This window comes from Peromyscus leucopus, chromosome 13 (assembly GCF_004664715.2).
Source record: "Peromyscus leucopus breed LL Stock chromosome 13, UCI_PerLeu_2.1, whole genome shotgun sequence".
Classification (NCBI taxonomy): domain Eukaryota; kingdom Metazoa; phylum Chordata; class Mammalia; order Rodentia; family Cricetidae; genus Peromyscus; species Peromyscus leucopus.
In genome coordinates, this window is record NC_051074.1 from 12,037,176 (window position 1) to 12,181,354 (window position 144,179).

At 35.8% G+C, this 144,179-nt stretch overlaps 1 protein-coding gene across 1 annotated transcript; it reads right to left on the bottom strand.

Annotated features, from left to right (window-relative positions):
* Positions 1–15,830: 15,830 nt before the first annotated feature.
* On the bottom strand, positions 15,831–113,008 carry St8sia4 (ST8 alpha-N-acetyl-neuraminide alpha-2,8-sialyltransferase 4). The gene is made up of 5 exons (XM_028879084.2): positions 112,332–113,008; positions 105,981–106,112; positions 97,924–98,181; positions 66,914–67,207; positions 15,831–20,080 (listed from the first exon to the last, which is right to left on the bottom strand). The coding sequence occupies exons 1-5, from the start codon at positions 112,727–112,729 to the stop codon at positions 19,798–19,800; spliced, it is 1,365 nt and encodes a 454-aa protein (XP_028734917.1). The 5' UTR covers positions 112,730–113,008; the 3' UTR covers positions 15,831–19,797.
* Positions 113,009–144,179: the final 31,171 nt, after the last annotated feature.

Here is a 144,179-nt window from a genome sequence, read left to right on the forward strand (position 1 = left end):
ATTTATACTATTTCAGTCATTTTTAGTGTGACTAAAATTGTTGATTTTCTTAACTTTCTAAAGGAACTCTATTGATTTTTCAATTTTTTATTGATTTATGTATATTCTGATTCACGTTATTTCCTTCCTTCTCTTAACTCTCGGTTTAATTTCTTTTTCTTCCTAGGATTGTGAGACACACAGTTAAGGTATCATTGATAAGATCTATTTTATTATACACAGTCATTGCTATGACTTTTCCTTTAGGGAACTGAATTTTTCCACATCTTACAGGTTTTGTTTTTAATGATTTTTAAAATTCATTCTTTGAGAATTTCATACAGTGGAATTTGCTCCTATTTATTCCTCCCTTCCAACTCTTCTTAAACCTGCCTCCACTTCCAACTTTATCTTTGGCCATTCTCCTACAGAAGGATGTGTATTCAGATGTTATTCTAAAGAACATTTTGTATATATGACATCTATTTAGTCTAAAGTCAAATTTATTTCTAGAAATTATTCCCTAGTACTCTGCTAGTTTGATGTGCATATTGTTTAAAGGGAACACTGAAGAGTTCTTCTGTTACTGCATTGTTACATATTTATATTAATTAATATTTACTTTATATGTTTAGATGCTTTGATGTTGGATACATATATATTCCTAAATGATGGATTAAACTTTTATAGAGCAGAGATATTTATCCAAAGCAAAATGTTTTGGTACTGATGTGGATGTTATTTTTAATTCAACATTACATTTATAACATATTACCTTGCTGTCTATGATTCATAGACTCATGCATGCCTTTTTGTATATAATACATGAACTTTTGTTGATGAAAGTGCTAAGAGGCATTTCCTAAGTTTTCTCTTATTAGTTTCTACAGTGATTGAAAATCCACTTAAAACACACCAGTGAAGAATGCACAGATGAGCAGAAGAGTAGTCTCTTACATTAGATTTCTTTTGATGCTTGCCGAAATTTGTGTTTGCTTTAAAATTTTTTAAATGTATAGTTTTGTTATTTTTAACTATGTGTTTGCATGTGTTGTTTTGTGAGGATCTGTGCAGGTGAGTGCGGGTACCCAAGGAAGCCAGAGGCATTAGATCTCTGAAACTGGCAACCAAACTCAGGTCCTCTGAAAGAGTACTGTGAACTCTTAATCACTGAGTCATATCTTCAGGTTGAGAGTATTTTATCATAAAATAATGATCACATTTGTCTCTCGTGGAAAATTTCCATCTGATACTTATTGTACTTGATGTAAGAATAACATCCTTGCTCTCATCTGCAATTTTCACAGAAAAAATGTCATCCACCCCTTTACTTTCAGCCTACAGGTGTCCTTGAGATTGTGTCCGACACATTGTGGATATTCTAAAGTTGGATTTTGTATTTTTTTTTTCGTATTTCTACCTAACCACTGTGTATCTTTTCATATGAAAATATAATCAGTTTTTATTAATAGAATTATTGAACAAGATTTACTAGTTTTTTGCTTTCTGACTGTTGTTACTTACTACTTATACGTCTTCCTCTTTTTATATCTGTGCAATTACTTTATTTCCTGTAGTGATATTTTGATTCATTGCTCTTTATAATCCGAGTATCATTTACTTTATAGCAAACATGAACTTCACTTGAAAATATATTCCAAAATAAAGGACTTTTAAATGATAACAACCCAACTTGGTTTTAAAAAATCTCTAATCTTTCAGACTCCCCATCATAAATTATATTCTACGTATTATTGCATTTTATAGTAAAAATTTCTCTAATACCTTATAACTTTGATGGTTTTTACTTTTTGATATTTTGCTATCATGTTGGGAACATATATGATGTCATAAAAATGTATTTCACACGGTGTTTTAAATACAAAGTATGGTAAATGAATAATTATGGAGTCTTCTGGATTTGACTGTGTGCTTGGTAGTAAATACCATGTTTCTGAATGCTTTCATGTAAGTAATTATTGTCCTTTTGTTTCTTTTTCAGAATCCCCTTAAGCATTGCTTGTAAGGTGAATTTAGTAGTAATAAATATTGATTATCCAAGACATCATTGTCACTTAAATTCTGGTATATCATGAGATTGTATTTACAACTAGTTCTGTTTGAGATGTTTCATTTTACTCATATTGGTCAAATGGAGTCCTTTCATGATACGTGTTTGAAACCTAAAATGATCAAATTAAAGCTCAAAAATATTTCAACCTGCACACACACACACACACACACACACACACACACACACACACGCGTACATATGCCTGCACTGGTAATTTTGTACCCATACACCTGCAGAATCATATATTATCCTGATCAAATTGAATTTACCTCTGGTCTTCTCCTCAGAAGAAGACCTAGCAAAGGATTCCGTCTATGCTGGGGATGCTGTGAATGTGTTGCTCTGATTGATTGATAAGTAATATGCTGATTGGCCAGTAGCCAGTCAGGAAGTCTAGCATAGGCAGGATAAGGAGAGAGAAGAATTCTGGGAGGTAGTAGGCTGAAGGAGGGAGACCCTGCCAGCCACCATGAGGAGAAGCATGATGTAAGATACCAGTAAGCCACAAGCCATGTGGCAAGGTATAGATTTATAGAAATGGATTAATTTAAGATATAAGAACAGATAGCAAGAAGTCTGCCATAGCTATACAGTTTATAAGTAATATAAGTCTCTATGTGTTTACTTGGGGGATGCAAGTGGGAGAGATTTGTCCCGACTGCCAGCAGGCTGGGACACAGGAAAACTTCAGCTACACTTCTATATGTTATATGTGTAATATTAGGAAAGAAGAGAGAATAGAGACAAATAAATGGCAGAATTGTGACTGATGAGAAGAATGTCTTGGAAGCTAGGGTGTTGCAGTGGAATAAAGGACAATATGTGAGTGGCTCAGAGTGGCCTAGGTCTGGCATAGCTTTGGTTAGGACTGACACCGTGTTTAAGTGACTTGAGAAATAACCCAATCCATGAATCTGTAGATTTCATTTTATGTCACAATAGCTCATTGGAGAGATTTACTTTTCAACATGAACTCAAGCAAGGGCAAATCCTGGAACTTTGGTTTACTTATTGAACAGTGAAGAAGAGTATAAAGTTGTATTTTGTCATCAAACTATCTATATTGCTAAAACATGTGCAGCAGATTTATAAAAACACAATGGATTGAAAGCACTGTAGTTGAGTTCTAAATTATTCTAGAATATCTAGATGTGATTTCCATCATGAAACATCTCTCAAGAAGCTTACTGTGCAGAAGGATGATAAATACAATGGAAGTCAGAGTGTGGGAGCCCTATGCCATATCAACAGACCTTTATCTCAGAGACAGGTCTGGAGTTGATTACTGGAGTATTACTCTTTAGGAAAACCTACAGACCATTGGATAAAACACCCCTTGACAGTAAGAACTCAGAACAAGTAATCTAACAAGCAGTCCTTCCTGTCCGCTATGCTCTGGGAGTGTGTATCTCAGGACAATGCACCATGTCTCATTGCTGCTAAAAATAGACTTTGGCTTCAATATAAGTCCATATGTTCTGAATCTTTGTAGGCATATAAATACATGCATAAATGCACACTAAAAATTAAAGTAGTAGTTTAAAATGCACTGTGAAATGGTGTGTTCCTTTCAACATTGCCTGATTATCATGGCCAGAGCCTTATTACTTAGGACAATTCTTTATGGTATTTAGTAATTGAGTCTTTAAGTGAATAAACACATCATAGAGACTTTATTTCAATTATTTTACTATAGCGTAGTATTTCCAGCTTTGATTATATGTGAGAGAAAATAATACTTACTGATAAGGTCTCTAGGAAATTGAAAATACAGCTTACTAAAATTAGCTTGATTTCCTGTCTCAAGATGCAAGATTTCCTGGTTATATTTGCTAATAATTCATGTTATCAATCTATTTCTATAACTTTGATTAAGTTGATACTATTGGAAGCCAGACTGAATGAAATAGTCATTATTTGTTTCAGAATAAAGATGGGATAGAGACATTTTCACCAATACTAGTTCATGACTAATAATCAATACATTTTCACACTATTATTAAATATAAAATAAAATAGACGATACATAATTCCAAACTTAAAACATTCATTATCATTTACTGTCATTTAAGACCCTCTATCACTTTTAGGCAAAATCAAGAAAAATAAAAAATTCCAATTACTGTGTTATATCAATGTTAAACAGCACTCTCATTTTAGAGATGTATAATTGCTAAAATATGTGTGCTTTGGAGTTGATGAATGAAATAATTAATAATTCATTGACATAGTAGTATCAAGCATTCACCTTATTCTACATGTTTTTTAACTGACATTTTAGTAACAAAAAGTTGAACTTATGAAACATAATTTGTATCTCTAAACTATGCACAGAGACAGAAAAATAACTGATAAAAATAGAGTTTGGAAAACATGATGACAGAGGAAAAGAGGTTGCTCCTGGAACTAAGACACGATTGTCATTGTATGTTAGTTAGGTAATATGCTGGGAGTAGGTATCTGGAAGGGTATTTTAACTTAAAGAAATTAACCAGAGGCAATAAAAAATTGTGACACACTAAATTTAAAATAGTGAACTATGGCCAGTACATAATGCTCAGATGTGATGAAGTTCAGAACATGTTACTGTGAAGCACTGAGAAAATATCAGAAAGAAGGTCCCTTATTTTCCCTTGAAACAGATTATAAACCTTTAAGAAGGCCGTATATTGTTTCTCTAGAAGCAGGCCATGAGATCCTCATTCAATGGGATCTTCCCTGTTCTTAGAAGAAAGAAACATCTTATCTTTACTTGTCAAGGCTTCTCCAGAGCTGATCACTCACTGGTCACCAAACCTAAGCATGAAATTCATTTCTTTATTTCTCTGAGTCTGCACTTCTAAAGGCTACTATGTCACATGACACGTATATTAAATATACTTAAGCATTTTCCCTTCTTAACCTGACTTTTGTCGCAAGGTTCTCAGTTATGAACATACTTACTGGCAGCAAAAAGAAATCTATTCCTTTATAGCTCATAAAGTTTAAGCACCAAGAAACACAATTAAGGAGACCCACGAAGTTTCTGAAATGTGATGGGCACAGAGTAACATAAAACTACATTTAGATCTATAATAGCTATCATTTAATACAGTCTGAGTCCTTGTCACCCTGCATGCATTTTCCCCTTGAGATACCCAGTTTCCTTTGGAGCAAATAGATTTAAATGCTTGCAGTGAGAAAAATGCTTACATAGAGTTTCAACCTATAATTAACAGAACTTTTTTACTTGAGATGTGCAGGTGTGCATATGGAGCCCATTTTGACCCATGCAGAGAGGCGGGTGTTGCATCTGGAAAACTGGTAGCAAGATGTCACCAGAGAAGCATTCTTTAGTTTGAGTATTCCAACAGAAACATGTTTTGAAAATGTTCATTCATAGACTAGAATATCAAATAACAATTTAAAAATTTAAGTGTTTGCAGGAATACCACCCAGAAGTATAATTATAAGAGAAACATCCAATAGTATATTATGAGTTATAGTTCTGTTTTTTTTTCATTGTAAAAAACATGCAAAGTAAACCACATATAATTGAAAAAATACAAATATGCTGTAAATTACCAAGGAAAATGAAGTGCTCTAAGTTCTATCATGTTTTAATTACATGTTAATATTTCTATATTCTGTAGGCTTTGAGAAGCTAGCTCTTCTTTACATTTTTATATCTAGTACTCTCAGTGCACTATAAAACTTTTCTCAACAATAATATTATATTTTGTTATTAAATCTTGGCCATGTCAAATATTAGAGTCTGCGATAATATTAAAACTTTCTGCAGTTAATGGATGAAGCAGTTTGAGTAAGGGGTTTTCCCCACAGGTTCATGCATTTGAACACTTGGTCTCAATTAGTACTCTTGCCTATTTGGTCTAGAACCTATATCTCCGAGTCTTGATATTCTATCCTCTATTTGATCCATTTTACTCATGAGACTCATCTTTGAATTTTATATTTAGGTTGTTGAATTTTTAATTCCATCTTCAGTTCCCTTCAATGTTTCTATCTCTTCACCAAATCCCATACTCAAGCCCTGGATTATCTTTGTTATTTCTATCCACCTTAAGTTTGTATTGTCTTGGGGATCACTCAGACAATTATTCTTCTTCAATTCTTTCTCCTTGATTTCATTGAGTTGTTTCTTTGTGTTTTCTTAAAACTCCTTGATTTTTTTTATGGAGTTTATGGTTTTTCTTTTCAATTTCTTGTGCTGGGATTCATGCAGTGGATTTTTGTTGGCAAACATTTCTATAGGACTGGCATGTTTTGGAAAGAAGATGCTGGTATGATCATTCATACTATTTGTATTTTTTGACATGAGATGTTAACATGTGGACTTCTTTTATTAGTTCTAAGTGTGATAAGGATGGAGCATGTTGGGGCAGAAAATAGCATGTGCAGGTAATTTGAGAGCAGAATTTGTAAATGGCATGGGTGGAATGAAGTCAGGTAGATAGAAGGAACTGGGCTGATATACAGGGTGTGTTCCTTTGTCTAAGCCTAGAGAATGGGAGTAGATTTGACTGGGTGCAAAGTCTGGATGTGTCATAAGGTAGAGGACTGTCTGTTGGGTACAGACAGTGCATGTCCTAGTACAAGCTTAGATATTGCTTGCTGGGCAGACAGGTGGCCAGATTAGGTCTAGGCATTGTATATAGTACTGAAGTTACATATGGCCGATGAGGGAGGGGGAGTGGAGGAGAGCTTAGGCAGACTCACCTAGTTTGACCTAAGAGGATGTACAGGATCTGGATGGGCAGAGAGGTTGGATGTGGTATGGGAGGGGCTTGTTTGTCTCTTCAGGCATGGTGAGTTCTGGTGGAAGTGTAGAAGTTATTTGCAGAGCAGGTAGGAGTGACTACTAGGCAGAGAGCACTGGATGTAGGACCCATGCTGGATCTGGTAAGTTGAGGAAGGTGGATTAGGGATGGATGGGGAGGGTCAGGTGAACTCACCAGACTAATTCCTGCAGAGTAAGTGCAGAAATTGGCCACATGGGGAGGTTGAGTAGGGCATCACAGGAGCCTATGTATGAAACTTTTTAACAACTCAATTCCAGTTTGTGCCCAGAGATAGTTTCTCTTCCTACTAAGAGCAATGACATCAAGCCTCTTTCCTGCTAGTTAACATTTTTAAAATTTTATTTTTTATCTATCTACAGCACCAAACATAATCTAGAGTCTCTTGAAGCAGGTACTGCCATAGAACTTGATGTCAGTTTGATTAGGCAATGATGCCAATGAACTATAAGGGGAAGAAGAATGACTAGACAGAAAGGAATACCACACTCTAATGGAGTTTCTAGCTAATCTCATGAAGACATATAGGAGCTCAAAATGTGTGGAGTCTATTTTAATTATCTTATACTGACACTGATGTTGTGATTCCATGTTCGTGTCTTAGGCTGTCACTGAGTATGGGAGGGCCTGATATTTGGTAAGACATCTCTTTCCAGGCGAGGCGAGCCTTAAACCACTGACAACTGTATCTGTCCTCTACCATGTCAGTTAAGTGGTCCTATTTTCCTCCTAAGGTTCATGCTCGCATTTCCAACTGTCATCTTAATTTAATCCTCCCAAATGCTCACTGCAAAGCTGAATCATCAATCATCATCCATTCACCTCTCTCACAATTACATCAAAATTTCTATCAAAAGCAATTGACGCTAAAGTTCTGAGAATGTGCATCAGCTATCTACCCCATCTCTCCTCAGTTACCAACAGCACTAACTTCTGTGTCATTATTATGTCTTGACTGGAGTGAGTAAAATAGTTTTCAAGAGTTCTCACTGGTTTCAAATTTGCTCAATATTGCCTGACCTCCTTATTTGTAATGGCTAATCTTGACATGTGCGGAAAGAAGGCACCTCGGTTGAAGAATTGCCCCCATCATAATGGCTTGTAGGCACGAGTATGTTACATTTTCTTGATTTCTATTTTCTGTAGGAGGCCAAAGTCCATTTTGGGCAGTACTATCCCTAGGTGGATGGACCTGAGCTGTATAACAAAGTAGATGAACATGATTTTGAGAGCAAGCCAGTAAACAATGTTTCTCTATGATTTCTGCTTTCATATATTGCTTGAGTTCTTGCCTTGGTTTTTCTTGAGGATGAACTGTTACTTGAAAGTATGTGGTTAAATAAGCCTTTTCATCTCCAAGCTGCTTTTGATCATGGTGTTTTATCATAGCAGCAGGGCACAGATGATAACAACACAAGGGTCAATTTCATTAATATGCATATATTAATATTTATATTAATTAAATAATTTATTTGCTTTACAAGAAATTTAAAAAAGGAAGAAAGGAAAGAAGGAAAATAAAGAGACAAATAGGTCTCCCAGTAGAACCTAATTATTTTTATGTCTGATCAGGTAAAATCAACTTTGTCCTGTTGGTCCCACCTACTTGTACTTTTCCTGTCATTTACTCTTCTCTCTGCAGTTATCTGATTGTCAGCTACTCATATTATTGCAGTAACTACTAAGGTCAGGTTGGAACATTTTCACTGATAGTTTTGTTTTCCCAATTAACAGTCTTCCTCTTCCTTTGCTCTGTCTTCATAAAGTATGAACAAAGTTTTCTTGATGTTAATGGAATGAAGTCTTAACTGCTCAGCAGAAGGAGAGGTCATGGTCAAAACCTTATGCATGTTTATAAGGATGTGCTTTTCAGTTTAGGCATTAAACAAACAGCCTCAATATCTAATTTCAGTCCCACAAACACCTTCATAAGAGTATCATTTACTATCTTCTTATTACTTTTGGCAATTCATTTCTGGAAGTTTGTTTCTTGTCTTCATAACTCAAACTCTATTAGATTGGATGTTCTGATTTTTTCAAGGCACACAATAAATATCTCACTGAAGTTAAATCTAAGATCACAGCTTCATTAAGCTGGGTTTCTTCATGACAGCGAGTCATTAGTCAAGGAAAAAGAGTTCTCATTCTGGCAGAGGTAATCGGCACTTCTTAATGGTAACAAGAACGTAGTTTACATTGTGAAATTTATAGAAAGGAGAGTAAGTATGAAACCCAGAAGATTCATTCAGTATCTCTTGTGGATTCATTCCAGAAATAAATCTGAGGTCACAATTGTGGCATTCAATGTCTAGTAAATAAAAATCCAGTAAATGCTCAGACTCTTGAAGAAATGTGAGATCTCCAATGAGTGAGAAAAGAATAATGTGAATAGCAACAAACTTGAATTGGTTTGTAGATAATGGGGTTATAATATCCAAAGAATCATCTTTGGTATTCTGTTAATTTGACATGCTTGTAACAGATTAGAAAGTTGGTTATTAGATTAGATTTGGTAGAAAGAACAAACCTATTGAGAAACATGCCTTAGATTTATCATTCAGGAACCTGAATATTGTTTCCTTTCCCCTGACTCATTTGAGATTCAGAAACTGTCTTAACAAACAGAAAAGAGTAGATGGTACCTCTTAAAATTTACACTTGTAAAACATCAAGTGAGATATTTAAGGAATTATAAAAGATACCCAATGGAGGGTGAGGTCTAACAATTTATTATTTTATTCCTCGAATCAAGATCTTATTACGAAGTTCCTCAAATTATTCAAGTTAGATTGAATCCCAGCATATAGAGTTAGTCTATTTAAAACATGTCTTTATGGGGTCTTTATCTCATATCCTGTCAACTTTGCCTGGTTCCTCACTTCATATTCCAAGAAACATTTCCAATTAAGCTATCTTCCTATAAAAACTCTTCATGCTATGTTTTAAGTGGAACCTAGAAATATGAAATTACTTATTTGTACTTTTTTGTACATTTTATCTTGTTTGATTTTACTCTGGGTTTTCTTCACTCTCCTGAACTTTACAAACATTCAGAACTGATAAGATCAGTAAAGGTATACATATAGAAGAAAGGAAAAAAAATAAAGTGAAGTCTTACACACGCACATGTTAGAGAACATATGTAAGGAAATCTAAATAAGAGAAAGAAACAGTGGCTACCAAGTCAAAATTAATATTAGCATACGCCTATATTCTGAGAGTTTTTGATGGTAGATTTTCAAGTTATGGATCTTCATAAAATCACACTAGAATGACTAGAAAATTGTTTAAAATTTTGTTACTTAGAACCAAGCAACTTTATATTATGGTACATTGCTTGAAGTGGGTAACATAAAATATGTACTAAAATGATTATATTGAAATGTGTGTAATGGATAATTAGAAACGTTAATTTCTTTTTATAGTAACTCCTTGTTTTAGATTGAACTTTGATTTTATTTAAATGTAAAATTGAAAAATGAATCTAGGAAACTAATGTGAAAATGGAATATGTAATTTTTATAAGGAGAGACTTAAGGGGATTCCAATTCTCTAGGCTAGCAGCTATTTCTTTCCCATACTCTACCATTTATAATAATGGAAGAGCACCTACTACTTTTCTTTTGTGTTAAAAAAATATCTTTTTTTCCTAGGTCTAGGATCTTGGTTTCTGCCCTGGCTATCTGAAGCATCAGGGGATATGCAGTTCATCTCTTCCAGAAACATAGGTCCTGTTCTACTAGTCTTAGATCATTTCTGAAGGTTCATTCTTTCTTGTCCTGTTAAATCAACTGCCATACTATAGATGATCAGCACTCTATGTTTCTTGTCATTCCAACAACTAAAATGAAGTGACACATATAAAACTATTACTATGTTTTTATTGGTGTAATCAGCAGTTAACAAATGCTTGTCAGATTGACTTAATACTCACTGGTTGGGTGATACAGCTAATGCTTAACAGAGTATCTCACAGGATTATTATCTTATACATGCTGAATAAATCTAATAATTTTATAGAATGACGATTTGCCAATACATACATTGCAACCTAGTTGATAACCTCTTAGAAGAAATATAAGTAGACAGAGTCTGTAGAATAAATTCATGCCCAGAAAATATCTAGCTTTTTGATATTCTAGAAAAAAGCAAAATTTAGAATTATTAATACAGAGAAGTGTTAGACTATCACAGAAAAACACTAACTTGAATTATACCACTAACATAGAATAATAGAAATTATTTTTTCTTTCAACTAGGATTTATATTTTATTTTTGAAGATATCAGTAAATAAGAACTTAAAGTTAAAGTAAAGATTTATTAAAACAGCACATCAACAAAAGACCTTGACCTCAAGGGACAGCCTTCATACATGTATCTGCATACTTGTGCCTGACAAATATAAAGTGAATATGCCTACATCAACCCTGTTACTGTTCTAGGCCTAAGAGTCAAAAGATCTATCTGAACAGAATGGACTATGGCAAAGCATGAAGATTAACTATCATAGAAGGCAAAGCTGAACAGCTCTGATGTCAGTGATCTTTCCTGGAAAACATCTGCTCCCAGCTGAGTGTGTTTACATCTTGGCAACACTGGCAGATGTGCTTAGATTCAACCCATCTGTGTGGTTTTGGGAGCCTCGGGTTGAGGAAGCAGTGCTGGACAGAAATTGGAGAGTGAGAGTACTGTAAAATACTAACTTGTAGAAAATGCAAATTAACACCTAACAGAAACTTAATCCTTCCCGCAATACTGATGTCTTAAGCTATGTGATTTGTGTATATAAGCTAGCATGAGCAATAGTTGAGCAACACTGCTTAATAGTGAGACTCCTCATAAATGGAGTTAAGTCAGAATCAGTTGTGGTTTTTTTTTTTTTCATTTTTTTCTTTTATTGAAAATAGACTCTTTTCTCATACAATATATCCTGATTACAGTTTCCCTTGCCTCTATTCCTCTCAGTTCTTCCCTAGTTTCCCTACCCTCCAGATCCATGCCCTTTCTGTCTCTCATTAAAAAAGAGCAAACTTCTCAGAGATAACAACCAAACATTGCAAAACAAAATATAGTATGATGAAGCACAAAACTATCATATGAAAGTTGGACATGACAATCCAAGGGCAGGAAAAGAGTCCCAAGAGCAGGAACAAGAGTCAGAGACTAACTTGTTCTCTTAGTTGGGAGTCCCATAAAAACACTAAGCTAATAGCTAAAATATATATTCTAAGGACCTGGTGTAGACCCATATAGGACCCATGTTTTTTTTTTTCTGTCTCTGAGATCTCACATGCACCTTGCTTAGTTGATTCAGAAGACCTTCTTCTCCTGGTGTCCTCCATCCTCTCTAGCTCTTCCAACCTTTCTGCCTCCTTTTCCATGGGATTCCTTGAGCTCTGAGGGGAGGAATTTGATGGAGACCTCTCACTTATACTATCTTTCTGCAAATATCTGGTTGTGGGTCTCTGTATCTGTTCCCACCTTCTGCCTGAAGAAGCCATTCTGATGATGATTGGATAAAGCACTGATCTATGAGAATAGCAGGATATTCATAGGAGTCATTTTATTGTCTTTATTGTTATTTTATTGATATATATTTTACCAGTAGTTTTTGGTTTACCCTAGATCTCTTGGGCTATCTAGTCTCTGGTTCTTGATTATTCAAGCATTGTTAGTCTTGGGTCATGGATTCCCACTCGTGCAGTGGGTTCTTAAATCAAATCAGGCATAGAATGGCTAGTCCCACAAGTTTGATGCCACCCTTGCCCTAGCATATTTTTCAGGCAGGACAGATTCTATGTCAAAGGTTTTGTGTCTTGGTTGGTACCCACAATTCTCTTTCAGTCATCTGCAGAGTACAGGATTAGTTTTTGTTGTTTTGTTTTTTTTGTTTGTTTGTTTTGTTTTGCTAATGAGAATAATTGGTCTTAATAAAGTAATTTAGAAAATAAATGAAAACATTATTAAGAAAATGGTTGGTTTTGAGAAAATAAAACACTAAGTAAAAATAAATTTACTTGTTGCTAGAATGATAGTTTAGAGCATAAAGTGTTTGCTAAAGAAGTATGAGAAATCTGTAATCTGGGAGCAAATGAATAGTTGGCTGTGCTTTTACCGGTATTCAATTCTCACTAAATTTTGCTATTGGAATTTCAGATATTGAATGTTTAACTATTATCTTATTTCTAAAATGTGAAAATAGCCTTGATGTCTACCAACTGATGAATGGAAAATTCAAACTTCGTATTTGCAAAATTCAATATTATTGAAGTGATAATAAAAAATAAAATTATGAAGTCCAGAGTCAAAGGGATGGAACTGTAAAAAATGATTCTGAGTCAGGTCACCCAGACCCAGAAAGATGCATAGTTATTTCTCATTTGTTGATGTTAGCTTTGAATCTTCAGATATGTGTGTTTCATTTGGAATACCAATAGATGTCAGGGAATTAGTGAGGAATCACGGAAGCAAAGAGTTTTTAAGGAATAGAAGATAGAATATGAATAAAACAAAGGAAGAAGTGAAGAGGGATGGTTCAATTGGGTTCAGGGAAGGAAGGCCAGTTTAGAAGAGGAATACAGGGGGAGACAAATAACACTAAGGATCTTTCCAAAAATCCTGGGCTAATCTACAGCTGTAGAGTTTCCAAATATATTTATGTGAGGGCGGTGTTAGTTCCCTTCATTAAGGGTGACTATGACCCCATGAAATACTCTAAGCTAACAGATAAAAACATCAGTGCTCATAAAAGTCTCAGTCCTTGAATGGGTTACCTCTTTGGGGGTTGTTGTCCATTGATGTAGGTCCCATAGACTCCAAGCATCATAGATTATAGATATTTGGTCAAGTTATCAGAACTTAACAGTAAGACCATACTGCTAAAACAACTAATATTTGAGTCAAAGAACATGGAAAAACGAAGCTTGTACTGATGTGGGTACTTCATGTCAACCCTCTACTTGCCTATCCATAAAACTTAATGTGCTTTTATTCTCAACCATCAAGTCCAGTTTGGCTGTAAATATATTCTTGGAGGCTTTTCACTGGAGCATGCACAACTTTGTAGGAACTAGACTTAATAAAGAAAACTTACTCCCTCTCACCCAGAAGTTAACAGTCAATAGTTGCTTGTCTAGAAGTGGGACTTCAGGGTGACATTGATTCTGAATACTGACTTTGGTCTAGCTCGAACTTGAATAGGTCTTACATTTGTTGTCACAACTACTAAGAGTTAATATGAGCAACTGGCATGCTATGTCAGAAGAAACTGCTTTCTTGTAGTCATACACTGCTTCGGGATTTAAGAATCCATCTGCTTCCCCTACTGCCAGGATCCCTATGCTTTCAGATAAAGGACTGTGACACAGATGTCCCATTTATGGCTGTAGCCTCTTCCTCTCAGCACATTGATCAGTTATGGGTCTCTGTATTGATCACCATCTATCGCAGAAAGACATTTTCCAACATTTCCAAAGGATTTCACTGCTATTCATGAAGAAGCATCACTGAGGAGAAGAGAGGACCAAGAGTCAAAAAAGAGAGGGGATCAAGGATTTGGTGAGTTCAAGTCCTGATTTTCTTACTTTTGAGTCATATGTCCTAGAAAACATCTCATAATTTTTTAAATACTATGTGTCGAATTTGAATATTTGCAGTACCTATGTCTTACATTGTTTATTCAAATTCAGTCAGCTAATATGTATAAACTAGTTGGAACACTATTTGGTCCAAAGAGTGGACAATTAAAGTATTGTTAATATAAGATAGGCGAAACGTGAATTACCCTAATAAATCCTGAGGTACTATAAGAATTCATTCAGTTTAAACATAATCTTTTGTAAATTAGTTTAGTTTTTGCTTTAGCTTCCTTGTTCCTCAGAGTCTGTGTCATATTATAATGCTTTATTTTCTCCTGTGTGTATACTCGAACTGTATAAGTGCATGCTTTAGTCCCTTTCAAAGCATGTTTAATAGCATACTAAATAGAATGATGATAGGAAATCTAATCACAATTTCAGACACCCAAATCTATTTTTTTTTTCAAGACAGGGTTTCTCTGTGTAGCTTTGCGCCTTTCCTGGAACTCACTTGGTAGCCCAGGCTGGCCTCGAACTCACAGAGATCCGCCTGCCTCTGCCTCCCTAGTGCTGGGATTAAAGGCGTGTGCCACCACTGCCCGGCTCACCCAAATCTATTTTAAATTAAAGCACACATTAATATTTGACTGTAAAAGTAGTATTTTCTTCAGTATAAATGTGATATGACCATACTTCAGGAACACATAGAATGTACATTATTTAGGGATACTAGAAAAATAAATGTAAGTACACAAGCTTAAAGAACAAATAAAAATGACATCTAAGCTTATCAACCACCTATCATGATTCCTTGATTCCAGCAATGATTTAAAATTGTAGAATGTTAAAAGGGAACTTATAAAACTGCTTTTAAAGTGTTTTCCAGAAAGGAGAGGCTATATCTAAAAACACAGATTTGTAAGTTATTGAAAGGTGTGGGAAATGATTTGAGTCCAAATCACCCTCAGGAAGGCAAAAAGCAAATGTCAGCGATTTGCAGATGAAATCACAAGTCAACAGGTAGCCCAAAGAACTGTTGTGTGTAAAAAGTCAGCATCACATTAGCCATGGAGATTAAATGACTCAGCTATATTAGTTAGTGGGAGTACAAACTAGAAATAAATTGCAGTGACCTATGTAAGTGAAATGTTCCAGACTCAAAACCACAGACAAAATATTCCATCCCCAAATTGTTAAGGACTTCCTGTTTTCCATTTTGGTATTGTAATTACTCATATATCTATGAACACATTTAAAATAAATGTTTAAACCAAAATTGTCAGTCAGTGAGGCTTAAATGGAGAAGAACCAAACAGTAGTAAACACTTCATAAGAGCAGTCACCTAATATTGGCATATGGAGGGAAATAAAAGGTGTATGTATCAAAGATTAGAGAAAAATTGGAAAAAACGTAATTTAATTTATTTTACAATTGTACAAATGATAAATCAAGAATATCTAATTACTATACACAAGTGACAGTGAACAGTGTTGAACAGAATGAACCTACAGAAAAAGCTTCTTTTCCCATTCCACGGATGGTATAAGAAAGACTCAGTAGCAATTATCCTATGCAGCGGAGCTATCTGTAAACTCTTTTTTTTTCCTTCCTGCTATATACATTTAAAACACTTGTGCTTTTACATACACAAAGAAACAGTATTTTTTAAAAGGTGCTACATAAAGGAGAAACACCCGGCCTAGACCCACAGTCAGAAAATCGCGATTTAAATACATTGCCAGCTTGAACATATTTTTTCCCTTTACTTTTGTTTGAAAAGATTTGAACATACTAGTCTCTTACTATTACTCTAGGAAAGAACATATAATTCAGCTATAAAGTAGGTCTTTCTTAAAGCAGAGTAGTAAGTGAAGTCTCAAAAGAACTTCTGTTTTTAAAGTGGTCATGATCTCCAGGGAACTTCACAGTGCAGACCCTGAAGATACCAGTATAACACACATCTAGTTGTGCACATATTACAGACTCAGTGTGTACACACAGATATACATATATAACATGGTATATATGCATCACACATGTCTATTTGTACTATATAGATATATTTATAGCACATATATAAATAAAATATCTATTTCTAGATGGGTTGTATTTGGAGTTTGTTTTTCAAATACAATTACCTTTACCTGTTTTTATTAAAACCTTGGTATATTGGTAACATTTAACGGGGAAACTTTCAAGCTTGTAGAGATAACAGCTAACTATACACAACGTTTCCCATCCCCCTTCCACAACGATAGATAGTTCTTACAATAGTCACATGAAACAACTCTGTGAACCAAATATCACATAATATGTATTATGACTAACTGGCACAACTAGAAATAAATCACTTTGCTCACCCTTCTTGAGTAGTAGCTGAGTAATTTGTTGGTATGTATACTACCCTTAGCACTTCTTAAATAAAGCATTTCTGTAAGCATATATGTAAAGATTTCCATTAACAATCAATATACAGTTCATATGATACACAACACATGAAGACATTCGAATGCCCAGCACCTTCTCCCAGTGAGAAAAACTTCCACAGTAGTTTCATTATTCCTGTGGGCTGAATCATTAGATTTGCCATGAAAATCTGTTACTGATTCACATTTTCTTTCAGCAACTTACTATTAAGTATAGATCATGCTGAGTAACAGTGAGAATATTTCCATGGTCTAGTCACATCCACAGCACATTAGCAACCATGTTACCACAATGACTGGGATATATCACAGTCAGCTGCCTGGGCATTCCCAGGTACATGAGTAAATCATGAAAAAGGAAATAAAACAATAAAGCTGTGAGCATATCATATTAAGGAAAACACAGATACTTCAAGTATATACTTATAATTTGATTTTGTTATGATCCCTTATGCCATCATGTGTGTTAAATTATAACTCTTTTCCTCCCTCTAACTGCTGGCCCTCATCACTCTCTACGCCTTTTCCCTGTAAGAAGGCCATGATGGGATGAAGTGTGAGGGCAAATGTAAAGGTATATGTTAGAGAATGAAATGGTCTCACACAGTATCTCTTCTTTGAGCACTAAATACCTTGAATTCATTCTTACGTATTGAAAGTTCCCTGAGATGAACAAACATCATTTTTTTTCAAATCTGAAGCCCTTGTGATGCTGATCATTTTCCTAACTGGGCAAGCATTTAGAGAACACAAAGTGGGGAGTAAAGAGTCAATGTGAAGACGTTAAAAAGGCACTACCCAATGTGTCTAAGAGAAAAACACCAAATGCATGGAACAGAGGATGCCTGAGGTGTGCTTGCTGTGGCCTAAATGTTGTTTAGAAACTTTTTTTTCTCTTTTTGAAAATGCAGTCAAAATGATATGTTGCTGCTTTCAAATACATACTTTGAATAAGTGCCAAGATAGTATTTACTTGTTAAAATTTACTTGTGACTTCTGTATTTCTATGGAATTCATGTTAGGTACTTCGGGGAACACTTATATGCACAGAGTTCAAAATAAATTTTATACATTACCCACTTTTCATTTGTAGAGTAAATTAGACTTTAAATTTAACATTCATATCACATGTAGCTAATGCTTTCAAATTTTCAAATAGATGAGGATTTTAATGACAAAAGTATATTGAGATTATTCATGTTAATTCTGGAACTCCCATGTGCACTCTATTTTGTTTTCTGATAGATACATGATTCTCAGAAATGCACTTTTTATCCTGAGATTCTGCTAACTTTGAAAAACAATGACAACTCCTATTAAAAATACTGGTAACTGCAGTACAGTGGTTATTCTTTTTCCATAATATGAATACATATATTATATATAACATATATGTACTCCTTAACCACACTCTTCATTCATTTTCAGTTTGCCTGTCCTAAGAAAAACAAAATAGTCACAGTTTTCACGCTATTTCTGCTTTCTTCAGACTGCTTTCCCCAAGAAACGAGAAGTCATATTAAGTTGCTATGGGCCAAAGCAGAAGTGAGAATTCAGAGCTTCTGCTTTCAAAAGAAACAAAACACCAGCCCACTAGTCAGTTCAGTCACGTATCTAATCATTCTAAGTCACTCTATGAATAACTTCATGTTTCTTTCAAAAAGGAGTAGTAATGGAACTGGACTTAACTGCAGAAAAATTCTTGTTAGTTGAATTCTCTTCAAATGCACAATGTTGATATATTATTGTCAAACTGCTTTGAATTAATCATCTGTTTTAAAAACAAGTCTCAATTAATTATGTTATTTTGTAGGGAGAAGTTTTTTAAATGATATTAAGTGGTGCATGTTTATCTTTGCATCTGAATAACCAGGATAATATTATAGAACTAGGAGTTACATCTCAGCTACATCAACCCAGTATTTATTCTACAGGGCAACATGCTCCCACAAAATTATTATGAAATGTCATGGGTATAAATTTAAAACAATGTTTGAGTTTGAAATTTTTAAGATATTTAGATCCAAGTATCATAGTAACAGCATATTGATGTGTTCATGTTAATAATATATTTTTTAATGAAAGAGAAATGGTTTACTGTGTAGGAACATGATATAATCTTTGGTACCAAGAGCAATTTCACCATTTTTAAAGTATCACTCCTTTACAACAGTTTATTATTACTGAGTGGTATAGTTTGGCTGGTACCTGCTACACCATTGATAGATATTCCAGAGATTTAGAGCTGTGCAGAACAAAACAAATAAACAAGTTTGGTGTGACTGTTGTTTAAAAATTAGAATTTTGGAAAGGACTGTTTGATGTTTATTTTCCTCATTCATATGTATTTCCCATTTCTGTACCTCAAATGATATTCTAAGCACTCCCATGCCCAAACCAAAACAAGTTTCAAAAGACAAATGAAACACAAGCAAAACATAAACACGATCATTCTCAGTGTTGTGACTGAAGGCATTTTCTCAAGTTGCTTCATCTCATGGATTTCACCGTTGGAACTCTTCTCTTCTTCAGCTCTGCAGATAAGGATGTTTTAATTTCCCAAGAGCCGAGCTGTGCTCCTGGGTTCCTCTTCCAGTGTGCTTGGCATTACAGTGGCTGCCCCACAGTGATGAACATATTTGCTTTGCTAATTAACGATGAGTGCACTGTTGGATCTTGTAAACACTACTGATAATACATTCAAACTGTATTCTTCGTGGAAGTGGCACTTACTAGGACCCTTGAAGTCAGAATGTTTTATAGTTAGAGCACTTAGCAGGTGTTTCATCAGCTGGTGGTGGATTCACACGGACTTCCATTTCAGCTATTCAGTCAATTGGTGGATGCTGAAACCCAGCCTCGTTTTGGATCCTGTTTCTAAATCTCCAGAAGCATCTTTAGAAAAAGTGTGTATCCAGTTTTTATCCTTCGAAATGTGCTTTATTGCTTCATGCACTTTCCTGTGGTCAGTTTTAGAGCTCCTCGATTGTGTAGCACATTCAGTGTTTTGAATTCTAATGGCATTCTGTGAGGACTTGCGTTGGAAAAGTATCTATATTTTAAGTCATCATAGTAATGGTATTTGACAGCTTTTCCATTCAAATCCTTGGGGAATGGCCAGAATCCATACAGGTGAATTTCATCACAGAACCTGGTGGCAAGTGTATACATGAGGAGACCTGTGCTGGGTCTTTTGATAGGAACTTTGTTGGTCAGCCAGTAACTAGGAGAAACAAAAAGAAAAGTAAAACAGAAGAAAATTTATAGTTATATATAGCTCATACAATAGAAACTATACCATGTAGCAAACATAATGCACAATTACAAATAAACGTTTTAGCAAATACTGATAATAGTGTTTATGTACTTAGAAACATTTGTGCTTCCAAGTTTTCCTTGATGTTTATTGTCTTACAGATTCTTGAGTCCATAAAAACATCCAGAGGACTAAAAGCATAAGTTAATTCTGTTCTATACTATCTAATTCCAGATTAATTATGGGCAAATGTTTATGCAATATTCAGAGTGGAATCTTCCCCAAAAGGTGTAAATATCAATGAACATGCACAGCATTAATGATCCCTCTTTGATTGTCAGCAGTCACAAAAGGCCTGGAACGGTGTGCATAGACAGGCTGATCTGGAACCTCATGGTCACCTTGCCCACCCTAATTGGTAAGCCTCATGGCGCTAGAGTCGAGAGAGAGACTTGTCTCAAGAAAAGAAGGAAGGAAAGGATGGAGACAGGGATAAACACTGATAGACACACACACACACACAGAGAGAGAGAGAGAGAGAGAGAGAGAGAGAGAGAGAGAGAGAGAGAGAGAGAGAAATTCTTAAGTAGCAGCTCCCAAAACTGACCTCCAGCCTCAAGCATACACACGAACAGACTCAAACACACAAAAAGAGCCAAATGAATGCTTAACTTGAATTATGCCAAATGATTTTTTAACTCACATCTTAAAACCTTATTTTAATGACAGAAATTTCATTACCTCGGCAAACACAAGAAGCTATAACAAAACAAATAAATCTAATTTTATAATAAATTAAGAGTTCATTCTTTATACAATTTGACATTTAAAAAATTTGTATTGATAAAATAAATGTTCCCTGGCAACTTCATATCCCTCCTGTTTTCTCTTACCCCACCCTTTTACCTCCCCCCTCACCTCTGTCACCTACTAATCCTCCCAAAGGTCTTTTTCCCACATTCCTCTCTTTTTATTTTGTTTTGTAACCGCTTGGTTTTTAACCAGGACCATCTGCGAGGCCCTAAGTTCCCTTTTTAAATAGGTAAAATGAATTTCTATGTTGAAAAACATTTCCTAATATTAACTTGTAAAAACAATACAATGTTTCAGAATGTTCAGGTCCATTGTTGTCAACTGGGCTGGACCGAATAGCAGGCAAATCCATGTTCATCATCACCTTGAGAAGGCAGAGAGTTTCCAGTGCTTCTGGGCACACTCATTTCCCTAAAGAAAATGGTGTCACGTGGAAACAACTGAAAGGGATAGAGTGTGAGTTTCCTGTTACTTTAAACTGGTGTTGTTTGAAAACAGTATACATAATATATGTGTTTTTTAAATGATTATTTTCACTATCATTTCAAACTTCTAGAAACATTCTTGCTTTGCAAATATGAAGAGATAATGTTGGGTACTCTTCATGGCTTCATCAAAAGAAACTGAATGCAAAGAAATTTTACTGCAACAGCTTATAAACATAATTGTCTTCAAAGATGACCCAAAACATGCTAAATAGGGAAAGCATAGCCAACCTTCTTAGTCTCCAGACTTTCCTACATTTTTCCTATTTATTTCAAGTATGAATGATGTGACGGTGAACCATTAGTTCCAACTAACGGCGTTTGAAATCTCTGAGGACACTGCTCCAGTCCTTTCTGGTCTGGTTGTGAGAATTTCTGGAGGGGGGTTCCTTAATATGAAGGACCCACACCTCAGTTGGTTGGTACTCTGCCATGGGCTAGCGATCCATAGAGAACCAATGGGGAAAGGAAGGAATCAGCAAAGCACAAGCTTTCCCCTTTCTCTGCTATCTGGTGCCTCACGCTGTGAACTGATTTGCCAAGCCCCCGCTACCATGATGAACCTCTGACTCTGTAAACCAAATGAACATCCCCTTCTTTAACGTGTTAGGTATTTCTGTCATGATGACTGAAAAGCTGATGCACTTAATCTTACACTTGCTGCTATTTCGTTGGTAGTGATACTTAACTCGGAGCCTTACATGTGGCAGGAGTATATTCTAGCACAACACCCAGCCCATAGGCCTATATATTTTCTAATTTTCTTTGTCTGATGAATGCCAACTCTAAATATTGAGAGATGTAAAAATGTGTTGCACAGCTTATATCATTGCAATTGTGTGTTCTTGTTTTCAAAATATATGATTTATAAGTATTTTTTTAAAAGCAGACTATCTGGAGCCTCTTTTGATCAAAAGGTAGATAACCAAGTAGAACTCCTAGGCTACGTGTTGTTAAATTCACCCAGGAAACAGAGTGAATCTCCTTTTAAACTCTAACGTGACACTTTTGAGAAGTCTAACTGTCATGAGTCTCTGTGTGTTCTAGTAGAGCTGATGTTTGTAAAATGATATGATTATCACAGGAAAGTTTGTATGGTCTGAGTATAGTCACAGTGGTCAGGTGGTAAGATCAGGATTTTAAAAAGATGCATGTGTTAATCTTTTTGACAACTGTCAAAAGCTAAGCTTAGCAAAGCCAATACAAAGTCCTTCTGAGCAATGACTATTCCCATCAATGGTACTGACTGAAAATATTTGGCAGTAATAAAAGTTATACTGAATTATTTCTAAAATGAGACTCATGTTACTAGCAAGAAATAGTGTAGTACTTTTTTGAGAATTCATGTCCATATCAATAAATATGCTCTATTTTTAATTAATGAGAAGTGTCTAGAAATTCTTGTAACTATAATTAGACATAAACGTATGGCAACACAACACTTAAAATCCACATGATTATTATGTACAATGCCAACAAGAAATGCTGACAGAAAATTATTTACCTAATGGTTCTAAATGGGGTCAGAGGTGTAAGAACATCCAAGAATTTTTGGGTCAAGAGTTTCTTAATGGGAAAAACATAATTGACATTGTAACAAAGAGTTCTAAAAATGTGTTCTATTTGGAAATATAGAGTATTGGAAACTTGTAATCCAAATAAATAGATTGATGTAGTTAAAAGTATAGACTAAATAATTTAACATTAGCAATGTTTGCAGAGAAGCAACATCATTAGTGAGGTCTAGCTTATATCACTTTAGATAAAAAAAAAAAAAAACTAAGTACCCACTTGTCTAGTCATGTTTATATAAACAATGCAAAAAGAAAGCTTCTTATTTATTTTTAAAAATCACTGAGAATGTAGAAGTTAATAAATGACATTAAAATGTAAAAGAAGCTTACAAAGAATTTAAACCAAATCATGCTGTTTTGCCTTCCTTAAAAGCTTCTTACCAAAGTCTCACCTGTGTGGGTATTCTAAATGAAACACACAGATCTAAAGATTCAAAGCTGGAATCCACAAATCAGAGAAAACATATTTATCTTTCTGAGTCCAGGTTATGTTATAGAATGATTGTTTATAGATCCATCCAATCATTTGTGATCTTTATAACTTCTTTTCTTAACAAGTAAATGATATTTTATTGTCTAAATGTACCATGTTTTCATTGCCCATTCATCACTGATGAAAGTGTAGTTATGTTTTCATTTCCTATTAATTATAAATAGAACGGTAATGAACATGGATGAGCAGGTATTTATAAAGTAGGACATATAATCCTTTGGCTATATGCCCCAAAGTGGTGTAGCAGGATCATGTAGTAGTTCTATTTCTAGGTTCTTGAGCAACCTTCCTACTGGTGTCTATAGTTGCTGTAACAGTTTTCACTAGCATTGAATGACTGTTCCTCTTTCTCCATGTCCATGGCAACTTCTGTCCTCATTTGGGGTTTTCTTTCATAGCTTTTCATCTTAGTTATTGGCACAAGATGAATTTTCAAAGTGTTTTTAGTTTGTATTTTTGTGAAGACTAAGGATTTTGAACATTTTTTCTTAGCAATTAGTATTTCATCTTTTAAAATTCTCTGTTTAGTTCTATGCCCTATTCGTAAATCGATTGTTTCTTTTCTTGATGTGTAGTTCTTTGTAGTCCAAATGCTAATCTTCTGTCAGATGCATAAATGGCAATTCTGTAGGCTGCTCTTCACTCAAATGATGGTGACCAGAGAGAACTAATGGAGCAGGAAGGGTCAAAGTGTATGTGGAATGGGAGGGCAGGGTAGAGAAAGAAATGTGGGATGGATAAACTAACACCAAAGGCTTATTTTAGTGATATGAAAAAAAAAGCTTCCTATAATACACACAGAAAAACATAAGGGCAAGGGGCAGGGGGAAATCAGCCTCTAATGTTGCTAGACACAACAGGCTAAGAAGTAAAAAGCCCAAGTGCAAGGAATGGGTGACATTTTGGAATTGCTGGTTAACGTCGTCCATCAACCCACAACATTACAGGTTATTGCCATTTTTTTCTCGATGACCCTCCATAACTTTACAGTAAAACATAATTTCTGAAGACCACTGATGGAATATGAAGACATAAAGCTGTTGTTACCTTGAAACATATCTCTGCTGAATAGCTCTCATAGCACTAAAATGTACTCCACTCACTTCCAGAGGAGAACAGTAATTATCCACCTTACTAAGCTGTAAACCCTGAGAGTTACATTAACAACCATCCTGGAAAGGCATGCATGCCCAACAAGGCAATATTGACACAATTGTCGTGAGAGTATCCAATCACTTCTTTCTAATTGGATTTCATGTCTGCTTCACAAGATAAAAATCCATACATGATACCATTATTGGGGCCCCAAGCCAGTGACTAGATAAGTCAGAGGCCCTAAGGAGGAACTTACTATTATTATTCTGCTATATAGATACAGTATTAAACTAATTCATAATGACTTATTGCTATACCCATAGATAAGTACACCTCTCAAAAACTGCATGAGATTTTGTTGTTGTTGTTGTTTTATTTTTGTGTGTGTTTTTGTTCTTTTATTTTTTATTTTATTTTTTTTCGGTGGATGAAACAAAAAGACCCACAATTAGTCACTGTAGACTAATAGAGACTGTAGAAAGTGCATCCCTAAACAAATTAACTATATCCTATTACCTCATCCCAAGGTTCCGGGATCATTTGCCATAGAGGGGGCAAGCAGATTATAAGAGCCAGGTGTGTGTGGTAGATGACTACAAGTAAAGAATGTTTTCCAAACACAGGAGAACAGCTGAACACAGGAACACAGTGATTGTGACCATATGTCTAAGACCTGTGCAGTCTCAAGCCAGATAAAATTCCAGCATGGTGGGAGGGAGGTTGGCAAGAATTCATACACCCAAATGAGAAACTATTGGCAGCTGGTAGCACAAATTGGACTCAATTGTGTTTTTGTTTGTTTGTTTCTGTTTTGGTTTTTGTTTACGTTTGTTTGTTTTTAAATAAGGGCAAAATGTGGATGGGTATGAAAAGGGGGTGACTAGGCTCAGAATGCAAGGTATGACATTCTCCAAGACTTACTAAAATTTGTTTAATTTTTAAATGCAGAACACACATTTAGATGTTACTGGGATACATGCTTGTTAAGAATATGAAAATCAGAAGATTCCCACCAACCAATTACAACAATGGTTTCAGGAATCTTTCAAAACTAATGTTCTTTCTTTTCCCGTCACAAATGTTAGTATGGTGTCTGTCCCTTTAAGACAGTAGTTACTCCTGCTGTACAGATCTAGAAACAGGAAGAAATCAGCCCCTTTCCTCCCCAGCTCTCACTCTGGGCAGAGTTAAATGGCTATTTTTATGCTGTTGTTTTACATTCCCTAACTTATAGTCCTACTCAGTACCTGGCTTCCTCCATGCTTTATGTCACACAGGTGATCCTTTAGGCTAAATCACGTTGTGTGGTGTTTCCCAGTATATTCCGAATAGATTTAAAGGCCATATTTTATGTTGGTGGATTTTTTTAAAGCTCTCCTCTGGACCACTGTAGTCATTCACTCCGTGATGGCTGCCTCTCTCTCTCTTTTACAATTCCCTATCTCTCCTGACAAAGCTCTTCTCCAGGTTTTAAGGGATGCTGCTCCAGTCTTTTAAGGCATCATTCATGGCTCTGATGTAAGGGAGTGTAGCTTTCTAATGATCTACCTCAAAGCTGTGTATAGTGCAAGCTCAATCCCGAGGGGTGATCTTGTGACAGCACCAACATGTTGTTCTGCTAGTTCTTCATTCGGTATGGGAATAGTGGGATCATTTATACTTGCATATGTACTTTGCACTTTGTGTAGAAGAGTGGGATCATTTATACTTGCATATGTACTTTGCACTTTGTGTAGAAGAGTGGGATCATTTATACTTGCATATGTACTTTGCACTTTGTGTAGAAGAGTGGACAATGGGCTACTTCCTTTCTGTAATATTTATTCATGTCCTGAAAATGCAATATGCTTGTTTTTTTTTTTAAATTAAAATATTGTTGCTGAAAAGACATATATTTTAAATTGACTATTAATTGAATTTTATTGTTGTGCATTTCTATATAAATATCAACCTTATCAAGCCTATCAAGGACCCCAATACTTGTAGCAATCCTGATTACAAAACTATCAAAATAAATAATGAAGTGTAAGGTAACACAAGTCTGAAATCCAAAAAAAATTAGAATCTTAGATAAATACATCTAGTAAGTACTATAGAGTTCTAACGTAGCCAAAGTTTTCCTGTGTCCTACCTTGCCTGCGCTCAGGACAAATCTCTCTCACCCACTGGGCCTGCAGCCACTCGGACCCATGTAAACACACAGAGGCTTATATTTATTATAACTGCATGGCTATTAGTTCAGGCTTAATATTGACTAGTTCTTACACTTAAACTCAGTCCATTTCTGTTCATCTATATGTCGCCATGTTTTCCATGGCTTTACCTGTGTGCCATTTACATGCTGTTCCCTGAACAGCGGTTGGCATCTCCTAACTCAGCCTTCCTCTTCCCAGAATTCTCTTTGTCAGATTATCTTGCCTATACTTCCTACCTGGCTACTGGCCAATCAGCGTTTTACTTATCAACCAATCCGAGCAACACATATTCACAGCATACAGAATATGCCACAGCACTCTAATTGCATGCTTAAAATTGTACAGACCAATCTGAATCACTGTTTTGTTACTTCACCAGAAGTTAATTCTGTTCCAAAAAGAATAATGTGGGATAGTCTTCAGTTCTGCTTGCATAATCAACTAGATAACATCTGTCAACTTTGCAATCCACACCGCAAGGTCAGCTTTTAAAATCACTGCAAAGAGGTGATAGTGCATGCCTTTAATCCCAGCACTCCGGAGGCAGAGACAGGTAGATCTGTCTGAATTCTAGACCAGCTTGGTCTATAGAGAGAGTTACAGGACAACCAAGGCTACATAGAGAAGCCTTGTGTTGAAAAAAACAAAATGAACAAAGAAAAATAAATAAATAAAATCACCCCTGAATTTATCCACACATACACATGCTGACTTCTAAGAGTATCTTCCTTCCTTCCTCCCTTTTTCTGTTTCCTTGCTTCCACTTAAATATTACAATGTAAAGCAAATATGCCTTAGTGTTGCTCTCTTCAAAAATTTACTTAGAAAGTTAAGTATAATTTATCTATTATTTCTAAGTAGAAACAACTTACAGGTCCCATATAATCCATATAAATAGGTCCCATCACTGCTCCATACACATCACTTCTACCTCACCCAACAGCTTATTACTCTTCCTCCAATACAGTGCCCACATTCTTCAAACAACCCAAATCTGAAATGCTACAGAAGGCCATATTTATAATGGTAAAATCCAATTCCATCAATCCAGGAAGAAGCCACTTCACCTGTCTGGAACCCAGTTAATAATATTTAGCATAGCTTAATCTTATGATGATGTAAAGAGATGGTAAGCATGCATGAATACAGCATGGAGATGGACACATAATGAACAATATTTGTTGACTCTCAACTTGTCATGAAGGAAGCTATTCTTCAATTATCCTATGTACAAAACTTCTTGCTTAGAAATTATGTCTTAGAATTACATATTGACCAAACAATTGTGATGGTGTTGTCTCATTTGAATGCACAAGTTAGTTCATTTGAGGATCATAAACATTTGGTTTTGTGTCTTTGGTTTAATTCCATTGTAGATTAAAATATTTCTTTTCATGAAATTGTGACAAATACTCTAAACATGCTTCCATCTAACCATTCAGTTGTTAGTTACCTTTGTTGAGATATAAACATCACAAGTAAATGTGTATGACTGATGAATTATTTTTATTTTAAAACGAGTACTCTTAGATTTTTATGTGGTAATTATATCAAATAATAATCACCTGATAAATCAAAATATCTGATGACTTCAAAGAACTACAATTTCAAGAAAGAAAGCAAAAATACACTGTTCAATTTTACTTTTTAGTACTTGCCTTCAGGAAATTGGCAGGTTATGAGTAACAATTTGATTTTTATATTTAAATAAAGAATTTTAGCATTTTGATGTAATAGAGAAGCACGTAAATTTCAGTATCATTTTGAAACTGTTAGTGCTAAGCTCACAATACCTTTCAGGATTATGAGATGGCTTGAGTTGCCACAAAAAGTACAGTTGATAATAAATCCCTTAAAGAAAAGAAACAAATGTCCCTGCATTGTCCCTATGAGAACAAGGAAGTCTATTGTGGGTTAATCCTTTTCTTCACCTATGTGGCAGGAATTCATAGATCCCAAAGCTGCTTCTACTGTGAGGAAACAAGGGGACAGAAAGGGGGATTTCACATGATTTACAAAGCTAAGAAAATGTTAGAGGAACCAAAATACTAATCTACTGAGTGTTTATAAAAGAAGAGAAACTCAGTTACACTCTCCACACAGGAGTTTCTGAAATTCTAAACAGCTTTTATTTCACAGAAGAGGTCACTAGAGTTTAGGGAGTAGGGAAGATTAAATAGACAGTTTAAGCTCCTGTAGAATAAACGTGGTAGAAACTGAATTTTCTTTGAATTTACAATGATTTCAATTTCAAATGATAAGGACTTGGATTCCCCAAAGTCGCTAGATCATTCAACTTGGAATAGAATTAATGGAGAAAAATGAAAATACGGCATTATGGTGATTATCAGGCCAATGTCAGCAGTGCTGTTGTTTATGCATGGGGCTTTTGTAACTTACTTGAATAGTATATAGAGCCCAGCTTTACCACTGTGCACTCTAATGCTAAAAGGTGAGTTTCTGGCTTAAGTATGCTAATATTTTTAACCACACTGAAAATTTCTTGTGTCCTTTCTATTCAAGTTCTTTATTAAGAAGGAGAATTTTTTTAAATGAAATCTTTTTATATAGAAGCCCTTCACATAATATAGAAAAATAATTGATCAAACTTTAGATGATTAATTCATTACAAGTTAGGGAACTCATGGAATGAGAAAACATGATGATATGCTTGAGTCTCAAAAATCTCTATCTAATCTTCAAGTAGAGTAAAGTAGAATAATGATGTTACAAAACAATGTATCCTATGGAATAATCTCTCTACTGTATTCAATGTGGTCTAAGTACATAATTAGTCTGAATTTAAAAGCAGTATTAAGAAATTCTAGATCAGATTATATAGTGTTGTGTTTTATCTTGTGCCTCGTATTTTATTAATGAACTATTACTCTAACTATTGGAATTTCATTTCATACTCACAGATTCCAACTACTGATATTCATAATATCTCATGGTGAATTCTACTGTATGAAAGACTAACATGAGAGATTAAATTCATGGATCCAGAAGAAAATATATCCTGTCTGATTTGCTCAGTTGACAAGCTGCCTATTTGTATTCTGTTGAAGATCTAGGAGTAGTCATTTGAAAGGGAAGAAGAAGTTATTGCTCTCTTGCATGTTGTCAGAGCCTGTGGTGGAAATATTCTTTGGATTATTTACATCAAGCTAATATCCTGATATCACTGAATATTTAACTGAGAACACATGGTACAATCAGCTCTCAAAACAATACAATCCAGCTTCAATATATATTTGCAATAAAAGAGAGACAAAAAATATTTCTCCATACACACAGTACTATTAAGCTTAAAAACTACATTTCAATATTAATTAAACATTGCATAAAACTTCTAAAAATTAAACTATTTTCCTTACTTCTCAAGAAAGGAAATGGATGAAGAGTATGTTTTATGTTTCTAAAGGAGAACTAACTATTGCTACTTTCCTAAACAAGTATAATTCCTAACTTCATTCTAAATACTTATCCTTATACTCACAATTAGTGTAGCTTTCATCTCTCATATAAGAAGCTTCTTTTCACATCATACAGAGACCATTACAGAAATTCACAACTAGAAAATGCAGAGAACAACTGACTGGGGTGTGCCCAGTCCCAATGTTATACCCACAACACAACAGCTACATCTAAGGCTCAGTTAACATCACAGAAGGAGGGTAGTAAAAATATAAGAGCCAGAGGATCAAGACACTTGCTGTAAAATTATGTCTTCTATAAATGACAGGGAAGCTATACCCAGAAATCTCAACAACACAGCCTTGTAAACAAGACCTGAATGTCGGCAACAGTTTATATGACAACATGGGTGGGAGGAATTTCATGGGGCCCCAGCCATAGATGAGTATTTATAGACAATTATCAGCTGGTGTGATGGGGGGAATTAGTCTTCACCAGAAATCAGGATTGAGACCTCTTGGTTATCAATAACCAAATGGTCTGTCCTAAAAACGTATGTAGACATGCAACTCTAAACAAACTTAGCAGATTTTATACACACACACACACACACACACACACAAACATAAATATAGTATATATGTGTATATATATATATATTAACAATATATACACACATATATAACAGAGGGCATTGACTTGATAAAGAGTAGTTGGACGGGAGTGATGAGAGAGGTAATGATATAAAGGTACAGATATATGAGACTTTAAACATTAATAACCTAACTTATACAGTAATATCTTGCTGAGAAGCAAAAGAAATTAAACAAAAATATTCAAAAAAATTATCTATGCATCAAAATACTGAAATGAATAAAAATGAATTTATCCAAAGCAACATGAGTGACTCGGATCATGACATCTTGGACAGAAAGAGGTCAATGAAGGAGTTTTTTCATTTTAAAAAACAATCACCTTTAGACAGTTTCTAGTTGTACTTAGAAGCTTTTAGGGCATTTTAAAAATAATATTTGAAATTTGAAACTAGCCAGTGGAATCTATAGCAATATTTAGAAAGATGTCATACCATACCACAAGTTGTGTGATCCTTTTACTTTAACCAAATTTACATCTGGGAAAAAATTGAGTACGTAATTGAAACTGTACAATGAGGAAGTACTGACATACAAAAAGTGAAATACTGGGTACAGAAATTGGTCCACCATTTGAACCACGAGGAAAGAGAAAAATGAGGTTATTGCTAAAGTCTCACCTCAATGACATTTATGGGATCACTTTTGATATATAAAAATCACAAAAGTCTTGCATTTTCCTACCAAGGCTGAAGGAAGTAAAATGCAACAACTTATAGAGACATAAAATGCTAAAGGAAAGTAAGGGATTTGTCAGGAGTTAAGCCACCCAAAGATTTAGTACCATTAGGTTGGGTAGTGGAAAATGGGGGAAAAAATGCTTATTCATGCAAATGTTTCCTGCACATGAAAGTTTAGTCCAAGAAGCAACTCTGAGACCACACTTCCAGCCATCAGAAGTAGACTTTCCCAACAAGAGTCAATTTTACTATGAAAACAATGTGTAAACAACTATATAATGGCTTGTGGTTTCATTTTGACTGGACTGGACTGTTTATAAATGAGTGAACACTGTAAGTTAGGTGACATTAAGTCAGGTGACATTAACTCCGACAGGAGCTAGGCTGAAACCTATTTCAAAGGTAACAAGGGCCAACAAATGTGATCCTTCTTCCTTTCAGGCTTGCGAAGTTCTGAAAGGGCTAAATGTCGGTCAAATTCTCTATTTTTATACTTTCTGCAAAGGATTATAAGATGACAAAAATGCTCACTTAGACAACTGTGCTGTCCTTTGCATTAGTTCATCATTCAATAAAAGACTATCTATGAATATATAAATGGGGAAAACGGTTCTAGTGGAGAGAAAAATCCCACGAAGGAGTAATGGTGTGGCAATGGCAGGGGTGTATGTAGGCTTTGACATCCGATGTATATTTCAAAGATACATACATCTCTGGGAATGCTACCTCTGCACCTTCTACTCCACAAAATGCATGAAGGGAATCAAGCAAGAGTATTTTACAACTGAAATTTTGCTGGATTATAAAACAGCATATAAAAGTTTTTGTTATATCACATGTTAATTGAAGTACTTCTTCATGTCGCTTGCAAATCTTCAGTGCTGAGATGCCAGCCTCATGGACTCAACACTCCCTTCCACAATGCTTTTCACTCTTTTAGGTTGAGTCACTTCATATACAAGCCACATCTACAAAATGGCTTATGAATAGTCAAACCTTACCATATAGAATTTTTAAAACAATGTTCCTGTGAGGAAAAGAAACCATAAGAATTGTAGCTGAAAAGATAATTGCAGTATAGCATATGCTGCTTTTTTGTGAGGGAAAACTACAAAGTAAAAATAGTACTATAAAATCAGGCACTTCTATGATGAACTATTTACTTGACACACTCTCATTGTGAGGTTCATTGTAACAGTTGGCTGGAGCATATTGTTGAAAGACAAAAGGCGAATGCTTTTACCACTGTATAAAGAAAATTAAATGACTCATAGACTAAAGTTTAAGATTTCAAACACTGAGACATTTCATATTTATTTTTAAATGTTTTTATTATGTGTATATTTGTGTGTGTGTGTGTGTGTGTGTGTGTGTGTGTGAGAGAGAGAGAGAGAGAGAGAGAGAGAGAGAGAGAGAGAGAGAGAGAGAGAGAGAGAGCAGGTGAGTACAGGTATCAATGGAGGTCATAAAAGACACTTGATCAAGAAAAAAAGATAAATTTAAAAACCTCACAAAATGGGGGGAAAAGCTAAAGCACACATCTGGTGACAGACTTGTATCTAAAATACTAAAATATTATCAACAACTCAATAATGAAATATGACACAAATTAAAAAATGAATAAGGTCCACATAGATAATTTTCAAAGGGAGATCTACAAATGGCCAATATGTGCATGAAAACGTTTTATATCCTTACTCATCAAGGAGATGCTAGTGGAAACCTGAAGGAGATAGTGTGTCTTAGCAAGTAGTCATGATGAAGGCAACCAAGTACCGACGATGATGGAGTGGAACTGAAGCCTTTGTACATCAGTGGTGGAAAAGTAAATTGGCCAAGTTCTTTGGAAAACAGTTTAGTTTCTGAAAAGGTTAAACTGCATTGCTATACTAAGTAACAACTGCACTCCAAAGTATAAGATTACCGAAATTCATTCCTTAACTGTTGCTAGGCTCCCATGAGCCCTCTTCTGACGTAAGTTCTGTTTCAGATTCAGTGTCCATCCTCACAGATTCCAGTTCCAGTACCTATCCCAACAAACCAACATCGTGTCCCCTTAGAAATGTTTCATTCTTCAATCTGCTCTTTTGCTATGAATTACCATTTGTTCTTTGCTGTATTCAGAAGTCAGCTTAATTATGTTTGAATTTGTTTTTCATCTATTTTAAAACACACTGAAAAAAGTTCTATTTACTGTTATTTTTAATCTTCTCTTGCAAGACTACAAGAACTAAAAAAACAATGTGTCCAAAAAAAAAATGTATACTTTAATGGTCCCAAAATAGAAGCAATTCACATTTCAGGAAAAGTGTAGCATATACCGTAAGAGAAAATTTTCTGCCATTTAAAATGAAATGCTAATCCATGATGTGACACAAACCAATCTTTGAAAAGTATAGTGAGTGAAAGACGGCAGTTACAACAAAAGTACACAATGTATGATTCCATTTAAATGAAATGTACAGGGTGCTGTAGTTCCCTGAAACAAAAAGTAATTACAGATGGCCACCAACTGGAGTGGGAGGCACAGAGGATTGTGGGAAATGGCTGTGATGCTTGAAGACTTTCTTTCAGATGATGAAAACATCCTAAAATTGATTGTAATGATGGTGAGGTAATCATCAAAATGAAAACCATCTGATTATATAGTTTAAATGTGTAAGTAAAATAAATCCAGGAAAAGCTGTTATAATAAAAAGGTGCCACTGAGTGGTCATACCTGAAGTTTCTGTATCAAGCACGGTACTTTCTCATACCGTCACAAAATGATCTGCAGCACTGAAGAACTGCATGAGTGGGAAATATATTTCTAAAGATACAGAGTAGTAACATTTTTATAATGGAGGTTGTATACCTATCCATCAGTTGGTCTATGTACTTGTGTATAAATTGTAATCACAATTCTTTGAGTCATGTTTTTCAGAGTGAGAGTTAAAAACAAATACTTCAAAAAGCAAGAATGAAGTTTAGTATGGTGGCACATAACTGGCATCCCAGTACTTGGGATGTGAAGGTGAGAGAGGATCTTAAGTTCAAGGCCAGGAAGACATAGGAAGTCCTTGTAACTAGTACCTAGGGAGGGGGGAATGGTGAAGAAAAAAATACCCATTTTCTTGAATAAACAGGAAACTTTTGTTTTGTGTTGCTTTACTAGTGGGGTCTCATCATGTATCCCTGGCTAGCTTGGAACTTGAGATCCTCCTGTCTCCCTACTCCTGGTATGAGAAGTCAGATTCACATTCAACTTTGGCAGCTTGGTTGCAATGAAAATCAACCTAAGTCAGCCCTTAGAGTGAGGTCCATATTACTGGGTTTCAGATTCCTGACTCTATCAGGGGTAAATATCTTACTTCAGAAATGCAGAAGGAACTGAACCCTAAAATACAAATAATAGTCCACTGAATTATGAACTTACAGACAAGTGAAATTCAATTCACAATATTGCTACAACTGCATTGTGAAGGTTCAATGACATTATTAATTGCATGCACACGTGACACCTAACTGTGAGTCTGAGTGGAGCTTATCTCTTGTTTATGTCTAGAATATTTGATGAATTCTTGTCTATATTGTACAACTATAGCTTGAAAATTATCTGGCAAAACAAAACAAAATAAATGCACAAACAAAAAAAATCTAATGTTTGCTACTTTGAAATTTGGGAAATTTTAAAAAGCCGGAAAAACAGTCATGAGATAGCCACCCATCTTCACTGTGAACTATACAATTCAACTTAATATACCAATCATGAAATTCATGGGAATTTAAAGCACTAAGAAAATCACAATCTTCATACAATTTGATTCCTTTTAGCTATACAGAGTAAAAATTCAGCAACGAGAGTCACAAACTTCTTTTCAACAGACACTTGGAATAAGAATATAAGCTGATGGAGAAAATTAGTTCAGATTTCATAACAATAAAAACTTGAAAAGGGTGAAACAAAGCTCTCTTCACAAAGACAATGTGATTGAGATGGCTTTTTGTTGTGATTACTCAAGAGGAATATTTCCATGATAAAGCATCTCTAATCCTTTGTTTAAAATTGGTTTTACATGGGGAAAAAATCTGAAGACAGGCAATATGGAGGTGTTGCCTTACAAAGAATATGTACAGTGTTTTGGACCATCTTTCTCTGTTTCAGGGAATATTTGTTTTGTATGCTGTCTCAAATTTCTTGATTAGAATCCCATAATGCATACAATATGTGTCATGTACAGAAAACTATAGATGAATCTCAGTTGCAAAAGGACTCAGAAAATGGTATTGACTACCACTTAAATATTAAAGAAGAGAAAAGTTTAAAATATTAATAGATCACATATTGAAGCTTTAATACTGTTAGTTAACTCTTACATCTGAAATGCTTCAATGGTTATTATAAGATCCATTCACTGACATAAATGATAAATGATTCAGCACTAATGAAAATTCTTAAAAATTTGTGGGAACTCCAGGAGTTATCCAGAGTCCTTCAGTTATGAAGCTCTAACAAAGAAATGGCTCTGGTTAAACTCAGTGGGTCACAGTGTAAATAAATATGATATGAATAAAAGTATAGAGAGGAGACTGGCAGGAAAGAAAGATAGGGAAGAAGGTAAGAGAGGACGGGATAAAGAGTAATCAAAGTCATAATATACAGGTATGAAATCGCGAAAAAATCAATGTAATCATTTCAAATGGGTTTTCCATTTCTGTTACAACAACTGTGGATTAGAGCAAACTCAAGAACCCAGCTTGAATTCTATGTTTGAGCTGCATAGATAAACAGAAGCCAAGACATAAAAACCATGAGATGAATAATCCTTTCTTTGTCTGAATTAAATTGGAAAACACACAGAAAGTTTTTCTTTTTTTTTCAAGATAAGGAAGGATCTTTTTTTTTTTTAATTTACAATATAATTTAGTTCTACATATCAACAACGGATTCCCTTGTTCTCCCCTCCCTCCCGCCCCCTTCCCCTTCTCCCCAGCCCATCCCCCATTCCCACCTCCTCCAGGGCAAAGCCTCCCCCGAGGACTGAGATCAACCTGGTAGACTCAGACCAGGCAGGTCCAGTCCCCTCCTCCCAGGCTGAGCCCCAGGTTTCAAACAGCCAACTCATGCACTGAGCACAGGACCCAGTCCCACTGCCTGGATGCCTCCCAAACAGAACAAGCCAATCAACTGTCTCACCTATTCAGAGGGCCTGATCCAGCTGGGGGCCCTCAGCCATTGGTTCATGGTTCATGTGTTTCCATTCCTTTGGCTATTTCTCCCTGTGCTTTATCCAACCTTGGTCTCAACAATTCTTGCTCATATAAACCCTCCCCTTTCTCGCTAATGGGACTCCTGGAGCTCCCCCCAGGGCCAGGCCATGGATCTCTGCATCCAGTTCCCTCAGTTATTGGATGGGGTTTCTAGCACGACCATTAGGGTGTTTGGCCATCCTATCACCAGAGTAGGTCAGTTCGGGCTGTCTCTGGACCATTGTCAGCAGTCTATTGTGGGGGCATCTTTGTGGATTTCTGTGGGCCTCTCTAGCACTTTGTTTCTTCCTTTTCTCATGTGGTCTTCATTTACCATGGCCTCCTATTCCTTGTTCTCCCTCTCTGTTTATGATCCAGCTGGGATCTCCTGCTCCCCCAAGCTCTCTTTCCCTCGACTGAGCGGTGGTGGCCCACGCCTTTAATCCCAGCACTCGGGAGGCGGATCTTTGTGAGTTCGAGAGCAGCCTGGTCTACAGAGAAAGTGTTTCTTAACATGGCTGTATTCACAAGAGAGCTGGGGCTTGGGCATGTACTACTGAAGTACAAAACATGCCCCGACTGTTCAAGACCCTGGGCTCAACCCTTAGCCCCACAAACAAAAGGCACCTAAGTGATCTCATAACATACTATTATTTCTCTGTTACCATGTCATCAAAACTGCTTGTATTTTCAGAACTGTGGTGTATCTGAAGGACATTCTGGCTAGAAAGAAACAAATTTGGAATTTTGGTGGGTTTAGAAAAATCTAAAATTTGTATATATGTTTTATATAAATTGAAGAATGTGGGACCACACTGCAACACTACATGACATTCTAGAAACTTTGGCAGCAGTCTGGCAATCTCCTTTTTTTATTTTTTTTTATTTTTTTTTTTGACTCTGTTATGCATTTAAGAACTGACTATACATCTCATTGTTGGAAACATTACTGATCTACAAATAAGAGCTCTACATAAGTTTCAATCTCTAGTTGATTCATCAAGACAAAGCTGGTAAATAAAGAGGAAAAATTACAAGTTGCTTACATCTGTTCAACATAAAATATTATTCATGATCTCCCAAGGCTGACAGCTAAGTCTTCCTCTGGATATGATACACGTTCAAAGTCAGTCACTGTGCAATAAGGAAATGGTATGTGAAGTTTTAAGGTTATTTCAGAGTAGGATGGAAGTTTTCACCTATTTTTGAGATACACAATTCTATGTTGATACATACAAGCTATAAATAAGCACTTATCACTGAACAATTGTTCATGGCAAAGTTGAAAATGCTGTTAAATGAATTAACCAATCATTGACTTCAAGAGTTTCATAGATGGATGTGTAAAATGAATTTTTATAAGATGACGTAACAGGACATGCCATTCAAATTAATAAAACGAGTAAAGGTAAAATATATATTTTAAGCAGTGTCTTCCAGATGCAACAGGACTGATGCATGTGTGGACTCGTAGAGACTATGACATTGTGCACAGGGCATGCACAGGTTCAAGCCATTCAGGGTTCTAGCACTGAGAAGGGAAGTGGACACAGTTCATATCTCTAACAAAGGAGGTATTTCAAATTGATAACTGCTCACAAAGTGAAAACCAGCTTCCTCTAATGGAAACTCACTAGAGAAAACTCAGCAGCTAAAAGCACTGGTTGTTCTTCCTGAAGTTCTAAGTATGAATCCCAGCACTCACATGGTGTTTCACAGTCATACATAACCTTAGTCCCAAAGAATCCAATACCCTCTCTTGACCTCCATGGGAACTGTATCCACACATAGGATTTTTTTTAAAAGTTTAAAATAGTAAATGCAAACAGTGAAAAGCTCTTTTTCAGACATTCCACTGAAATGCCTCAGAAGTTCTGTAACTATTTTGCGTAGGTTGATGAAAAAACCACGTCAACTTCAGAACTTAAATATGCACAATATCCAAACGTTCCCCCTCCCTCTCAAATGCAGACTAAGACAAATCTGCTTCCACAAAGTGTTTGGCAATCTATGAGCAGAAAAAGCCGAGGGGTCAGCTCCACTCATCTGCATGTCTAATAAACAGCATCCTGTAGGAAAAAAAAAATGTCACAGTCCAATTATCTTCCTCCGCACAGTTGTATTCATGCCATGGTGGAAATGGTTTGAGTGTTTTTCTCTGGAGACTTATGCATCTCTGTGACAGCTGCACTGTCACAATATGCAGAAGAGGCTCAAGTTGACAGGTCACATCCTGGATCTCACATTCTGAATGGCAGCTGGGAGATGCCAGAAGGTTTTCTCACAGTGGGTCTTCTCGGCATCTAGTATACATCTATTATAGCTCTCTTGGCCTTCGAGATAAAATGTGCTGTCCACAGGACTGTAAGCAGCCCAGGTCATATCCTTATCACTCTAGTTCTGCTCTGAGCAGCAGTGACATTCTAGGAAAGCATAGCTATGGCTCTGCAGGAACAGCACCATGACTTTGAGGATCACCGTGCCCTGTGCTTTATTGTGACCGCTGTTTACTGATGCCAGATATAGTGTTAGCACTATAAACACAACAGATAGGGTGGATAAATGCTGGTTAGGAGCACAGCTTCAGACAGAAATCTCTATACACAGTTAAGAATGCGTGTTTGTATGTGTGTGTTTGTGTGAGTGCATGGTGCATGTATGTGTGTGTTTGTGTGTATGTAGGTATGTGGGTGCATGTAGGTGTGTGTGTGTGTGTGTGTGTGTGTGCTTATGTACATTTAAAATTAAGACACTTCAATTTATAGTTCTAAAATACCACAGAGGCTACACCTGAAAATCATGAGCCCATATCCACCAGTAGAAAGTAATTCCCCATCTTGGTCATGTGTCTCCTGTCTAACACCAAATGGGGACACATAAGCCAACCACCTTACAAACTGTAAATGGCCAATGGGTGATTCGTCGGTATGTGCTAACTAATACATGGGCCATTTCTCTCAGCTCTTTGGAGTTACTCCTTTGTGCCAGGCATCCAGCCTTTTAGGCTGTTCACTCAGAACACCTGCAAGAAAAAACCTCTACTGTTCCTCACTGTCAGTGTGATCTTCGCAGGGTCCATGACCCTGCTTTTCTTTAAATGGGACCTTACAAAACAGTATTTCTTTGATGATATCTCTAAAAGATGTTCCTAACAGAAACCAAATGTTTTGCTGTTAGTTGTAAAAAGATGATAAGTTTAGATTTCCAAGCAGACATTGGGAAAAAAAAAAAAAAGTTTCCTGAGGCAAGAGGCCTGGATTGGGTCCTAGATTTTATCATTTGCAGGATTCTAGAGATCTGGAGCCATTTCACATGGATAATTATGAACTAGGTCTCTTGAGAATTTAAGTACAAAGGTTACAGAATTCTCCAGGTAGACAACAGATCACAAAATGCATGGCAGATTCTTAAAGAACAGGTATAGGTTCAGATCTAAAGAAGTCTGACTGTACTGTTGATAGACAAAAGTGTCATACCAGAGGTACAGCTTCCAGTGAGAATTCATCCTCAGAAAATTGTGAAAACTTTTAATTAGCTTAATTGGAATAGGAAAAGAATCAAGTCCTGTTTTAGATCCTAAACCTGACACATTTAACCACAAAGCAGTTGGATAACTTTGAAAACAGGCTAGGCAATTGTAGGTTCAGGGATGTTTCCATGCTGACATGTGACCAACATCCTCCACATAGGATGTCCCCTAGGTGCATAACCTCATTCCAGTGTTGAGTACCAGTAGAGCCAATGAAGAACTTCATGAACCAGGAGCTGTTCCTCAGACTTCCTCCTTCTCATTCAAAACACTTCTCTTTGATCTTGCTAGTCTATCCTTTGCATTGTCCCCCATACAGATTATAAACACAAACTCAATCATTTTCCTATTATAAACACATATATCTTTTTATCACTCCTTCCCTTAGCTACTTCCAACTAAATGCTTTAAGATTTCTGTTTATCAGATATCCCTTTGTTGATTTCGATTTTAGCATAGTAGTGAAAAGGCAGAAAACCAAAGACTGTTAATAGTGAAACATCTATAATAGAAGAATGGAAAGTTGTAGGTGAATAAGAAAGTAGATATCATTCTTTAAGCCTTAAAGGACTGGACATTTCTAGTGCATCCTTCAGAATGGCCACATTTCTGCCTAGCTGTATGTCCTTCACAGAGATCTGATATGCCTAAAGCATAGTTCGAAAAAATAAAACTATAGAAATTTTTATTTATTTTTCACCTAATATTACTGAGAGTATAGTCATGGCATTTTTGATGGGTTGTTGGCCACAGATATGTATCGATGAAGTTAAAATGTTTATGTGGTCCAGCTTTGAAATTTTTCTACCATTCCTAAAATTATTATAGTGAAACCATTCTCAGAGGCAAATAAGTCAAAGGTGTTAGAATTTAGCCTGGCCTACAGTTTTGCAACAGTTATGAGTACTATCATGTTGATGGGTGGACAGTGCAGACACGTATATTGTATGAGCTTTTACAAGATTATTACATTATCATTGTAATTAGAATGATATGTATCTTATAAATTGTTATGGAGATTAAATTTACAATCTGTATAGTGTTTTTAATACTACTTGGAACAGTATGTAGCTGGGTATATTTGCTCATACTTGTAATACCAATGTCAAAGAGCCCAAGACAAGAGAAAAGGAAGTTTGAAATCAACCTGCAATACATAGTGAGATCCTTGATAAAAGAAACCAAAAATGTGGCACAGCAACTTAGTATTGCAATATTCAGACAGATGTCCTTAAAATATCTGTGTTACAGGTGTCTCTGGTATACAAGGATATGCATAAATACTCAGACATGGCAGACACATCCATAGGCAGGCATAAAATAAATAACTTGAAAAGAACTAATCAGATTATTTCTACAGAAAATTCAACACATTATCATACCTAAATTTGCTGAATTTTACATTTTCTATGGCAAATATTGTTGATTTTGTTACCGAGGTCATAACTATATGAAGTGTTTTAAAAACAGCTTGTGAAAGTTAGGTCTGATGATAGTTTACGCCTTAAAACTTAAATTTCTAATTTTCAAAATAAATCTATGTATAGATGTTTGACTTGTATTTAATATCCACTGATAATTTTCACTGTAAGCATTCATTAAAATTAAGATTGCTGAATTAGCCCTGATAAGGTACTCAGTACTTAAAGGTGCTTTCTCACGAGCCTGTCAACCTGAGTTCATGGATCAGAGTCCATGTTAAGATGGAAGGAGAGACCCCTCGTTGTCCTCTGACCTCTACATGTGTGCTATGGACATACATACAACAATAATAAATATATTTCTTTGTTTATTTTGAAAAAGATTGCTGATTTACTACAGGATGAGTAATAACAATACTATTTTATTTTATCTATATAAATTTCTTTTGGAATTATTTTTATTTTCACTTATTCATGGAGCCATCTATGAATCACTTAGAATTGAGGATCTATATTTGACAAGTACTCTTCTGCCATGTAAACAAAGAACCGGACAAAGAGAGTTTATACCCACTGCTATGTCATCAGTGAGATTTCTGTAACCTGTTGGTCATATACAGAGAAAAGACTGTGTGGAGTGCTTGTACGTGCCAATCACAACACACTCCAGGATGTAGCTAGAAAACTTTAGGATTACAGCTTAAGAAATAAAGCACTTTTCCATATTATCCACTTCCTGACTTGAGTTTTCATCTGTTTCCTCCTGATTTCTGGGCCTCAATTCTTCTCCTCTTAATAGGAGACTCTTAATCCCAATGGTTATAACAGTTATATAATATATATATATAAAACAAGTGTATGGTCTATGTGACTTGATAGGGTCAAAGCCCTATTGATGCAGTCAGATGACTTCACCATTTCTAATTGTCTTCCTCCTATGCCGTCATTCATATTTATTTCATTCTCCCCCATGTTTTCGTTCTCCAATCTTTAATGTTCCATTGCGGCTGCAGTCCAGCCTAGCTCAATTGGCCCTAGAAATTCATGTCTGAGTAAGACTCAGGGAATCCAAATAAAAGGTTGTATATAAAGAATTTGCTCCATGAAACTCTTGATCTAAATTGTCCACCCCCCCCCTTTTTTTAAAGCAATTAGGAATGTATGAACAGGTGACAGAAAATTAGGAAGTGCAGGGTTAGTAAGGGTGGGAGAAGGATAAAAGAAAAGGTGGAGGTATAAGTGTAACTAGAGTATAATACAATCATGTGTAGAATTGCCAAAAATAAATTAATGTAATTAAAATTGCAAAAATATAGACAAGTCATCATTATATCACTTTTAAAGAAAATAAGGTATGCATTTTTTCCTTAATCATATTTTACATGATTGCCAGTGACAGAGGTCTGCTTGACAAAATGTTGTATAAACTGGACATGCAGGACCCACAGGAGGGGGACCACTGAACTTTGCAAATTGAAATGGTCCTTCAGATTCCTGCTTCACAGGGGAAACTGCCAAATATTCTACAGGACACAGGAAGAAGCAACTAAAAGATTCTAGGCCTAGTGGCTGAAGATGGATGCCCTAATGTTACAGAGGAACTTTGGATGACTATCCAGGCAGACAGCTGTCTCTGTCATTCTAGGTTTTTGGAAGTTGCTTACAATGTATTTCCTGTTTACTTAGGTAATATTATATCCTCTGGGGTCTTTGATGTTGTTGAAGACTAGATAGCTATAATTTCCTTAGTCATTATAAACGATAAATTAGATATGAAACTTTAGACTCACAAACATAGGATGGATAATAGAACATTTTTAAAATTTTGCCAAATATAAATAAACTAGATATAACTATAATTCTTCCTTGATAACTGTTTCATTATATGTAATTTTACTATGTTGAAGTTAAAACCTTCCTGTTTATTAGACAGAAAAGGGAATGTTGTGGGATAATACCCTTGCACACTGGTTTAATAAAACGCTGATTGGCCAATAGCCAGGCAGAAAGTATGGGTGAGGTGAGCAGATGAGGAGAATTCTGGGAAGAGGAAGGGCTGAGTCAGGAGTTGCCAACTAGACACAGAAGAAGCAAGATGACAAGGCAGAACTGAGAAAAGGTACCAAGGTACATGGCTAAATATAGATAAGAAGTATGGATTAAATTAAGTGAAAGAGCTAGTCAGTAATAAGCCCAAGCTAATGGCCAACAGTTATAATTAATATAGGCATCTGTAAGCTTACTTGGGGGATGCGAGTGGGAGAGATTTGTTCGAACTGCCTGCCAGCTGGGACACAGGAAAACTTCTCACTACACAGGAGCTTTGAGAAAAATCAGTCCACATCTTAGGTTTCATCTATTTTCCCATTAATTCTCTATGAACCAGTCATTCTTTAGAGGGGCTGGTAGGACACCACAGTCTTGGCAATTATCACTGAAATATAAAGCAGTGTATCTAGGGCATATGCCTGAGGGAAGCCTTCCCAAAAATGTACAAAAAAAAAGATTGAAGATATTTCAGTATCACAGATGCTTCCTATTGAAGATATTTCTGTATCACAGATGTTTCATTTTCAAACATGCTTTAGACAACAGAAACTGAAATAAAAATTAGGAAGATTTCCTGTCTCCATCAATAACACGAAGGAAGGAAATTGTTCTTATTTTCAGAGTGATCTTTTACAGTTTTGTAAGTTTTGTACTAAAATGTGTTCTGAAATTCTTACTCCACATACCCTTAACAAAATTCCACTCCCAGTCTTTTCCTTGTATTTATTTTTGTTGGTCAAATCTAGATCATCAATGAATTTTACAAAGTTAAACAAATCACCCAATAAGTATTTTATAGTCTCTGGTTATCCAATAAAATGGGAATTTTTTTAAAAATACAGCTTTGATCTTGTAACTTCTAGCTCAAAATCTCTAATAATTGATTCTCCATTTTTTTTCAATTTTTACTAATTTTTATTTTATTAGTACATATTTATTGCACCAAATATTGGCTCTCATTATGAGATTTTTAGATATGTACATATGTAATTCTCCATTAAAAAGAATAATGTTCCCTGATTAGTAAGTGGAAATCTTACAGTAGACAAACTTACAGGATGTTCTCATTGTTCTTGTTCCAATCTCTAAATGTTCTGATGTTTTCATTTATCTTCCTCCACATGTCAAGGCTTATTCATACTATCATCCTGTATTAAGGAATTACAACCTGCTCTCCAGGTTCTTAAATGTCACTTTTTTAATGAAAAACTATTGATTTGCCCTAATGAAACTAATTCTTTCCTTTATACCATTTTGTGGTATTTACCTATGCACCTCATTCTTAAGCAGGTTTTAGATTTGTACTACAAATTCAGGATGACAGAGATGAAGTCTTTCCTTTCTTATCACATGCATGCATCAAATTGTCTGTTTTCTATAAGTGTTATTATTATTAGCTATGTACAATAGCATTGAGTATAAAATTGGTCAGCAAGTTGAAGGGAGAGTTGAAAGCAATATATCTTTAGATCTTTGGTCTCTAGCACAAAACCTTGTATAAAGAAGAAAATGTTGCTAAAGTCAACTAAATTCCTAACTGTGTTTTTGATTTCTGATTTTGATGAATGACATGTAAGATTTTATTTATTTGTTTTTTGATGATTAAATTATTTCATCCATTAAAAGCTGGTATCTTATAATTTTAATTATTGTATTGAAAATCTGTCATAATAAATTTATTTTGTATTTTAGTGTCTTTCTAGCATGTTCATACTGAAAATTGTGGCAGATAGTAACAAATGGCTGTAATCCAGTATTATGTTACAAAATTATCTCAGGTGTCCTATGTCTCATTTTCCCTGCCTAGACATATAAAGTTCACAGTTACTAATTATAACATGCTAATAAGTTCATATATATTAGTAGAGAGAATTTTATTAATGGTAAAAACATTATTTATCCTTAGACTATCATGTGTTGTTAGCCACTTGCTCATAGAACTATGAGGTATTATCACAGTCAAATACGATAAGATATTTATTTTGGAAAAGCAATTGTCATTTTTTTCAAACATAAATAAATCACATTATACTTATATAAATATAGTCCAATGAGCAGGAATATGCACCAGAAAAGCTATTACTATTTTAATATTCAAATAAATATGGTCATTTGAAATTTAAAAACATTCAATTCTGTAAAAGATAAATATTGAACAACCAGGTTTTTGTAGTATAGTGTTATTAGTGGAAGTTTAGATTAGATTTTCTCTAATTCACTTTAAATTATGGCAAATCTCATCCAAAATTGTGTCTATCACTCATGAAAAATGTTTAAGTTGAATTTCAAGATGGAATTAAGCCATAATTGATACAGTGATTGACAATTAGTATTTCAGAAATAACCTATGGAGAGGCAGTCATGGCTCATCAACACATCATGTAGTCATTGCATCTGCCAAATTTAAAATGGATGCATTCCTTTGGGAAATATATTAGGCCAATTTATCTATTATTAACATTAACCAGAGGTGAAAGATAAACATCAGTTGCATGTATTCAGACCAAATTGAGAGAGATACAAAAGTAAAATGGAAAACAAACACAGACATCCACACTTCTTTCTTAAATCAAGGCAGCACAAAAGGTATGCTCACTAGGTCTTTCAATCAGAATTCTTTATATTTATTTCAAGACACTTTGCTAGAAATAAACAATGAATGTACTGAATCTATTTCAATGGCATTTTAATTTCTGCCAAGCTTTTTTTTTTTTTAGCAGTCATTATATCCTACAAATTCTTCCAAGTAACTTTATATATACCTCGGATGCTGATCTCTGCAAGCCCTTTGCTATAGGGATTCTTAATAACTATATATCAGAAATCTGAAAAATAACAAAAATAAGTAACAGGCTTTAAGTCATAGAATTGCTAAAATGTGAACTGAAAATTCCAGTCTGTGCCCTAAACAACTGTAGAGCTGGATCTTTCTGCATTAATATTAATATAACCACATTGTTTTCAGTGCATTATATTATTTCAAAATCAAATATTCAATTCTTAAAATGTAAGGTGTGATGAGTTCTAATTGCAGCATTTTGGGGTATTCTGAGATTATTTATGAAATACATTGTCCTAACTGATAAAATAAAGATAGGAGTAGATATGCTTCTAAACCTAAAGCAATAAAGTACTTTCAAAACCAAATGTAGTAAAGGTTAAGTAAATAGTTTTTCTTACTAAGTGTAGCCTGGACTTTATTAAATTTTACATTTCTGTGATAAGTGTCTAATCTGATATTTACATACTAAAATTGCAAAATCAAAGATCTTATTTTGAATCTTTAAGAGGAACAACTAATACTTAGAAATAAAAATAATTCAACCTATTGATTTAAAATATGTATAATTAGAAAAACATTTAAGAAAGTGACATCATTCCAGTGTAGATTTTTACTTAGTTTTGACAGAGTATGCATTTACTCTGAAACAAATAAAATCCATCAGAGAAAATTGCTACTGTTTCATGCTGACATTACAGGGAAAGGTTTTGAGACTCACTTTACAGTTTAGAGCTAAAAATACTCCCATGTCACTAGTTATCATTATTGACTTTACTTATAGAAGTTCTAAAGAAAGTCTTGAGAATTTTCTTATTAGTGATCACACACAAACAAACAAACACACACACACACACACACACATACACACCTTTCATTTTGCAAGTATTTTCATTGACAATGTGTAAAATAAATAGAGATTCTATGAGTCTTGTTAACAGTGACAAAATCTTACTATCGTTTGCATATCTGTCAACAAGCCTTACCTTTTATTACTTCTCCTAAATCAAATGATGTATTTTGAAATTCAACATGGCTTATTTTCTACAGACAGGGGATTAATGGAACAAATGATGGATATCATCTATCTGCAACATCTAAGATTTCAGCCACAGAAGGTAAATCTTCTAATTAAAGGGTGATATACTTTAGATGTAAGGGTGTGGTGGACCAGTATTACACAAATGTGAGGATGAGTTTAATAGATTTCAGGTGAAACAGCCAACATTATTATTAGCATAGTCCTGGAAAATCATATTTTAGACAAAACCAACTGATCACATTTTTGGTTTTAAGAGTAGTACTAACAAATTAATAAAGGGTGGGGGACACCACTGCAGGAGTCATAGGACTGAGAGAGGTGAGGAGAAATTAAGTGATACAGTGTATTAATGAACTAAATCCCCACAAAATATTAAATTGAACAGATGAGAAAGTAGGGATAATGATGAAAGAAAATAGAGTTATGGTGAGCTATGTTTGATTTTAAATATTAAAGAAAACAATATGGTCCTAGTTCATCACCTTTGTGAATAATTTTATTGTGGAATGAGGAAAAATGCTACTTAACACACAACTTAAAGGATCCCTGAGCATATGAGAGCTGAAATTAAACACCACAGTGAAGATATTAACTATTTTCTCCTAAAATTGTTTAGCATCTATATTGGACACAAATATCACTTCCTTCTGGAAATGAATCTTATAATAAAATTATCATTAGAGTTCTTGAATTAGAAATAGTATTAGAAGTGTATTAACTAACATATATACTAATTATAATACATAGACATGAAGAAATAGATGTGTGTACATGTGCAAACTATACTACATATTATGCTGTTGATATCTGGTCATATTAATATGTATTATTACTAATTGAAACATATTTCCTTGTATGGCATTTTATCACAAATTATTTTCCTTCCAATATACTTAGGTGCAAGTAAAGAAAGTGATATTTTATTTTCTCTTGTAATCTGGAGCCATATTTACTACTATATTTCATTTTATGCTAAGTCCTTAAGAATTTAAATTTTTCAAATTATGTAAATAAATTTACATATTGTGTAAGTTAATTATGTCACAACAATCATGTTTTTAGAGTAAAATAAAAAAACATATTCAAAACATCATCTCAAATATTTATAATAGAATAATTATAATCTTAACTCTGTGTTTAAGGATGACTATGTATCATAAGATTTTATACCTTATAAAAGATTTAGTTATAGACAATAGGACTAGAATAAATATCAATTTTTAGCAAACACTGTAAGTCTTGAAAGCTATTCAAAAGCATGTACCTAGGACAGGCTCAGTAGCAGAAAGAACAATTTAAGTACCTTTTCTTTAGCCAATAACACTTAAAGACTCCTCTCTAAGGATTATTATATAAAAATTCCATTATGCATACTTATATTTAATTGTCATAATAAACTAAAAGACAGGCATTAAGTAAAAGTGACTGAATTTCATTCCCAGACATTAGTTGGCCAGTGCTTTTGTGGTAGCCAATCTAAAGTATGATTACAGACATAATAAAAAGAAAATATTCTACTAAATGAAATAGATATTTCCAAAAGAGTGCCCAGGATTAGAAATATTTCATTTAGTAACAAGATACATTAGTGGCTCTCCAATTTGGCTTCTCCAACACCCTCAGACTCTCCTTGACATGGTCATCTACTCTGGTCCTGCTGCTTGCCCTCAATTGTTCACAAAGCAGCTGTCAAATTTTCTGGAAATTTGGAAACTGTTTAGTATTTTGTATTTAACGTGCAATCAGACATGCTGGGAGCATTTGAAGTATGAAGATGAGCAAATTTTATAAATCTAAATATTTCTCTTTACCCAGAGAGCTCATTGCTAAGCAATCACTGTCATACATCGCTTGAAAGAAAATGCCATTGATGAATTGATGCTGCCTAACTTTCTGTAACACATTTGACATCGTGCTTCCTGTATTTGTGTCAAAATAGATATACTATAAAAAAAGCTTCCTCGGTATTTGTATTCTTAAGAAGACACTCACTATTCTAAGGACAACTAGATAGCATTTTAAAAAAAAAAAAACCTAATCACAGTACGTGCCAAGTCTCCTTTCCTCCTAAGATTGTATGAATCAAATATTATATATATATATATATATATATATATATATATATATATATTTATAACTCATTCTACCTCTAAAACACATAAAGATCAGATGCATGGTTAAAGAACAGAGAAAAGCCAGAGACTTGAATGAATGACTCAGCGGGTATCACGATGGGCCAGGAAGTTGTGTGCACCAACACCTAAAACTCAGGGAAATTTGTCATTTGACTCTGCCCCCCTGGTATCATGAAGATATTCTGATTTTATTGGAGTAACGAAAAACTGATATTTCTATTTAAAAGTACAAGATTCGCTAATGTTGTCAATAACTTCATTTTAAAATATCTTTGCTGTTAAATATGCCTGTAGATTGGAATTAAATTGTTAATGATTAATATGTTATTCTTGTTCTATAAATAGAAAAAGGAACAGAAATGTCAATAGAAAGTTACTATGGAATCAGTCAGGGAGATTATGTCTTAAACTGCTATCAACTAGATATATGAAGAGTAGACATTGAATAATAACATATTTTTAAAGTCTTGATCAGGATAATACCTACTGGCTTGTTCCTCATGGCTTACTCAGCTTGCTTTCTATAGAACCCAGGACCACCAGCCCAGGGGTATACCCATCTACAGTGGGATAGACCCTCCCCACACTGGTCAGTAATTAAGAACATGTCTCACAGGATTATCTGCTTATGACCCTATCTTCTGGAGCATATTCTCAAATGAGGTACCCTCCTCTCCAATGACTATAGCATGTGTCAAGTTGACATAAAGCCAGCCAGCATAACTCCTACATGAAAGCTTATCGAGACCATCCAGTAAAAAGATCTGGGAAACACTATCAACTTTCCATAGACCCACCATAATGAGCAGAAGATTGAGCACATGAGAGATAAAGTTGATCACTCAGGAATCACTGTATCTATTAATGAAACGAGTTCTGTTTTTTCACCTCCTGTATCCTAACAGCATTTAAAAAGCCAAGCAAACTGAGGAGTCAGCACTTTTTTCCTCCATCTGAGAAACAAGGATGCAGGGCAAACTGCTACAAAAGGTAGCATTTTACCAGAACCAAGACCTCCTGGCAGAAGCTGCAGGAAATAAAAAGGCCTGAGGAACTAGAGCTGGTTAAGCTTTTAGGCTTTTGAGCAGCACAGTTCTTCTGAGCTTCATTCTGAATGAGGACTCAGAGGCTTCCAGTCTGAGGAAACAGGATCAGCGAGGAACTGGCAAAGTGAGGTAGCTGTGGCTTGTTCTCCTTCTCTGATCTTTCAGCATTTACCACCCCCCACAAAAAAAAGGAATAATACCTACACCATAATTCAATCATTCAAGTCCAAACACTGCTTTCTTATATAGATGTATTACTGGTGAAAACAAAGTATTCAAATTAAGCACTAAACTAAAAACCACATCACTACAAGTATTTCCTTACAAAAATGAACTTAGTTTAATACAAATTTAATATTCAAATTATAGGTATGTACAATACTTTCTCTATACCATCATGCATATTTGCTTTGGACAGATTACTATATATTTGCCAGAGAAAACAAAATTGCCACTAGGCCATTTCAACAAATCAAACAACGATGATATTTTTCTTACCCTATTGCAGTGGATTAATCCTTCTGAAGACTGTGAATATGTAGCATTATCATTGGTTAATAAAGAACTGACTGGCCTACAGCTGGGCAGGAAGAGATTGGGCAGGAGAGCCAGACTAGGAGAATCTTGGGAAGTAGGAGGGCAGAGTCTGAACTAGCAAGCAGATACAGAGAGAAGCAAGATGGGCATGCCATACTGAGAAAAGGTATCAAGTCATGTGACAAAGCTTAGGTAAGAAAAATGAGATAATTTGAAATATGAGAGTTAGCTAGTAACAAGCCTGAGTTTTTGGCTAAATACTTATAATTAATCTTAAGCCTCTGTGCGGTATTTGGGAGTGGCTGGTGGGCCAGAAACTTCCATCTACACACTATGTCATAATTATTAAACTTTCTGGAAAAATCATTCAACAAGAAAATTATCTAAATCATGTTAAGGAGTACCTCACAAACAGAAAATTTTTATATATTCTGATAAATCTTGACTGACTTTACAAAGTATAAGAATTGCTATTTAGTTATTATATAGAATTGGTTTGTTCTCTGGCCAAATACACACTGTAAACTTCCTTACTTTGTTTTAAATTTCATTTACAGGAAAATATTTCAAATGTGGATGATGGGTTGAGCTTTGCAAATATCATAAAACACCATCCATCAGTTCTCTAAAAGAGCTTGATTTTGCTCTGCAGACGTCAGCTGAAAGTCTGAGTAGATAAATGAACTTGGATTTAATGAAATGCTTCGGAATGCAGTGATCAAAATTGTGCTATTTCTTTTACAGTTGAAAAAATAACCATTCAAATTCTATTTTAAAATTATTTGAAAACTTGGGCTTGGAGTTTAGGTTATAAATCCTTTGCAAGGAAGATAGCTCATTTAGTTATTTTTTCTTGTCTGTAAAAAAAAATGACTTCTTTGTATCTTTGTCTAAGAAAAAACACAAGCCAGAAACAGATCAAGATGTAGTATAACTCATACAAATAGAGATGCATTCCCTTTTTGAATATTATTTTGCCATGATACAAAGGTTTTTGAATCAATGGTATTATATGTAAAACTTTGGCTGGGCGGTGGTGGCGCATGCCTTTGATCCCAGCACTTGGGAGGCAGAGGCAGGCTGATCTCTGTGAGTTCGAGGCCAGCATGGGCTACCAAGTGAGTTCCAGGAAAGGCACAAAGCTACATAGAGAAACCCTGTCTCGAAAAACAAAAACAAAAACAAAAACAAACAAACAAAAAAAAAACTTAAAGAGGAATGATAGCATTAACAAAGGCTATCATGCTAATATGAAGCAATATTGTTCTTTAAAGGGCTTGGTAGATGTAGACCTACTCCTTAAATCAGAAACTCTGGGCATGCCACTAAATAAGGACTTGTTGATGGTCAGTCAGGCTTCAAAATCGGATATTTGAAATAAGAGATTTAATTAGATTAGCTCAGACCTTATTTTTTAAAATTTCCATATACATTTATTAGCTATGCAAATGATATTGATGTTCTTATACAGAAAGTATATATTTTAATATTTTCAACACATCTATAATTTTACAACTACCCATTTCTATCATGAACGTTTATATTGTTATCATTTTGTATTCATTCTTAGCAATGAATAACTCATTTAATACCTAAAATAAAATATGGCCTTTGATTGTGCTCAGATATTTCACGCAGCTATAAATTTTCTCTCACCTGATTTAATATTTAAAGACATTTTATACATGTTTTGTGAAGAACAGTGCTTACTACAGGGCTCTTATAAAAACTGTGTCTGAAGTAAAGAGCATGATTTTCTGACTACCCACCCACACCCACATATGTGATCAATCCTTGAGTTTTCTTAGGGTAAATGATGGGGGAATTCGAAAGGTTACAAAACTAGTTTCAAGTGGATTGTTATAATAAATAACAAGCTATGGAAATGTTTCCTAATATCATCAACAGTCAGCTTAGGAAGTCCCATCTCAAAAGCTTGAGATCATTCAAAAGGTAGCAAAATTCCCCCCAAGCAATTCATATCATAATGATTCACATCCATCAAGCCTGGGGGATGTTGTGTCCTAATACAAACTTCTGGAGAGTATGCTGGAGGCCACCAATGTATAATCCCCATTCTGGGTCGTATCAACTTGCAGCAAATTTTTGTCTAAACAGATTCTTTTCTATCAGTTATACTGGAAACTCTCAGATCATTGTGAACTCTATATTACTTCAGGGCACAAAGACCTAATCTTCATAAGTGTTCTCATTGTATAGATCCCAGAGGATACAATAATGGAAAATAGTTTGACCAGTTTTCCTCTTTACAATGGCATTTGCATGTTCTATTCAGTATGCCCCCTTCTCTTGGCAATGACAGTGTGTCTCCTCATTATCACACTCTGTATCAGTGAGAAATGCAAGGACGTATTTCCTGTGTACACAAAATTAAATGAGAAAACCAGAATGGGAAAATACCAAACCTACCATACATCACAAATGAGAGAGAGGTGGGCTTCCTCGATCTACCTTGGCCCTACTTTTTCAGCTAGAATTGTTTCTAAAGACGGTCCTCATTTCAGTAGTTGTGCGATTGTTCTTCTTTTCTTATTACTCTTTGCAGCATAGACATTAGCTTGTAGAATCAAATAGCTCAGATCTTGGACATGTTAATAAATTGGGAATTTTAGTAATGTGTCTAGTATTCAGTACACACTTATGACACAGCATCAGGATTAGAATTACTGCAATTTTTGGTCTGTACTGCTATCGGCCCTTTAATCCCATAAACTCTGTTGTGACTCTCTGAGTAGTGACAGCTCACACAGCCCAAAAGATGTAACTCAAGTCCTTGCCAAATCTTTAGGCTAGGACTCCCAGCTGCCTTCCCCGCCTCTGCTCTGTCAGTCTGAGAATTCTGTCTTTCAAAAGCACATACATTTATTTTCCTCCTTGCAACTTCTGACTAGTTAAAGGTCCTGGCCAAAGAGGCCAGCTACATCTTCCTGGGGAAGGAATGACCATGCTGTACATATAGCTGGGGTGCATATTTTCATAATATATGAATGTTTGGGACTCAGGAAAATTTAAATATTATTCTGCTGCAGTAAATCTTCTTAAAGAAAATATATTTCATCTTTTATCATTTTGTACATTAAAGTATTTCTAGGAATATAGTCTGTGTCAGTTATTTCCTATAAAATAAAGATCTTAGCAACCTATCTGGTATAGGAGCATTTTCCAGGAAAAAAGAAAGAAAAGGTATTAGTTACTTCAGTAAATTAAAAAGTGTTAGCAGTGTTGATCCTTGCTGGTGGGACTTTTCTTAAAAACTATTCATGTTGTGCTAGTTGGCTTCAGCATACACCAGTTAACTCCCAAATTTATAAAAGAATACTTACTCTTAACAAATCAGAATTAAAGATTAAGAATTTTTTCTCAAACATTTATGATCTCTGCATAACTATTTCAGGCACTGCTGAGAAACAGATTTTTTTTTTTTTTTGGTGTAAAATCAGTGTGTTGTATGGGAATACGTTTCATGTGACCACGTGATTTCAGTGGGTTTGCAGATTTCTGGTGAAAGTAGTAAGATCATTGATGGAACGAAGGGTTGAACAGAAATTTCACGCAACAAATCATCTTACTTTAAGGAAAATAAACTTGAAAAAAGAAAAATGCATTATTCTTTAGAGTAAAATTTGAAAACATTAGTAGTGTAACATCAGGCCTCCAATTCTGGATGCTGAGCTATAACCAGTTGCCATGTAATTATTTCAGCTATTCACCAGTATTCCTATTTACAGCTTGTGCTCGTATGTTTTGAATGAGCCTAAACTCGGTGCTTGGTCTTAATGTTTGAACTATTCTGTCAAGTGTCATTGAAATTGACTGCCTAGATGTAAACTAAACAAGGAGATACCTACAAACGTGTCAAACGGAAGGGGGAAAATCCCAGGAGGCCTCAACCCTTCACAAAGAACTACTGTCAACTGAGTGAGGTTTGGAGCAGGAGAGGTGGCCCTCCCCAGGGAAGAAGCACACTAACCAACTGATGGTCCAGTGACAGATGTTTGGCCCTATGAACATACAGGTAGCCTTATATAGGCTCAGTAGGTTTATTTATGAATACATATGTATATATATACAAGTGCATATATGCATACAACACCATTAATAAAATCAGAGGCTATGGCTTTGGAAGAGTGCAGAGAAGGGGAACAGAAACATGATTAAAGTACAATCCTAAAACCAAAGACAGAAGTGTTGCTATAAGGACTGACTAAACAGACTCTGCTCCAACAAATTCTTAATTATTTTGTGACATTATCACTTTACACCTTTATGCTCTGCAGAAGAGGGAATGGATCTTTGTGCAGATGTCAGCTGTACAGTGATGATGAAGAGCAGTATATCTCTACAGGAGTGTGCTTCAAGCAGCACAGTCTGCTTTCATTATGAAAACAATCTGACCTTGACAATGAAAGCCTATACTGTATGAAACAAAAGCAGTGTACACTTCAAAGGAACTGACTAACAAGCGAGGTACAGTCAGCCTAGACCTTACATCATAGTCCATTGGAGTCACCCACATAGTCATTCTGGGACAATTTGGAGAATAGAGGCAGAAGTGTGGCAGAACTCGGGCTTTGTACTTGGCAGTTTAGGTCACTGGCATTTGACTGATACCCTCATCAAAAATAAAATTCTTAACAAGGGAATATAACTAATCAATGCTATGGCTGTGTCAAAACCTCCTGTGAAAACACAATGCAGCTAGTGTTTGCTCATTTTCTCAGAACAGACTGGTGATTTATCACCTATGTGCTCTTGGAACTGAGTCCCACTATGATACCTTTGACACAGTTCTGTGAAGGTGGACAGTGTCAGAGTTCTAGTAGGGAGTGGGAAACTGAAATGCTGGTACCTCCATGTACCGTCAACTTCTTACACCCCAATCCACACAAACACACCCACATAGCCTTTTCAATTATTTTCCTTTTACTCCAACAACTTAATTACCCTCCTCTAAGGACAATTTATAAGCTATTTACATTTCTCTATATAAAGAACCTGTTTTCCTCTATCGCTCATATATTGGAAGGTTAGGTACTAATTTTATAATTGACACTAAAAGCCTTTCAATTTATATACAAGTAAAATATTTTGGGGATTGGAAAAATCATTTCATATAAAAAATTTCTACCATGTTATACAATATTTATCTACAAATACTCACAAGGTGATATCAGAAGATAAATTTTTATTATTTTTCTTCTCTGTGTTTTAAGATGCCTGTTTGTTTTCTAATATGAAAAAGGAAAGGATGCGGGTTTGGGTGGGCAGGGAGATTGGGCGGATCTGGAGGGAGTTGGAGGAGTGGAAACCATAATCAGAATATAAGGTATGAAAAATATTTTTTAATGAAAATAATTAAACATTACCAAAAAATCCACACCAAGACAAAAATCACATAACTATAGTGGAGATCTAGCTCTGTGTCAGAGCACTCACCCACACTTAAGGGCCTGGGTTTGATCCTGTTGAGACGAGGGTGTGGGTGAGGTTGAAATAATAAAACCAAATGGAATTCTCAAAGGACCATAAGAACATTTTATTGCCAAACCCTAAAGCTTCTTTTCCTACAGCATATTTTCTTGCCTTTGTAACGTGATTCTGAGGTAAGATTTTGTAGAGTAGGGGAAAGCAAGAAAGATGAATTCTCTGGACATCGCTCACCTTGATCACTCATGCTATGCTCGCGAATGTTCTCAGAAACAAATAGAATCTATCAGAAATCCATTTCCGATATGGCTAATCTCATGGTCAAGAGCCCTCAATTTTTCTTTATTTTTACTATTATTACTGATATTATAGAACTTGCATTGCCAATAACTGTCTCTGTAATTTTCAATGTATGGCTTGACATTCTGCCCATGTGATAAACCACATTAAGGGCTCGGTGAGCTGATTGATTATGATCAGTCTCCCAGGAAAGCCTCTAAAAACTACTGTAGAAACAGGAAAAACTACAACTTTGTCTTGGTATTAAAGGATAAACCAGGGCCTTGCACATGGGAGGCAAGGACCCCGTCACTGAGACCCCTGCCAAACTGACACTTCTAAAAGACTTATCAGATGTCTGATTCAATAATCTTTTTTAATAAACTTAGGCAGTGTGAACTTATACTCTGTGTGTAAGCTCATACATTTGCTGTTTGCTTGAAGCCCATAACTGATTATTTAATGTACATTGTGAATGATCCAAATAAAATAAACACTCGTTTCTTTATATATGAATTAGACTAGCTTATGCAGATTAATTCAATTTCAATATGCACATTATTCTTCCTCTTTCGTCCTGAAAGTTCAGAGAAGCAAGGGAGTTTCTGGAGTTAGTTGCAAACTTGTTACCATCACTAGAAGAGTAGATTTTATAAGTAGAAAGATAGATTTGCTTGCTTTCTAAAGAGAGAGATAAAGAACGAGCTTGGAGTTAGATGAGGAGGATCTGGGAGGAGTAGGGGCATGGGAAATCATGATTGCTACATATTTGATTTTTTTTTTATTTAAAAAAGAAAAAAATGAGCAAAAATGCAAAAAGACAGAATAAAAGCCAAAATCATGTAATGAGTATAACTTATAAACCAAATGCATCCATTTCCTCTAGCTCTTTATATATATATAAACTCCTGTGATTACTAAATTGCAGCCATGGAATTTGGAAAATTATTAAAATCAAAAGTTTTTCGACCAAGGCTAAAATGTTTATAGCAATTCTGGAAACTATCACAATCACATAATACCATTCTAAATTGTTAAATTAAAAATTAATAGATTAAATAAATTGCTTAAAAATAAACAAATATTGGCAGAAAATATGCAAAATAAACTAAGTCACTAAATTATATTGCTCTGTTGCTTTTCTCAGACCATAAGGCAAATTTGTAATTATTAGTCTTGATATCCCAATTAATATAATACAATTACTATTTTTAAAATATATCTATTAGTTTTTGAAACTACAATATAATTACATTTTTCCACTTTCTTTACTACCTTTAAACTCTTGCTTCTATGCCTCTTGCTCTCTTGCAAATTCATGACCTCTTTTTCTATGATTGTTGCTGTGTGTGTGTGTGTGTGTGTGTGTGGTGTGTGTACACGTGCATGCATGTGGGCATTCCTCAACACATAAATGCAACGTACTCTATCTGTGATGTTCTGCTTGTATGTATGTTTTCAGGCCTGATTCTTTAGTGTTGGATAACCAATCGTGCTATTCACTGAGGAAGACTATATTTTCCTCTCTCAATCTACCTTAGACATCTTTAGTTATTTGTCTAGGGTTTAGGACTTAGGATGCGATTCACTGAGAAAGACTATATTTCCCTCTCTCAATCTACCTTAGACATCTGTAGTTATTTGTCTAGGATTTAGGACTTAGGATTGTTGTGGAGCCGACTCCCAATTGATATGTCCAGTTACTTTTTAATCACGATTTGCTCTTAAATTTTATCACTCTACTACCATAGGAAGGTAAAATTTAGTATCAGCTTTACAACTTAGTAGATACTGGAAATAAACTGATACGTATCGGCTTTATTAATTATTTATTGACAAAGGATAGGTCATAAGGCTCTGTTCTCGTTATTTGGATTTAAGCCTTTGAGGGGAAGGTTTACTATTTATAACTCTCCAAAGAGAACATAATTTCTAATTCATGAATAATTCCCTCACTTTTATTATTTTCATTGTTTCCTTAATTGCTCTACAGACAACTCCCAGCCAACTCCAAAGTGCTGCTTGTGTATATATTTGGTCTTTTTCAAGACAGCATCTTCTTCTCTGCTCACGTGTGCCAACATCCAATAAAACATGTATAGAGAACTAGTGTTTCCTATTAAATATGTAGAGGTGTGAATACATTGATCCTTGCTCTGATGAAAAGTAAGAACATATTTTAATGACTCACAATAGAGACATGTACAACTTGTGTGAAGATTGTAGAGAAACAAAACTCTTGGAAAAGGAAACAGAGACAGAAACCTGTGTGCAACAGGAACTTTTAAACTGAGATTAAGAAAGAAAACAATCCTTCAGGTAAATTTTCTGAAGACAGCGCAGACTGGTGCTGTCTTTTTTATGGAACAGACCCTGTTCCTTAACTGAAATCTTCAACAGATTTTCACTGATTCCAGGAGGACACACAAAATCTTCAAACAGACACTGCCAGTTCACAGACATATGGCCAAGGATTTCAACTTCCTTTATAAACAGTACTCACCTATTTGTAATCATAAGGACTGTCCTCTTGTTCCCAGGAACAGCACAGTGGAACTGGTAGGTCTCACCACAGTATGAAATCACAGGGAAAATGCACATCCAGGAAGTAACCCAGGATATGCTCATGACAAAAATGTACATTGAAGGTTTCTCTTTCTAAAATAAAATTTATAAATAAATTTCTTTTTCTCCAAATAAAATTTGAAAAACCTATTAGTCCTAATGGGAAATGGCCACAAATTTTAAAAATGTGTCATTAGCATTTTGATCACATTGAATGTCTCTTCAGATATAAGCCATCTACACTGTCATATTTCCTAGTATAACGTCAATAATGGAAGCTGCAAAGGAAATAATATTATTACTAAAGATTAATTCATTGGGAAAATAATGCTGCCTCAGGTATTCACATCTGAATATTCTCAGAGAAATAGAAATATTCTTTCATAAAAAATTTGCCTTTAGTTTAAAACAATTACTATGCATTGTCTTACTAATCAAAAAGATTAAACTAGAGCACATGTTTTATGGAGAAATATTACAGCTGCGTTGCACATAGGTCAAAAAAGAAGCCATATGGGAATGTTTTAGGGCAAGCTAAAATGAAAACAAATAAGCCATTTTCAGAAATTACTTGCAGTGAATATTTTCCTTTTCCAAGTCTTTTCTTTTTGCCTTTTCTTTAGGTGACTTTGAGTTGATTCAAAACTCCAGAACAATTTGCTTGAATGGCTACAACAGACTCCATTTCCTCAAGTGTCCCTAGGAGATATTTCTGCTTATGTTTGATTGGACACTCTGCTGGGATCTGGCCCGATTCGTGCTTCTGAAGACTAGTAAGGCACACACGCAATTTCCCCGAGAGAAATGCCTTACATTCACCCAGCATTTTATCTATCTTTGCACATGTTTAAGTGGGCAGATTTCCACATCGGAATGACAAACTCAATGACTGAAATTTGAAATTGGTATCATGTCATTAGTAAAATTGAAAGAAATGGCTGATTCTATAAGGCATGAAGATTTTTTTTTTATTAAGACCTATAACTGTCACAGACTCTCACACACTGAGTACTGTATAGTTTTCTTTCCTTTAATTGAAAAATTTCCCTTACAAAGTAATAGTCTGCCACACAAGGATATCTCTTCCAGAGAGGTGGGGGCAGAGTGGTCCTTGTTTAGTTTCTTCTAACTTATTGTTTCTCTCCTACCTTAGTGAGGAATTATGTTCCTGTGAACATAATTTGTAAAGTGTTAATACAGGCACTTTTAAGAGTAGATGACGAGATAATATTCCAATTACTCAGCAAATTCCTTGAAATTTTAGTTCAAAACTTGTCTTCTTCAACATAATTTTATTTGATGAGACATGTAAAACAAGAAACAATGATGCTATCTGCACAATTGTAAATGAGTTAGAATATTATGTTCCATGTGAATGAAAGAAATGATGAAAAATTTAGTCACTTGAAGAAACTAATGCAAAAGAATATGTTTTTGACACAAGATGAAATTACTAGAAATAAGTTCAAGAAAACACATCAAATAACAACATGATTACGTAGAAGGGAAATTTTGTTAGGTATCTGGCATTGACAAAATGAATTTCTGGGAACTGCAAAAGATTCCAGGTTGCATTTAAGTCAGCAATGTGTCATGACTAAGGGAATTCACTGTATATCGACACTGCAGTTTGTGTGCATGTTTGTTTAGGTAGCATCTCATTTTGTATCCAGTACAGCCTTATTGTGTAGCACAATCTTTCCTCAAACTGACGATCTTTCTACCTCAGCTTTCCCACATTTATGTTTTTGCCATTTTATCGCTTGCCTGTACATTCCTTTTGAGATCATTATATTTATTTTAAATGTTATGTGTTTTTCCAAATATAAGATTAGTTTCTGTATTTTCCACAAAAATTAAGGAAAAAATCAAAAGTAATTCTTAAATATATTACTTGGTATAATGTGTTACTAAAGCTATACTAGTATACAAGATCTCCATACAAACATACACACACACATACATATATATATATATATATATATATATATATATGAAGATAAAGGAGTGTATATTTAGTATATATGCATGTCTATTGCAATTTAATATCTATGTAAGCAACAAATAGAATATGGTTCATGATTTTTCCATAAATTTATATTTATTAAAAGAGATATGTAGTTTTAAAAAGTTTATTTTTATGGAAGTACACAGAAGAACTCAATTCAGGGGCAACATATCTATCTATCCATCTATCATCTATCTCTATATCTATCTATCTATCTATCTATCTACCTATCTATCTAGATATATCTGTATATATCTATATGTATATTTATCTATATATAGAGAGATATATTATGTATCTACCTATCTATTCATCCATCTATCTATATGTTAACCTTTATATGTGTACAAATATACAACTTTGTATACATGTATGTGTGCATAAATGCATCTCATTTACTGTGAGGAAGAAACATTTAGCTGAGTAGTAATTATTTTGAAGTGTATAGACATTATTTTTATTTAAAAATATACTTTAAAAGGGAATATTTATGAAAGTTGTGTCTGCTTTCATAGTAAACAAAAGAAAAAGCTCAGTTAGCCTTTTAAGAGGCTGCAGACAAGGAATACCTGAGAATATTAAAAAAAAAAAACTTAGCACAGAAGTGAGCATGGCATTACAGTTTTTCAGATCCTGGGTAGACAGGTTAGAGTTTAGAATCAGTAAAATTCAGAGGGCAAAGAAATGCAATTGTTATTAATGTCTTAATGTCAGTATTCATAGTTTGATGGTTATAAATCTGAGACTTAAAGTTGAAAATAGTTCTATTCCAAATCAGCAGAGCTACATTGCAAATTCCTTACTAATAAAATTTCTCAAAAATTCTAAAATAGTCCCTAAAGAAGAGGGTCAGAGGAACCAGAGGGAATAGGAACATCATGAGGACAAGGCCCACAGAATCAACTGAATAGGACTCATGGGAGCTCACAGATATCAGGGAACCTGTAGGGGCCCAATCTAGATCCTCTACATGTATGGTGTGACTAAGTATACAGCTGAGTCTCTTGGTATTCTTGTGTGATTCCAAACGGTGGAATTAGAGGCTGACTGTGACTCGTTTGCCTGCTTGAGGGATTCTTTTCCTCCTACTGGGCTCTCTTGTTCCAGCCTTTGATACGATGGCGTGTGCCTGGTATTATTGTAGCATATTATGCCGTGTACATTGATGTCCCTGGGAGGGCTTGCTCTTTTCTGAGAGGAGACACGTTGGAGGGGGGGGCGCTGCGAAGGGAGAGGGAAAGGGGAGTGGACTCAAGGGAGAGGGGAGGTGGACAGGAGAAACTGGTGGTGGGGAATTAGGGGAAATTGTGGTGCAAATGAAATATATGTGGGAAGAATAAAAAATACAAAATAAAAAAATACTGTACAATGACTTTAAACAAATGTTATCTCACTCTTCAGCATGTATATATGAACTTCTATCTATAAAACACTATGTCTCCCAGGTAGTGACAATGAGGGAAAGCAGGAAGGCTGATCAATCCAGCTACCACCAGGCCCAGAACTAGAGTTGGCCGACCCCAACATCCACTGAATGTATGAATTGTTCAAGCATGTGAAAGGGAAGAAGTTACAGATCCAAAACAGCAGGGTGTCCATGACACAGGATATCTAAGAGGAGCCACAGTGAGAGCTCATTATCAGTGGTGTAGCAGAAGCCGGCCACCTCAAGCCAGACCAATGCCTCAGGAACAAGATGAGTTGCAAGAAAAGATGAATGGACTAAAGGGTGTGTGCCTCAACAGCTTCGACAACAAGATCCTTCTTTTTGCTGTTGTTGTTTCTTTATATTTCTTTTAAATTTACTTTTGAATTTTTGGGGGTGGTGGGGGGGGAGGTTGCAAGTGCAGATTTGAGGGGACAGGGAGATAAATGGGATCAGAATGCATGATGTGCAATCCACAAAGGATCTATAAATAGTTAGGGTAAAAAGTGAGATAACCATGAAGCATATATTTTGTACTACTTCCTAGGGCTTTCAAAAATTTAAAAAAAAATGAAAGTTGATAAATGATGATTAAACCTTTAAAATGAAAATTCTGAATTCAGTGAAATGTGAGCAATTATATAGTCAATTTTTCTTATTATTGCTCAGTATTCTGATAGTTATTAGATTTTAATTCCAAAGATTCATTCATCTCTTAGATCACTTTCACTTTTTTCAGGACTGCTATAGTTTTCCTCTGATTTCAAAAATGATTGTACATTATAATACAATCTAATACTATTCTGAGTTTGGTGGATGCTAGCTTCTTTTTTAGTGCTAAAAACAGAACTAAACTGAAGAGTTTAAAGTTAGTAGTTTCATTGTTCTCAGAGGACAAAGTTAAAATAATGAAGTCTGCTTATATGATAACCTAGCATTTACTCTTATATTCAGGAACCTTGATTTCCATTACCACCTAAATATTCTATCTTTAATTGCAACACTCAGAAAAACCATCACACGTCAGTCAGCATCATAGCTCTATCTAAATGATGTTTTCTGGTCTCTTAACCTTTCATCAGTCAGTTAACTCCAGTAATCAATAGAGGACCTGAAACTATTTTCTTAAACTGTTATACCACAGTTTTTCACATGAATAAGCCAGTAGTACTTACTTCTCTGAAATAAGTAAAACTTAACAGGTCTTTTAGGTTTTAATCTTGTTAATTTCAGATGAACCTTCTTGCTTTATCATTGCTTTTTAATCTTGTTTTACCAGTGTTCACAGTTTATTATTCTATTCAGAATTCTAGCTACACAAAACATGTTGAAATGATACATTGCCAGTAATGTTATTTTTATGATTCCATAAATGAATTTGCTTTTTGATACACCATGTATGCCCATTTCCATCTCATTTGAAAGGTGATTGGGTACCCCGAAACTATTTTATGTTTATGCCATTGTTCAGGATTCCATCTCTTTACCTTACAGGAAGGTATGCAGTTACATGAGTAAGAACAAAGTGACACACCTTCTAGAAAAGTCAAGAATCACTCCGGTCAAAACTACATAAAACATGGTAACCACGATTTTACACGTCATACGTTGTGGCTACAAGATTTATCATAAAGCACTTTGGATTACAGCACTTACTAATTACTGAAATAGTTTTCAAAAATATGTGAGAAAAGTAAATAATATGAAACATAAAATATTGATCACTGAAGTAAAAATAATTAATATTTTAACATGTAACATTTGTGCAGGGTGAAATAAATATGCCTATTGACTTAGTTACTAGAAAGGCAAGGCAGGAGTTTTGCTTGGTTGACCCAGGAGTTAGTAGCCACCCTGGGAGGTAGCAGATGGTTTCAAGCGCAAAAAGAAAAACAAAGTAAGTAACACATAAAAACACCCATAATACTTCCATTAATATTTTGTTAAATACATGTGTTTCCAACTGTGACTACAGTTGAAGTTTCGATTTCACGATCTGCTTTTGGTATCAAATTGAGAAATATTAGCCAGAATCTAGTGGCCATATTTTAGTTGACATACTAAGTTTGCTTTATGTTCTCTCTAATCAGGAGTTGAGTATATGCTTTCTAGCCCTAATCATCTATCACTGGAGAATATGTCTAAAATTAGAAAGAAGTCTATTTTTTCAGAATAATATGATACTCAGCACTGATGAGAAATATACTCAGCACAGAAATGAGTTTTAACATAATACATCTTAATTGTAACCTTTGTTGAGAATATATCATTCTTTTCAGTCAAATTTTAAAATAAAATAATATGTACTCATTTAGAAATAAATGTTAGTTTAGTTATAATCTAAGTGCATATATATATTATAATATAATACAATATAATATATATATATATATATATATATATCAAACTTCTCACCATAGTAATGAGTATTGAATATCCAATTATAACAAATTTAATTGTGAACAAGATAGTTCCTTGTAAGAAACTCCAAAGGCTTAACTGGGAAATGGTAATCCTTTTCAGGGAAATATTTCAATAATAAAACAAAACAAAAAATTGAGCATAGTTCCTATTATACAAAGAAATTATTTTAATTCTGGAATTAGATTTTTTTCTTTTAGGAATTCTATCCCAGCATTTATTTGTTCTCCTCAACGTGTCTTTTTGTCCACATCCACCATGTCTAGCCTATATCTTTATTTTCCTATGAGTAAATTAATTAAAATATTCATTCAATTGCAAAATGCACCATTCCAGATTCAGAAATATCATTGTACTTCAAGCATAATAAAAGCGACTCCCTCCTAGCCAGCTCCCAAATTACTTTCCCAGTCTGTGTTTCAGTATTCACAATTGCTCTGTGTACATTCAGTTTTCATTTTACTTTCTCAGTGCTTCTCTCTCTCTCTCTCTCTCTCTCTCTCTCTCTCTCTCTCTCTCTCTCTCTCTCTTTCTCTCTCTCTCCCCTCCCTCCCTCCTATTTCTCTCCCCCTCCAAACCCACATTATTTGTCTCTCCAGTCTGTCTTTTGTCCACCTTCCCCCATCCCTCCTTTTATTAATCTTTACAATTGTTATTCTGTTTTCAATCCTAGTCAAATAGTAAGTCTACATTTGGAGCTTTGTGAACTTGAGGAAGAAATTATGCATCCCTGCCATTATGCTTTGTGACGTCACTGGAGTATCATTGAGCCTCTGCATTTGTTAAGGTCTTCTTCCTGTTTGTATTTACAGTATTTGATACTTAAGATACATTCATAAACATACAAAAGTATTTACCATTGATATATTTATTGAACATACTGTGTGCCTGATCACCCCTGACCCTTTTGTCATTACCTATATTTAAGTAATAGATTAGTTCTTCTATAATTTTAGTTATGAACTTGTTTTCTTAAATGGGAAATAGTACCTTAATTTGTAAATGGCAAGTGTGACATTGGTATGAAGCATGAAGGTGCATAATCTCAGCTAGACTCCTGTCTTATTAGTTGGCCTCATAGCTGTAGATCGACCTCAATTGCCCCTTTAACAATTCTAACATTTACGTGTCCATCAGACTGCCTACTAGACAGTCAGCACTCTGTTGCAGCCTGTCATTTAAAAGTCATCAGTTTTACTGCAAAGTCTTATTACCCTCAGTCACAGGAAGAAATTAAAAGCGGCACTTTGTTCACGAGCAGGCATCAATGTCAAATTCAACAATTTGATTTTCCAAGGTGGGTGAGTAAAAAGACTAAGCATGCAAATAAAATACATATTTGAAAATATAGAAAGCATTATAAAATCATGAATATGTGTTTATTTTTGGAGGTTTGACTGATGTTCCTTTGTGTCTCGAGAAAATCTTTAGTTACGTGTTCCATTGTGCCAAGGACAGCCCGGTAGTTTCCAGCCACTTACCCTCTGACAGCATGAATAAGTCTCAGTGATGGATAGGCAGTCCGCACTTTCAGCTTATTCTTAAGGATTAACGCGTTAACCCATTCCACGTGCTTCTCCCCTCCTTTGACCATGAAGGCAGGGATCCAAAGGACACTGTCATTCAGCATGGAAAGTCTATGCACAAATTTTTCTCTGTCACTCTCATTCCGAAAGCCTCCAAACGCTCTTTGCACAACTGATGGGTTCATGGTGATAAAATCTGACTTGGTCCCCACATCCGCAGCAAACTCCACCACAGGAGCTAGATTACACCTAAGGAAAAATTAATAGAAAAAAGGGGAAAATAAATATGAAAACTTCACTCGTAAAATGGTGTGAATGAAAAGAATGAGGAGCCAGCATGGTTTCATCAGTAAGCATAACAAAACAAAACAAAAAAATCTCCCCAAAATAGTCTACCTGGCAAAATTACACATTTGATAAATTGGCAAAATATTAGAAATATTACTTTCAATAAAGATGTTAACTCTCAGTAGGGGTCCAGTTTAGCCAATCTGTTACATGATTTTTGTCTTCACAAATCCATATAATAAGATTTCATAATAAATGAATTTATAATGGTAAATCTGCAAGGGCTTTGTGGTTACACTGCAGGAAATCTAAGCTATATGTTAAGTGAAGAAAACACAATGTACGTGGTGGTCAGATCTGTCCTGTTCATCAGGGATGGAGTCTTTTCAACACATTTATAAATATCACTAAATAAGTTTGACTTTTTAATGCTCTGAGATATGGGAGCCTATACCATTTTGTATAGTACTTTCCATAAACATATTTACAATTGCCTTCTATGGGCCTATATATTGAATAAAGTAATAAAATAAAATTATCTTGTTTGGCCTGACTTTCTGAGATTTGAGTGCATAGAAGAAATAACCTCTCTACTTCAGAGGCTATGATGTAGGCTCCTGCATTCCAGGGCCTTCTGTATCCCTGGGTTCATATGGAGGAAAGGCACAGGATATCCATTTTTGATATTTACCATGGAATCGTGATGCTTTAAAAAGAGCCTACACCTAATCTTATTTATGCAACATGATCTGATCCTTGTATTGAAAGACAACTTCGGAAAGCACCTTGAATATATGCCCAACGGATTTCTGATGCTGTATTCTTAAGTCAAGGATCCATTAGCCATGGATCCTTGACTTAAGAAACCCTTAAATATCCTCATTTTAGCTTGTTGGAATGCATGTTTCAATTAGTTTGCAAAAGAACATTTAGATTTGATAAGTGGAAAAAAAAGGGACACAAGGTTGGAAGGTCCTGAAGGAGGAGGAGTAGATCCAGGAGGAGAGGAGATGGGGGTCTGAATGATCAAACTTCTTGTTCAAAATTCTCAAAGGACTAATAAATAATAAAAATTAAATTTTTAACCGAAACTTAAAAATCAGAAGAGCTAAAAAAATATTCACCAATTAGAGCTCAATACTAAGTGAGAACATTTTCTACTTTGGAAGCAAAAAGAAGCCTAATAAAGCTTTTGTTTGTTTGTTTGTTAAAAAGTAAGATAGATTTAGAGAAAACAACAACAACAACATATTTAATGCAACTAAATAAAGTTAAATGTGGACGATGATGACTTAAAGACTATTGTGCATCCTAATGATGTCAAAGTCAAAAGCTACATCCATAAATTCTCACCAGCATGACTGCCTAAGGACAGTTGGATAAAAATACCAATAGACATGCTAAAATGGATGGAAGAGGCCTTATCCATACAGAAATAACTACAGAAATGCAGAGTGGGAGAAATAGTCTTCTCCAGAAAGCAGCACTTCAATTGGTAATCCAATTCCAAATGGTCATATGTATGAGTAAGCATTATACAGACTGAGAAGGTTATATCTAGGAATATACATATATATGCATAGATGCATATAAAAAGTTAACCAACAAAATAATTGATGATATGAAAGAAAAATAAGGAGGGCTATATGAGAAGGTTTAGATGGTGGAAAGAAAAGGAAGAAATGATGCAATTAGATTATAATCTCAAAAATAAAATAAAAAAAGAACAACTGGAGGTGGGGGAATAAATAAAATCACAAGCAGTATTTTGATAACTTGAGCATAGCTCAGTCAGGCTTCAAGAAGTATGGTAGCAAATATACCAAAAATAAGAAGACAAAAATGATACATCATAAAATGTAGCTATGCTGGCTATAAAAGGCCAATTTGACACTCCTTTGTGAGTGAGTAGCATGCTTTTTTCCACTGGAAATAAGGACTAGAACAATGTCTACATGTAACTGGCAAATTACTATGTGGATAAATTGGATATCTAGTCATAGAATTAGCTGAACTGCACATGTTCAAATAAAATATTAAGGAAGCTACCATAGTAAAGCAGTGTTGCTTCTCTGCACTGAGTCAACTAGCTAACCTCAATGATGTAATCAGTAATATTGCTGATAAAGCAAGACTATAACTGATTCTCAATGAAACATTTCAGTCTTTCTTAATATCTTCTTTGAAACTGAAGCATTCAGAATTAAACAGAGTGTGACTCAAGAATTTATGAAGCGCTGTGTTGTTACTCAGTTTATCTTAACACTATAAGACAGAGGTGGCCAATTTCAGAATGATACATTTTTTAAGACAACTACTGTGCAGGTATGAGCAGCTAATAGCCATGAGTTCCTTTGTCTTTAACCAAATCAATTTCTTGTACTTCCAAAATATTCTTGGCAAATAAAAAGGTAAGAAAAATATACACAAACTTGGATGCCTTGGCAAGCTTACTTTTAACTCATAAATTCCCTGTTGGTGCTGATTCTACATTATTGATACAGTATTTGACAGAATAAGGATGGCACCAACTTCACTCTAAGTATATGAATTTTCTTCTGTGATTCCATACTATAAATGATAGTTTTTCTGTATGCCTCATGTGAAGTGAAAATGCTTCAATTTTTCAAAGCTATATAAGTTACCTTATAATCCATGATCACATATAAGCACATATGTCTGCAAGAAAATTCGTAACAGTAAAATACCAAACTCTTAGAATGGTATTCCTAGAAAGTAAGCAACACCTAAAATATTCTTTAATAAAATTGACTTCCTGTGATGTTTGTGTTTTCTAATTCAGGGCTGTCTTTTTCTTCCTGCTTTTACTCTCATGTCTTCTGTTTGTGGAACACTGCTAGAAACCAACTCTGAGTAACTTAGATGAGGAGTTCTTTCTTGAAAGAACGGTAAAATTGCCATAGCCACCTTAAATCTATTAAGTGTCCAGTGGCATCCTCATCCATTCTCTATGGCCAGAGCACTCCTAGACATTTGGGAATCTCACTGTCTTCAAGGCTTCCTCTCATTGTTTAAGGGTAGGAATAGGAACTTCTCTTTAGTTTACTTTTGATCCCATTGCCCCTCCCTTCCTGCCAAGTATACAATTAAAGTAACTGCTTTGTTTTTGTTTTGCAGTTGAAAACAGGCCCTTTACTATGTGAGTGGATTTATCCCAGATAACAAGACTGGTAAGTCAGACTTGAAGGAGTTCCAGAGAGCAACAAATGTCCCATTCCTCACTTAGCATCAATTTGCAGCTGCTGCCACTTTCTAGAGATTCAGTACCAGGCATCCTCATTGTCAGCAGTATATGTCTTGCTGCTTGAGTGAGCTGAATGATGAGTCCTAGCCCTTCAATTAGCACAGTGAGAAAAAATCTCCACCCATGATGATCCCTTCTGACATGAGCTCCAGTCAGCGACTGAACTCTTCTTGTGATGTCTCTGAAACCTTTCTGGTAAGCAGGTACACAGGAAAACACTGTCCGTAGAGTCCTCTAAGCTCTTCTGAGTTATTTCCTGTTTCCTAACACTGCAGCTGTTACCTCTGATGCACCCACAATAGGAACATCTGAGAGACTTCTTGAACTCCTCCCCCTTTTTACTCTCTTTGCCTCTGATGATGCTCTACCTCACATTCTTCCATACCCTTCCTTTATACTCAACACTGTTCCACCTCAGCTACATGTTGCCTAGGCTTTTTCCATAACTCTAGTGAGTTTGTAATGTCTAATCTCATATTCCTCTAATCTGTTATTAACATTTGCTACTTGTGAGCATTCTCATTCACAAGTCCTCAAATAAGTGAGACTTAAGTACATATATTCCAGAATTTATCTCAGATTTCTTTATAAATGACAAACTGATTAGGTAAGATTGAGCATTCATTGACAAGAGTGGATTTTAGAAGTAAATCTCAAATCCTAGATTAAGTAAATTATCAAACTTTGACCAGGAACTGTCTTGCTTTCATTTGAGAAAATGGTTACAGCCTCCCTCTCCCTACCTCCCCCTCTCTCCCTCTTTCTTTCTGTATCATTGTTATCTCCCTGTGTACTATGTCAGTGTTAGCATTAGATTATGCATTCCTCAGGCCATAGCTAATTTGATCTTTGTGTCACTCATGCCTACCAGGTCAAAGTCCAACACATACTAGTAATGAGGTAAATGATTTGCTAAAAAGAATGGGTAGTTCAACCACTTGCCTTGGAAGTGTGAGAGTCTGAGTTTCATTCCGAAACTCACATAAAAATACAAAGTGTAATAGTACACATATATCACTGCAGGATATAAAAACAAAAATGTAGGATCTCTGGGACTTGCAAGCCACCCAGTCTAGCCAATTCAATGTGTCTAAGACCAACGAAAAAACCTGTCTTAAAAAAAAAGTGATGGGGCCGGGCAGTGTTGGCACATGCCTTTGATCCCAGCACTCAGAGGCAGAGACAGGCGGATCTCTGTGAGTTCGAGGCCAGCCTGGTCTACAGAGCGACATCCAGGACAGGCACCAAAACTACATGGAGAAACTCTATCTCAAAGATCCAAAAAAAAGTGATGATATTTTTGAGGATGACATCTGTGTTTGTGCTCTAATTTTCACACACATTTGCGCGCGCGCACACACGCACACACACACACACACACACGCACACACACACACAAATGTGCACACATTTACACATACTCATATAAGCATATTTGTCTAAATAGATGGAAATATTTTGTATTCATGGATACTAAAAAATAATTGTATGCCCACAAAAATAACACACATTCACAAAACTATAAACATTAATTTTCTCATCAACTCAATGAAGTGCTAAAGTAACATGGTCATTAATACTCTTCACTGGTGAATAACATGAGGCACATGAGGAGTTTGAGTGGCCCTCCATTATATATCTTAAAGCCAGAGCAACAGAGCTGTCTAACTACAAAATCGATGCTGAAAAATGTTTAAAATTTGAAATAAATAATTAATTAAATACAAATATTGAAAATATACATTTCAGTTTTAATATTCAGTTTTATACTCCTCATTATCATTGTAGAAATCTACCTTTATGCTAATTAACTGTCACACGTGTTCAATATGACCTTTATATTCTACCATTTGTCATAGAGCTCTAAAATCTATGACATGACTAACTTTTGTTTTTCAAAAATGTGAACACAGATATATATATATACATATATATGTATATATAATGTATATATATACCTAAAGCCAGCTTTTACTTGAATCATTGTAAATATCATGCTCTCTGAAATTTCATACAATCTTAAAACCATGTATATCTGCTAAACTCATCCTATTTAATTAAAATGATCATTGTGTTTGTTTCATGAAGAGTGTTAGAGAAAATTCTATTAGTTCACTGTCTTTGCCTTAAAAAGTCACAGTTAGTATAGTGTAGAACATTGCACATGGACTTCTCAAACTCTGGGACCCCTGCAGGTATGTAAGCTAAACAACTAAAGGTCACCTCAATTCCCCCACACTGAGATGTCTTTAAAATGGCATGAATGCATGGCTTTCTTCCATATTTCATTCAGCCCTCTCCTTACATGTTATCATATCCTATCTATACATTCATTTTACACAGATATTTACACATATGTAAAATATATATTTATTTAAAAAATAAACAGCTAGGGTATTCATGAGTGGTGGACAGCTGGAACTCTTTTCATCTGATAAAGAACAAACATAACAGTTTGGATCTTTTGAAGTTGTAGTTGCTATATTTCATACTTGGGTTGGGAACTAGCTAGGATTTCTCAGAAAATGATACTTGTATTATGGCCATTATTATCTGGAAACTGAAGTCCTCCACTGATCATGGCTGCTGGGAAGTTACTACTCTTTCATAGAAGGGAGGTCTGGTTAAGCATGGAATTTATGCCATTAGAAAATATGTTCTATACTAAACAGAGAAAAAGAGTGTTCATGAAATATTTCAGTTGCTATTCTAATCACCCATGCTAGAAAACCCATAATTTTTCCTTTTGCAATTCAGTGTTAATAAACTATGTCCTGTGAGGTCAATAGAGGGCTTTTAGAAGATGTATCTCTGAATTCTCTGCTTTTAGTAAATATAAAATAAAACCGGTCATAATTACACTACTTTGACATTTAAGTTACTTAGTTAAGAAAACTTTAAAATTGAAAACTCTTTTGATCTGTCATTTTTAAAAACATATTTTTCCCTCTGTGTGTGTGAGCATTTGTAACTGTGTGTCTTTCTGTATGTACCTGTGTGTGTGTGTGTGTGTGTGTGTGTGTGTGTGTGTGTGTGTGTGTTGTAAGTACAATAGGAAGTTGGAAAATATGTTCTGACATTTTATATATATATATATATATATATATATATATATATATATATATATATATGATTTCTTTAACACTGGGTCCTGGAAAGGCAGTATAATTCTCAGAAGATTCAGACATTCTCATACTATCTAAGCTTCCAGGACACTCTCAGGTCATTGGTGTGTAAGCACAGACATTTCAGTTTCTAATGTCACCAGCAGGATACAACCACTTCAGATCCATTACATCATTTTTATTCCAATAGCAGGTGGTGTAGGCATTGTAAACAGTCACACGTTAACATGGCTGAAAGGCCTTTATCCCTCCCTATATTGTTCTTCCTTGCCCTATCTCATTCCTTACAAACTTCTGGAAATTCCTTGCAACAAATTTCCCTGAATACATTCTGTCTTCCCTAGTCCTACTGGCATTTTCTTGGGTGAGGTACTACCACACTTCTTTGAACTATTATTGCAATTAGTTTCTAATTAATTTTGTTAAATTAACTAGATCCATTGGTGGGTCATGAATTAATTTGAGGTCACGAATGAGCAAGTTTGGAAAATTGAAGAATACAGTCAATTAGAATAGAAAATGACAGGATTCCCTTCACACACTTTGTGAAAATTTGGTGTAATCATTTTAATTACTGTACGTGTGTCCAGACACAGTAATCACGGTAGTGGGGATGACAGCTGGGGTAGATAACGATGTAAAATACATTATTTATTATTCACCGTTTTCAAAAAATATTCAAAGTCGTTTCTCTCAAGGACTTCCTGCCTTATGTATTCTGTTTTCGGCAGTGACATTCTGCTGGTAAAATGCACATTTTTATCATGTTGTTCTCATAACTCAAAATTGTCAGTGGCTGCAGACAAGACTAATGATGTCTTTCATTACAGACCTCATATTTTCCAGAGTTTTCTTTTATATGCACTTTCCATATCTGATATTCCAATAGCATTAGCCTGATCCATGTGCTATACACTTTGTAACACCCTATGTATGCCAATACCTGTGTTATCCATTTCATGTTAACATGAAAATGTCCTGTATTTTTTAAAATAAGGGTTAATATCTGTTTTATTGATTGTGATGCTTTAGAGAAACCTGATAGTATTAACTTATTGGCCTACACTAAAGTATTTATTTATACCTTTATTTCTATATGAAAATAATCAATATAGTAAATTATATACATGAAATATATTTAATGAATTAAGAAAATGATGACCATCATCCAATGTATTTTGTATATGGCTATGTTCATTGATGGCTATGTTCATTGAACAACTCACAAACACTCCTCTAGAATTTTCAGAGGCACTATCTATGTTCAAAGCCATATCTGGGCTCATGTTGAGACTCACCAAAGGAAAAGAATGTTATCATCTTGTTGGGCTTCCTAGAATTTCATTTTACAAACCCTGAAGCAGATCTTCTCACTGGACCCAAAATCGCATCACATTTTTAAGATGATTTTTATTATTTTAAATTACATGTAGGTGTATATTTCTGCATGTGGTTATAGGCAGATGAGTGCTGGGATCTACAGAGATCCGGCAGCTCAGAGTTCCTGGAACCACAGCTAAGATAGCAGTGAGCAACTTGATGTGGGTGCTGTTATATGAACTCAGATCCACCAGAAGAGAAGCAACTGCTGTTCAGTACAAAGCCATCTCTCAAGCCTGTGCTTCAGGCTTCATTTTGTTTCCAGTGTGTATTTCTGTTGTGCAGTTGGAGCCAAGGAAAGCACAAAGTGATGAACAGACCGCTTTACTCTGAGGAGTAGCTCTTAATGGTCTCAGAAGTAGTGTTAAAATAGACCAACATGCTTTTAAAAGAACCTTGCAGCTGGAAATGTTTAATGTAAAACAAGAAATACAGTCTGGCACGCCAATGTGCTTAAGTAACTGGTTGTTTCCATAGGTATGTGCAAGATCATTTAAAGCAAGTTGGGGAAACTGGACAGATACTGAGGGTAAATGAAGTCTTTCCCTCAAACCAAACTAAAAACAAAAAAAAACAAAAAAAAACAAAAAAAAAAAAAAACAAAAACAAAAAAACAAAGTAAAACAAAACAGAAACTCTACATCAAAATTCATTTGTAAGAAAAGTTGGCCTCCAGTATTACTAAACACTGTCTAGGTGTGATGATAAGTAGAAAATAAACTGTAGTGTTTAAAGTAAGTCTAATTTTCAGGATTCCCATTTAATTAAATTGTAACAGTTAAAATTTGTTCTTTTTAAATGTGAAAGTGCAAGTTCTAACTTACTCAATAAAGCCCTGTGCTGTGTCAAAGACCACAGGTAATCTTGAGATATTGTAAAAAGCCTATTTTATAGAAATTGCTCAAGACAGAAATCTTCTTGGCATATAATTAAAGAGGTGAGAAACAGCTTCAAAATAAAGGCCACCAAATTAAGCACTCCAAATAGGGACAGTTTTCCTAAGTTGCATATAAAGAATTGTAACTGAAGGGTCTAAGAAAAGAAAGAGATCAAAGCATGTATTTGCAAAGTTAAAACTGCAACGGTTTTGTGATGTTAATGATTTTAATAATCAAGACTGAAAACATTAAAAATTATACATACTTGTGCATTACTTCATCAACATGGCATGTATGAAGCACAGCAAGCAAGAGAAACTGTTACCTTGTAAAATTAATGTCATTAATTAAAAAATAAAAGCAAGGAGATTGTGAATTATAAGATTTTGTGTAAATGCCATTTATTTTTCCCTTTTCTATCAGAATCACCATCAAATACTGAACTCTCATTTTTATAATGGATTTCTCTGTCTCATTTCCAATAATCTTCTATTCCTATTTCAATTATTTCTGTCATGGTATTCTTTTGTTATTCCTCTATACATATCTGATTTCTCCTTTAAACTTTAACCTCCAAATACAATACACCTTTGTCTTTGTATCTGTAATACTTGTAAAGTGCTCTAGAACTGGATACCTAGAGGATGTTAGGTAATAGTTGATTGAATTTGCATAAAACACTAGCTGAATAAATGTGACAAATTAATGAAATAATTGCTTATATTTAAAACTCAAGTATTTTAATATGATAGCAATACTGAAAATAGTTATGAAATTCAAATTTTGAATTTTTATTGAATCATTTGTGAATCTTTGTACAAAATTTAACTTCTGTCATTTATAAAATACCCATGTTTTTTACTCAGCCCTTCATTGTTTAGTATGAATACTTGTGAAAATCACCAAACATAAGAGCATTAGCTACTACCTCATACCAGATGGCAAATGTGTGAATTACCCAGGTCTTAAAATCACAAATACAATGAAGAATTCATAGTCACGTGTTACTAATGAGAAAAGGTGTCCCATTGATTTTCAAATCTTAGAAACTGGCTTAAGATATGTACAGAATCAAAAGCATTGAAGCCAATACTTATCTCACAACTACAATTTTCAATGGTTTTCAGTACTTTAATAATATATTCTACTTCACAAAACAAAAACAATCAATGCAGTATCCACAGAAGTGCTACCACTCAAAGATGAATACATAAAATTATAGTTCATGAAATCTCAAAAGTTCAATATTTAATTAAAAAGAAGTTCTTTGGGCTGGATAGATGACTCAGCAATTAAGAACTTTGCTATTATTGGCAAGGTCCCAAGTCCAGTTCCAAGCACCCATGCTAGGTGGCTCACAAGCACCTATAACTCTAACTCCAGGAGGACCCAATGCTTCTGACCTCTGCTGGCATCCCCCTCCACACACACACATATCCCCCATTCTCACATAAAGACACATTTAAATTGAAAAATAACTCTTAGAAAAAAAAACTCAATTTCTCTGTGTAAAAGTGTAAATATAATCTCATTTCTCCTTACTCTTCATATATGTACAGTGTGCCTATGCACACTGTTCATATTTTTAATTGAACCTTTCAATTAAAACTAGTATTGTTACAATTTTTTTAAATGAAGCCATATTCACTGCATGGAGGTCTATGTATTAATTTTACATACATGTACACACACACACACACACACACACACACAAACACACAAACACGTACACATAAGGCCATGAAAACATTGAAATCATTCTACCCAAACAGAAGGAAATGTTGTTTTCAAAAACATAATTCTTGTAAGTCCTCTTAAAAATAATTACTGATAATATTTGGCATCATGCTGACTATTAATTCATACTTTTATGTTTCTAGTAACAGATGAGTTGATTGGTATTTCAATATTTCGTTCTGTAATTCCAGGAATTTTGATGGTTGCCAGTAAAGTGGCAGATACAGGAACTAGGTTCTATCCTCAGAAATGTGTCAAGGTCTTTTCCCTAGAGCCATCCTGAGTGATGATGATGTAGAACTACTTCTCTTTCTTTGAGTAATTCTAGCAGTTATTTGGTTCTTCTTTACACCTTTCCTATAATCTATGAAATCCCGAGACCCTGATCTCATCACACTTACCGTCCTCTCAGTGAGTCATTGAATGTCATGCTTGTTTTTCTTCAGCTAGACAGTGCTCACCTCTTGATTTTACATCTTAGCCAGCTGACCGGCATTCATCAGAAGGAATGCAACAATTCTGAACCAAATGAAATGAAAACCAGACCAGAGAGCACAGCAATATGTGTTAGTACCACAACTTCACTGGTGAAATTTTGTGGTGATATATTATGTATCCTAATAAACTTGCCTGAGGATCAGAGGACAGAGATAGCCACTAGATTAGACATAAAGCCAGGCAGTGGTGGCACACACCTTTCATCCCAGCACTTAAGATCTCATGCCTTTGCTTGGGAATCACACAAGCCTTACATACCTTTCTTGCCCTGCCATATTACTTCCTGGTATTGCTGTGGGATATCTCTATGCTGTGAATATGTGTTGCTCTGATTGGTTGATAAATAAAGGTGCATTGGTCCATGGAAGACTTCTTGCTAGCTAGCTCTTTCATCTTAAATTAACCCATTTTCATTAATCTATGTATTGCCACGCATTCTTTGGCTTCACCTGTGTCCCATTGCATGTTGCTCCTTGGTTGGCAGTCTGGCGTCTCCCCCCACTCTCCTTTCTCCTCTCACTATCTCTCTTGGATTTTCCTGCCTGGCTCCATCCTCCCCTGCCATAGGCCAATGCAACTTTATTTATCAACCAGTCAGAGCAACACATTCACAGTGTACAGAAAGACATCTCACAGCAGAATTTCATCTATAAACTATGGTAACTAGAAGACAAAAATTCCAAACAATGTCAGCCCACTCACTGGCCTTGTTCCAAAGACATCCAGTGAATCATAGGAAATACAGTCACAGGGTTTGAGAGTCAGAAAGGAGTGCAAGAGACCATTGAGTTCAATTTCTTCGTTAGGCAAATCAACTGGAGAAAATGGATCCCAAGGTGTATTGTTTCATTTGCTGAAAGTTACACTGCATTTAACTGCTATATCAGCAGTGGAATTCAGAGTTGCTTATTGTCAAATGACTGTCCTTTCAACTGTTATTTCCTGAGAGTGGGCATCTGAGATAGCCCAAAGGAACACTTAACTACAAATGCTGACATTTTCTGTGTGCATAAGCCATAGTTAGGATGGTCACAATACAAATGTACTACTTATCAATCCTGAATCATTGGAAGGATATTATATATCTATTATATTACTGTGCTTAATAGACACTTTGTGCTATATTTGTACTAGAAAATTTGTTTTGCTTCTAAATACAGACAAGAGTTATTAGACACTAATTATTTCTTCAAAGTATTTGAAAATGTCTGTGGTTTGGTTTGAATACATGTTAAAGAGGTAGTACACAAATACTTGATTTAAAATTTTGTATAATTTTGATTAAGATGCTAAGGCTTTTAAGTAGAAGCTCATGGGTTTCCTGGTTACCTGCCTTAAAGATATTCAAACGTATCTTTTGTTCATAGTAAGAACTTAATGGAAAGAAGTTCTTATGTTATAGACCGTAGACTATAACAGAAAAACTATTGAATCATACAAATTTCAGCTTGGTGATTTTTACTTTGGATATTATTGATTAAAAAAAACATATTTTATAGTCTTAGTCTACACTTTGAGAACTCTTGGTGCCGTTGGAAAATATCAAACATTAAAATGGGATTCTCCCTTCTGTCCTTCAGAGTGTCCCTGAAAGTTAGAATACACTTTAGAGTCCTTAGTTTCACAGTAAACATTCAGTTAATGCTTCTCAACCTGGAACAACCCTGTCTTATCTTTACCAGTGAAAGTTGTAAGTGCTTTTATTCTGCATAAGAAATATTGTTGGAATTTGAGTTGGAAAGAAAGCTGTGTCGTTGTTTTGTCCACTGGCTGAGTATCTGCAAGGAAGCCCTAAGCTTCTTGTTCTCTGAAGAAATGTACAAGATTGATGTATGTATGAAGCACCTTAGTGAGAATGAATTTGAATTCTCCAAGGTTGGGTTTAATATACCATAAAAAACATCTAACCTTTTCTTAGAGTTGTATACTCATCTTTCCATTTGTATTTTTCTCATTATGTAAATTCACAGCATTGTTGCATTACTGATTTTTTTTTGCTTGTCCTCAATTTCTCATCCCCACATCTGTCTCTCAGTTCTTCTCTCATCTTGGTAAGTTTCTTAGTGTGTTCAGCATTACAGTTTGAACATCCCTCATGTGAAAATACAAAGCCTAAGTGCTCTCATATCTGGAAGCTTTTTGACATTATCATGATGTTGCAAATGATGAGTCATTGTCAAAATGCCATGCTCTACTAATTCACTGAAAATACCTTCAGGCAACACCTAAAAAGTGTATGTGAGACATAAGTGTCTATCTCAGACAAGGATTCAACCCCCAAAACATCTCATTGTATATGCTCAAATATCCTCATATTTGAGAAAAAACTGAATGCAATTTTTTGCAATCTCAGTCTTAATCATTATTGTATAATAATTCATACTCATCCTGAATCAATTTTATTTCATTTGCATTACTCTATTGGCTGAAACATCTTAATGAGCCTCACATTTTATCCTACAACTCCTTTGTTGAATGTCTTCCCAGAACATGTGCAAAATTAATTTCAATCTTCTTAGGCCCTTTCAATTTGTGTGTCTCATCTCCCTATTCAGTCTTTCTTGCACTCATTAATCAATGCATTCTTGCATTAACACACACTAAAACCGTTCTCCATGAGCATTGAAAAAGACCACAACATTATGCTTGTTCCCCTTCTGTATTTACCTGCTGCCTCTCTACAGTTCAACTCAGACGTACCCAACTTTGATAGACTTATCCCACCTGGACAGTTACATCTCTTCTACTTCCCATCACTGTTGTGTTCTGTGAGTGCCCTTTTAAGCAGCAACCCGCACACTGTGACTTCATGAGTTTACACCCTGCCCTACACTCTGGAAACCTCAAAAGTAGAGATTTCTGCTCTGAACTACTTCAGCATAACTCTTCATACCTAGGGGACTAATGGAAGGAAAATTATTTTTAAAAAATCCAAAGCTGTTATGTACTGAAAATTTTGTGTTTGACTTTGGATCAAAAAATTTAAATATAGCATCCATGTACAAAGGCTTAAAAGGTAAATCTTTAACTTTAAATAAAAACTGAAACTATATTTTAAATCTATGGAAAAACTAATAAACTGGGCATTTTGTAGCACTTTATGTTAGAGGAGAAACTCTGTGCCATGTTGAATCATGCCGCCCCAGTACAATATTTTCTCTTCTTTTCTACGCTGATCTCAAATTCAGACTTGCTTCCTCTAGACACCCATATTGGGAGGCTGTTTTTTCCATAACCACTTTTTATAGTGTTTTCATTCCATTTATAGACACATATCTCTAGAATTCTGAATCTATTCCTTTTTGTCTATAGCAATTGCAAATCAAATAAAATTAAATAAACCAAAACTCCAAAGAACTATAAGGCTATTTCTTGAGATATTCAAAATGTCATGAAAATAATCAATATCACACGATTATTCTTAATATCTACTTCCAAATTTGGCTTTTCTTTTCCATGTATTTTCATTGTGAACCCAAAATGAAAGCAACCCCAAACTCATATGTTATCTTACAGCCCTGGAAACACTTGTGTTTTGTAATTTTGGGTTCTTCTACCTCATACTTTTGTCTCCACCTGGAGAATTTTCACTCATATAAATGTCCAGTGATTTCTTAGTTGTTTTCTGTGCACGGTAACAATGCTTTCATGGTTGAGCAATTGCTTCCACTTGGCAGAATTTCTACAACTGAAAAATGACATGTATGTGGATATAAATATTTTAAGGCTCTTACAGGACATCATGAACTTGATTTTGGGGGAAGTTCTATGCATTTACATGTCTGTGTTTCACTGAGATATGAATATCAGTGAAGATTTTCACTACATACTAATTTTTAACACCATATTTATATATAAATATATATATAATCTTTATTTTTAGGAATTAGAAAATATGCTTTAAATTAGTTTTAGTATTGTTGTTTCCATTTTCATTACTATTTCTTATTAACATGTTCTTTTGTCTTAGGACCAACATAATTACAAAAACTAATCATTGCTTAGCATGCAGCAATTCCCAATAACCTTCCTATTTAACATTGTTAATTTTTAAAATGATTAATCAAAATAAAATTAAATTATGAGTTGTACTTAAAGCATGGGTTTTATAATTAAACTCAGTAGACAAAACATGCAAAGATAATAATTTTAAAGCTGTAAAATTCTATTAAGCAAAAATTATGAAAATGTATTAAGGAAAATTGTAAAATAGAATGGCAAAAGTTATTCAAGATGTGGTCCTTTCTCTGAAACACAAATTGTTCTTTGAATTCACACAAATATGAAGCATCCTCTTCATTCTCTGGAGCTATCTTTCTGTCAAAAACTTCTCTTTTCTATTTGCCATTAAGAAACGTGTGTGCATGTGTGAAAGAATTAAAGGTATGCTTTGCAATTATAAGCAAATGTTGCTTTGTTTCTGCTAACAAATAGTCTGCTAGTTAAATTTTATTTTTATAAATGGTAGCATGCAGTGAATGTCATCTTGTGATTTAAAGTTTGTCATAAACTACACATCACTGAAGAATCTATATGGTTTTATTCTCTAAAGTATCTGATTCTTCCATTCTCCACCCCTTTCTTTGGTGAAACATCCCTCTTCTTAGAAAGATGGGCCATCTTTGCCATATTACTTCATATTCCCCAGGACATAGATACCTTCATTACAATCTATTTTTACCTATTCACATTCTATAGATACTTCTGTCTTCTGAATTGGTGTTCCTTTGCTCCCTTAGATCAGATTCTCTCACAGCTTACTCAGTCTTGCTTAGATTCTGTTATCCAGTGTCAACTTTATACATACCTGATAAATTTGGATAAAGCATGTGTCATTTATATTGGACAATAGTAATAAAAACAGCTTGGGATTGGCATAAAAACCTACTTGTACACCAATGAAATCTAATCGAAAACCCTGACATTAACCCACACACCTATGAACACCAGATTTTTGACAAAGAAGCCAAAACTTTACGATGGAAAAAAGAAAGTATCTTCAACAAATGGTGCTGGCATAACTGGATGTCAACATGTAGAAGATTGCAAATAGATCCATATCTATCGCCATGCACAAAACTCAAGTCCAAGTGGATCAAAGACCTCAATATAAAACCAGTTACACTGAACCTGATAGGAGAGAAAGTAGGAAATAGTCTTAAACACATTGGCACAGGAAACCATTTCCTAAATATCCAGGAGCACAGACACTGAGAGCAACAATTAATAAATGGGACCTCATGAAACTGAGAAACTTCTGTAAGGCAAAGGACACAGTAAATAAGTCAAAACAACTGGCTACAGAATGGGAAAAGATCTTCACCAACCCCACATCTGACAGAAGGCTGATCTCCAAAGTATATAAAGAACTCAAGAAACTAGACATCAAAATAACAAACAACCCAATTAAAAATGGGCTATAGAGATAAACAGAGAATTCTCAAAGGAAGAATTTCAAATGGATGAAAGACATTTAAGGAATTTCTCAACACCCTTACTTATCAGGGAGATGCAAATCAAAAGGACTCTGAGACACCATCTTATGCCTGTCAGAATGGCTAAGATCAAAAATACTGATGACAGCTTATGTTGGAGAGGATGTGGAGGAAGGGGAACACTCATCCACTGTTGATGGGAGTGCAAACTAGTATAGCCACTTTAGAGAAACTCAGAAAATTGGGAATCAATCTACCTCAAGACCCAAAGAATGCTCAAAGGACATATGCTCAACTATGTTCATAGTAGCATTATTCATAATAGCCAGAACCTGGAAACAACCTAGATGCCCCTCAACTAAAGAATGGATAAAGAAAATGTGGTGCATATACACAATGGAGTACTACTCAGCAGAGAAAAGCAATGACATCATGAAATTTGCAGGCAAATGTATGGAACTAGAAAAAAATCATTCTGAGTGAGGTAACCCAGACTCAGAAGGACAAACATAGTATGTACCCACTCATAAGTGGATACTAGATGTAAAGCAAAGGATAACCAGACAAAAACCCACAACTCCAGAGAAGTTAGCTAACAAGGAAGAAGAAGGATGCATGGATCGTCCTGGGGAAGGGAAAATCGATGAATAAACTGGGAATGAGGGGTAGGCAATGGAGGGTAGTGGATAGGGAGTGAGAACATAAGGATGAGATGGTTGAGCTGGATCAGGGATGGAGTGGGAAAGCAATAAAATAGATAACATGATAGAGGGAGATATCATGGGGATAGAGAGTAACCTGGTGCTAGGGAAGTTGCCAGGAATCCCCAAGGATGACCCCAACTTGGACTACTATAAATAGTGGAGAGGTTGCCTGAACTGAACTGGCTTACCCCAGTGATCAGACTGATGAATATCCTAACTGTCATCACAGAGCTTTTCTCCAATGACTGGTGGAAGCAGATGCAGTGATCCATAGCCAGTCACCAGACAGAGCTCCAGGAGTCCAGTCAAAGAAAGAGAGGAGGGATTCTATGAGTAAGTGCATCAGGATTATGATGGAGAAACATGCAGAGACAGCCAAACCAACTCATGAAAGTTGAATCAATGGCTGTGGAGCCTTCACAGGACTAGACTAGGCCCTCTGCATGGCAAGACAGTTGTGTAGTTTGATCTGCTTGGGGGGGCCCCTGGGGGTAGGATCAGAATCCATCCTTGGTATATGAGTGAGCTTTTTAGAGCCCACTACCTACGATGGATGGGACACCGTGTGCAGCCTTGAGGCAGTGGGAAGTGCTTGGACTTGCCTCTCCTGGATGTGCCTCCCCATGGGAAGCCCTTGCCTTCTTGTGGGGGAGAGTAGGGGGTAGGTTGGGAGGGGAGGCTGGGGGTGCTGGAGGAGGGAAGAGGGGGATATTTTATTGGTGTGTAAAATGAATGAAAAAATGTTCTTAATAGAAAAAAAGGAGTGCTAAACAAAAAAAAGAGTTTGTATTTCTAGTCATTGAACTTCCATGTTGGGCAAGGTACCTGCAATTTCATTTTATATAAATTTATACAAATTATATATATGCATATATATACATATATATGTATATATATACATATATATGTATATATATATATCAGGCTAGAGAGATAAGAGCATTACTCAGAGGATAAGAGCATTACTGGGTGCTCTTCCAGGGGACCTATGTTTGATCCTCAGCACTCACATAGCAGCTCACAGAAAACTGTAACCCAGTTCTAGGTTATCTGAAGCCCTGTTCTGACCTTGAGTTGCACCAAGTACAAACGATATATATATTCCCACTGCCTCAAGGCTGCACACGGTGTCCCATCCATCGTAGGTAGTGGGCTCTAAAAAGCTCACTCATATACCAAGGATGGATTCTGATCCTACCCCCAGGGACCCCCAAGCAGATCAAACTACATATATATATATATATATATATATATATATATATATATATACAGGCAAAACACACATAGATGTAAAAAATAATAACATACTAAAAATTGTGTATATATGTTACTTTCCTATTCATCTTTTTACCTGACTTTAGAACTCATGATTCTTTTTTTTATGTATGGAATTCTTTTTTTGTTTGTTTGTTTGTTTTTTTATATTTTATTTTTTTTATTTTACAATACTATTCAGTTCTACATAATAGCCACAGATTCCCTTGTTCTCTCCCTTCCTGCCCCCCCCCCCTTTCCCCCAGCCCACCCCCCATTCCCACCTCCTCCAGATCAAGGTCTCCCCTGAGGACTGGGATCGACCTGATAGACTCAGACCAGGCAGGTCCAGTCCCCTCCTCCCAGATTGAGCCAAGAGTCCCTGCATAAGTCCCAGGTTTCAAACAGCTAACTCATGCAACGAGCCCAGGACCTGGTACCACTGCCTAGATGCCTCCCAAACAGATCAAGCCAATAGACTGTCTCACCTATTCAGAGGGCCTGATCCAGTTGGGGGCCCCTCATCCTTTGTAGAACTCATGATTTTTTTTTACTAAATATTATAGATAATAATACAGAAAGGCACTCTTACTAATTTTGAAACTCAATATTGCAAAAATTGTACATAAAAAGAGTTTTTTAAAGTTAAATTTGATCAAATTTATATTTTTTTAATTACTGATCTATTTAGTCATGTAAACAATGTATAATTCAATGGACCATTCTTGTTACTGGACCCTAAACGCACAGGCCAGAGAAGTTAGATAGAATGTTTAGCTCCAGCTTTCCTCCAGCACACTGAGAGTCAATCTCCAACCCCCCTGAACAGGTAATAATACACACATTCTGACTCAGCAGGCCTGGCTCAAGTTCTGCGATTTCATATTTGTAATGAGCCTCAAGTTGGCACTGGAATCCTGAACTGCAATCTAAGATCAAATACCTTGTTGCATCTCTGAGTCTTCCTTCCTTTTCAAAGTAAACTGTTTCTGACAACGCAATTCAAAGCCTGTGGTGAGTGAGGGCAGGGATGACCAAAGGGAGAATGAGTACATACAGAGAAAACGATGAAGACAAAAGAAAGAAAAAAAAAAGGTAGGATGGATAAAAGGAATATTAGTAAGGAAGACATTAACAACGTCAAACAAAAATCCACACTAATTACACAGAAGCCATAGAAAGTGTGTTTCTGCATGAAGCTAACGATTTCTTCTGGACTCACACTGGGGACACCACATTGGTAGCATTTTTATATTACAATCCACTTTTGTGGATTTACATAAAGTGGTAAAGTACCTAACTTTAACTTTAGAAAAATTCAAATCACTTTAAAGACTTTGATTTTTTTTAATGAAAACCCCAAGATAACTTTCACCATTTAATCTGCTTGAATGTATGAAGAATGTGGTTAGAAAGCTGGGGAGGAAGAATTGAAATGGTACTATAAACATATGGCAAGAGTTCATGTCTAACCCTGTTTTATATACAGTGAAAAAATAAGTGGAATTTTCTGCTACACATTAAATTGAAAAAATTTCATAGAATTTATTTACGTACATAAGTATTCAGAGTGATGTAAACAGCACTTTTGTTAGGGTTGGGGAGGGAGAGAGAATTCTATGATTCTCTAATCCCTATGCCTAGTGGAGGTACAGCATTCTCCATAGACAGAATCTCAGGCTCTGAAGTAGGAAACTGAGGTCCATGAAGGCTGAAAACTGGTCTGAGTGTGTTACCAGCATCTATAACCCCAACACTTAGGTCCTGGAGGAAGAGGGATCAGATCAATGATTTCCTCAGCTGCAAAATATGTCTGAGGCAAGCCTAGCTATACCAGATCTTGTTTCCTGAAGACAAAAACTAGAAATGAACGATTAGGCACTTTATTCAGTATCACGAAGAATAAACTTTGATTGCACTCTAGGATTCATTATATGTACCTATAATATCTTAAAAATTAGATAACACTAATATTAAAATAGCTTTATGTTTTAACTTAATGAAGGCTTCTGTTACCATTAGTTGTGTGTGTGGTGCCAAAAGTACATTTATTTGAATTAGATTTGACTCTGAAACACTAAATCTACATCAAAATTTATAGAGGGGGATAAAAGTATGCTCCCCTGTTATACTTTGACCATAGCCGAAACTATGCTATTTGGATTTAGTTAAATAGTGTACATCACTTTGCAAAGGTGAATGTTTCCTAGTAGTGTGACTAATTCTGTTCAGTGTATTCTGGTTAGTTTGACCTAGGTCAGTTCATGGCACTCTGGTAATACTGAACATTATCAGTGATTATCAAAAGTACATGATTAGGATATCTAATGTCTGTTCATCTATCTAGCCTTCTAAACCTATCCTGTAGTACCTAGTAGACTAGGTAAAATTCTGAGGTTGAATAACTGTATTCAATAATAGAATCACACCTATTTACCTAGAACATTTTATAAGCCTTTCTCCATTCTTTGACATAATAGAGATAGACATGGAAAAATACTTCAAATTTGCCATGTATCTTCAAAGATTTTATTTCAGTGACTATTCCTGACCTATGCAGCCTCTGTCTCCTGCAAAAAGGATTCATAGATACTCAGTTCTGTAATCAGATCTGCTTTTGACTGGGCCCTGGTATCACATATCAAGTATTATTTTGTGATTATGTAATACATGATGTATTAGTATTTTGCTAAAGTAAACTAATGTTTTCCTATTTAACAGATTATTTTGAATAGCTACAAGAATAATATAAAATTGATTTGTTCTAGTCAACATAATTTTAAGTAATGGGAGGAATGGTTTAACTCAAATTTTATAAAATTATTTCTAACTGCCAAGTGCAGTGGCACACACATTTAGGAGGAGCTCACATTTATGAGTTCAAGGCTAGCCTGGCCTACAGTGAAATTTCCAGTACAGCTAGGACTGTTACACAGAGAAATCCTGTCTTGTAAAACCCAAAAAAGTTATTTCTAGCCATGTTAAATATATTGATATGGCAAATATTAACAGAAAGAAATATTTCAGTATTTTGCAATTTTAATTTTACATATTCCTTCTTTCTGTTTGCAGACAGTGCTACTATTGAATCTAACACTGTAGGTAGCCTCAGAAAAGTCAATATTTGTGATGTTTCTTTTATTAGTTAATAAAAAAGGCCTCAAATTAAACCTTGCTGTACTTAACAATATCAGAGACACAAATGCTTCTTGAACAATAGAAGCACTTATCCTCAAGAGGAAAAGAAAATATTGGATGTAAAGTCATACCTAGGGCTGAATTCTTTTGTATAGATCATGGTCTGTGCCTATAACACCAGTACAGAATCCGATAGACAGAAATCATAGCTTCCTGTAGTTTTAATACAGTACATCTGAAGTAAGGAAAATTTCTATGAATTTTTCAAGAATTATATCTGAGAAATATAGCTGAAATCATATTTCATCTTACGCTTTTACTGCTCATATCATCAAGCAGGTAGGAGGAGGATTCAGTCCATAACTGGCATATGGGTACCAGATTAAAATCATCAGTTTTTTCCTCCTGCCCAACATGACAGAGGAGCTGATGTCAAAGGGCCCTCACAATTTCATCAGCCATCTCTCTACCAGAGGAAATGGCAGGCCAAGATATTTTCTTTATTATTATTATTATTATTAAGAGATTTTCTATTCATTTAACATATCAACCACAGATTCCCCTGTCCTCCCTCCTCCTGCCCCCCTAGCCTTCCCCCACAACCCCCCCCATTCCCACCTCCTCTAAGGTAAGGTCTCCTATGGGGAGTCAGCAGAGCCTGAGACATTCAGCTGAGGTAGGTCTAAGCCCCTCCTCCCTGTACCAAGGCTGCGCAAAGTGTCTCACCATAGGCAGTAGGCTCCAAAAAGCCAGCTCATGCACTAGGGACAGGTCCCAATCTCACTGCCTGGGGGACCCCTAAAAAGTTCAAGCTAAAAAACTGTCTGGCCTATCCAGAGGGCCTAGTCCAGCTTCATGGGGGCTCCTCAGCTATTGGTCTACAGTTCATGCATTTCCACTAGTTTGGCTAATTGTCTCTGTACTTTTTCCCATCTTGGCCTCGATGTCCCTTGCTCATAGAATCCCTCCTCTCTTTCATCGATTGGACTCCTGGAGCTCGGCCTGGCACCTTCAATTTGAAGCAGAGACTCACTTTTTTTGTCTTAAGATTTCTTTGATGAAACTTAAGATATATTTACTTAGTAATCATGGGCCAGGTATCATGAGGTATGTGCATTAAGAAACATTAATCATAGTTTGCCTGACTGTATTGTTTGATTTATGGTTTTAGAAATGCTTATTAAATATTTTCTCTTTCCTTTTTATGTAAATACACATAGTATGAAACTTTTAGTATAGAAATTGATGAATATTTAGTCACTCAATGAGAATAAAACAATTATATTGGGTTAAGAATCTCTTGCTAGACATGTTGCAAGCACTAAGAGTACCACAAATATAATGCTACTAAATATAGTATTAAACTGAATCCTAATGAATTATTGTTGTACTCATAGATCCATAGATCCATACATCTCTCAACTCTCATCTGAGACATTTCTACTTGCAGTAGATAGTGATTAATACAGTTACCTACAACTGGACAAGGTGCTAAGAGTGAGAGACTAGAGTGCTCAGTCCCAAAGGGAACATATGTAACACCCCACGTCACCAAGACTCAGGGATCATTGTGGACGAGGGAGTATAAAGACTGTAAAAGCCAGAGTGGTGAATGAGTCCAGTGAAACATTGTTTTCTGTATACATCAGGGAAGCTGTACATATGAATTCACTGTGGTTGTGGAAGCATGCAAAAGACTGGTTTAACCCCAAGCTAGAAAAATTCCAGGATGGAAAAGAAAGTTGGACTCATAATTCCACCCCTACCTGTAAAGCTATTCGCAATGATTAGATGCTAGGAGAGGGAGAGGCAGTTTTCTCTAAGAATGTAGTCTCTGTTAAGTCAATGTGCTCTGATAGAAGGGCACACATCCAAGAATATTTGAGCAGAACAAATTAGTCCTACAGGAATTTTAAAAAGGCACAAAAGTTTGGTGGGTCAGAGAAGAGGTAGGGAGGGTTGAATATGGATGGTCAAAACTTAAAGGACACTCTCAATAGGTTTTCCTACTCTTATGTTTTAATTTTTGTTTTTATACCTTAAGCATCATGTATTGATATGATCCTAGTTGCCTTTGTCCAATATCTACCTGATACAATAATACAATTGATTGATTAATTGTACAAATCCATACCGAGTGTCCTTTTCAGAATAAAATATCATGTTTCAATGTGTTCTATGCTTATAAAATGAGTTGGTCATTTTCTTGTGCATATCTTAAAATTTATGGGAATATTAAGATTCATAGTCCTCATAAGTAAGCAGCAAAGACAAGACACATATACCATTTACATTTCCCCATCCCCTCTCCCAAAAGGAAGCTACTTGGAGCAAAAGATTGTCATTTGTGTGCCGTGCTATACACAATAGTGCATAGCTAAGATGTAGGTCAATTTATTTCTTAATATAACAATACAAAAATAATAAAAATGTCATTGATGCTGAATAAAGATCCATCTTTAAAAAGTTTTGTTGTCTTTAAAGTCAAAGATCAAGTTAAGCATAATACTTAGACAAATTCAATCTTGAGAGTTCACTAAACTAATTAATGCCCTATGAAAGTAGACCAGACACAATTCATCTCCCTCAACAAAGCCATTATCCACTAGGGCAGGTGGGAAACAAACTCACTGGAAACATAAGCTAGTCAAGAAACCATTCAAACACCTCTTTGTACATCTTTGCAGGTGCACAGTGAATCTCCAAGTGGGTCAGATATCTGAAACGTTCTGTATGTCCTACCCAGCTCAAAATAAATAGGGAAGTATTCCAAAGAAGAATGGAATTTTCAATAAACTCTGAACAAATATTTTTCTGGACCTTTAATGGAAAGAGTGTAACTACTGCACAAAGATACAATAACAGAAGTTCACAGGTATTTGTGAAAGGAAAAGCAGATTGTGCACCTAAAGAAGATTTTAAGGAGGGGGGCTGGAGAGAAGGCTCAGTGGTTAAGAACACTGACTACTCTTTCAGTGGTCCTGAGTTCAATTCCCAGCAACCACGTGGTGGCTTATAACCACCTGTAATGAGATCTGGTGCCCTCTTCTGGCCTGCAAGGATACATGCAGACAGAACATTGTATGTATAATAAATAAATAAATATTAAAAAAAAAAAAGATTTTAAGGAGGATAAGAACTTTGGGGCAGTATTCCAGAGATTAGTACACATTGTTATCAAGTGATTTGTTGGAATTCAAGAATCAAATTAGAATTAAATTTTCCAATGATTATTACCAGCATCAGGACATCTAAAAGTTACCAAAATATGACTTGAAAAAGAAAGTAAATATACTAAGTGAAAGATAGAAATGCAAAAGATAAATATATATATTTATAAATAAAAAGGCTGAACTCTTTCAAAAGTGTAGAGTAGTTCCTTTTATTACTAAAATTGTCATCCATCTTTGGCCTGTGTGCCATGCTGTGTATTTAAAGTACTCAGGTCCACATCTTTAACCTATCTACTACAAATTGGTATCTTTGGGGTTATTTCAAATTACTTTCATCTTCCAGGGGGCAAAATGGTTACATTTGGTCACTTTACTTCTGAAATTGTTCCTTATTTTCATTTTCCTAGGTATTTTGAAATAATCAACAAAGAACTAGTGTAGATACCGGGAGAACCCACTTCTTCATCCAGAAGACCAGACACAACAGAAATGCATGAGTTCAAATGATATTGCACACATAAGAGTTCTTCTCATTCATAATATTCAAGACTTAGCATCATATACCCGTTGGGGCAGTCTTTCTTCACAGGTGACAATGATTTTTTTCTTCTCATATATTGTTGTTACTTGCTTTTCTCTTCTTTGTGCAGTTTTCTTTTATTTTTTTTCAGGTTCAAAATTTTGGATTTTAACTGATAAGTGAACTTTGGCAAAACCAAGTGTATTTAATGGGAAAAGGCTAATGTCTTGTTTATTGTTTCATTCAGTAAATGATAATTTTCTTTCCCTGAGTATTTAAAAAAAGTTCCATATATGCCCATTCAAATATCCTGTACAGTAGTAAATGGTTACCCCACAAATTACTAATAAATTAAAAACCAAAGGAATGAACTGAGCTGGTATTAAATAAAATGCCTCCCTTCAACTACAGCAGATACTTCCTAAAATGGACATATTTAAATTGTACCTTGAAAAATAAGGTATTTTATTTTCTCCTGGGAAAACAGAAAATCCTGACAATATTTTCATGCTATACACTGAATTAAAGCACATCACTTCTAGTTTTTTAAAGTAAAGAAAATGTGCAAAAAGGGAGGAAATGGTCATTAAGATGTTTCTTTCACTTCCTTTTCAAATGTGACTTGTTTCCTACATATGACAGATAAAAGCTTTTATAGCTTATCATTATTAAATTATTATTAAGCACTAAATAACAATAGCTCAACAAAGTATAGAGAGGCTTCTAAAGTTCTAGAGCTAAGGGCCTTGACCAACTTCAAATGTCCGAAGAGCAGTCAATCACTGCTATGTTAAAAGCCTGTTTAAAACCTTTGTTCAACGTTAACCTAATATATAGCTGACTTGTATATCCCAGTAGATTTGGCCCAGTTTTATTACCATCTTTAAAAAATTTGTGACCTTGAGGGAATAATATAACAGAGATGAGAGCAACTTAAAAAAATAAATTAGCTATAAAACGACTCCAGATATTCACATACACATAGCCTCTTGCCTCTAGACTTGCTCTAGGCTGGAGAACACTGAATTTATGTAAATTCAACTTTACAAAAATTGATTCAAATGTCACATTTTATAAATTTTGAATGAGTAATTATTTTGTTATAAATTTGAAAATGTTATGAAGAGAAGGAAGAGTCAGTCAACAGAGATTTTCATGTGTTTCTTTGTGAATAAGCAAGTTGACATGACAAGAGATAAAAGTTCTATGATCTTTTACCCTAGAAAGATATAATTTATATAGACAGATGTTCTCTCTTGAATGTGGAATATAAAGCAATGAATAAAGGGGTAAATTTGCTTGATAGTGGGGTTTTTTGGGGGGTTAGTCTATGGCTCTTATAGGGAGTATTGCCATGATATAGCTTCATTTAAGTTTATATTCATATTTCTATGTATACATTCACACACACACACACACACACACACACACACACACACACATCTTGTCTTTGGATTGTCTCTCAGTGGTTGAAGGAACCTACTGCTCTTGACACCCCAGACTTAGGACATGAGACTCAGAAGATTTGGCTGGATATAACCTGAATGCCTCCTTCCTGCAGTCCCACTTTCTTAGTACTAAAAAGTGCTATGCAAGCTTCCAAGAAAGGCAAACAATGGATAGACCTACCCATATGAATCAAAATCATGATCATCATGACAAGACATCCCTAAAAGTGCGGTAGTGATATTCATATGTTGGTGATAACCAACAGCTGTCTGATCATTCCTGAAATTAGAAACTTAGCCAGTAACCTGGGGCTAGTGAATTCATGGATCTCAAAAGAAAACCTATAGCATCACCTTGTCAGACCAGCAGAATTTCTTACTGCAGTATAAAATATATCTTTATACCCATATAAAATTGTAGCTCTCATCCCTCATAAAACAAGACCATTACAGAAAAAAACAACTGATTTTTTTATATCACAGATAAAAATCTCTGATATCACAGAGATCAGTGGGTTGTGGGGAGCCCAGCTCCAATGGATACATCTACAGCATGGGGGCAGAAAGAATGTGGGAGTCAGAGGACTAAAAGGCTGTTGTTATTTTGTCTATTAAAAATGACAGGGATGCTACACCTGTGGCTAATTACGTAAGACCTGAACATTGATAATATCAATCAACATGCTAACATAAAAAAAAGAAATCCTACTGGGTCCCATCCATAGAAAAAGACTAATGGCTACTGGAGGAGAGAATTAGCCTTTTACAAGTATGAGCTTCATAACTGGTTATCCAAAAAAAACTGTTCAACCCTGAAAACATATGCACACAAGCAAAAAATAGACTCCGCTGGTGGTATTTATATATTTATGCATATATAAGTAACAATAATAGCAAGAGGCCATCAATTTCAGAGAGAGTGGGGAGGCATGGAAGGAGGTGGAAGGAGACGACATTGTAGAGCTTAGAGAGGGGAAATGGACTGTAGAAGTGATGTAATTATATTGAATTAAAAATTAAAAAGCTGAGCATGACAACACATGCCTTTAATCCCAGAACTTGGTAGGTAAAAGCAGGCAGATCTCTGAGGTTGAGGCTAGCAGGGCTTACAGAATGAGTTCCAGAAGAACCAGGGCTACACAGAGAAATCCTGTCTTGAAAAACAGACAAACAAAGACGCGAACAAAAATCAAAACAACAAAAATTAAAATTTAAAAGGAATAAGTAACATAAAATGTAAAGTTAACAAAAAAGACATAAATATATATACAAATATACATTTAAATTTGTTTTAAAGTTGAATGAAAAGATACAGAGACTGATTAGAATAGCAATATTGTTTCAGACGCTGCAATTAAGGTGGAGTCTAACAAAGAAGACAGCATGCAACTAGGGAAATCAGTTAAGGACTAAGTTCTAATCAAAAGAGAATGTTTGTGGGGAGACAATGCCAAATTTTTCAATTTGAAGAAATTATTTAGGGAAATTACTGATATGCTGACAGTTTAGTCCACAGGACAGTGAAGGAACAGGCTACTTTATGATAACTATAATTTTTCCCATGTACATTTGCCATGAAAGGGAATTTGATGCTTGCTTTGTGTGTGTGTGTGTGTGTGTGTGTGTGTGTGTGTGTGTGTGTGTGTGTGTGTAAAACATATAATTGATACTATAGTAACTTTCTGTGGTACATATTTACATATAATAATTTGTAATTAGTCTATCTAGGTTCTTTCTTTGGGAAAGAAAGCAACTGGAAACCTCCAGGAAGAGAAGCCATTAGTCGGTGAATCATTTCAACCTCATTCTCAACATTTTCAAAGTAGTTTTCTATACTAATTATTATTGTTAGCTACTGAAGTAATGAATGTTGCCTTTTAACCTTTTAGGTGAAGCCAGAACATTTATGAATTCATAAAATAGACAGAACACTGAGTCATCTGTTGTAGATACAATGTTTCAGGATTAAATATAAGTGGAGTCAAATGGATTCCAACTTAGAAAATGTAACCATATTCCTCTTACTGTTTTTCTTTCAGGTGAGAGACAACCCTGTCCTAGAACATAAAATGGATCCTCAAATACACCTGCCAATCATTAGTAAAGCAGATCAAAGATATTGGAGACACAGGCTGCAGGGTTCAAATATGAAAACATTATACTGGATGTTACCAGAATTTGCTTTCCTTAGAAATGATCACAATGGCCAGGTGGTGGTGGCACACACCTTTAATCCCAGCACTCGGGAGGCAGAGGCAGGTGGATCTCTGTGAGTTCGAGGCCAGCCTGGGCTACCAAGTGAGTCCCAGGAAAGGCGCAAAACTACACAGAGAAACCCTGTCTCGAAAAATCAAAAAAAAAAAAAAAAAAAAAAAAAAAGAAAAAAAAGGAAATGATCACAATGTATTTAATGATTACACTGGCAGGTTAGTGATCTGAAACAGAATATATGAATTGTAAGTCTAACAGTTATACACAAAATTAAGTACCCAAGTCATTAAAGGGAGAGAAAAGACAACATTGGTCAAACCCACAGTTCCTCAGCATTTAGCTGGAGGTTAGGCAGGGCAGCAACATAACCTAATTCTACTTCTCCATAGTAGGCCAGTGTGGTTCCTGCTAGACTAAGGAAAGAGAATTTTGTCTTTATATAACACAGATGTTAAAATTCAAAGACTGAGAATTGCAATCATTAATGGATCAGATGCTAGGGGTCTGCAAACGTGCAGGCTGTTGCAAGAGAATGGGACCAGAACAACGGCGGACAGTTTCCAGGAAATGAATGCAAGAAAAATGAAAATGAAAGGCTGTGGTTTGTAGCAACGGCAGTTACCAAATGATAAAAGAAGATAGGGATCTGCTTATTGAAGGAATAACACAGTGTAAGATACCAGTATTTTAATTAGGATAATAATCAAATTTTAAACATAACAGTCAGTATAAGTGGGTAACAAAGCCAGGAAAGAAAGTGACACCAACGAACTGATATCAATGTGCTCAATACTGATGGCATCCTGTGTCACATTGAAAACAATATTCTCATCAGTATCCAAAATAGGGCTGAATCTATCAGCTTAGTCAGCCTGCAATGTTTATGTCCTAAGAAAGGGGATCAAGAAGTGAGTCCTGTTTGGAGCAACTACCTTCAGGATTAATCACATTTTGAAATCTACTTCTTCATGTCGCAATCCTTTCTAACACACGTTGATACTTGCACTGCCTTATTTCACCTGTCCCGTGAATGTATGAGTGTAGTAGAGTTGAGAAACCTTACATATTCTTCACAAAAGTGCTTCACCTAGACAGCAATGTTTCAAGCCCACTCTAGACATTCTTTGCCTTCACAATGTGTATATATTTTCCACACATTGGCACATCTGTTTCATTCATTCAGCATGTTTCCTAAGGATCTAACACATAACAAAAACTGTGCAGACACTAGAATGGAACTTTAAAAGTTGCTTAATACTCTCAGTTATGATCCATTTCTTACTTCTTCAAGTTAATAAAAAGTTAACCAAAGACATGCTTTGTCAGATATGTTGGTCACTAATGAACAGCAAATGAGAATGTTCAATTATGTGAGAAAACTAAACTTATAAACATATAATTCCAATAGCACAAATACAGAATAATAAAGGCAATTTTACCCAATATAGTAGATACAAACTCACTAACTTAGATTTTTGTTTCTACAGCTCCTAGGTAATTAGTAATAAAACAGTAAAATTAATTTATGTATGAGATGGAGCTACATAATAATCTTCGTTGTACAAATTAAGTTATATGAAAAGAATGACTAAAAGACGAGGTCTAAGAAACTATTGTTTGTCCCAGTATGTACTAATATAATTAACATAGTCATTTCCCCATCTTTAAAATCTGTTGTGAAATGCAACTACAAGGAAATCAACTTTTCTTCCAATGATATAGTAATTAAATTTCTAATCCAAAATAAAAGGTTGTTTGTTACAGCCTTGCAAAGGATACCACACAAAAATGGTAGAGTTATCAATAATTCCTAAAGTTAATATTAATCTCAAACATTTCTTACAATATTCTAAGTAAACTGTTGTTGACATATTCACAGTCTCAAAAAGGCAAAAGCAAAAGGATGCTCACCTTATTACAAAATTGTGACTGTCAATCTCCTTGCCACACTCACTGTCTAGCAGAATGCCGGAATTTCCAACAACGGCACAGGTCTTAAACCTGCGGTTTTTCATTGGTGAAACCTCAGGCAGAAGGCTATGCAGATCATGCGAAATATTTAGTGTTCGGCGTCTGTCCAGCACATAGTGTATGACATCACCAGGCTTAAAACTGCTCTTGACCACAGAGACATCACGTTCCGCATCTAAGAAACGGAGAATGTTCTTCCTGTATTTGGAATGCAAAGTTTTATATTAAGAACCACATATCTAAGAACTGGTGGGGTCATTTATACATGGCATGCACAATATAAACTAGTAACTACTACTCTTAAAATTTCAGATGGTATTTAAATCAAGTAAATATTATATGAAATACTTTAAATATATGAAATATTTTAAAATCCTGTGTAAGGGGCTTAGAATAATTTTGTAAGTAGATATAGTATATACATATATATCATTTAAAGTAAGAAAATCACTCCATTGGTCAAAATATACTTAAATATAATTCCTTAGATAAGTACAGTTGATACAGATCAACTTTGTACTAGTAGATACTTAGTTAGTGTTTGTAATTTTCTAGAGTCATTGCTTTTATTTAATATTGTCCAGTGAGATGAATATTAATGATTTGAAGTTATTTTGAATTAGACCATAGGAAGAAATACTAAATTATTGAGAATTCCCCTAAAATACATTTACCCAAATGGTACATTAAATCTGTCTGTAAGTTTCTATTTACACTTAAGAGTCTAAGAAGTAAGATGGTTTAGAAAGTCCTGTACAGACAGAACATTAATTTTATATGAGAATTGTGTGCGTGCGCACGTGTACACACGCTGTTGATCTTTTCAAATTGGATGTGAATGCATCTTATGTATGATTGTAGTAGAGAAACATAATTCTAACTCAGCTCATCACTGCATTTTAAAGCCCATATTTTTATTTTTAAAACTTATCCCATTCTATAGCTATTGTACAAGTTAATCATAAGATATAAGATGATGTGCAAATACAAATATGTGCATATTCTAAATAGATGACAGAAGTTGTGAAAATAGACATAACCAGCTAGAGGGCAGGTGAGATGTGGCCTAAGTGGAAATTCACCTCTACTGTAGACTACTGGCAATGGTCGAGAGAGTGCCTGAGCTGACCTGCTCTGGTGATTAGATGGCCAAACACCCTGTCATGATAGAACCCTCATCCAATGACTGATGGAAGCAGATGCAGAGATCCAAAGCCGAACCCCAGATGGAGCTCCAGGAGTCCAAATGGCAAGAAGAAGGATTATATGAGCAAGAGATGTTGAGACCGTGATTGGAAAAAGCACAGAGACAAATAACCAAACTAGTGGAAACTCATGAACTGTGAACTAATAGCTGAAGAGCCCCCCATGGAACTGAACCAGGCCCTTTGGATAAGTGAGACAGTTGACTAGCTTGAACTGTGTAGGGGGCCCCCAGGAAGTGGAACCGGGACCTGTCCTTAGTGCATGAGCTGACTTTTTGGAGCCTGGGGCCTATGCTGAGACACTTTGCTCAGCCTTGGTGTAGGGAGGAGGGGATTGGACCTGCCTCAACTGAATCTACCAGGCTCTGCTGACTCCCCAGGGGAGACCTTGCCTTGGAGGAGGTGGGAATGGGGTGGATTGGGGGGAAGGCTGGGGGGTGGGAGGAGGGAGGACAGGGGAATCCTTGGCTGACATGTAAAATTAAATTAATTATAAAATAAAAAATTTTATAATAAATAAATAAATAAATAAAATTTTAAAAAAAGAAAGAAAATGCACCTGATCAAGTGGTTGCTCTTTCAAACTTCAGAAGCTGAATATTGTACACAATAAATTGATTTCTCATGGGAAACTGGTTTAAATGTATTCAACTGTTGTTTTTTAAAATGTAAAATAGAAGAATCAGACATGAAATAACCAGGTGGCAAGCAGTGAGGCAAAGGAATCTACGTCTAAAAAGGGTCTGTTTAATCCAAACTGTGAGGTTCTGCACTCTGTAGTTTCATATTTTTATTGCACCCTGATCGGTAAGGGATGTGAGTACAAATCATAGCTGTCCACACAAGAGTGGTAAAATTATCTTTCTGTGTAAATCTATAGATTTTAATGATCTAAAGAGGTATCTGTGATCAAGTTATGGGATGGAGGGCTAGGTTAGAATAATTTTTAAAGCATAAATATTGAATCTTTGGAATGAATCATTCATATTTGTAACTAACATCCAGGAAATATGCCAGAATCTACTAGCCTTGGAAAAAATTATATTGACAAAAACTTAGGAATGTGGCCTACAAAAGTCCAAGATAATTTAATCTCAGAGCCACCAATCACAAAGCAGCAAAAAGCAATCTGTGAAAACCACAGTAAAAGGCTGGAAAGCAGAAGTTATTTACCAATGTGCTCTTCTTAATGCAAGCTTCTATCTTCACAGGGATAAAAGTCAGTGCCTGGTAGTAATATGTATGATAACGACATGTATTTTCCTTTCGTGATGATATTGTCACTGTTGTGTGACATTGGGTAAGTTTCATTATTAAGAACAAAACATTATAAGGATCTGGCTATTCTCCACAAAAGATAAACCCCTACTATCAAAAGTGGCACCACAAATAACCTTCCATACACACTTACTAACTAGTACTTGATTACCTGGGAAGAGATAGCAAGGACTTGATATCTAGATTTTAACACAGCTTTTCATTAGCTGTGAAGATGACAAGGTTGTCTTGGAAATAAAACTGCACTGCACGGATGTGGTTAAATCACTGAAGTGGGTGATGTTGCCATTTCCCTTTGAAGAGAACTGAAATGGGCCGCTGTAGAGGCATTTAAAGATTGTGCTCAAAAGTAGCACCATGTTTGGCAGCTTCAGAGGAGAAGATCAGGTTATCTGATCTTTCAAGTAAGAAAAGTTTCTGTAGCTTAGAAATCCAAAAGGGAAACTCCCTTTCACACCATCAAAATGTTACACTTACATGCATGTGAACCGATAAGAGGGACTTTCCAAAAGTAACGCCTTTTCTCGCTAATAGAAAATTAGAAGCAAAATCATTTCAAAATGTGTTATCTGAAGCCCAAGTAAACAGAACACTTGTACTTTAACCACTTTAAGGGAAAAAGTTTAAAAGGAGTTTGAAAAGTTTAACAAAATTTACTGATACATAGCCTGGCAAACTTTTGGGAGAAAAAGTAGTCAGTGACATGAATAGATCTTAAGTACAGTAGAATACTGATTAATGTTATGTGTCCTTCTAATGCTGGGTTGTAGGCTTAGCAGTCATTTATTTTTATAAAGCAGAAGTATAAAAAAAGCAAAATACCTCTCAAAGCAATAAAAATTCCAAGTCATACAAACTAATAAACTTAAAAATAGAAAAAGCTTTTAGATAAGACTTAAAATATTTTTAAAAGTAGAATTGCTATTTTAAACTAGAAAGTTAAGAGGAAATGGCTTTGCATGGCTTTAAATGATTTTTGAATGTCTTATTTCATATATTTATCTAAACATTTCATTCCTATCTTAGGACTAAAATTTATGCATGGAAAGTTATTGGAGATAAGACTGTTGGTAGAAGTGTATAACATGCTGATAATAATTATTATGAATGAATAATGTTGTGACTTAGAAGCACAAAGCTTCTTTGGAACCAGTGAGGAATGATTAGATTCTTCTCACTTTAGAAGGCTAAAAAAATTTATTAGATTAAAGATGTAATGGCTATAAGAAATTCCATGGATTTCCTAAATATTTTTGTCACTTAGACATACATATATGAAGGAAGAAAAAAATTGCAATTAAATATAATTAGTTGAATGTCACTGAAAACAGGCAATGTGCTTCTTAGAGTAAATTGAAAAACTTTTAAGTTTCATCAGAAAGATATAATCGGTCTGAGTTAGAACATAATATGAATTTAATTTTGTTCAACTGCAGAGTAAGCAAAATTGCTTCAAAAATAAAAGGAAACCCAGCTTAATGTCTAAGCTTACACACTCACAAATCAGCAAAAACTTTTTGTACACAAGCTGTAACTTTGCAAGCTTTCTTGATATGTAGTCAAGCCACCAACAGTTATTCAAATTCAAGGACTGTGTCTGACTTCAAAGATTATCCAATCCATATCTCTAACTGTCACTTGTTCATTCTAACACAGACCCTCAAACATCTTCAGTTAAGCCAACACCTACTTACAGTGACTGTTTTAATAGTAACTGGAAAAAAAACTGAAAACATGTTTCATCTTCAGTGAGACTGAAAATCTTAGTCAGAAAAAAACTCCCCCCGCCCCCGAGACAAAGTTGACTTGAACCAAAAGGTTAGTGAACTGTTAAATTGACAGGAAGGACACTACACAGAAACTTCTCAACTGAAGGTTCAACTAGAACTTCCCTTTCAACACCGCCCATCAGTTGAAATAGCAGCTGCAGTGGTCCAGTGGGTTAATTTACTACATATTGTTTTCACTTGTGAAATGTTAAATATAGCTAACCCACTGTCACATGCCATTCTTTCTTCTCTGTTCTGGGATTAACAATACATGTGTTGTAGCAACTGAAATTCCACTGCAAGTGCTTCTGTCCCACCAGAAAGCACTGAGTAACACATCTTACATCAGGAATACGTTAAAAGTTAAAAATGAAATTAGGTTGTGTGTGTGTGTGTGTATATATATATATATATATATATATATATATATATATATATATGAAATTTATTTGAATTTATTACAGTAAATAGAAAAGTGTTTGCAAACTTGGTGTTTAAAACAAAAACCACATTGACTGACAATGACTGTTTACTAAAATGGAAAAGAAAAAACTTTGAAATTGCTGAGTGCATTATTTTGCTTATAAAATGAAAGAAAATCCCTACAGGATTTTTTATCTAAAAATTTATCTTCTGGAGCATTTTGCCTCAAAGGCCTAAAAGAACAAAGTCTTATTTTATTACATAGTATTTCAGGACTGAGGAACATGTTACAGGAAAGAGATTTTAGCATCAAAAAGAAAATACTAAACAATCACACCAAATGAAAACTGAAATTTTTCCAGCATATGTGAAGAACACTGTTTTACAGTTCAGCATATCACATTTGGCTATAAATTTGGTAAAACTGGATGACAACAAATTATAACCTTTTCACTTTGCATCAAATAAATATCATGCACTCCTTAAAGGGGCCCTCCATATTTAGTACTAGATTATCATCTTCTACAATTTGTTCCATTAAAAGACTGGCTAAACAAAACACTGAATGGGAATGTTGACTCTTTGGCAAAATAAGCTTCTTAGGCCACAATTAACATTATTATCCCTTGGTAATCACAATAAATATAATGCAGTGTAGAATTATATGTTGTGTTTTCTAGAAAATAAATCTATAAATGTAACAACCAATTCTTTTACACAACTAAACAGAAATGTGCACTTATGTTTAGTTAAGCAATCTTATATGTTTAAGAAAAATGACAGATTGAAACAGTTGACTAATTATTGGCTAGGCTGTTTGGGAAGAGTAGCTGAGTTCACACATTTCTATATCCTTATTTGACATTTGTACTTCTTAGAGTTTTCTTTTTTAATATATGAAAACTGAGAAAAGAAAAAAACAAATTATGGAAAGTAGGTCAAGAGACAGATGCTGGATAGAAACTGACAATATTCACAGACTTATTCACAAGGAAAGAAGCTGAAAAGTGCATTTCTGAAGAAAACAATATAAACAAGCTACTGTCAATACAGCACAGCCTTAGACCAAGGCAATCACTTTGATTGTGAATTTATTTGTAAGGTGCATTAACTCGTTAAACCCTGAGTCTTCAGAGCACAATGAACACAAATCTCCTTAGACAATTCTCCATCATACAAGCTTAGCAAGTCAACACCTGATATGTCTATGAAAACTGCAGGCCAATGGACTGAAGGGCTGAACACTAGAAACAAAATTCACATTGAAAAAAATAAGGAAAGGATCCTATACAACTATTACATATGTCAACATAAATTAACAAATAATTCATTAGAAATATCATCAGCTCACTATAAATATAATGGTAATTTTAAAAAACTAGAAAACCTTAAAGTACAATTCAACTATTTAAGAAAAAAAACAACAACTTATAAGTAATGGCCCAATCAAAGCATTCAAAGTATAATTTTTGAAAAACTTGAGCAGTATCCAGCCACCCCCTCATAGACATGGTTATTAACAACAGACTTGCAAAACCTAAGCCAAACAACAAGATGTTTTAATATCCTAAATCTTTTATTACAGGTGCCAAACTGATTAATACTCAGTAGTCATTGCTGCTAGAAGCAATTGTAATTTTTATGAACTGTTTGCACATTGTACAATAATGAACTTACAAATTATTCTTTTCTTGCAAATGACAACTTTGTATGTATTATTCAATATTTGTTCACTCTTGCATTGTTTACCGCTTTTTCTGTCAAGGGGAGCAATATAAACATAGCTAGTACTAACATTTTATTCATATTAACAGCTATTACCTGAAAAAGCACACCTTCAAAACCACAACTGCAGCCTTCATTAGTTTGTAAAGTCCCAACAGAAGACTCACTTGAGTCAGTTTATATTAAACACCCTTAGACTGGCTACCTTAGTAAAAAGCAAAAATGTAAATTTAAAGTCTCATGAATATATAGAGTATTCATTTTTGAAAAGATGTCAGGAATGCATGAACTGATGTATTAATTATGGAGGTGTATTATTCATTTAATACACTTTTTAGATTTTCACATACATAACACATTTTAAGCATGGCTAGGTATGCTAATTAAACTATTATGATATTGTTTTGTATAATTCTCTACTGCTTTCTTTTGCATCATCCATGCAGCCTCATCTAAACAACTCCTTTCTTGCCAGATCTTTTTTTTTTTTTTCCGAAGTCAGGATTGTAAATAACTTCTTTTCTTTCTAATCACTTTTTCCACTCTTTTCTCTTTCAGTCAACTTCTGAGATCTAATGCCCCTCTACCACCTCATTCTTAAGAATTAATTCATTGTTAACTTATTTTAGATTCAAATTTGGAACTAGTTATGGGAGATACAGAGGAAGATACTCGATAGGTATCACAAGAGGACAAAAATGTCAAGCTGACAAATAGATGAGACCCTCAACTTTTTAATCAGTCCGCTACTATTACAAAATGTCAATGCCAATATCTCATCAATAAATAACTAACATTTTGCAAAAACACACACACAAAAAAGGCGAGGTTTTATATCTATATGTATAGAATATGTTCTCTCAAACTTCTTGAGTTCTGAATTACCATCATATTCTAATTTAGGCATACAAACCAAAGCAATGGTGTAATGAAATATAAGAAATATGAGATTCTTGCTTCCTCCATGCTTAGGAATGTAGAGCCCACTTTTCTCATTAACTTTAGGACTGAAATAGAAGAGAGTGTTGTGGTGGATATAAGGAGTCATTGGATTTTACTTCAATAATTCATCCCAGCTTAAAATATCTGTCCAGCAAAGAATAAGCCAGACTTTTAGAAAGTTTATTTTCTGACTTTGTATTCACTTTTTCATATGAGCTTATACAGGCATAACCATGGACTAAATCAAACCAATCTATACTTGAAACAAAAGGAATCAATCAAGGAAACCCTGTTCTATGCACTTAAGTGACAGATCAAAATGAAGTCTCAATAAGGAAAAATTAAGGAAATGACTCCTAAGGTGACTGTTCATCCTGAAAAATGGAGTAAAAATATGCTAAAGGTAAGTACTTAGTTCAGTATTTTATTCCACTGATAATAAGATAGTATATTCAAAATTCCATCATCCTTAAATATTTGGGCAATGACTTTCTTGGTTCCACATTCTTCCAAGAGGAACACCAAATACAGCTGATTCAATTTTTCATTAAGCGTTCACACTTAAGCCATAAATCAAGTGTTTAATAGAAAGTGGCTGAACCCAACACATTTAATAACACGATGTGAAAGTGGGGAGCTTATTAAAGAAACTCACCTTATCTCCAGGACTAAAGAAGAGTTGATTTTCCAGCCTTGTACAGAGTGTTGGAAGATGGTTGAACCAGCCTTCCGGATGATTTTATCAGAGCTGTTGACAAGCGACCTGCTCAAACACAATTCACCATCTCTGTAAGAAAAGAAACAGGCCAGCTTTGTGAAAAGCAGAAGCACTTGGCATAAGTGTCATCATACACAATCATATTTACATTAGTGATTGAAAGTTGGATAGTATTTTCACAAGTTATAAGAAAAGAGAAGCATGATGGGATGCACTCTAGGAGTTAAGTGATGGATATTATCACAACAAACATCTACATACTTTTTTTAGAACATAATCTTTCCCTCATATAAGACAAACCTCAGAATATTTAAAGAAAAATAACTTTCATCAAAGCTACAATGCCAACTATGCTACCCCCCACTGCTTACAGAATAAGCAGTATGATGTTTGGTCAGTATTCTATAAGCCTATAACTTTGGCCATCAAGGTTAATTTTGTTTCAGAGAAGGCATATAAAAGTACTGAAAATAATTTTTCCTGAGGTCTACTAAGAAAGTCTTGTGTATAGCAGATCTGTAGATGTTCTCGATTTTATGGTGTGTTTGCCCACTATTCTTGGGCACTACTTCACTGTGTTCTTACCTTAGCCTTGACAAACAGCAATAACATCATTTAATATGCAATGATTGCAAAGATTATGGGTTTTCTGTATAACAAAGTAATTTTTCAAGCATTGTTGAAGTGCCAGTTTAAAAAGAATTTTTCACTAACACCATTAGAATGAGATTCCCAGGAAACAGAGAAGAAAATTTCTTCAATTCACATGTCCAGTGCTTTTATATTGTTTGAAAAGCAACTACCTCTTTCAATCAATATTCTCTAGTATATATTATACCATGTAAACTGGTAATTTTAGGGGTTTGGTGGTGTTATGATAGTGATAGACTTTTTTTTTTTCATTTAAACCATGAGGACCTGTAGAGCTAAGCAGTTCACTACTGAATAGATGTTTGTCTTTCTGATTTCTGGTAAAAGATTCAGAGAATTAGAAGGCCATTCACTTCTAATAAGGAAGAAAAAGCTTAGCTCTTCCAGTATTTGTACTGGTTATTTACATGTAAGCTTTATAATTTTTGCTTCTCAAAAGCATTGCTAAAAAGCAGCATGATTGTTCAAAATCCCAAAGTCTGAATGTGTGTGTATTACCTAGAAATTTTTTTCTACCAATAGAAACATTGCCTTTTAACAGCTGTTGGAGGATTCTAAAACTGGAGGCTGATTTTTTGGTTCTTGCTTTACACTATTTTTTTAATATGTAGTTTTAATTTGAAGCAAGTCCCTGTGCTGCTTATGAGATGATAGGAAAGCCACTCCCTGCAAAATTTGGAACTCTATAAAAATTAATGTTTTACACGGTTCTACTGATGAAAATGACACATTTGCATGCCTGTGCAAGGCTAATAATAATCATTTTCCAGAGGTCATTTAGGATGTTAGGAAACAGAGTACATTTTGCTAAGCAGTGATCCAGTCATCAATTTTCATATTATACTTTTAATGATAATAATTACATATGAGTGAAAATGTGGATGTGCACAAAAGTTAACCTTCACATTTTAGTGTGCACCTCCCAGCAGGCATAAATTATCACTATTTTCATGGGAAGAGGCAAGGATCTTTCCAATCTTCACTCCATTAACAGCTGCCAGTATCTTTTCCTTCTACCACAGACTGCAAAGATTAGAATAATAACTTTTACAACCAATATATTTTCATAGGAGCAAAATTATGCATCAGATCGAATTTTTAAAACTTTTTTAGTATTGTAGCACTTAATCATGGGTGTAGTTCTACCTGTACAATGGATTTTGTAATGATATACTTAGTTCTATTGGAGCCTTATCAGAAGCTCTAAAATTAAAATTCAAAAAGTCATTTTTAAAAAGTACAAATCCATTTTTTGTGAACACTATGCCAATACCGTACTTCACCACCATTTGAACTGCTTCTGTTAAATTGGTGATTGGCTACATGTCAGGCTTTTGTCATTGGAAAGAACTTTAAATGGAAGTGGGTGGGTACAAGTAGTCAGAGTTCTCTTTCACACTCAAAGGAGTCATCTGAGCCTAGAGAGCATACTTTTTTTTTCTGCAAAGTTAAACAGGGATATTTTTGCACATGATCTAGGTTTCACTCTGTCATAACAAAGATTCCCTTCCCATGAACTCAAAGCATGAAGGATATTTCCACCCACCGCTTGTTTCTCATTCTAGTTTGGACTTGACATCTGAACAGCTGCACTGAAAACATTTCTTTTTTTTTTTTGCATAAAGATATCTACAAAACATCAACATGCAATTTTAAAAGGGAAGAGTCTGAAGACATCAAAGAAATCACTCAACACTAAAGAATGCAATTTTCCAATATTCCTGCTTATATAGTGCTGTGAAAAATTCAACAAAGATGATAATATAAAACATTCACTGTCAGGGAATATTCTTACTTTTATCACTTAATATCTACAAATCTCTTGTTGGTGTTTTCTCTTTGACATGCGTTTCTAGTCTTTGTGAAAATTTGTTTCATCAGTTCTGATATACATAACAAAGGTGATTAAATACACTTTTGGATATCAGGTCTCAACAGCCAGGTCTACCCCACTGAAGCTCTGAACAACTACTTAGCTTTAGAATGAAGGTGACCAGATTAAGCTTCCTCATTACCTTAAACTTTTAAAAATCCTATCAACAAAAGAACTTGAAACAAACTGAGTTTGAACCCAAGCAGGGGACAATTCCATATTCTAGTCCCAAAGTGTCAAACAAATAAAGATGTGATACAGTGTAGTGTAATTATAAAGATAATCTATGAAGTGGAAACCTCGGAATGCTGTTTTCCAAAACCATCCTCCACCTTTAAACAAATTGAAACTCGCTTGTCCTAGCCATAGTCCAAGCACCAGTGTTTAGCTTTACTGTCAACTTTATGAATGCCAGAACTCATAAGTGTTGGTCATTTAGTAACATAATGTAAGCAGCTTTGAGGGGAGAAAAAAAAGACATGTATAAGTCAAGTATATTTAAGTCTCATTTTAGTCTGCCAAGCTAGTTTCAGGGAATCTAATCAAAACAGACATCTTATACATCATCTAATTTTGTCACACTTGCAACTTCTTTCCTTGTTAAATAGGCATGTTCATGTATTGTGTGCAGGAATCTTAAAACCCATTTCCAATATACTTTCACCAACACAGAAAAAGTGAAAAGGTGGGACAAATGTGAAGCACATGCAAAAAAAAACAGAAGTCAAAAATGACCCACTTAATACTACCGATCATCGGGGTAAATTTGTTAATAAAGTCATTCTAACAATCAACACAATTTATCAAAGAGAACGTGGCAGTTTCAGATGGTCACTGGTGACTGCTTGAACTGTTGGGAATGGTCCCTTAACTCGCGTTGCACACACCGCTGATGCTGTTCTGCTAGGAGAAGGTGGATGCTGGACAGGAAAAGTTCCTCAGCTACTGTTTTCCTCCCTGCATAGAACAACTGTTCCTTACTGAAGAGTGATGGGGCACTGACTTTGCATGGGGACTCTGCTAAAGGAAGAAGGGTGGGATAGAGAGACCACCGCCTATCTGGTGAGAAATGCCCACAGGAGCGGCAGGGACGTTGAATATGAACCCAGAAGAATGTAAGAGGAGAGGACTAGGTTGAAACTACCGCCCACCTGCAAGGCTCGCAGTGCCCCCCAAAGGCTATGGACTGCCTCTGTTACTTCACTTTTAAATGAAGCTTGGGTCTGGGCTCCAGAGCCTCTTTCCTCTTTTAGTCGCCTCAGAACAAGGCTTCTCCACATAAGCTCACTCGGAGAAGAGATGAGTTAGCTGAGAAGCCAACTGCTCCACCAGAGGCACTAGTGGGGAGTTGAAAGAAAACCATGTGCTCGGGTCACAAGCTTTTCTCCGAAATGTTTCATTCTGGCGGAGGAAAAGGAACGAATGTCCAGAGGCAACAGCTACCCTGCACTGCTCCTGGCAACGTTGGCTCCACCGTGAGCTGCTGAGTCTGAAGCTCAGGGCAGTCAGAATTCCTCCAGCACGTGTATGGAGACGCTCTCCGCAACCAGGTCCCGGTTTTGCCCGAAAGGACTGCAGTTGCGGCTTTTAATTAAAGAGGAGGAGCTTTGAACGCGAATTTATTGTTTGACTGTCAAAATAAAAAGGAGTCACAAAATGTTGACTCCTTTCAGAAACCCTCTATCCCATCTCCTCTTTATCCAGCTCTGGCTGCTCGTTCTCTGAGAGGAAAGGCTAGACACCGGGCATGCCTCTCTTCCTCTTTTGTTAACTCAAGCGACTGCCTCAAGCCTTCTCAAATGAACTGGGACGAACGAAACTGCCGCTCCGCCGGCAAAGGGTTCAGGCCACAGCTTAGTAGAGCTACCCAGGCACTGCGCGGCTGATTGCGGTTCCCCACCTCCGTTCCCCACCTCCCAGGGCTGTGCCCACCCTCCAAAGGCTTCCAGAAAAAAAGGCCACAGAAGAAATGTCACTGTGAAACGTGGGGTGTCCTGGATCTGTTATTTCCCCCGTGGCACCAGGGTGCATGCCTCCTCCCTGAAGGCAGTTTACCCAAGCTAGGAAAGGATTCCTTTCCAGTATTTGGAGACCCTGTTCATCGCCACGCCCACTCCTGCTCACCAGGGTCCCAAACCCTTAGAGTCCTGTAGAGGCTGGGGCTGCTTTGTCTAGGCTCGGGCTCATCTTCCGAACCCATCAGTTCAGAAGGGAACAAAGAGCCTCTACTCACCAGCCCCAGCCTCCGCCTCTCCCAGGAATTCCCACGCGCGGGTTCACCACCTTCAAGACCCCTTTGTCTGCCTGGCAAAAACAGGTCTCCTGGGGATGCCCACACCCCTCCTAATTTTTTCTTTTCCACCATTGACATGGATTTTCAACCCCCCCCCACTTCTGTGTAGACGACCTCACATGATTCTTTTATTTATTTATTTTATTTTCTCTGATACCGACCTTGAATAGGTTTGTTGAAGCATAAGGACCATTCAGCCCACTCCTTATTAGCTTTCTTTTCTCCTACAGTCCCCTTTGAATGTGGTACTGTTAGGCTAGCTTTGTATAGACTAGCAAGTCCTTCCACGAGGATACACCTGCGTCTTGCTCACTTAAATGCGACTGATTACTCAGAGAGGAGCAGGGATATTAAGAGCTGCATAAACTTTCACAGTCTGTGTTTTAGCAGCCCCGTGTCCCCGCCCCCATACAAACCTCGCACACAAAAATGGCAAGCATCCTTCTTCGTTTTAAAAATGTCAGAGACAATTTTAAAAACAGAAGGAAATCTCAGCCAGGGCAGTTTCCGACTGCAGAAACCTCCAGGCTTGGAAGAATTTCCGAAACAGGACTTTTAACAGAGTTGACAAGCAGGACCATATCCTCAGGAAAGAAAAAAAAACAAAAAACAGTTTCCAAGCCTGTCAGAGACACCAAGTTACAAGGAGCTCTGCTCTTGATAGACTTCAAAGGCAGAGAGGCCAGGGAGAGAGGAAGGAAGTGTGGTATTTACAGAACTTAACCGGGCGGAGATTTTGAACCCATCTTGACAAACTCAAGAAAGAGCAATGATATAGTCTGTGAAGGCACAGTTCCCAGGTCCCTTCTAAAACTATTACCATGAAACGCAGGAGTTTTATCCCTGGAGGAGTAAATAAGGGATTGTCCTTATTGGCACTGTAATTTCTAATTGAAAAAAAGAAAACAGATCTCACAGGCGCCTCCCACCACCACCAAAATCAAAAACAAACAAACAGGAAAGACTAAAGAAGACCCATTTCCTCCTCTGTGAACTTAAACTTCTGCCTTTCGAGAAAGACGCTTGTTAGAGTGTGTATCTAGACTGTCAGGACACAGAAGGTAGGAAAGACAAGGATGTGACGAGTAAAAACATCTCTCGAGTTCTGCTCAAGCATTAAAATGACAAGGGCACACGCTCTTTGTTGACACTTCTGCAGTGACTTTTCTTTGGTGAGCGGCACCCTGTGCCAATACATCTGCTGCTGCTGCCGCCGCCGCCGCCGCTGCCACCACCACCACCACCACCACCACCACCACCACCACCACCACCACCGCACAGGGCAAGTTAAACTCATACTAGAAACAGCATGGGAATCCCACACAGACCTCCAAAGAGCCATTGTTATCTAATTCATGGCACTAGCCACCCGCAAGCAAGCTCGAACCAACACACACAGCACTCCAAACGTCACTTATATGCACACTTCACTGTGGCTTGACTTTGTGTCATATCCTGAACATGCATTTACCCGATGAGTTGCGTCTCTTGGTGCTCCTCAGTTCTTGCTATTTCTTTTGTCTTATAAAAGATCAGAAGTAGACTTATAGTGCAGATGGTCCACCGCTTTCTAATGGAGCGCATCTTGGGTGCCCGGGAAAGTCCTGGTTGCCCCAGTTCCGGCACCTTCTCTTGGTATAAAGACTCCGTTTTGGGAAAATAGTGGAGGGGGAGAAATCTGAAAATTGCGATGGGAGCGTGGAGCCGAGATCCCAGAATCAGGTCGCTAGGATGTTCTGCGGTGGAGCTCTCTGGGTTCTCCAGCGCTGCCCGGCGCCCTGCCGCGCAGTTTGCACTAGCCAGGCCAGGGTCGCTCAGTGCCGTCTCCCCGGGGCTCAGGTTTCTTTTCAAATGTGACACCTTGTGCATTGGAGGTGGCGGTCGCTTCTGCAGCTGAGCTCGGGGGCGTCACTGGCCCTTTCCTCGCCGTAACAGGGAAATGATAAGCAAGGCCAGCCAATCACCGGGCTGAGGGGGCGGAGGCTGCTGTTGCCTTGCGTTGCTGGCGGCTGCTAGGAGAGTAACGTCGTGGGCACGGTCTGCACTATGCCTGGGGAGGAAGCTCACTGTCGCACGCGCGCGCGTTCTCGCGCACATACTCAAAAAACCAGAGGCACACACAGATACACCCCGACCGTCTCCTAGGACGCCCAAACGTCAAAGCCGCGGATCCGCCAGCGTCCAGACCATCTGACTACATCAATGCAAAGAGTGGATCTGATCTGAGAAAGATGAGAGACTCATCCCACCGTAGGCATGCAGTTGATAGGGTTAGGGGTGGGATGAGAAAGGAACCTGTTATTGAAAGCGTGGTTGCTAAACACGCATGATCGCACTAGCGAATAAACCCGTCCGTTGTAGAGTGACATTCTGCCGGGAAGTGGAAGGAGGACGTTCATTATTCAATGCACAACTCTGTCTGGAAAATACAAATGTTCACAGGAGCCAATGAGCTGGTCTCGGTCAAAATGGGTGGGTAATGAGAATCCCAGCTAGAAGCTTTGCAAGTGAAGTCAGAGGTGGCATTGTGAGGGTTATGGATATTTATGTGACCCTCTCGTTGTCATTTGGAAACTCCTCACGAAGAAGTGAAGTCCACTGCCTTTTAAACTTAACTGCAGAGAACCAGGATTCAGAGAAAAAGAAGCTACCACGGGACTGGACTCGGGCACACCCACAAATACACAGTCTAAGGAAAGAAGAAAGCAAGGGTTGAAAACAGGACAGGCAGGCCCTTCTGGAAAATCTCACTCAAGTGTATTGGCCTCTGATTTTCACCCCTCCTCCAACCTAGCATTCTCCTTACTCCTATTGTGTTGTGCAGCTGGCGCGCTTTCTGAGTTCTGTGTGTGAGCACCTCTCCGTTCTGAGCTTCCGGCATCTCCAAGAGAGCTGACTGCAGGGGCTTATCACACCTAACATCTGGACGCTTCCAGCATGAGACAGAGCCTGGAAGCCAGACTCCTTCCTATCTGCGTGCCTTAGCCCCAAGATCCCTGAGACTCTGACGTCTGCATTCCTGCTCCTTCTGGCTGAGCATTGCCGCTGGACGTCCATCACTAACCATTTAAGTTCACACTTTCCACATCAGGAAATGATGAGGCCCACCACCAGGACTTGGCCATCCTTGGACTAGAGGAGGAATTCTGAGTAACTCCTGGAACAGCATGAAATGAAAAGACATCACTTTTGCTTAAAACCTGGGGTTCCAGAAGTTCAGGGATAGAGTTTGCCCAGCTGCTGAAATCTCTAAAAATAACACAACAAAGCATACTGTCCCTTCCTGATGCATGCCAGCCTCTACTCGAGGTTTCCTAAGTTAAAAATCTCCCAAGTTTTGAGAGCCTAATCTCTGCAGCACAGCCAAGCAAAGGGCTGAGTCTAAAATGCACCAAGGAGCAAGTCATTATGAGCCTTTATTGACCCTGCAAGTGGCCTGCCGGGAGCCTTTCCAGTTTATTGATGTCTAGGCAAATCCTGCTTGCCTTAATGCATTTTTGTTACACAGACTTCTCAACTAGCAGCAGGGAGAGAATAAAACAGTATCTTATTTGAGTTTAAGGGAAGTGGCATTTGTGGGGGTGTGCCTATGTATCAATACAAAAGAAATACAGTAACTATAAAACAAAAAAAATGCTGTTTATTGCAAGGCAAATCATTTTTACATGTAGAATATGTAATTTAATTTTTTCCTACATTAATTCATTTTTCTTCACGTAAGGACATATTTAAAATCTATTTTTTGTTTTTTACATGTTGCCCTTTTGCTGTTTCCATACATAACCAAATATAATGTGCCCAATCAAGAAAGACCTTGACTTTAGTTAGAATGCACAGTCATAAATTTAGTGTAATTTCTCACAAATCGGCAAAAACCTATCATTATTCTCAAATCTTCATAATTGTTTGGCTTGGGTAATTTACATTCACATTCTTTTGCATAGATTGCCATGGTTTGTGGCCAAGCATGAATGTATACAATGGATAACACAAGCACTTTCAAGTAAGTAATCTTCAATTTGTAATATCTAATTTGAATGTCCTAAGAGAGGTATCTTTGAATGTGTGCTACTCAGAAACACCTCTGTTTTTAAGAGTCATTTTACTTGCTTAAGGTACACATTTTAATTGTCTATATACCTTTGTTTCAGCCTTGGAGACCTGGGATTCCAGTTCTTATCATTTCTTATTCCACAGCACTTTGAGATAGTAAAAATACACAGGAGCACTACCTCATCCATGCTTTGCTACATGCTACTCTATTACCCAGGTTTTTTCTTTCTTTTTTATGTTGCCTTTTGGTGTGTTTCTCTGATACAACATGATGACTGATCCTGCCTGGTAGGAAGAGAGTAAGTGTCAGACCAATTTTCTTTAACCCAACTTTCTTTCTGAATAATGGAAGCTCACTGAGTGATTGTCTGAGTCACCACCACTAAGGAGAATATTATTAATGGTTGTAATTTCTTCATCATGGCTTTTCAGTTTTCTTTCTTGGATCTGGGCTAGTCTTTTTGTTTCTTCTCTTATGAGCTTCTCCCCTCACGTTTCCCAACTGAATGACAGAATTATCTTCTTTTCTTATATATCTCCTCTCCATATTATTCTCAATACATCATATTAAACTCAAAAGAAGAAATTATAACATAAAATTTCAAGGCCACAAGAACTGTTTGTGTACATCTGTTTCTTTTTCAAATCACATATATATTCACATATATACACACATATATATATATAATTTGACTGCTTTTAACAATTTGAACATACTGACTCAAAGTATATATCATGTAAAATTACGTCAGTGTTCTTTATAAATTAAATTTTGTAAGCAAAAAGACATTTTAAAATATTATTTGTATACCCTAAAAAATAATACTATGCTCATTATTGGCTGACATGCTGTTGGTGAATATAGCATGCAAAAAGACTTGCTGTCCTGAAAAGTGTGTTGAAATTAAATATATACATTCATACGCATGCACACAGACACACACACGCACACACATAAGTACACACATTGCATTCCCAATAGTAGCTTTTTTGTCAAAAATATGCCAAGAAAATTAAAAGCCAGACTCAGGCCAGTAAGAAGACTCAGGTGGTAAAGGTGCTCACCACCAGTCCCCAACAGAGGAATTGTATCCTCAGGATCCACACAGTAGAATCACAGGATGAACTTCTGCTAGTAGTCCTCTGATCTCCACAATGGCATGTGTGTGAACGAGTGCACGCGCGCGCGCACACACACACACACACACTCACAAAACACAATTAAAACGCAGTGAAAACAGATTCTCCTATTCTTAGAGGGACAATTTTGTGGCATTGAGCAGCAACTGTCTTGCCTCATGTTTTGTGACTTTGATTTATTACAGAATGTTTATTTCCCACTTTTATCTACTTGAGGATGGATCAGTTAGCATTTAAATGTATAAAGCAAACAATTCTGTTGGAGATCACAGACTTTATGCTTTTCTTGTTACATAAGATTATGAAAACATCAATTTTTGAAAAGTAAGTAGTTGGACAAATTAAAAATAGCTTTCTTATAAAAGAAGTTTGAATTTCAAGCATATAAATGCCTAATCCATCAATAAGGGAATACTACTGTGGAAGATGGATCAATAGACACTTATTGGAGGGAATTTCCATTGGGAATAAGAGAAAAATAATGACTCCATTGCACATTTGACCTGTAACTCCCTACATAAAATAAACAATTGACCTTTCCTCTCTATTACCACAATCATAATTCCCTATATCCCACTTGAAAATCTGTCAATACCTATAGATACCATGTGCATCGTGGTTAAGCACATCATTCTCACATCCATCTTATATGCAATTGTGGTGATTTATATTAGCTGCAATTACAATCCAATTATTAAACAAAAATGGAATCACTATACAAGGAGGATAAAAAAAATAGCAGGATTTTTAAGGTCTCTTTTATGACCTAAATGTAGAATTATTTATTTCTTCAAAACATGCTTTAGAATATAGAGTGGATTTATCCACTTTTTATTTTCTTGACAAGAGATTACTTCTACAGTGAATTCTCAGAAAAGGATGTTTACTGTAACATTATATGTAAAATACTATAGAAGTTGCCCTAGAATTGATGATTTCAGAGTGTGAATGCTCAGTGTCATGGAACCTATGGGTTTGCCCCATGGTATTTTGCAAATAGGATATTGAAGGTGTGGAAAGGCTGTAGAAATTCCAGAAGGCTGCACAACTGATCATCAGATACAGTCAGGACACAAACAATGAGGTTTCACAAGTGGTATTCATCAGGAGATAGCTACCTGGAAAAACTGGCAATGCTCAGGAAGCAAGGAAATCAGGGGTGAGACCAAAACTTTGGGCTCCAGTTACACAATCATCTAGGACCAAGTGTGCAAACTTACTTAATACATGCTGAATTCTCTTTGAAGATGAAATCAGTGTTAGGAGTATCAGTAAGCTGCTTTCCAGACAATATTATAAGCTAAAAGAAACATAGCATTCTGTATAAAAAGGGGATTTGATAAGAAGCAAATTCCTGAGATATTCTTGTAAACCCGAGAAAATAAAATTTAATTAAGACATGTAGCATTACTTTTATCTTTGGAGCCTAATCTTGATTTTAAGAAGAGCTCCCACTATGGGTATATTAACACAGCATTCATTATAACAGTTTTGGTATACATACAAAAATAATATATATCCTTGTGATCAAGCAATGTTGATACTACCAGCTAACTTGGAAAAGAGAGTGACTATGTTTCTTAAAGTACAATAAAGCTCTTAATAGTAAACTACCAAGTTAAAGGTAGGAAAATGGAAGAATGAGAACGTGATTCATAAAATTAAAAAGTCAGTGGAGTAAGGCCTCAATTTTAACAGGAGACAAGAAAAATTAAGAGGACAAATGCAACCTGGATCTCAGAGGTACAAGACCAAATGGGAAGATAAATTGAAGTGAAATCAAATTTGCTACAGGTGAGAAACTAAAGCAGCACGGAGATATTTCAGGCCACCAGAAATGAGGACAGGAGCAGCTGCATACAGCACAAAGGACAGTTAGTTACCAAGAGTAAATGGGTAAGTAGGAGACATCGGGAGAGGTGGGGGAGGGGAACACCTGCAGTGGCACTGCCATTGAAAACCAAGGATGCTTTTTCTATGCCTGTCTGTAACCTGCCTAATACACCAGCAAAGTCAGACATGAGGGCCTGCTGGAGAAGGAAGGAATTCTTCAAATGAATGTTGACAGAACTAGCTGCTTGGTCTTTAGTATCACAAAGGGCCAAAGATATTCATTTAATAACCATGGATTGAAGAGTACGGCTTCTTTAACTTGCATCATTAGTAACCTTGGGTTGTAGAGTATTGCTTCCTTAACTTGTCTTACTGTAAAAATTTAAATTATTTTATGTATTTACTTTTGTGTGTTTATGTAACATAGTCATCACCCAACACCTCAGTTCAAGATTAATCCAAGCTTGCCATTTGTCTTTGGTGTTAAAATACTTTATTTTGATTATTTTCTAAGCTAGCAGATGAGCTTCATTTAGTTGGTTTTGATATCACAGAAAATCCCCCAACCATACAGGTAACAACACTTACTAATTTCTTCTTCGTGACCTGTCACCAGCTCTTTTCAGTGGCTCTGCCTTGCTTGTCTTCTCATTCCAGAGTCCAGCCATGAGGAGGAGCACTCTGTCTGCGGCCTCAGCAAAAGTCATCACAGAAGCACCTTATGCAGCCCTCAGTTTGGTTTCTCCTCAGATATGTCTGTATGTTATGTTCCCTAGCACAGGGTTACCAAAGTTTGTCATGTGGTCAAGCTCAGCGTCAGTAAGATAATTAAATGGTGGCTCCTTCAGGAGTTTCTTGGCTTCCTACATATCAGTAAATGAGTCAGGAAAAAAAGGAAGGGGGGAAAGAAGAAAAAAGAAAACCCAGATTTAAGCCTGAAAAGTATAATATAATAACTTTGCCACATTAGATAGAAATATAGATTCAAAAATAAAAAGCCACAGTGAAATAAAAGCATGGTAAGTGATATTTGCCAGAGAAGAAGGGTCAAAGACCCAGTCTACAGCATCCATTGAGATACAGGATTTAAGAGGACAAAACTAGTTTGTAAACTCTTTAGAAAATATAAAAAAGCAAACAGAGTGGAAACATCGCTGTTGGAAAGGAAGATCAGCTGTTTTGTGTCTTTAACCTCCCAGAACACCAAACAGATAAAAACAATGGCAAATTTTCATAATCTAATGTCTCACCAGCACATCCATGGACACAGTTATGTCATTTTATCATCATTTACAAGTATTTTACATAACCAAGGAGAAGCTTGCATTACTTAACACATACAGTGAGTAGCTTTTCTTATTCACCTCAGCATGTGGGTACATATGGAAGGCACATCATCTGCTTGAGAGCTAAGATCCCTTTTCATAAAGAGAGCCTGATGGCGAGCAAACAAAATTGTTCTTTGTTCTAAAGCAGTGGTTTTCAACCTTCCTAATGCTGCTACAGTTTAACACAGTTCCTCATTTGAGTGACCACCACCCCTCAACTGTTGATATGTTCATTGTTACTTCATAATTGTAATTTTACTACTGTTATGAATCATAATGTAAATATGTGATATGCAGGATATCTGAAATGTGACCCCCAAAAGAGTCATAATCCAAAGACTGGGAATTGATGCTCCAGAGTTTCTGTTTTAATTTTAATCCTTCCTCATTAGTACATTTATTCTTTAGAATGATCTAGGTGTACCGTTTCTTTGTAACTACCTTGACTCGTTCCTATATCTTGGTGTTTTTTGATCTTATTTCTCAAGTGTTTATTTGAGGAAACAACCATTACTGGCACTGCTTTCTAAATGGAGTGTTTCCTTCCTAGGACTTTCAGAGAACAAAAACAGCACAGAGGCAGTCCTTGAGTCTTTTACTTAGTCACATATCCTTATTAAATTAGTAACATTTTTTTGTTTGGGAAATATTCTTCAGAAGTTTTCAGCATCAAATCAAGGACCCCAAATATCTCATTGATCAAATAGAAAAACTTAAACAGAGAGAAATTAGCTGTGAGCCCTCAGGTGTCCAAAAGCCAGAAGGACCAACTTATTCTCACTGTCTACTCAGAAAAGTAACTAATATCTTGTACTTTCATTTATGTAACTAACATTTAGTGGATATTTACAATATATTCATCTTTAAGTATGTTTGGAGATTTAAATAACATATATAATGTACATTTGCAAAGGGTTAGGAGATGTGGCCTTACTGGGAAGAGATGTGTCACTTTGGGCAGCTTGCGGGGTTATATGATACTCAAACACGTCTAATGTTCTCTTTCTGTCTCATGGTTGTAGATCAAGATGTGAGTTCTCAATTAGTCCTTCACTCAGCCCTTGTGAACTCTGTAACCATAAGCTGAATTTAACATTTTCTTTTATAAGATGCCCTGGTCATGGTGATAGGAATTCTAGCCACACCCCCACGACCGAGCATGCCCTGGGGAGACACCTAGTCATTTCTGGGCTGTACATCCTAGTAATCCGTGTGCTGCATGGTCACGTAATTTGGGCTCAGCATGTTCACTGTAATCGATGCACATGTCTGGTGTAGCCATGTGGGCCCATATGCGCATTCACGGGGAGTATATGTGCATGTGCATGCACAGGGGTAGTCCATAAAAGGCAGATCTCATGTACCCTCTCCCATCTCTGAACATGTCTCTCAAACAGGCCTGATCACATTCTTTTCTGTCTCTCCCTTCTCCTAACGAAACTTTCATAGTGGGTTTTGTTGTGCCTCCTGACTTTTCCTCTCAGGGTAAAAGCATAAAACCAGCACATGGTGTTTTATTAACCACAGCAACAGAAGAGCAACCAACACAGAAGTGTATTTATTTATGTGTATCAGTGTTTTCTTTGTTTGTATGTGCATTACCTGGTGCACATACACCTGGTACATGCACGGGACAGCAGAAGGTAACAGAGCTCCTGGAACTACAACAAACACGTACTACTACGTATGCAAACCATACTTGGCAATACTTGGCTGTTTTTTATTTTATGCATATGATTTTGAAAAAAACATTTTTTAAATTTTGTCCTTCCTGAAATATTTTCAATATTGTTTTGATATTGGACTTAAGTAAAATTATAAAAATAAGTTTCAAAACAACCTCTCTGATTTTAAAGAAAATAATTTAATAAAGGTATTTTTTGTATATATTGAATATCATTCACCATTTTACTTGTAGAAACATTTCAAACAAATCATTTTATGGAGCCACTAATGATAATATGGAGCCACATCCAAAATTTGTGGATTTTTGAATCTATTTTATTTTGCAAAGAATTTGTTAATTTCATATGTAGAGTCAAATTGTTACAAAGTTGTATTTATTATGTTCTTACTACCTACCTGCCTTTTTGGGCATCCTATTTAATTTATTGGCTAATTGTAGAATGTAAGTATCCAAAGCTTTAAATTTCTTTTTATGCATTGCATTATACATATGACATGTTTTTATGTGTAATTTTGTTTTGGTTTTACTTAACTTGGTTTATTTTTTAGATAAAATCTTGTTATGAATCCAAGCTGGATGTATAGATGTTCAATTACAAACATTTATCACAATATCTAGCTGATGTTCTGTTTTGATTCCAGTTTTGCTAGTAATGCAATCATAGGCATACAGTTCTACCTACACTATATTAATCTTTGTACATTTTATGAGACTTGGATAATGTCAGTGTTTAGTGTGCCATGATAAATGTTTAATCATGTACTTGAAAAAGTTGTGCACCATTTAGTTATATGAACCTGTGTATGTTTTCTGTACCATGTAGGTTAAGTAGATAGTTTGCATTGATCTGTTTCTTCTGTTGGTTTTGTTCTACAGTATCTGACATGGATCTGGAACTGGCCTAAACACCTACCTATAAAGCCAGGACTTAACTGACTGAAGCTGGAGGATCATAATTTGAATGCTGTGTGGGATACATAGTAAGAACTTTTCTAAATCAATCCATCCATCAATAAACCAGCCAATCAATCAAATAGGTTAATGTTGACAGAGACAATCGTTACTGCCAACTTGCTACCTGTTCCTCTACACTCTTTTGTGTTATTTTTTCTAAACATACTTTAAAGTCTAATATAGAAGGCATGAAAATCTTTATTTTTCTGTTCTTATTAGATATCTCGTTATTACTGTGACTTCCTTTCAGCCCTGATAATACCTCCTCCTTTAAAGGTTATTCATTTTTATTTTATGTATATAAGAGTTTTCCTAGCAGGTATGTGTGTTCAGAAGACAGGAGAGAGTTCCGGATCTGGATCTGGAAAAGAAGCTACAGATTTCTTTTAATCCATCATGTAGGTGCCAAGTCTTGAGCTCTCGTCCCCAGGAAGATGGTAAGTGCTCTTAACCATGGAGCAACATTTATAGTCCCACCACATCCCCTTCTGTGATATCTGATCTGTGATAGAGGTTTACAATGCCACGGTTTCAAAATTTTTTCTTCTTTTACTTTCAACTTACCTTGCTTTTATGTTTAAGGTACAATATTTTGACAGCATATTATTGAATCTTTTTTTGTTAAAAATCACTTTTTGTATGTTTTTTTCTTTTTGATCATACCATTTAATAAAGCTTACTTTACGAATTTCCTTTTTCTTACAAGTTGCATGTTGCTTATTTCCTTTGAGAATAAGACACCAAGAGAAGGTTAGGCACAGAAAAGGTATCAGATGAAATGATAGCGAGAAACAATAGTAGGCAACCAGTGGAAGCAGAAGAACCATCTGAGGCCCAAGTCTTACGGCTGTGAATGTCAAGGAAGGCAAGTGTAGAAATTGTAATCTCAACCTTGGGTATAATATCAATGAGTGTTTAAGTCGAGCACACAGAAAATTTTAAAATGAAGTTGCCCATCAGATAGGATAAGTATTCAAGTCATGACCAGTAGTAGCTGATAGCATCCCACATGAAGTATGACACAAATGGTACCACGGATTCAGAGAATAACCTTGGGCCTTCCTGTCATGAATACTTTCCACAACAGGCATCTGAGTGGACTGTATCTTGCCCTGGACATTTGTGCCTTTCAGGAAGATCTACATTGTTACATGTTCAAAGAAGCAGCTCTTCTAATATTCTCCTGGTCCTTGATGTATGAGGGGAAACTTAGAAAGTAGTTTGTTGATTAAAAAAATATTCTCCCTGTCACTTCTTCATTCCTATGAGGTCATATCTTATAGTCATCTTTTTCACTTTCTTAGTTTCATATTATCATATTTATTGGCGTTAGTGGCATACCTTGCACTAGACTCAAATCTTCATATGTGGATTATCATCTGAGGAGGGTAAATGCATATTTCTCTTTATAGGGAGATTAGAGGAAATGAATAAAAGGAAATGTCCAAATGTGTCACAAGAATGGGCATGTAAACTTCCCCATCCCTAGTATCTTTATTCAAGTGTATCATTATAATTATTATTTTAAAATATTCTTTTCTACTGTGTAATATTTAGGAGTGTGACCTTACCTTGACCCAAGGTCGTACATTCTGTTCAGGTACATCCTCTTTGCTGATTTTATATTTAAATATTAGTTCTAAATATTGATCTTGGAATCTTTTAATTTAGGCAAACGTTAGTGCCACTTAAATTACTTCACATTATCTAAAAGGAAGATAGCAAAGCAAGATTAGACCTTAAAAATAGATATTGGAGAAAAGTTTTCATGACAAAGGCAGAAAGAAAGAGAAACAGGCAGGAGAGATGAGAGATCCCTATAATGAATAAAGGAAAGATGGAAGATTTAGAAAAATGTGATAAGGGCAAAGTTGTTCTGATGAGGTTTCATTTATATCTCGAGGACTGTTTGAGTCACTGTTAGCTTCTATGTCTTTTGCCTTACTGTGAATGTCTAGTCATTTCCTGGCAGAAGGTTATCAGGAGCATGGTCTCAGCATGAACTGAGCATTGGACTCTGCCCACAACATCCAGAGCTGTCAATCATTCATAGTCCTGTAGCAAGGTATCTGATGGCTACTGCAGTAATATTTTCCTGTTTGTAATGTCTGAATACAATTGTTTGACATGTTTTGTTAAATTTTATTATTATTAATTTGGTACTTCTTTAGTTATGGCTGGAAATTACAATCTGCCAGTGTTTGTGGGTTGGTTTGTTTTTTTCTCATGACTTTGAATACAAGTGTCCATCATGTCATGTCATGATTTTGAGAACTCATCATTGCAATGCACATAGTGGGGAACTAATGTATTTTTGCAGTGAATCATAGACTAACTTTTCTCTCCATCCTTCTAGAATCTGAGCTGGGAATCAGAGCTATTTCTTCTTCACAGGAGCCTTAGTGAAGCCAGAAAGGTTGTACATTTCCCTTTGACTAATTTTGCTGTTGTTGTTTTCCTTTTATTATTACTATTACTTTTATTTCCTCCTAGCCCCTCTTCTTCATCTTTCTTCTTTTCCACTGGCCCTCTCTTTTTCTCTCTTCTTTTAGACCCCGTCTCCTTATGCAAATCTGGCTGGCCTGGGACTCACTATGTAAACCAGGATTGCCTGGACCTCACAGAGAGCTATCTGCCTCTGCCTCCCAAGTGCTAGGATTAAAAGTATGTACCATGATACCCCATTAGTTTTCTTTTAATTGCTGATAACTTTTACTGATAAGTATTTTCTGATAATTACTTCATTCATCTAATTATTTTTATTCTTTATTAAGAATTTTTTTTATTCATTTTACATACTAACCACAGATCCCCCTCTTCCCTCCTCCCATCCTTCCTAGCCTTCTGCCCCAACCCATCCCCCATTCCCTCCTCAGAAAATGTAACATGGGGAGTCAGCAGAGCCTGGTACATTCAGCTGAGGCAGGTCCAAGCCCCTCCCCCTGCATCAAGGATGTGCAAAGTGTCCCACCATAGGTATTGGGCTCAAAAAGTCTGCTTATGCACCAGGGATGGATCCTGATGCCTCTGCCAGGAGGCTTCTTAAATAGATCAAACTACACAACTGTCTTACTTATTCAGAGGGCCTAGTCCAGTCCCATGGATTATCTATTGCCATGCATAAAACTCAAGTCCAAGTGGATCAAAGACCTCAACATAAATCCAGTTACACCAAATCTGATAGAAGAGAAATTAGGAAGTAGCCTTGAATGCATTGGCACAGGAGATCACTTCCTAAATATAATACCAGGAGCACAGACACTGAGAGCAACAATGAATAAATGGGACCTCCTGAAACTGAGAAGCTTCTGTAAGGCAAAGGACACAGTACATAAGACAAAATGACAGCCTACAGAATAGGAAAAGATATTTACCAACCCTACATCTGACAGAGGACTGATCTCCAAAATATATATATATATATAAAAAAAAAACTCAAGGAACTAGACATTAAAATAACAAACAATCCAATTTAAAAATGGGCTACAGAACTAAACAGAGAATTCTTAACAGAAGAATCTCAAATGACTTAATGTATTTAAGAAATTACTCAACATCCTTAGTCATCAGGGAAATGCAAATCAAAATGACTCTGAGATACCATCTTATACCTGTCAAAATGACTAAGATCAAAACAGTGATGAAACTTATGTTGGAGAGAATGTGGAGCAAGGGGAACATTCATCCACTGTTGGTGGGAGTGCAAATTTGTACAACCACTTAGGAACTCAGTATGACAGTTACTCAGAAAATTTGGAATCAATCTACTTCAAAACTCAATGATACCACTTGGGCATATACTCAAGGAATGTTCAATCAAGCACAGGGGCACATGCTCAACTATGTTCATAGCAGCATTATTCATAATATCCAGAACCTGGAAACAACCTAGATGCCCTCAACCGAAGAATGGATAAAGAAAATGTGGTACGTATACACATATACAATAGAGAACTACTCAGCAGTAATAAACAATGACATCATGCAATTTGCAGGCAAATGAATGTAACTAGAAAATATCTTGAGTGAGATTACCCAGACTCAGAAAGACAAACATGGTATGTACTCACTCATAAGTGGATACTAGATGTAACACAAAGGATAACCAGACTAAAACCAACAGCTCCAGAGAATCTAGCTAACATGGAAGACCCAAAGAATGATGCATGGATTGTCCTGGGAAGGGTAAATAGATGAGATCTCCATAAATAAACTGGGGATGAGGGGGGCAATAGAGGGTAAAGGTTGGGGATGAGAACATAAGGGAATAGGATGGTCGAGCTGGAATAGTGAGTGGGAGTGGAAGAACAATGAAAGAGATACGTTGATAGAGGGAGAGACATCATGGGAACAGGGAGAAACCTGGTGCTAGGGAAGTTCCCAGGAATCCACAAGGATGACCCCAGCTTAGACTATTAGCAATAGTGGAGAGGGCGCCTGAAATGGCTTACCCCAGTAATCAGAGAGATTCACACCTTGACTGTCATCATAGAGCCTTCATTCAGTAACTGATGGAAGCAGATGCAGAGATCCATAGCCAAATACCAGGTTGCCCTCCAGGAGTCCAGTCAAAGAGAGGGAAAAGGGATTCTATGAGCAGGGGGCATGAAGATCATGAAGGGGAATCGTACAGAAATAAGCCAAACTAGTGGGAACTCATGAACTTTATCATCCATCTAATCTTATCATGATATCTTCCTCCAAGACAGTGGTAATAATGATATGGTACCACTTTAACCCATCATGGAAGTGACAAGCACAAGAAGTCTATCTCATCCCAAACCAATCACAAACCATGATGAAATCTGGAACTGGAAGGATTTTATTTGAAGTCATTCTATGACTTTAATGTGCATGCACCTCTTCAACAACACCCTGACCTTCACATATAAAAATTTAATCTGGGATTATGATAATGTTCGAGATTATAGCCTTTGGAAGCAAGGGTATCAGTATCCTAGGAGCAAGCCTCTCCTATTGTCTGTGCCTTATAAGAACACAGGAGAAGGTCTGACCTGCATGAAGTGATCAGTGTGTCCTCACTGGACATGATTTTGCCAGTGCCTTGATCTTGAAATCTCCAAGCACCAGAACTTTGAGAAATAAATATTTGTTATTTATTCCATGGCCTTTTTCTTAGAATAACACAACAGATTAAGAAACTTAAAATGGGTGCATGTTCCAAGAAAATTATTAGTGCATGATTGATATTGGTGAAAATATGTTACCTGATGTGATACTGAAAGAAAAATGATGTGCTCTGGAATTATAAATGTTTACCAAATCTTGAGATTATAATATAATAACATAATCTTTCTCCTTTATTTTCCTTCATTTAATTCTGTCCATGTATCTTTCAAATTCATGGCCACTTTTTCTTTAATTATGGTCTGTGACACTGGGCATGGTTTGAACATATATCAGACCTCAAAGGCCCCCTCCATAGTGACATACTTCCTCAAACAAGGCCACACCCACTCCAAGATCCCACTTCTAATAGTGCTACTCCCTTTGGGGGCCATTTTTTCAACCACCATATTCCACTCCCTGGCCCACAAACACTTGTAGCCATGTCATAATGCAAAAATGCACTCAGTCCAACCTCAAAAGTCCCCATAGTCTATCACAGTCTCACACTTACTTAAAAGTCTAAACTTCAAAGTCTCTTCTGAGATTCATGCAATCTCTTAAATGTAATCCCCTATAAAATAAAAATAAAAAGACAGATCACATACTTCCAACATATAATGGCACAGAATATACATTAACATTCTAAAATGTGGTGAGGGGAGCATAGCGAGGAAATATTAGACCAAAGCAAGACCAAAAACCAGCAAGACAAACTCTGCATCTCCATGTCTGATGTCAAAGCGCTTCTTTCAGTTTTGTTGACTATGACACACTTTCTTTCTCTTGGGCTGGTTCCATTCCTGTGAGCAGCTTTTCTTGGCAGGTATCTCATGGCTCTGTCATCTCCAACATCTTGGGGTCACCAAGGCAATCCAGGCTTATACTCCATAGCTTCGCACAATAGATTCTTTAGATCTCCATTACTGGATGCCCCTGATACAAGCCTGACCTCAGTGGCTTTCCTCAGCTGAAGGGGCAAATTCCATAGCCTTTTCTTATTCTTAACCATTGGCTGAAGCTGTCAAGTTCTGCTGTTTGCCGGGGTTGGTTCATGGCCTCCTCATTCAATTACATCTTCACCAACATTCTGTTTTCAATGGTTTCCTCCACTGCCTAAGATTTGCTGTTCTGAGACTTGCTCTGTAGACCAGTCTGACCTCAAGCTCAGAGTTCTGTCTGCCACTTCTGGTATTAAAGGCATGCACAATCACACCTGGCCCTAAGCTTTCCTTTAATTCTTTTACACAAGTTGGAAACTTAGCTGGGTGGTATCTTGCCCCGTGGTAATCACTTCCTTTATGCTATTTCTTAATCTGTTTATCTCCTTAAACATAGGATTTAGCTCCATTTCACTTCCTGGTGTTCCTTTTCTCCTCAAATTATATATTTTGTAATTTATCCTGCTTAGCTTGCTCCTTTTCTTTATGAATTTTCATTGGAGTTACCACTAATAACCACATGACAGAATTTATACTAGGCTGTTTTGAGATTTCCTCTACCAATAGAATTAATCCAAAATGCTTCATGTTAGCCTCAGGCAGACACTTCAGACAAAGGCAAAAGGCAGGCACTTTTTTCACCAAAATATCACAAGAATAATCTCTAGGCCACATATTCTTCTCCTCTGAATCTCCTTGAGCCAGTTGCCCACAGTTCAAACATTCTCAGCACCATTGTCTTCCATGCTCCTACTAGTTTGGCCCATTAAGCAGCTCTTCAAGTGTTAATTGCTTTTCTAATTCACAGTCCAAAGGTCCATATTCATTCAAAAACTGCATGATCCAGTAGCCTATCACAACAACACCCCAGTCCCTGGTACCAACTTCTGTTTTATTTAGGGTTTCTGTTGATGTGAAGACACGCCATGATCATGGCAACTACTATAAAGGAAAACATTTAATTGGAGGCTTATATTTTCCGAGGTTCAGTCCATGATCATCATGGTGGGACATGGCAATGACATTCAGGCAAACATGGCGCTGGAGAGATAGCTGAGGGTTCTACATCTTGTGGAGGCAACAGGTAGTGAACTGCCTTACTGGTTGTGGCTTGAACATATATGAGACCTCAAAGTCAGCCTCCAAAGTGACACATTTGTTGTTGTTTTGCTTTTTTTTTTTTTGAAGGTTTTTCTTGAAAGCATTTATTCCTGTAACACAGGAGTTGAGGCATCTAACATCTCAGAGAGTTTTTCTTTATTATGAATTGGTTCATGTAAGAGAAAGCAAGCTTGGAGGCCTGAAGTCAGAGAAATCAACCCTTTTAGGTTTGTGTTATCATTTGGGAAGAGTTAAGAAATGCTGCCAACTGGAAGAGCTATGCAAAGTGACACATTTTCTCCAACTAGACCACACCTACACCCACAAGGCCACACTTCCCATTAGTGCCACTCCTTTTGAGCATCATTTTCTCTCAATCCACCACATCAACCTTCCCTAGAAACTGATCCCTGAGCTAGAAACTCCCTTTTCCTTGAAATTTGAGTTCACAGACATTATAAGATACCATAGATGCTTTTTCAATTTTTTACTTTATTTAGCTCCATTGATGATTAATCACATATACTTTTTTAATGATTATCTCTGATGTTACTCAGTAGTAATATATAATTTGATTCCCATTAGCCCCTAAAAGATAGAGAGAATATGAATTTGGCGTTCATTCACTTGTACAAGCATACCATCCCAACTCCAAACAAGTGATAGTGTTAATAACTGCCCTCCTATAAATCCAGTTTTTTACTATCTGCTTTTTTTATGGCATTTTCCTTGTCAACAAACCATCCTTTCGATTTCATAGAAAAACCTGCTAACTTTGACACTCATACCAACTCAAATTCATCAATTCTTTTCACTGGAGACTTCGTGATTGGAAGAATGCGTTTCAGTACTTTCAATAACAACATTGTTAGATCTTAATTCCTAGACTAGAGAAACATAAAAAGCTTAACCTTAAAGCAATCACAAAGATGGCTCCTACTGTGGCAATGCAATTGTTGCGGAATCATCTATCTTGTCTTAAGACAGACAAGAAAGCTATACCAGTGAACTCTAATTCAGAAAATGAGTAGGCTTTCATAATTTGAGGGACTTTGATTCAAGTGTTGATGATCTTTTAAGGTCAAGAAAATATCAAGACAGGGACTGAACTCCTGACAGTTCCTGAGGGCAGGCAGAAGAGTTTCTCAATGGGAGGAGGTTGGTTTGTATACCATATTATCCATCCTATAAAGTTATTGTCTATAACACAATATTGCTTATGCCTCAAAATCATGCTTATAACAACTTTAGGGTCTTTTATTTCATATTCTCCACACAACTGTCTGAGGGATGTGGACTGAGCTGTTCCTTATACTACTCTCCACTGTCATTAATGGAGACACATATGATGGATATTTTCAGACAATATAGAATTCCGTTATTTTCATTTCTTTGAGAGGTACATTATTTTAAGAAATCCACAACTCCAAAAAAGAATTTCAGTCATGCTTCTAGCACCTAACTTCAAGATATTGAACATCACTGAAGTCTTTAGGAAAATAAGTGTGCTGAAGTGATTCTTGTAGGCTTATAGGAAAATAAATGAACTAGAAGAATAATAAAAATCACTAGCAATTTTTATTGAAAAAATTATTTTTATACAATATAGTCTGATCACAGTTTCCCCTACCCCAACCTTCTGATCCTCTGTGCCTCCCTACCTATAGAGCTACATACTCTTACTTTTTCTCTCTCTTTAAAAAAATAAACAAACAGGAAAACAAAAAACTAACAAACCAGAATAAACACTGAGGAAAAACACAAAGCAAATGCATGCATGTACACACATATATCATAGAAATACAAAATTGGAAAAAATACTATACAAACAATGTATCAGTTAGACTAAAAATGCCCAAACAGAGCAATATAAAATCAAAAATAAGTATGCAAAAGTACCACCGAGTTCATTTTGTGCTGGCCATCTACTGATGGGCATAGGGCCTACCCTTAAATGTGGTTAATATACCTGGTGAAACTCCATTGGAAAAAACCTAATTTTTCCTTTATAAGCAGATGTCAGTTGGAGATAGCTTCTTGGCTAGGAATGGGAGCTTGTGCCCACTTCCCCCTCTCAGGGGGACAACATCTGGCTTGAACTTCGGCAAGCCTTGGGCATGCTGTCATAGTCTCTCTGAGTTCATATGTGTGTCAGTCCAGTTTTGTCTGGAAGACATTGTTTCCTTGGTGTCATCCATCACCTCCGGATCTTACAATATTTCTACCTCCTCCTGCATATAGTTTCTTGAACTCTGAAGGGTGGTGTTTGCTGGAGACATACCACTTACGACTGAATGTCCCAGGGTCTCTTACTTTCTCTACATTGTCCAGCTGTGGGTCTCTGTGTTAGCTCCAATCTACTGTGGGAGGAAGCTTCTCTCATTATGACTGAGTGAGGCAATCTATAGGTATAGTAGAATGTCATTGGGGATCATTTTGTATCTATGTTCTTTTAGCAGAACAATATGATTTGTTTTTCCTCTAGATAGGTCCATGGCCTATCTAATCATAGGTTCTTGGTTACCCAAGAAGTATCAGACATGTGTTCCTTCTCATGGTGTAGGCCTTAGATCCACTCAGAGAAGGATTGTTTACTCCCAGAATGCTTGTGCCTGCATTTCATCAGCATATCATACAGGAAGGCCATCATTGTAGATCACAGGATTTGTAGCTGGGTTGATGGTCACCTTTCTCCTCTGATAGCCTGCAGAGTAGTTTCCAGTCCTGTGAACGTGAGTCCATAGGAGTCTAGGTATGAACCAGCTGAACTTTTCTACATTTAGTGAGTTCCATAAGTGTTGTCTTCAGCAGCAGAGCCTTACATCAGTTTGTGGAGAGCAAACTAAAGCCTGAAATGTCCAGAAGTTTCCATGAGGCCCCTTTATCCAATGAATCAACTACATGTAACCCATTTCTGGCATTGGAGGTTTCACTTGGTGTTGAAAGATGTCCTGTTGGGGCATGATCTTCTGGACTATTTGGTGACTCCATTTATATTTCCTTCATATATGTATATATTTAAGAGGCTTCTACAGTAGAGGTTTTCATATGACTACTCAAATGGCCTTTAGTGTTAGTTGTCCCTCCAAGTATTCCCTACATATTTCCATCTTCCATCTGCCTCCCCATTTAATCCTCTGCTCCAGTCTCCCCCATGTCTCTCCATAACTCTAGATTTTATTTCTCGTGTCCTTGGGGATCCTCCCCTGCCCACTATGCCCTTACTCTTTACATAACCTCTGTAGCTATATAGATTATAAGCTTGCCCATTGAAGGCTTGGAACCTAACATCCACATAAAAGAGGATACATATTAAATTTGTTTTTTGGGGTCTTGATAACCTCACTTGGTATGATTTTTTTCTAACTCCAATAACTTACCTACAAATTTCATGATTCCATTTTTAAACAGAAGGATAACATTTCATTGTATAAATTCACCACATTTTTCTTATCTCTTGATGATATCTAGTCTGTTTCCAATTTCTGGCTATTATGAAGAAAACTGCAGTGAACATGGATAAGCAAACATCCCTATAGAAGGATCCAGAGTCCGTAGGATACATGCCCAAGAATTGAATAGCTGGATCTTGAACTAGATCTACTCCCAGCTTCCTGAGGAAATGTCACACTGATTTACATAGTTGCTGTAAAAGTCTGTACTACCTCCAGCAATGAATGAGTGTTCTGCTTTTCCCATATCCTTGCCAATGTGTGATATCATTTGCTTTATTGATCTTAGCCATTCTGACTGGAGTAAGATGAAATCTCAAACTAGTTTAAATTTGCATTTCCCTGCTAACTAAGAGTGTTGAATATTTCTTTAAGTGTTTCTCATCCATTTGTGTTTCATCTTTTGAGATCTCTCTGCTTAGTTCTGTACCATATTTTTAATTGGGTTTTTTACTTTTTTTGATGTCCAGTTTTTTAGTTCTTTATATACTTTGGATATTAACCCTCTATAAGATGTATAATTTTCTAGATCATTTTCCATTCTGTAGCCTGCCTGAATGATGGTGTCCTTTGCCATCTGTAAATTTTTAGTTCCATAAGGTCCTAGTTATTAATAGTTGTTTTAGTGCATGTGCTATTGATGTCCTAGTCAGAAAGTTTTCCCCATTCCTGTTAATTAAAGACTACTTACTCTCTACTTTCTATTTTTATCAGACTCAGGGTATCTGGCCTTATATTGAGGTCCTTGATCCATTAGATTCCAGTGTTGTGGACGGTCATAAATATAGATCTAATTGCATTCTTCTACACGCAGCCATCCTGTTTCACAAGCACTTTGTTGAAAATGCTGTTTTATCCAGTTTGTAGTCAGAAAGTTTCTCCGGTCCCACCAAGCCCCAGCAGTCCCAAGGCCCACCTATAAAATAATCACTCAGAAACTTATTTAATTATAACTGCATGGCCATTAGCTCAGGCTTATTACTGTCTAACTCTTACACTTAAATTAACCCATAATTCTTATCTATGTTTAGCCATGTGGCTTGGTACCTTTTCTCAGTTCTGCCTTGACATCTTGCTTCCTCTGTGTCTGGCTGGAGACTCCTCACTCAGCCCTCCCTCTTCCCCACATTCTTCTCATCTGCTCACCCTACCTATACTTCCTGCCTGGCTACTGGCCAATCAGCATTATACTTATCAACCAATCAGAGCAACACATATTCACAGCATACAAAATGACATCCCACAGCACCAGTTTGTAGTTTTGACTTCTTTATAAAAAAAAAGTGATGTCAGGTGTGTTGAATTATATTAATGTCTTTAACTCAATTATATTGATTAATATGACTGATTTATGTCAATACCATGATGTTTTATTACTGTAGCTTGCTAGTACAACTTGAAAGTGGGATGGTGGTACCTCTAGCAATTTATTTATTATTCAAGATTATTTTAGCTATCTTTTAATAGCAATTTTAAGTGAAATTTTCTTTATCTTTGTTAGAAACATGTCTCTGTTCGTTTGAACTTGTTATGGAATTTAACTTTAAGATCTCCTTGAATGTCAGTGATATTTGCTGTCTGGATGGAACAATCCAAAGTAAAAATATTTGTCTTCATAGCAAGCATCCCTGTTCTACTAATCTCTATGCAATGGGTAATAAAACCCAGCTCCACTTACCAGTATGTAAGAGCATCACATGGCTTATAGCACACTATCCTGAAGATGATGTGCAGAATCACACAGTAATAGGAATATTTAATAGCTCCATAGTAAGTTAATGTATAACATTATGATTGGAAAAAGGAATACTTTTAGTGAGAGATTGCACAAGGAGACATATTGAATGTTCAATATGGCATTTATTTGCATGAGCAATGAGGAATTCATATAAATGTTCACAAATGATCACATGGCTGCACATAATAGCATTCAGTGGCACTTACCTGAATGTTCCCACATTGCTCTGAGACACATTCATACAGCAAGCCTGAAAGCACATATTAGAATCTAAGAGAAATGTAAATAGGTCTTGTTTATAGTATTCCAGGATCATCTACCAGTGTAATTTTGTGTGAGACTCTCTATTGTCTTTAAAAAACACAAAATGTGAAATGAGAGCTTTATGACTATTTTACAGGTCTTTCCTGAAGATTTATGAAACAAAAACACAAAGGACTCAGCAGTCATTTTAGTATTTTTCATAGTTTAATGAATTATAATAATAGACTTTTATTTAATGTTTTAGAAATTTGTGGAAACAGATATGACTCATTTACCTTGAAGTATCTGGAGAGTGCCAGTTATGTGCTGTGCTTGGCATGAAACACAAGTTCTGATTCTTCGTTCCCTCTGTTCCACCCATGCAGCCTCCTCCTTGGGACAAACTACTCCTGTCACTGATTGCAACCCTCGGGTGCTATGTGGAGGATGGCTGTAACCAAGGGAGTACAGAATATCCTGTAAAGAACCCTGCCAAGAAAAGAGAGTTCCTCAAAAATAACAAAACAAACAACAAAAGAAAAAACACTTTACTTTGTTTTTTTTTTCCAGTACTATTCATTATTTAAGTGTGTAATTTATCAAGTAAACATGTTTATCATCTCATATGTTTATTATTTGTGTGTGTGTGTGTGAAAAGCACAAAGAACAATCATTTTTAACAAATTTCAAGTGTAAAATACAGGCAGCTATCAGTAAAAGGCTCTTCTATATTTTACCCCCAGGATACATTCTTTTGCAGCTAAAACATTGTCCCTCTTAACCACAACTACCCCTCAACTCATTGCCTCTATGAATTTGTATATTTGAGATTTCACATAGATTTGGAACTATGTTTACTTTATTTTTTTAGTATAATGTTTTCCAAGTTCATACAAATAGTTGCTTGACAACTTCTAAAGCTGAGCAATGCTTCACTGTACACACCCAGGCATTCACATACACTTAAACTTATTCCACACATCACATTTTCTTTATATTCAATTATCAATAAACAGGCAGATTATTCTGTATCTTGAAAATTATGAATGATTTTGTACTCTGTGACTCTTTACATACCTCTTTGGCATGCTGTTTTTGTCCTCTTTAGATATGTAGGTTTCTAAATCACCTGCACATATAAGAAACCCTCATTTTTTTCCTTCATGAGTGGTATCAATTTATATACCCATCCAGAGCATACAAAAATTCCTTTTTGTCTGTGTCTTCACCAACATTTGTTATCTTTCACCTGTTTTGATTACAAAATCATTCTTAAAAGTGCGAGGTGATATTTCACGTGGCATTAACTTTCATTTCTCTGATGATACCGATCACTTTTCCATGTACTCCGTCAATTGTATGTCTCTTCTTCTAGAAACATCTGTTCAGGTTCCTTGCCCATGCCACCACATTCCATGATGCCAAAATATAATCAAAGCAGCAAAGTGCTGTCAATTCAAACAGACACAAAGTGCTGGAAAGTTGAGTCTACAGTGAAGAGCACTTGATGCTCTGGCAGAGGACCCAGATTCAGTTCTCAGCACCCACATGGTGGCTCATAACCATCCATGGCTCTAGTTTTATATTATTTGATGACTTCTTCTGACCTTCGTGGACATGATGCAAGCATGTGGTGTACTTACATATATGTAGGCAAAACATACACTGCCATAAAATGAAATTTAAAATTAGTTTTAAACAGATACATAAAATAATGAAAGAAAACTGAGTCCCCAAATAAATTCGTATTTCTGTGGTTATTACTAAGGTTGGTGCCCCTCTCCAAAAATAAAACACTTGGGGAAAAGATAACCTGTTCAACAAAAGTTGGAGAAATTTTAATAGGTAGGAGGAAATTATAAGTCTATCTTTTACCATATGCAGAAATCAACACAAGACAGATTAAAGACTTAAATGTATGCTTTGTAACTATCAAACAATTAACACGAAAGGAAAGTCATTTTGAAATTGTGCTGGGCAATGATTTTTTTTTTTTGCTACAGTGTTAAAAACAGTAGCAAAAATAGGCTAGTGAGATTCCCTTCAGACAAAAAGACTTCTGTATAGCATAAGATGGATAAATATCGTTAGAAAAAAGCCATGTTTGGAATGAGAATGGACTTGTGAATTATATATCTGAGAAGTAATTATTTTCCCAAAGATGTAAGAAAGTCATACAATATAGTATCAAGAAGCAAGAAATGTATATTTATAAAATTACACTTATTCATTGATGCTTACTCTAAGGATGAATGAGAGATGGCTGGGTGGTTCAGAGCAATTGCTAACCTCACAGAGAACCTCAGTTTACTTCCCAGTTTACTCATAGTCTGCAGCTCCTAATCTCCTCTAACTCCAGCTCCAGGGATTCTTACAGCCTCTTCTGACCTTTATGGTCAACTGCACACATGTGATTCACATACATACTTGCAAGTACTCACATATATACATAAAATTAAAAATAAATAAATTAAAAGTACTTAGGAGGCAGAGTCTGGTGGATCTCTAAGTTTCAGTCCAGCCTAATCTACAGAGCTGGTTCCAGGAAAGCCAGAACTACACAGAGAAAGCCTCTCTTGAATGTCCCCATACACATTTGTAAATGATAGAAGAGTTTCCAGATAGATAAATAAATGAATAGGCAAATAAGATTTATCCATCTTTGGGCAGTAATACCAGATTGCATTTAATAGAGTACAATTGTTTAATTATTGTTGTATATAGTATTTTTTTAGTGATGTTTACATCATGTTTTAATGCATTTCATCTAGTTTTTTCTTCCTTATCACCACCATCACTTCTTCATTTAGCCTTATAATTTTTTTTTGTTTTACTGGTCACATCTTTTGTAATTTTAATATTATTTGACTATTTTAATTATTAATAAAGAAATACAAATGTTATTTTTAAGGTTCATTTCTCAATTTAAGTGTGTCAGTTTAAAAGGTGACTTTGGATGAAGACAACATTGAAGTTAGTTACCTTGGGAAGCATAGAGTGCACTTTCTAATTTAGTGGGCTTTGTCATGAGCGCTGAATAGCTAAACATAACAGAATTCAGGCCTTGTGAGCAGAAGGGACTCAGCAGCAGGAGCCTTTGAACTGTACCCATCCTGGATCTAAAGAGTTTCTATGTTGCTGGCTTTTGATTAGAACTATACTATTGTCTCATCTAGGTCTCAGCTCTCCCAGATCACATTATAAATTTTAGGCTTAGTCGCTTCAATAATAACCATATGAAGTAATGCCTTAGGATAGGTTAATCTATCTCTCTATATACAATTATTTTATTGGTTCTTTTGTACTGGAAATTGTAAGAGAGCTATCATATAAAACTTAGATGTTCACATTGAATTGGAAATTTGTCTATGATCAGATTGCTATCTTGTCTCCTTGCCTGAGAGCATTTGCAGAAAGCATATATTTTGTAAAGGAAAGACTAAGACTTACCTTGCCAGGAGAGGATTATTTTTATATACAGACTATAGTTCTCAAAAAATGACAATGAAATCTATTTGTTTTATATTTGAAATCCCAGAATACAAAAGTATCAATTGGAAAATGGAATAAAAAGATGACTAGAATGATAAGTAATATTACCTGTTTTAGGAAAAGGAGAACATGTGTGATTATAGAATGTCTAGATAAGGCAAAATCTCAGGAAGTCCCTGCTAAAACTTGACTCTCCCATGCCCCAAAATCTACTTAACATTGTTTACCTGGAGAATTATACATGCAACACAATTTTGAATTTAGTAACTTTTAAATATGACTTTAATCTCTAATGAGTAAATACAAACAATAGACAAGAATATTTCATTAAAGAATTATTCTCAAGATTCTCTCAAAAGTAGAACACCATAATCTTAAAATATCAAAATTTTCACATACCATTGCCACTTTGTAAATGGTGCAAAGGAATGGTAATATAAATATGCTAATGTTTTAGCTGTATCTAAAGCTTTCCTCAGGAAAAATTGTATATATAATTAGTTTCACGAGAAAATGTTTCATCTTTAAAATTACATAGGAGACTTTGACTGTTAGGTAAAGTCTTATTTCACTTCATTATTAATTAGAAATTGAGATCAAATTTTTCTTTAGGCAGATTATATAGTGAAGAGGAAAAAAAACCTCTAAGATTGCTCTAAATTCCAGAGTAGGGATGCCCAGTGCACAAGAGCTGTAATAAATATTTTGACTTGAGATACTAGAATTTAGCATATGAAAATATTGTACTGGAGGGAGGTATCTGAGGGCTTATCACTAATGAGGAGAGTTAAGAGAAGAACTCTACAAATCTTTACAGGGAGACCATGGTATCTTCAGTTAAACATTAGTCTTCACATTAAAGTCAAATTCAATGAAGGCCATGCAAAGGAAAAAAATTGAAAAAAGAAATAATTTTTCAATACACATAAGCCAAATAATTCCTGCACCTCAAACGGTGCCTTGGTGCTTTTATGTACCTACAAACAATGTAGAACAACATTATTACACATGTGAACATTAACAGAGAGACAAGAAACATCACATAATAACTAGACTATGCACTAATCAAGTAAAAAGCAAAAAAAAAAAAAATAGGTCACACAAAATGGATGTATATTGCAACAAAAGTTCATGGCCTAAAAATTTTGAGGCGTTGAATATTTTTGAAATACCACATTAGAAAACAATCTGTAATCTTTAAAAAAGAAAACAATTAAATAAGTTATAGCTTTGCTACAAATACTAATATGATTTAGTTCATGGCATTACCACTTTGATTGTTAAGATTGTGCAATTAGCTCCCTACTATTTACAGGTTCTATATCTCAGAGGTCTCCTCACATAGCTTCATTCATGGACTGTATTCTGACAGGGAATTTTAGAACCAATCCTTCAGTGGATTTTAGCTACATTTTTTTTGGAGTGATATAAAATGACCACATTGGATTGGAAGATTCCTCTTTTGAGTTCTGTGATGCTTTGTATGACAATGACTTCCATTGACTCATATATTCCAATATGTGGTCCTCATCAGGTGGAACTGTTTGGGAAGGATTAGAAGGCATAGATTTGTTGGCAGAAATATGTTACTAGGGATAAGACATTGAAGTTTCCAAAGCACAGGCAATTCCCCAGTTAGTTATGTCTCTCTCAGCCTCATTTTTGTTGTATCTCAAGATATAAGGTCTCACCTATTGCCCCAGTGGCATGCCTACCTTCCTGCTGCCTTGCTCACCACCATGATGACCGTGGACTCAACCTCTGGAACTCTAAGCCCACAATGACCTCATTATTATATAAATTGTGTTTGTCATGTGTTTCCACAGAAATAAACATAACTAAGAGAGGTTCCATTTAATGATATTGGTTCTATTGATTGCTTTATGTGTTTGTGTGTGTTCTTTAATCAAGCTACATTCTAAAATAGTCACTTATAGTGATTTAGTATTGGTTTCTTGTCATAATGTTGCTTAATTACTTTCCCATACATCACTCAGAAATTGTATAATGTCCAGTGGGTTGTGTTCTTGGGTGCATATTGAATGTTAAACTGTTTAGAGCATTATTTCTTTAAGTGAATGCTCTGTCTGCCCTTTAGAAAATGTATCCCTTGAAGACTTTGGAGATTATTAGTCCATATGTTCCTTGAATATGATTAATATTTCTCCCCATAGACTACTACAAAAAAATTTATTTTACCTAACCAAAAGTCAAGAGTCTCCATTATGCTCATTGAGAAGATATATAAACACAATTAGTAATAAACAACATAAAAGTATTACAATGCATAGTATAATATCAGTCTTTGAGAGTTGAGGAAAGATAAAAATCTATGTCTAAAATACTCATTAAATCATAACCTAAAAAGGGAAGAGTGAGTATCATCTGTTTCCTACAAGGCTAGGGTTTATTTGTTGGTAGGCTGTTTCCTGTGCTAATTGTGTGTATTTATGTAGAAATTTAAAATGTCATTATCTAACATACTTCTTTTTGTTTAATGTTGCCAACATCAGCATTTAAAATTGGAAAGTAAAGAATTTTAAGTAATTAAAAAGAAACAGATAACATTAAAAATAAATAATATATGATATATAGAGTTTGGAAAATTTTGTGTGAGATGTAGGCTCAAAAAAAATGACCCCTCTTCAGTCTTTGTCATTGTCCTGTGCTTCCTACATAGGCATATAGAGCTACACAAATACAAATTTCTAAGTTTGGGACTTTAGCTTAATCATGACAATGATGACAGCAGTCAGAAGTTTAGACTACTTCCTGCTTCAGTATCCCTACTTTCTCCTAAAGAATAAAGTACCCCACATGTCCTATTTCTGCAATCAGTTCTATTTTTAGTTAATTTATTCACTTTACCAAAGTCTGTGGCCTGTGCCTATCAATTAAAATTTAACAAACCGGAACTGAACTGGTGACCAATAAAAAGTGTCACTACTACTGACTACTGTTCATGGTGCTGGTAGGTAATTTGCTCACCACCAGAGGAAAAAAAAATTGGTAGCTCGAGATTTCCTGCCTTGTCCACAGTCAGGACAAATCTTTGTCACCCACCAGTCCCACAGCCACGCAGATCCAACCAAGTAAATACAGAGACTTATTTTGCTTACAAACTGTATGGCTGTGGCAGGCTTCTTGCTAACTGTTCTTATATCTTAAATTAATCCATTTCCACAAATCTATACCCTGCCATGCGACTCGTGGCTTACTGGCATTTTCACATGGTGCTTGTCTTGGAGGTGGCTGACTGCAGGCAGTGAGTCCTTCTGCCTTCCTGTTCTTTTATTTCTCCTCTCTGTTAGTCCCGCCTATACTCCCTGCCTATCCACAGTCAATCAGGTTTTATTTATTGACCAATCAGAGCAACTTGACATACAGACCATCCCCCAGCATAGCCAAGTGCAGACCATCTCAGACACCTGCACTCAGGCCCGTGGTCCTAATCATCCTCTATGCAGACCTGCTGGGTAAAGCCACGAGGAACCCAAGAATGGGCTCCCACAGGACATACAGAACATCCGACAGCAAAAAGTAATAATCTATTTCATCTTGCTTTAAAACCTATGACATATGAAAGAAACCTGCATGTAAGATATGCAGCCCTGGAGGCACAAATGCTGTGGAAGTAACCAACTACTTTTTAAAAATTAGATATAAGACCCACTCCATGAGGCTGCTAATATAGCCTAAAACCAAAGACTGGATAGATCTTGAACCTAAGGAAAAAGCTACTACTATTATTCTGCAAATATATATATATGTATATATATATATTTTTCCCCCTGGGTCTACCACAGGAATATGTGCAGACAGTGAGAGCTTTGGAGCACTTAGGAATACTCATCCCTAAACATATATGTATTCATCGTACCCCTTCTCTAAAAATGAAGGGACCTGTGGGGAAAAGGAGGTAGAAATATTGTAAGAATGATAAGTGGTGGATGACTCCAAGGAAGCAGTGTCTTCAAGACACAACAGGACAGATACACATATAAACTCACGAAAAACGTGGCAACATGGCCAAGACATGTATAGGTTCAAATCAGACAGACTACCAACAATGAAAAGTGGGAGTTGGCACTGTTATATCAGGATTTATTGAGGCAATGTGAAAATAAAAGAAAGAAGCCACCAACAGTAACAAATTGTCCTTTAATCAGAACAATTCAGGGCGACATTCTCTTTGTTGGAATAGAGACTGTATGCATGTGGCACAGGGGCTTGGAGATTTTATAAGGCAGGAAAATAAGCTTTGAGGATGGATGAGTCCATCTGCAGGTCAGTTCCCCTGTCAAAGTGTTAAATACCACAGAGGTTGGTGTGCATCTTCTTATCAGACACTTCCAAGATCTTGATAGTCCACAGGTGTTATCAGTGAGTCAACATTCCTGTCTAGAGTTTCTCAACCTGCCTGTGACTTTTGGTTCATTAACACTTTATTCCAGAAACTGAAGAAAGATAAAAAGAAGGAAGCAACGTATTCTTTCATTGGCTGCTTTCTATGAGAAGGGAAACTGGGCCTCTCACGGACTTGTGGAACCTTAAAGCCTATCCGCACTGACACACCTCCTCCAAAATGGTCATACCTACTAATCCTTTCTAAGCAGCCCTCCAATTGGAAACCAAACAATCAAGTATATGAGACTATAGAGGCCATTCTCATTCAAGTCACCATTTATTTATGAATGAAATACTTAGTTCTAGGTTTTCAAAAGTTTTACAGGTCAAGTACTACTTATCTGTTCTGATTTATCCATCATTAGTTATTGAAATCCCTTACTGATCTCTTAGATGCAAGTTTCATTTTGTCCAAATTCTTGCAATAAGTTTCCACTTGTGCCATTATATCTTCCTTCTGTTTTCTTAAAAGAACATTCTTTGTAACTCACAAAGTTAGTTCATAAACTAATGATTTTATTACGATTAAATAATTTTGAATAACTATGTGCCAAAACCAAACATTCCTTGATTTGCATCACTATTTTTCCTCTTATGTTGGAAATTTTGTGTTCACACCATTAGAGTTGTTACTGGGATTCTTAAGAAAAGAATTTTCAGATTTATACACACTGAATTACTACTTTTTTTTAGATTTCCTGAATTTTATGACATTTGCTCATATTTGTATACCTCAAAGTGGATATTAAAATATTTTTGGAAGAATATGATAGTCATTAATTTGTCAGAAAAGTCAGACTTTATATATTTTTAATATCTACTTGATTGGCATCACAGCTGTTTTAAATTCAATGGCCCTAATGCTATCTCACAAAATACTATTCCTAAGTAAATTAACATGGAATATTACTAATAATGTAATTAATATTAATATAGAATGCCTATTGAATAGACATTTCCTTTAAAGATTCTTTCCCTCTTTCTAAGACATATGGTAATGAAAATAGAATACTTTTATTAAATATTATAATTTTACTTTTAGATAATGTATAGATTACACACTAATATGAGTCATTGTATTTACTACAACATTCAATGTTTTTCCTAGATTATATAAGTCATGTCTGTTATCAGAAATGGTTACTACTGATACATAAACCTGTAACTTGATCTTATCAAAGTTTTGTGTCTTAAATTACTGTCATTTAACTACAAGAGGATACATTATAATTATTTAATTATCATAATTATTTAAATTACTAATGTATTTAAATTAAGTTCTAATATTTAGTTTGAGCAGTAACAATGTAAATTATATCATTGTGATGATTTCTTTGATCTACTAAAATACCAAGAAGTGTCATAATGCTAATTATGCCAGGTGGTTCTCTTACAATAAAAAAGCTTATCACTACACTGAATGAGTTTACTATAAAGAATGCTAACAATTCCTGTCTAGTGAGTCATTAGTGTTTAAATTCCCTATGTTAATATGCTTTTGGTTTTAATCAATGGTGCTAAGATACCATCCAAAATTAAATGCTTAAGTGATACTGTGCATTTCTTCATTAAATGGAAGATTTAAAGAAGGCAAAAGAACACTATCTAACAAATGTTTAGTCACATGAAAATTGGTGTTAGGGAAGTCAGTGTAGTCTTGTAGAAATTGAAGAAATTGCTGAATTTCTTTAATAATGCAAAATTGAACTCACCAAAATATAAACAATAAAAATTACCACATGTTTAAATATTTCCCATTTTAGTATGCTAATTGTATTCTAGGATATTTTCTACCTCAGTATCTCCTTACATACTGAGGAGCA

What these genes read in the sequence shown, in the direction of transcription:
- St8sia4 (XM_028879084.2), bottom strand. Translation starts at nt 112,729, where the DNA reads ATGCACAAGGTGTCACATTTGAAAAGAAACCTGAGCCCCGGGGAGACG. An exon ending in TCTTTAGTCCTGGAGATAAG is followed by an intron (nt 98,182 to 105,980) that starts GTGAGTTTCTTT and finishes TTCCAAATACAG; the next exon opens with GAAGAACATTCTCCGTTTCT. An exon ending in AGTCACAATTTTGTAATAAG is followed by an intron (nt 67,208 to 97,923) that starts GTGAGCATCCTT and finishes ATTTTTCCTTAG; the next exon opens with GTGTAATCTAGCTCCTGTGG.